At 43.4% G+C, this 144179-nt stretch overlaps 1 protein-coding gene across 4 annotated transcripts; it reads left to right on the forward strand.

The window, feature by feature from the left end:
* The first annotated feature begins 4698 nt into the window (after positions 1 to 4698).
* CERK (ceramide kinase) lies at positions 4699 to 83847 on the forward strand. Of its 4 annotated transcripts, none has more exons than XM_039515299.1 (13): positions 4699 to 4988; positions 25652 to 25765; positions 26972 to 27094; positions 31027 to 31152; positions 31918 to 31981; positions 46385 to 46530; positions 60541 to 60615; positions 61606 to 61758; positions 69441 to 69546; positions 71271 to 71341; positions 75905 to 76116; positions 78543 to 78751; positions 81065 to 83847. In XM_039515299.1, exons 1-13 carry the CDS (start codon positions 4847 to 4849, stop codon positions 81162 to 81164), a joined length of 1641 nt encoding a protein of 546 aa, XP_039371233.1. In that variant the 5' UTR covers positions 4699 to 4846; the 3' UTR covers positions 81165 to 83847. The 4 variants fall into 4 exon arrangements, with proteins under 4 accessions (XP_039371233.1, XP_039371243.1, XP_039371263.1 ...); XM_039515309.1 differs by having other exon boundaries at positions 78543 to 78746; XM_039515329.1 differs by lacking the exon at positions 4699 to 4988 and adding an exon at positions 5670 to 5834.
* The last annotated feature ends 60332 nt before the right edge of the window (positions 83848 to 144179 follow it).

The following is a 144179-nucleotide window of genomic DNA, read 5'->3' on the forward strand; positions in this document are numbered from 1 at the left end:
CTGAAGTAGGAGCCCTAAGAGCATACAAGACTGGGGAGAACGTAAAGGTTTATTTCTTTGTTTGTGAAGCCAGACGTAGGTAGGGATGGAATCGCTAACTCGGTACAGTAAGCGGACTGTGTTTTACTGCAATTGGGAAAGGCAACTGCTCACAGTGAAGCTCATTTACTGCATCCTTCTCCCAACAATGACTTCATGGGCTCTTCCTCTCACATGCAGGGTAGGACCCAGTTTAGCACTAGGTGATACTATGCATGGGCCTTTAAGGGTACAAGACAGGAGAGCCTGTTGGAGAGACCTAACAAGTAGTGGATTGCCCATGTGCTCTCTGCACCATTGCATCGTACACTGGGCAGGATCTGATGCTATGAGAGACCTCAGAGGTATTATGCTGCAATGGTGCAGAGGGTGTTTTTAAAGTATGTATTAATGTTTTGATTTCAATTCAAATTTCCAACCAATGACTAAATTGGCAACATTTCATGTAACTGGGTGACCACTGAGGGAGGAGGGGTGTTAAGGAAATTAACGGGGAACATAGGGAATCCCTGGGCCCATGGGCACGGCCTGACGGGCTGAGAGTCCCAGATGGTGTTGGGCAGCAGAGGGCACATGGGCAAGGCCTGAGCCGTGAGAGTCCCAGGCGGTGCTGGGCGGCTGGGGGCACATGGGCACGGCCTGAGCGGTGAGAGTTCCTGGCTTTGCTGGGGGCAGAGGGCACACGACGGGCACGGCCTGAGCAGCGAGGGTCCCAAGAGGTGCTGGGGGGCAGGGGGCACATGGGCACGGCGTGTGCGATGAGAGTCCCAGGCGGTCCTGAGTGGCAGAGGGCACAGGATAGGCACGGCCTGAGCAGTGACAGTCCCAGGCGGTGCTAAGCGGCAGGGGGCACACGATGGGCACGGCCTGAGCGGTGAGGGTCCAAGGCGGTGTTGGGTGGCAGGGGGAACTCGGGCACTGCCTGAGCGGTGAGGGTCCCAGGCGGTGCTGGGCGGCACGGGGCACACGGGCACGGCCTGAGCGGTGAGGGTCCCAGCGGTGCTGGGCGGCAGGGGGCACACGGGCACTGGCTGAGCGGTGAGGGTCCAGGCGGTGCTGGGTGGCAGGGGGCACTCGGGCACAGGGTGAGCGGTGAGGGTCCAGGCGGTGCTGGGCGGCAGGGGGCACACGGGAACGGCCTGAGCGGTGAGGGTCCCGGCGGTGCTGGGCGGCAGGGGGCACTCGGGCATAGGCTGAGCGGTGAGGGTCCCAGTCGATGCTGGGCGGCAGGGGGCACTCGGGCACAGGCTGAGCGGAGAGGGTCCCGGCGGTGCTGGGCAGCAGGGGGCACTCGGGCACAGGCTGAGCGGTGAGGGTCCCAGGCTGTGCTGGGCGGCAGGGGGCACTCGGGCACAGGCTGAGCGGTGAGGGTCCCAGGCGGTGCTGGGCGGCAGGGGGCACATGGGCACAGGCTGAGCGGAGAGGGTCCTGGCGGTGCTGGGCGGCAGGGGGCACATGGGCACAGGCTGAGCGGTGAGGGTCCCAGGCGGTGCTGGGCGGCAGGGGGCACATGGGCACAGGCTCAGCGGTGAGGGTCCCGGCGGTGCTGGGCGGCAGAGGGCACATGGGCACAGGCTGAGCGGAGAGGGTCCTGGTGGTGCTGGGCGGCAGGGGGCACATGGGCACAGGCTGAGCGGTGAGGGTCCCAGGCGGTGCTGGGCGGCAGGGGGCACTCGGGCACAGGCTGAGCGGTGAGGGTCCCAGGCGGTGCTGGGCGGCAGGGGGCACATGGGCACAGGCTGAGCGGTGAGGGTCCCGGCGGTGCTGGGCGGCAGGGAGCACTCGGGCACAGGCTGAGCGGTGGGGGTCCCGGCGGTGCTGGGCGGCAGGGGGCACATGGGCACAGACTGAGCGGTGAGGGTCCCGGCGGTGCTGGGGGGCAGGGGGCACTCGGGCACAGGCTGAGCGGTGAGGGTCCCGGCGGTGCTGGGCGGCAGGGGGCACTCGGGCACAGGCTGAGTGATGAGGGTCCCAGGCGGTGCTGGGCGGCAGGGCGCACTCGGGCACGGCCTGAGCGGTGAGGGTCCCAGGCGGTGCTGGGCGGCAGGGGGCACTCGGGCACGGCCTGAGCGGTGAGGGTCCCAGGCGGTGCTGGGGGGCAGGGGGCACATGGGCACAGGCTGAGCGGTGAGGGTCCCGGCGGTGCTGGGCGGCAGGGGGCACATGGGCACAGGCTGAGCGGTGAGTGTCCCAGGTGGTGCTGGGCGGCAGGGGACACTCGGGCACGGCCTGAGCGGTGAGGGTCCCAGGCGGTGCTGGGGGGCAGGGGGCACATGGGCACAGGCTGAGCGGTGAGGGTCCCGGCGGTGCTGGGCGGCAGGGGGCACTCGGGCACAGGCTGAGCAGTGAGCGTCCCGGCGGAGCTGGGCGGCAGGGGGCACTCGGGCACAGGCTGAGCGGTGAGGGTCCGGGCGGTGCTCGGCGGCAGGGGGCACTCGGGCACAGGCTGAGCGGTGAGGGTCCCAGGCGGTGCTGGGGGGCAGGGGGCACTCGGGCACTGGCTGAGCGGTGAGGGTCCCGGCGGTGCTGGGGGCTAGGGGGCACATGGGCACAGGCTGAGCGGTGAGGGTCCCGGCGGTGCTGGGCGGCAGGGGGCACTCGGGCACGGCCTGAGCGGTGAGGGTCCCAGGCGATGCTGGGGGGCAGGGGGCACATGGGCACAGGCTGAGCGGTGAGGGTCCCGGCGGTGCTGGGCGGCAGGGGGCACATGGGCACAGGCTGAGCGGTGAGGGTCCCGGCGGTGCTGGGCGGCAGGGGGCACTCGGGCACGGCCTGAGCGTTGAGGGTCCCAGGCGGTGCTGGGGGGCAGGGGGCACATGGGCACAGGCTGAGCGGTGAGGGTCCCGGCGGTGCTGGGCGGCAGGGGGCACTCGGGCACAGGCTGAGCGGTGAGGGTCCCAGGCGGTGCTGGGCGGCAGGGGGCACTCGGGCACAGGCTGAGCGGTGAGGGTCCGGGCGGTGCTGGGCGGCAGGGGGTACATGGGCACAGGCTGAGCGGTGAGGGTCCCGGCGGCGCTGGGCGGCAGGGGGCACATGGGCACAGGCTGAGCGGTGAGGGTCCAGGCGGTGCTGAGCGGCAGGGGGCACACGGGCACTGGCTGAGCGGTGAGGGTCCCAGGCGGTGCTGGGCGGCAGGGGGCACTCGGGCACTGGCTGAGCGGTGAGGGTCCCGGCGGTGCTGGGGGGCAGGGGGCACTCGGGCACAGGCTGAGCGGTGAGGGTCCCGGCGGTGCTGGGCGGCAGGGGGCACATGGGCACAGGCTGAGCGGTGAGGGTCCCGGCGGTGCTGGGCGGCAGGGGGCACTCGGGCACAGGCTGAGCGGTGAGGGTCCCGGCGGTGCTGGCGGGCAGGGGGCACTCGGGCACAGGCTGAGCGGTGAGGGTCCCAGGCGGTGCTGTGGGGCAGGGGGCACTCGGGCACAGGCTGAGCGGTGAGGGTCCCGGCGGTGCTGGGGGGCAGGGGGCACTCGGGCACAGGCTGAGCGGTGAAGGTCCCGGCGGTGCTGGGCGGTAGGGGGACTCGGGCACAGGCTGAGCGGTGAGGGTCCCAGGCGGTGCTGGGCGGCAGGGGGCACATGGGCACAGGCTGAGCGGTGAGGGTCCCGGCGGTGCTGGCGGGCAGGGGGCACTCGGGCACAGGCTGAGGGGTGAGGGTCCCGGCGGTGCTGGGGGGCAGGGGGCACATGGGCACAGGCTGAGCGGTGAGGGTCCCAGGCGGTGCTGGGCGGCAGGGGGCACTCGGGCACAGGCTGAGCGGTGAGGGTCCCGGCGGTGCTGGGCGGTAGGGGGACTCGGGCACAGGCTGAGCGGTGAGGGTCCCAGGCGGTGCTGGGCGGCAGGGGGCACTCGGGCACAGGCTGAGCGGTGAGGGTCCCGGCGGTGCTGGCGGGCAGGGGGCACTCGGGCACAGGCTGAGCGGTGAGGGTCCCGGCGGTGCTGGGCGGCACGGGGCACTCGGGCACAGGCTGAGCGGTGAGGGTCCCGGCGGTGCTGGGGGGCAGGGGGCACTCGGGCACAGGCTGAGCGGTGAGGGTCCCGGCGGTGCTGGGCGGCAGGGGGCACTCGGGCACAGGCTGAGCGGTGAGGGTCCCGGCGGTGCTGGGGGGCAGGGGGCACTCGGGCACAGGCTGAGCGGTGAGGGTCCCAGGCGGTGCTGGGCGGCAGGGGGCACTCGGGCACAGGCTGAGGGGTGAGGGTCCCAGCGGTGCTGGGCGGCAGGGGGCACTCGGGCACAGGCTGAGCGGGGAGGGTCCCAGGCGGTGCTGGGCGGCAGGGGGCACTCGGCACAGGCTGAGGGGTGAGGGTCCCGGCGGTGCTGGGCGGCAGGGGGCACTCGGGCACAGGCTGAGCGGTGAGGGTCCCGGCGGTGCTGGGGGGCAGGGGGCACTCGGGCACAGGCTGAGGGGTGAGGGTCCCGGCGGTGCTGGGCGGCAGGGGGCACTCGGCACAGGCTGAGCGGTGAGGGTCCCGGCGGTGCTGGGCGGCAGGGGGCACTCGGGCACGGCCTGACGTTTCGCCACAGCTGGGATCGGGAAGCTCCGCCCTGCCCCAGCGCCGCTTAGGACCCTGCCCGGAACGGCAGTAGGCGAGGCTCCGCCCCCCGTTATGATTTGCATGCGCGCCCCTCCCGGCGGTGATTTGCATACGTGCTGACGATTCCGCCCCGCCCCCTGGGCAATAGCTGGATAGCGGAGAGGCCGGGCCCCGTTATCCGCTGGCTGCCGCCATCCCGGTGCCCAGCAGCGGGGCAGCCCTTCGGGCCCGGGACATGCGTCGCGCGGCAGCCGGGCCCCGGCACTGAGCGCCCATGGAGCAGCCCGTGGGCGGCCGGCGGCCCCGGCTCGTCTCCTCGCTGGCGCTCGGGCAGCGCGCCTGGGAGGTCACCTTAGAGTGGGAGCGGGGACTGCTGTCCTGGCGGGATCCGCAGCCTGCCCGGGGCCGGGGCGGCGGTGAGTGATGGGGCCTGGCCGGAGGAGGGGGTGGGGCAGACTGCAGGGGATCTGGCAGGTGGGGAGCTGGAGGGGCTCTGGCAGGTGGGGGTTGGATAGTGTGGGGTTTGAGGGACTCGGGGTGGGGTATATGGGGGGACACTGGAGGGGCTCTGGCAGGTGGGGGTTGGATAGTGTGGGGTTTGAGGGACTCGGGGGTGGGGTATAATGGGGGACACTGGAGGGGCTCTGGCAGGTGGGGGTTGGATAATGTGGGGTTTGAGGGACTCGGGGTTGGGGTATAATGGGGGACAATGGAGGGGCTCTGGCAGGTGGGGGTTGTATAGTGTGGGGTTTGAGGGACTCAGGGGGTGGGGTATAGTGGGGGACACTGGAGGGGCTCTGGCAGGTGGGGGTTGGATAGTTTGGGGTTTGAGGGACTCGGGGGTGGGGTACAATGGGGGACACTGGAGGGGCTCTGGCAGTAGTGGGAGTTGGATAATGTGGGGTTTGGGGGTGGGGTATAGTGGGGGACACTGGAGGGGCTTGGGGGATGGGGGTTGGATAATGTGTTTGGGGGGCTCTTTGGTGGGGATATAGTGGGGGACACTGAAGGGGCTCTGATAGTAGTGACAGTTTGGAGGGGCTCTGAAATGTGAGGTGTTGTATAGTGTGGGGGAGAGGTTGGAGTGGCTCTGGAGGCTCTCATAGAGTGCACCTGTTCCTGTTCTTGTCTGCTTGTGCCCTTGGTGATGCTGCGTGTATCACTGAGATGCATGGGGGAAGTAACTCACATACTATGAAGATACGGCACCTTCTTCCTATGTTCAACCAGCTCTTATGAAAAGGGACAGCCCAGTTAATCGTGTAAGCTGTTGCGAACATGTCTGCCTTCTGTTAAAGCGTGTAAAGTTCCAAAGCTTCCTGCTCTTTCCTCTCTTGTTTTTGGGTCCAGAATTGAATGTCATTCTCATCCCAGGGAGTTCTGATTCTTTTGTAAACATAGTGGTGGTGTTTAGCCTACTCTATATTTGTAGTGTATTTGGTGCAGTATTTACTAGAGGCTTCTCAGGTGTTGCTGAAAAATAGATTTTGAATACAGATTAGGTTGCATGGCATCAGCAACTTTTTCTTAACTAACAGTTTAAGAAGTAGATGACATGCTGAGAACAATGTAGGAAAGCCATATATTTAGGGCAGGGCTGTGAGGTCCAGTGTTGAAAATAGATTAAACAGCTGGTGAGAATTAATAGTAAAACGGCTTTGCAAACTTCTGCTCCTGGGTTCATTCACCAAGTTTCTTCATAATTATGGGAGAGGCTGCATGCATAGATTTTGGACCACATTAACAAGCTCATAATGATTTGACAAGGCACTAATAAGGGATTTTTTTCACCCTCAACCACAAGAGCTTGTCAGCAGATATAAAGCCAAGTGTGCATAGTCCTGTTTCTGCCCACTATACATAGATTAGTAATAGCTGAAAAAAGTGCTTATTTTGAGGATCTTGCAGGTGGCTTTTAGTCACTTTGAGAGCCATTGGAGTTAGGGGTTTTAGCTGGAATATATTACAGCAACTAGCAGATCTAAAATCAGAATACTTATTAAAATATTCAAGCCACAATGTAATTTACTACTTTTATCACTTAATGGATGTGCCCTTTGAGACTTCAGAAAAACTGCATCTGTGAAATAGTGTTTGCAATTGAAATGGAGACTTGCAGTGTGTTTGCAGAACTGACTGCTTAATAATTCAAGAATTTCTCAGGCATGCATTCCTCTTAAGAACAAAGGTGGTGGTTGCCTGGTGTTATGAGGCCTCTAAATTACTACCACAGCATAACTGAGGGTCAGGGCCCCGTTATGCTGGGTGCTACACTCATGTAATAAGACAGTCTCTGCCACGAATGCCTTATGAGTCTTGGGGCTAAATCTTGCTAGTATATCATTGCAGATACCACTGTGCCCATACAAATCTTCCTTGGCTTCATGGTAATGGGTAAGTGGGAGAAGGAGAAAATGAGGAAGGACAAGATAACAAGTGGAGCTATCATGTTCAGTATAATCAGAAGTCACAACACACCAACTGCTTAGCCAATGTATACTCTGGAGTACAAAAACGTGGGCTAATATGTTTACACTATTTTCTGAAAACCTCAAAATGTTAAATAGTGTTCTGGTGCATAGTTGTTTTTCTGTTTCATATTCAAATTAATTGCAGCTGGATATAGTAGAATAACTGTTGCTTTAAAACAGTGATGAAAACTTTCCTTTTTATTTAAGTTAGCTGACTTAGTTATGGCCAAGGAAGCACTTTAATGCCAAGCCATTATAGCTTCGGGCACTTACTACTTTTCAGGTAAGTTTATCCTTTGAGCTGTTGCATGATCCCTCAGCTGAAAAGTGAAACTTCTTTTGCCAAGTCTTGTGAAGCCTCCTAGGTCATATGAGATATCACAGTGACATAAGCGAAGTTCTTCACATAGTAAGAAAGTTGATATTGTGTATCCATTTGCATGTAAAAAAGCTTAACTTCAAACTTGAGAGATGCATTCAACTCGCTGGAAGAGAAGTGTCTGACAAGTTTGAAGAAATTTGATATTAGAAATAATGGAGTTATCTTTTGGAAACTTCCTGTATATGAATATCAAATTTCCTATTAAATTTTAAATAGTGTGCATAGGTAAGGCTATAATTTAGTCCTGGGTATTTTTAGTAAAAGTCATGGAGAGGTCATGGGCAATAAACAGAAATTCATGGTCCGTGACCTTTACTGGGGCCCCCTGGGGGTGTTGCTGTGTGTGGGGGGGGGCGCTCTGGGGGTGCCGCTGCTCAGGTGGTTCCCGGGGACAGCTGCACTGGCTGCTGCTTGGGAGGTCCCCGGGGACAGCCATGTGGCTGTCACCAGGGCCGCTGGAGTGGCTGGCTGCTGCAGAAGTCATGGAAGTCGTGGAAAGTCACGGGATCCATGACTTCCTCCGTGGGTTGTGCTTTGTCCCTATTGTAGTGTCATGATTATTTCAACAATTTTATTTATCTCAAGGTGTTTATGTGGCCATTGTTATGACCATAAGTGCCTCTCAATCTTATTTATCCTCACAATATCCCTAAGAAGTATGTATGTATCTATCCTCATAATATCCCTATGAAGTAGGAAAGTACTGTTATCCCTATTTCATAGGTTGAGTGCGGGGACTGAGATACTCAGAATAATGAAGTGATTTGACAAGGTCGCACAAGAAGTCTGTGGCAGAGCTGAGTTGAACTTGGCTATCTCAAATCCCACATTAGTGCCCTGACCATTGGATAATCCTTACACTCTGATCAATTGTGTTTTTACTGCTCTTTAAAATAGCTGAATATATTTTTGTCCACACTGTAATGTCTTCCTCACCCCCCCCCCCCCCACCAAGGGAAAAACCTGCCTCAGAAACCAACTATAGTGCACACATGTCTGGAAATTAAATTATGTGGCCAAGTGCAGTTTTTTTGCAAAAGTGTTAATCCAGAGTGACTCCTATATTGTGCTCTGCCATTAAGGCTCCAACCTCCCTGACACTATGGGTCTAAAAAGGCCGTCTTCATATATACATCAAGCAGGTAGCCATTGGTTCAAATGGAGGTCTTATGAGGTGGTTGAGAATCAGGTTAAGGTCCCAAGGCAGGATGAGGTATTTAATTTGGGAGAAAAAAAGATTACCCAGACCCTTAACATAAGAACATAAAGGCCGTACCAGGTCAGACCAAAGGTCCATCTAGCCCAGTACCTGTCTACCGACAGTGGCCAATGCCAGGTGCCCCTGAGGGAGTGAATCTAACAGGCAATGATCAAGTGATCTCTCTCCTGCCATCCATCTCCGTCCTCTGACGAACAGAGGCTAGGGACACCATTCTTACCCATCCTGGCTAATATCCATTTATGGACTTAGCCACCATGAATTTATCCAGTCCCCTTTTAAACATTGTTATAGTCCTAGCCTTCACAACCTCCTCAGGTAAGGAGTTCCACAAGTTGACTGTGCGCTGCGTGAAGAAGAACTTCCTTTTATTTGTTTTAAACCTGCTGCCTATTAATTTCATTTGGTGACCCCTAGTTCTTGTATTATGGGAATAAGTAAATAACTTTTCCTTATCCACTTTCTCAACATCACTCATGATTTTATATACCTCTATCATGTCCCCCCTTAGTCTTCTCTTTTCCAAACTGAAGAGTCCTAGCCTCTTTAATCTTTCCTCATATGGGACCCTCTCTAAACCCCTAATCATTTTAGTTGCTCTTTTCTGAACCTTTTCTAGTGCTAGAATATCTTTTTTGAGGTGAGGAGACCACATCTGTACACAGTATTCGAGATGTGGGCGTACTATGGATTTATATAAGGGCAATAATATATTCTCAGTCTTATTCTCTATCCCCTTTTTAATGATTCCTAACATCCTGTTTGCTTTTTTGACCGCCTCTGCACACTGCGTGGACATCTTCAGAGAACTATCCACGATAACTCCAAGATCTTTTTCCTGACTCGTTGTAGCTAAATTAGCCCCCATCATGTTGTATGTATAGTTGGGGTTATTTTTTCCAATGTGCATTACTTTACATTTATCCACATTAAATTTCATTTGCCATTTTGTTGCCCAATCACTTAGTTTTGTGAGATCTTTTTGAAGTTCTTCACAATCTGCTTTGGTCTTAACTATCTTGAGTAGTTTAGTATCATCTGCAAACTTTGCCACCTCACTGTTTACCCCTTTCTCCAGATCATTTATGAATAAATTGAATAGGATTGGTCCTAGGACTGACCCTTGGGGTACAACTTTAGTTACACCTCTCCATTCTGAGAATTTACCATTAATTCCTACCCTTTGTTCCCTGTCCTTTAACCAGTTCTCAATCCATGAAAGGACCTTCCCTTTTATCCCATGACAACTTAATTTACGTAAGAGCCTTTGGTGAGGGACCTTGTCAAAGGCTTTCTGGAAATCTAAGTACACTATATCCACCGGATCCCCCTTGTCCACATGTTTGTTGACCCCTTCAAAGAACTCTAATAGATTAGTAAGACACGATTTCCCTTTACAGAAACCATGTTGACTATTGCTCAAGAGTTTGTTTTTCTATGTGTCTGACAATTTTATTCTTTACTATTGTTTCAACTAATTTGCCCGGTACCGACGTTAGACTTACCGGTCTGTAATTGCCGGGATCACCTCTAGAGCCCTTTTTAAATATTGGCGTTACATTAGCTAACTTCCAGTCATTGGGTACGAAGCGATTTAAAGGACAGGTTACAAACCTTAGTTAATAGTTCCGCAACTTCACATTTGAGTTCTTTCAGAACTCTTGGGTGAATGCCATCTGGTCCCGGTGACTTGTTAATGTTGAGTTTATCAATTAATTCCAAAACCTCCTCTAGTGACACTTCAATCTGTGACAGTTCCTCAGATTTGTCACCTACAAAAGCCAGCTCAGGTTTGGGAATCTCCCTAACATCCTCAGCCATGAAGACTGAAGCAAAGAATCCATTTAGTTTCTCCGCAATGACTTTATCGTCTTTAAGCGCTCCTTTTGAATTTTGATCATCAAGGGGCCCCACTGGTTGTTTAGCAGGCTTCCTGCTTCTGATGTACTTAAAAAACATTTTATTACTACCTTTGGAGTTTTTGGCTAGCCGTTCTTCAAACTCCTCTTTGGCTTTTCTTATTACACTCTTGCATTTAAGTTGGCAGTGTTTGTGCTCCTTTCTATTTGGCTCACTAGGATTTGACTTCCACTTTTTAAAGGAAGTCTTTTTATCTCTCACTGCTTCTTTTACATGGTTGTTAAGCCACGGTGGCTCTTTTTTAGTTCTTTTACTGTTTTTCTTAATTTGGGGTATACATTGAAGTTGGGCCTCTATTATGGTGTCTTTAAAAAGGGCCCACGCAACCTGCAGGGATTTCACTTTAGTCACTTTTAACTTTTGTCTAACTAACCCCCTCATTTTTGTATAGTTCCCCCTTTTGAAATTAAAGGCCACAGTGTTGGGCAGTTGAGATGTTCTTCCCACCACAGGGATGTTGAATGCTGTTGTATTATGGTCACTATTTCCAAGCGGTCCTGCTGTAGTTACCTCTTGGACCAGCTCCTGCGCTCCACTCAGGTTTAAATCTAGAGTCGCCTCTCCCCTTGTGGGTTCCCGTACCAGCTGCTCCATGAAGCAGTCATTTAAAGTATCGAGAAATTTTATCTCCGCATTTCGTCCTGAAGTGAAATGTTCCCAGTCAATATGGGGATAATTGAAATCCCCCACTATTATTGGGTTCTTAATTTTGATAGCCTCTCTAATTTCCCTTAGCATTTCATCATCACTATTACTGTCCTGGTCAGGTGGTCGATAATAGATCCCTACTGTTATATATATACTCCTGGTGGAGTGTGCGTAGTGGGGGCCTGGGACCAAGGGACAGAGAGTGGAGCAGGGACTAGATGGCTGCCGTGCAGGGTGAGGGAGTGGCAGAGCTCCAGACTCAGCTCTGTTGGGGGAGGGATGCCCCCCCCCCAACATTCCGGCAGCTGCCTCCTTCCTGTCAACTTTGTTCCCTGCTCCAGGCCAGCTCCATGCAGCAGTGAGGAGGTGCAGGAGTAGGAAGGGGGTGCGCACTCAGCCAAGCAATAATGGTATTTCTGGCCGCTGCGCTTGCTGCCAGTAGCGCTGCTCCTCTTCCACCAAGAACTCGGGGATGCATGTGGAAGACTGCCAGTGCTGCATGCACACAGGAAAGCAATAGGGCTTGGACCCTAGGTCCTAGCTTAACACAGGCTTGGGCCCTCCAGTCCTGCAGGATCTTGGGACCTAGGTTAGCACAATTGATGTGTGGATAAAAGGGGGGTTAGGCTTGAGCCCGGGCTCACATTGCTGTGTAGATATACCCTTAGTAGTTAGTTGATACATAAGCTAGAGTGGGGCTGCTTTTGAACTGGGGCCTCTTGTGCAGATGATATACTTCCTCCAGACCATCACTTTTCAACCAGGGGTCTGAGTCCCCCTGGGGGGCAAGGGGGCGCAAGCAAGTTTTAGGGGGTCCATCAAGCATGGCCAGCATGAGCATTCACTGAGGCCCAGGGCAGAAAGCTGAAGCTTCACAGTGCCCTCTGTGGTGTGGGGCCTCAAATAATTGCCCTGCTTGCTACCCCCTAACACCACCCTGGTTTTTATATGCAGAAAAACAGTTGTGGCACAGCTTGGGCCATGGAGTTTTTATTGAATGTTGAGGGGGACTCAGAAAGAAAAAGGTTGAGAACCCCTGCTCCAGACCATGAAAGAGCCACAGAACTTACTGGATGTGCTCCCAGCACTCTAGCGTCGGGACCAATGGCTGCTTATATGCAGCTACTTGCTCTTGACTATTTTCTGCTGGGATGGGACATGGACTGGGCAAGATAGCTGCTGTAAAGCAGATGGTATACCCCATAATCCTTTGCAAATAGAATGTCTGGTCATTCTACATGCAAAAAATTGACATTGGCTGAGAGCTGTGAAAAAAGCACAATGAACTTGACTCTTCTTGGTATGTCTTCCTAAGCACTAGGTAGGTTGGAGAATCAGGGCAGGCCCTATTATCAAATTTGGCTGAAGTCTGTTTAAGACAAACTGGTAAATAAAGAGTAAAAACAAGGAAAATTGCAAGTGTGCACTTCTGGAGGCACAGGTACACTTTATGAAGAAAATAATTCAGTATCTGAAGAGCATGCTCCTTTTAACTGATTGATGTGTGATTTGTGGAGTGTGCAGTTAGCTACTGCAGCAATATTTACTAGAGTTCCCCAGGTGTCTCTTGTTGCCTTTTAGGTCCTCTGTGCTCTGGAGGCCTCAGTACAGTCTATACAAGGACTTGGGAATGTGAAAGAAATGTGTGCTGGTAACATATAAATGAACATTTATGGGGAGGATTGGCAGCCGCCCAAAAGTACCTGGGTGAAGAGGCAGTAATTTGGTAAAGATTGACTGCCTTTTAAAAGTTGATCCTTCATGATCAGGGCATTGCTGTGCAGTATATCTAAATATAAATTTACCTATGCACAGCTGTATAAAATTATGCATGTTTCTGAGTGGCTTGTAGTTATCACATGATCATTAAATTAAAACAATCATTGTCTCAAACTTAGCAAAGAGAGCACTTTCTTAATGGCTGTTTAGCTTCCAGTTATTATCTGACCTTTTGGACTTGGCCATATCTGTTGTGAAAGTTATTTGGTACTTCTATAAAACAGGAAAACATTGGTGGGCAGGAAGGGATTGCTCATAAAGAGTATTCAAATGCCCACTCTTCTCCTTCCTGCCCAAATACAGAAACTGCTAAAGAGAACTTGTTCAAACTTCCCAAAAGGGAACAGTTTGCAAGGGAGGAGAGGGGAATTCTTCCTGCATGGAGAGATTAAAAATAAAGCTTAATCTGAAAAATTAACAATTTAAAAGTTTTCAAATTAGGAGGATTTGTAGAAAGTCTTGAGGCTTGTATGCTCACTCTGTGAAAAATTTCTTTTGTCAGGAAAAGTGTTTTCACCTTCAGTTATATGTGGTACTTATAAAGCCCTCTAATGAACTGTTAGATATAAAGTTTATCTATATTCATAATGTTGTATGTAGGATTTAAATCATAGGCATTACAAATGAAAAAGCCTGTTAGTTTCTCCTTCCCCTGCTAATGCAGGGTTATTAACTACAATATGTTTTCATCAGTCTAGTTTAAATAAGCAACACAACAAGGCTTCCACTTTCTTTGGGAGACTATGAACTAGTAGATTTCAGTGTTTAGGAAAAAAAATTCCCTCAAGTTTACCTTAAATTATCCCTTTGCTCCTCTGTTACTTTCAGTTATATTACTTCTTCCTTGGTATATTAATGCTTTTCAAATACTTATAAGATTTCTTTCCTCACAGCTGCACCTCAAAAAGCATACATAGTCCTTAGTCATTAATTACATTTAGTTATTGAGTAGCCAAGCTTCACATTTAATATTTTCTGTTATTAGTTCCTCCAGGTCTTCAGTCATTTCTGTTTTGAAAAAAAATCATAACTTGTTGATCTCTTCCTGGCTTAAGCGCCTGAAGCCAATTCAGCATTTAGGTGTGGCTTTGGCAGTCATTTGGAGAGGAGCTATAATTTCCCTGATATCTAACGTGAAACTTTTATGTTGGCAAACCAAACTCCAATGTGTAGGGGCTTTCTGACTGTGCTTTCATAATAGAGAGCATTGTGTAGCAAACAAGGTATCAGAACAAGAGTCAGAAGATCTGGATTCTATTTCTAGCCGTGCCAATGACTTCTGTGTAACCTTGAGCACATTTCTTCACCTCTTTCCCTTCTTTCCTTCCTGCCCTTTGTTTCTAACTGTATTTTAGATTGTAAACTCTGATATCTCACTTTGTATAGTACCTAGTACAAAGTGGCAACATATTTAGTGAGAGCCTCTAAGGTATAAATTAATACAAATATTCAGTTTGCTGTCTGGTCTGATTTCACATCCATTGTGAAACTTTCAATGTGTATGGGACAGTAGGTCTTTAGCCAAAGATTAGGTCAGCCAATAAAACTCAAATTAATTGCTAATATGCCTATGGGTAAGTGAAAATTATGGGGAAATGTGGCAGCAGCCCCTGTATTGAAGGTTGCCCATCACTTTTTTTTTATATAACTGAATAATCTAAAGTAAAACTGGTAGGAAGTGTGTAATGACAAGTTCTACAAGCTGATGTTTATCAGTGGGAGAAATTGTCATAGTAAGTGCTCAGTGCAATATGCATATATATTCATAGAAGATTCAGGTTGGAAGAGACCTCGGGCTGTAAATGTGTGACAGTAAGAGTGGAACAGTTTTCAAGTATCTGCACTGTAAAAAAAACAAAAGAAATCGTATTTTTCAGTTTGCACTACAGTACTTGTATTAGGTAATCTCTTTATCATGAAAGTTGAACTTAACAATGGTAGAATTATGTACAAAAAAACCTGTACTCAAAAACAAAACAATGTAAAACTTCAGAGCCTACAAGTCTTAGTCCTCTTCTTGTTCAGCCAATCGCTCAGATAAACAAGTTTGTTTACATTTGCAGGAGATAATGTTGCTTGCTTGTTGTTTACAGTATCACCTGAAAGTGAGATCAGGCGTTCTCATGGCACTGCTGTAGCTGGCATCGCAAGATATTTGCGTGCCAGAGGCGCTGAAGATACATATGTCCCTTCCTGCTTCAACTGCCATATAACGCAGTCCTCGGGAGACAAAAAAAATCTCACCTTTTATAGGTGAGACTGCGTTATATCAAACTTGCATTGCCCCATCCCGTTCCTTGTTCCCTGACCGCCTCCTCCAGAGACCTCCATCCCTAATCACCCCCAGGATCCCACCCCTACCCAACCCCCCCGTCCCGTGACTGCCCCGACCCCTAAGCACCCCACCACCCGCCCCCTGACAGGCACTCACCGGCAGTAGCGGGAAGCGGAGCAGCCCGGCCCCAGTCCGCTCCACTCCACCAGTTCCCAGCCGCGGCACTCCGCTTCCTGCCGTTGGTGAGTGCAGGGAGGTTGGGGAAAGGACACCCCCCCCCTCCGTACTCACCTGGCACTGGGAGCTGGCAGAGTGGAGCGGGCTGGGGACAGGCTGCTCCACTTCCGCCACTGCTGATGAGTGCGGGGCGATTCTTTTCCCCAAGCTCCCTCCTCCGAGCGACATAGCTGGGGCCGGGGTGAGGGAAGCAGAGCAGGCTGCTCCCGGCCCCCTGCTAATCCCCCGGGCCACCCTGGGACTGCGGGGCCCCCAAAAGTGTTCTCCCACAGCTCCTGCCCCCCAGACCCTGGGGGGAAGTCCCTGACTGCCCCCGAGACCCTCTGCCCCTTATCAAACCCTTCAGCCCCGGCCTGGCCCGGCACCCTTAACATGCTGCTCAGAGCAGCATGTCAGAGCTTTACCACGTTGTATGCGAACCCACGTTATATTGGGTCATGTTATATCAGAGTAGAGGTGTATTTCTTTATCATTTTTACAGTGCAAATATTTGTAATAAAAATAATATATACTGATTCCAGTTACACCACAGAATATAATATATATGACAATGTAGAAAAACATCCAGAATACTTACTAAATTTCGTGTGGTATTCGGTTTTTTAACAGTGTGATTAAAACTGCGAATAATTGCAATTAATTTTTTTGGGTTAATCGTGTGAGTTAACTGCAATGAATCGACAGCCCTGTAGGAAAGGTTTAAAAAAAACTGGGCATGTTTAGTCTTTAGAAAAGAAAACTGAAGGGAGACCTGATAAGTCTTCAAATATGTTAAGAGATCTTATAAAGAGGATGGTGATCAGTTGTTTGTTATGTCCCTTTAAGCCCATTACTACTAATCCTAAAAGACGAAGGGAGTTTTAGGTTAGATATTAGAAAAAATTTTCTAATTCCTAATTTTTCTAATTTCCGAATTCTAAGGGTAGTGTATAGGCTTTCAATCACCATCATTTGAGGTTTATTATGAACAGTTTGGATGAACACCTGCCAGGGATGGTCTAGATTTACTTGGTCCTATTTTAGCACAGGGCTTGATGACTTCTTGAGGACCCTTCCAGCCCTACATGTTTGTGACTCTATAATCTTGCACTTTTTGTGATTAGAATTCCACACTGACCTTCACTGTTCTTGCTTTTCTTGTGTGTCACAATGAAACAGTGATCAATTTTCCTTTACATATAAAGGAAAGAGAGAATCTTAAGTATTGTCACTCGCCAATATGGCATAAAATGTATATTAGCAAAGCAATAAGTAGCATACTGTATGCTGAGATCTTGTTCTTGAAATGGATCTATCTAAAAGAAATAAGATGAACTTCAGTTACATCAGGTAATTATCCTAATGTCATTCTGAAGAGTTGATGAGGAACTAAGGGGTTGGAAACACAATAGTAGCCAGAGTTTCTGGCATTTTTCTGGTCCTTGTGTATTTAAATGTATATGTTACAGTTTTAAGCTAGCTACGCTCATACTCTCCTCTGTGGTCCAGGAAGGGCTCCCGCTTCAGGTTTCCAGCTCCCAGACATTACCTCTCTTGGTGTCTCTCACCCTCCTGACCAGGGATTTTAAGGCATTGTGGCTCCCTGCCTGACATTGTGATATCCCCAGCAAGCCAACCTGCCTAAAAGGCCAGTGCCTGCACTTAGCCCTTGGAGGGAAAGCAATGAGCAATTTATTGCCCCAAGTTATAAGTTACCACTGAGTTCATTCTGAGCAAGCACATTTATTCTTAAGAATTAAAGATAAAACATATTTAAAGGAACCTACACACATGCTTCAAAGCTTACCAGAGGTTCCCCCTCCCCCACTCCAATCTACAGCTCTTCTAGGTTTAATTCCTTAAAAACCCACAACTGGGTTTTCCCCATGGCTTTTAGATCCAGAACATAGACTGCAGGTCAGCTATTTCTTTATACAGTTTAGGCCTTTGAGCTTGGCCTGCTAACATGTTCTTGGTAGTCCATCGATCCGATGATGACAAATCTGTGCAGATCATCTGTTGTTGGTCTCATGGTGTGCCCTCTGATGACTGTACAAGTCAATTCTAGAGGTGCACATTTGGCTGCAGATGGTACATGGGAAGTTCGCGGTCAGTGGATTGTGCGCTGCTGATGCTCTGTGATATCGTTCGCGTGCCTCTCGTAGACGCCGGCAGCGGTCTTCCTCAAAGGCGATGCAGGTATTTCTAACTGTTGCATGCCACTGTGTTCTGTCGCTGGTGGCATCCTCAAGGTCCCTAGGTTTGATACTGCTGTACTGCAGGTTGGCTTTGATGGTGTCCTTGTAATGTTTCCGTGGACGACCTATATGCCAGATGCCCTGTGAGAGCTCACCATACAGAAGCTGGCGGGGGATTCTGTTGGCAGCCAGGCGGCTGACATGACCGGTCCAACGTAGCTGTGACTTCATGATCATCATTTCGATGCTTGTCATCTGGGCTCTGAGGACCTCGAGATTGGGCACTTTGTCTTGCCAGCGGATCTTCATGATGTTGCGGAGGCAGCGCATGTGGAATGCTTCGAGCTGCTTGATGTGACGCCTATACAGTGTCTATGTTTCACACCCGTACAAAAGAGATGAGAGAACAACAGCTCTGTACACAAGCAGTTTTGTTGACATCCGGATGTTGTGGTGGTTTAAAACTTTGACATGCGGACAGCCAAGTGCCTGGCTTGCTTTGGATATTTGTGCGTTGATCTCATTATCCAGTGATCCATCACTAGATATGACACTACCCAGGTATTTGACGTTCTCCACTACTTTAAGCTGAGTGCCATCAATGGAGATACTCGGGACAGAAGCATTTGATCCAGGTGCAGGTTGATGGAGAACTTCCGTCTTTCCAAGGCTGATAGTTAGTCCGAAGAGTTGTGAGGCCTCAGCAAACTTGACAATGTGCTGAAGATCATTTTCAGTGTGAGCCATGAGGGCACAGTCGTTGGCAAAGAGTGCCTCAAGAAGGAGTTTCTGCACTCTCTTAAGTATCAGATCTTTGCATTCAAGCACTCTCGGAGGTCAAAAAGTGAACCATCGTGCCAGTATTTCAAGTATATACCTCGGTCCACATCTTTCATTGCATGGTTAAGGACACATGCAAAGAACAGGTTAAATAGGACAGGAGCGAGAGCACATCCTTGTTTCACGCCATTGGTGATGTTGAAGGGGGCTGATGTGGCTCCAGCAGACAATACTTTGCCTGTCATGAAAAAGGCGTATAATCTGGACAAATTTTCTTGGGCAGCCAAGTCGTGTTAGAATGGTCCAAAGGGCTTCCCTGTTGATGGTATCAAATGCCTTTGTCAGGTCTATGAAGACAGCATACAGGTGCATATTCTGTTCAATGCACTTCTCTTGTATTTGTCAGACAGCAAACACCATGTCGACTGTGCTCCGGCCAGGTCGGAAACCACATTGACTTTCAGGTAGATTTGCCTCGGAAATACTGGCTATTAGGTGGTTCAAGATGATGGGGGCGATGATCTTCCCACCAGCGGAGAGGAGGGATATGCCTCTCTAGTTTCCACATTCTGCTTTGCTGCCTTTGTTCTTGAAAAGAGAGACAATACTAGCATCACGGAGGTCCTGTGGTATGTTTTCATCCTCCCAGATGCTGATTATCACGCTGTGGAATGCTGCTAGTGCTGCTGGACCTGCTGCTTTGTATATCTCTGCTGGTATCCCATCTTTTCCAGGAGCTTTTCCTGAACTCATCTGGCTAACAGCTTTCTTAATCTCATCTATTAACAGCGAAGGGCTTGACTAGGCACGAAAGACATGAAAGCCATCCACTGCAACTAAAGAAGTTACCAGTCGTGACGATTTTTCATACCGTTGGTGTCTGGCTTCTAAGGTCGAGAGAGTGGGATTGCTCCTGTGCAACGGCTCTACCACTTAAAAAGCTTTCACGCACAGGTCCTGTGCAAATCATCAAACATCATCATCATCATACCACCCAAGTCCTGCGGCGATGGGGGAGGGGCAAAGCGACAGGTGGAGGTTACCACTGGGAGTTGTAGTCCCAATCCTGCACGCAGTCGGCCTGTGGATAGGTGGTCGTCCAGCTCTGTACCTGGGGCAGCAGAGTTGCCCGGCAGCATCCCAGGCGTCTGAGCGGCCCTCTTCAGGACAGCACTGCTCACCCTAGTAAGGGAGGGGCCTAGAAAAGGTTGCCTACAAATTGCCTGCCCTACAACAACTGGCCAGCAAGCCGTGGCTGGCAGTTTAACCCAACCTGCGGCCGAAACCAAAAGAAAAATTTGAGGAAACTTACCATTGGTGTATGGAATGTTCGTACCCTCATGGATCGAGAAGCTGTTGCAAGACCTGAGAGAAGGACAGCTCTCATTGCTCGAGAACTAGCCCGCTACAACATCGATATAGTGGCATTAAGTGAAACAAGATTGCCTGGGGAAGGTTCCTTGAGCAAACCAGGAAGTGGTTACACTTTCTTCTGGAAGGGTAAGACTGAGACAGAGGACGGAATACATGGAGTTGGTCTGGCAATAAAAACCTCATTGATGCATCAACTCCCAGACCTTCCAGTGGGTATCAATGAAAGATTGCTGGAACTGCGCTTCCCACTAAATGCCAAACGTCATGCTACCATCATCAGTGCATATGCACCCACTCTAACATGCTCTGACAACTCAAAGGAACAATACTATGAAGATCTTGACAGACTGATCAAGGCCACACCTGTAACAGACTACTCCTATTTGGAGATTTCAATGCCCGAGTCAGGGCTGACAGCGAGAACTGGAAAGGAGTAACTGGGCCACATGGTGTAGGCAAAATGAACAGCAGTGGACTACTCCTTTTGAGCCTTTGTTCTGAAAATGACCTGACCATTACCAACACTCTGTTCCGACAAGCGGACAAATACAAAACGACGTGGATGCACCCTAGGTCCAAACAGTGGCATCTGGTAGATTATGCCATTGTCAGAAGGCGAGACATCCGAGACGTACTGATCACCAGAGTAATGCGAGGCGCAGAGTGCTGGACAGATCACAGATTAGTCAGGATGTCTCTTCAACTTCACATCGCTCCCTCTCGGCACAAACGCCCTAAGCATGTGCGACCTGCTTTCAACATAGCCAAACTGAAGGATGCTCAGTGTTTCAACAAACTGACATCCCACGGACAATTGATTGGTACTGTAACCGAAAAGTGGGACCAGTTCAAGCAGATAGTGACTGACACAGCAATAACATCTCTTGGACCAAAGAAAAGAACACACCAGGATTGGTTTGATGAGAACCAAGAAGAAATACGCTCAGCCCTGGAAGTAAAGAGAAAAGCCTTTATCGAATGGCAGAATGACCCCTCCTCAGTCTCTAAATGGGACCATTTCAAGTACCTTCAGAGCAAAACACAGAAAGACCTCCGTCAGATACAAGACAATTGGTGGGAGAGCAAAGCCAAAGAAATTGAGCACTATGCTGAGACTCACAACTCAAAGATGTTCTTCAGTGCTATTAAGACTGTCTATGGACCTTCTAAACCAAGGGACCACCCCATTGATCTCATCAGACAACACAATGCTGATTAAAGATAAAGAAGGCATCAACGAAAGATGGCGAGAACACTTTAGCAACCTTCTCAATAGACCATCATCCGTGAATAATAATGTCCTCAATGAAATTCCACAACAACCTGCTAACATGTAATCAGCAGGCAAAGACTCACTCTGCAGGGCATAGGTTTGAAAGGCTGGGATTTCACATAACCAGAGTTGGGAAATTGCATTAATCTCTGCCTAGGAATTCCCTAGGAAATCCACTTAATACTGATTGTCCCAAAAGTGCATATTTCTTTGATACATTTTCAGTATAGACTTTGAACTCCCAGGTCTCACATCTGTCACATCTTCCCCTGAGAGAGATTACATAAAATCTTGACACCACCCCGCCCCCAATACCTTCATGTATTAAGTTTATGTATTCAAGGATATGGCAGGAAATTGCCATACCTGGCACAGTATAATCTAAAGTAACATGCTAATTTTGAATTCAGGATTTAATATTCACAGTTCACTAAAAATATTTTATCATTTGACTATTTACTGTTACTTTAGGAATATTAACAAAGCCAAGTGTCAGAAAATGCTCTTGGCTGTGCCTCAGAGTTTAACATTCTGCTCCGTGAGTTTTTACATGGCAAATCAGCTTTTCTGAAGCAGTGCTGATTCTGTCTTGAGACTTGTATTGTAGAGTACATAAAATTAAAAGTAGGGTAGAAGTCTTTATGGTATGAATCCACTCAGTCAAGCAGTTGTGGCTTACAAAGACTTGAACAGGTCAGTCATGAAACTTTGTACATATAATATGTATAGTTCTGTGTTTCCACAAGGGGATGATTGGGAGTTTTGCTGGATTGTACTTTAGCCTTGCTTATTTTATGTATTAAGTTTCAACAATAGATTCTGTGTCTACTGAATCTTGATACACACTGGAGTGTGCGTGTGTGTGTGGACTCAACTAGATGTTCATTTTGTTGGGAGTTTACAGCATTGTCAGCCAGGGCTAGTCTCGTAGGGCTAACTCTTACTCTTAGGGTTAGTCTACACTACTGCGCTACATTGATGCAGTTGCACCACATCTGGTGAAGACGTGCTCTGCCGATGAGAGAGCATCTCTCGCTGATAAAGCAGTGTCCACACCATGCTATAAGTAGATGTAACTTGGTTTGGTCAGGGAGGTGTTTTTTTCATACCCCTGAGCGACATAATTTGCATCAACTTAAGCAGTTATGTAGACAGGCCCATAATACCCTACACTATACATATAGGGTCTGATATTGATCTCACACTGGTGTAAATGGCAATGAACTCCACTAAGACGTTTCAATCTAGTGTAACACCATTCTGGAGATATATGGGATTAGTAGATTGGGTATGTGGATTATTTTCAAGGGGAATAATTGCTCCACAAATTCTCTGAGAGAGTTGCCCTATTTACTTCTGTGGGTGGGTTTTTGTGGTTATGATATTTCAGGCTGTTGGCAGATAAAGCAATTCTGTTTGGGGGCAGAGCGAGATGATTTTTAGTAGGATCCCTTTTGTAGCTTGCTCTATGAATTTGTATTTGAGCACCTACTTGTGGAAACTACCCACTCTATCAGGGGAGGGAATAGGGTGCAAGCTACTGTTCGTTGAGCTTACATTTTCACCACAGCGTTCTATTGGCAGAGTGAGACCCTATATTCATCTCAATGACATTTGTCCATCTGGAGGTAACATGACAACTTTTCAAATCTATGTGGGAATGTTCTCAGTATTGGTCTCACTCTTGAGCTAGTATTTTGACTGGGATTGGAGGAGGGAGAGCTGGAAATTTTACCCCCTATCATGGAGTACATTTTTCTTAACTTGCTGGAGGTTGGGGCAGTCTTGTCCTGTCAAAGCAGTGGACCTGTCTGGTGTCTGTACAGTGCCTAGCATTAGTACAGTAGGGCCTTATAAATTAGTGTAGTCATCCTAGATGGAACTGAGATTTCTCAAACCATGGTTTGAACTAGTATTCACCAGTAACGAGTAAGCAGTTTTTCTGTAGAATTTGCAAGATACTTTTTATCACCGTCACTGGTACTGCCCAGTTGAAGTCAGAAATGAAACCGATGACTTTATTGTGAATTAATGTTACTGCTGTCTGGGGAAAGCTGTAAGCAGAGAGATCTAACCCTCAGCTGCTGAAAACGCTCTATAGAAGTGGTGGAATCAAGACACTTCCCTTATCCTCTTTTAAATAGAAGTTAACTATATAGAAAGACTGGGCCGATTAGTGCCCATCATGCACTCTAGTAGCCCCAATAAATATTATTTAACAATATATAGCCTTGTGTTGTAGGCTGCTTGGAAGCTTTCCCTAATTCAGAATGTCTCTCTTGCCTTCAGGGCAGGGTTAACTAGAGAGAACTATGTGACAGTTTCAGCAATTTTTGTCTCAGTTTATGAACTCTATTTTTCTTTTGAGAATGCCAGTTGAATTAGAACTTCTGTTTTGAATGTAATCTTAAGTGTAGCTTTAAGCATTTCTTTGTGTAGCAGGCATCTGATTTGTAGCACAGAGACTGTCTGGAAAGTTGTGACAGTAATTAAGGGGTTAACTAGGAAATCAGAGCTCCCACAGCCAGATAGACTGTAGGGAGAGAGAGTCCAAGCATCTGGGGACTCAGGAGGACTGAGGCACTGCTTCCAGGATCTAGGTAGCATCTCATTGCCCAAAAAGGGTGCCTGACACACAGGGTGTACACCTGGAGAGCTTTCCTGAGACCCAGATTTAGGAACAGTGATCAGTTGCTACCCAGAGTCAAAGAGCTTAATTACATGTGGGATTCAGCAGTTGGAGCCCATCACAACAGAATGTTTGTCCAGAGAGTGGTACTGGTCTAGGCTGTGATGAACATACTGTGTGTTTGTACCACACTTGGTACTGGCTGCCAGTCAACTTCTGGTTGAATCGGTGTTTCCAGTAAAATCTATATACAGGTCCTACGGCTTGGATACCTCTCTGACCTGCCATGCTGCCTGCCTGCCTTTCTCTAGAATGCTTAAACTGAACTCCCAAGATTAAGAACTAAGGGGATTGCTGGACTGAGTATTTTTAGTAGCAGGTATATCTCTGGAATTTTCTCCTGCCAGGAATATATCTGAGCTTAAGTCTGGCCATATTCAGAAGGAGTCGTGAAACTTGTCAGGCTAGCTCTCTGCCTGCTGCTGGCTTAGTTTCCTCTCTCATTTTCGATTAGTGACATTTTCTTGATGTGTCTTTAAAATGGTGATGGTTGTGATGTAGGGTTACCTTTAATCTAATGTAAAATGAGCCCAGATACTAGGCTTGTGTTATATAAATGCTTGCAATAATATGTATTTAAAAGTTTGTATGAATTTATTGTTGCCTACGGGGTTAGACAGTTTTTTCTTTTTAGTGTATAGAAAATGTGTAATAAAGCAATATGACTTCTGTTACTTCTCCTAGCAAACATGCCAATGAGTATCCTATCCAGAATCTTTGTTTACATTGTATCTAATTGGAATCTCTCATTTTAATTTTAACATGTTCAGGATATAGCAAAATGAGCCATCATTAAAAGTTTGGTTATTGTAAATACAACACAGAATTGCCCTTAATATTGAAGAATATCTGAGTAACTTATACAGTTCAGCAATAGAATTAAAAACAAAAGCAGAGTAGACGTAACTATATCTTTCTCCCTTTTGTTTCTTGCCTTCCTCCCCTTGACTGCTTCATGTTTAGCCAGGTCAAGGCAACTATATTTTTTAAATCCCCTTACATAAATGGTTATATTATTTGATTATCAAGAGAGCTGACCATTATTATACTCTTAATCATGGTTAAATTGCAGCTGGCAATATTTATTCAATAAATTAAGTTATATTTATGCTCTAGAGTCTGTTTAGAAACCGAAATAGCTATGGTTGGCCTGCCACACCCTCCTACTCTTTTTAGACTAGATAAATTTAACAATTATTTGTACAGTGAAATCTCTTCCTCCCCTCCCCCCCCATATACTTCCCACTTTAATATAGCCAGGCTTCTGAAATACACCTCTACCTCGTTATAACGCTGTCCTCGGGAACCAAAAATCTTACCACATTATAGGTGAAACCGTGTTATATTGAACTTGCTTTGATCCACCGGAGTGCGCAGCCCCCCCCCCCCCCCCCCAGAGCGCTGCTTTACTGCATTATATCCGAATTTGTGTTTTATATCGGGTTGTGTTATATCAGGGTAGAGGTATAACTAGATCATCATGGTGCAAGGGTGATGTAGAAATTCGACACCAGTAAGTTTTTCTTCAGTACCAGGAATAGGATTGAAACAGCAATGGTTAGAATTACAAAACACTTTATTTGAAGATTTATTTGCCTTTCTGTCATGACTGGGGGAGGGACCGGGAGTGTGATGGGCACATGGCTGGGCCAATTTTGAGTGAGTGGTGTTGACCCTGTATTTCTGATTTATGTCATTGGTTGTGCATGGCTTTGTTCAGAGCTGCTTCTCTGATATTCACCTACATAATCTTTACATTTTATGACACATACATTTTACACTTATGTTTTGAGACTATTTTAATGTTCTTTGTATTAACATTCAGTTTTCATGTATTGATGTTGTGTTTGTACAGGAAATTGTTTTGTGCCCGCCTCTGAGATTATTGCTGTAGAAGAAACTGAAATTGACGAGAAGCAGTGTAGTAGTGGAAAATGGCAAAAAATGGCAAAGCCGCATGCTTTCACAGGTAGGGAAATCACTCCTATTTTCAGAATGCTGCAGTAATTGCTTAACTGTAGTAATCTGTAGATTATTTTAAGGGGGACTTGAATTTAGAAGCTGTACAAAGAGTTTTTTATAAACAAAACTATTGGTCAAGAGCCTGGCTTTTTTATTATTAAAGATGTTTTAATAAAATCTTTCCTTCATGGGTCATCTCCTTCTCTTTGATCCCACAATGAAGTCATAACCCTTGCTTACTACATCTCTCTGTTGCGAAGTCAATATTGTGGCATCATAAATTCTGTATGACTCCACTAGAGAATCAAAGAAGAGATGCTGTGAAAATGACTCCTCACGAAAACTCCAATCATTATTAATGAACAGACTGTGTGAAAAAAGATCTTTCACAAACTTTTCAAAGTGTGAAGGCTTTCTTTTTTGTAAGCACTTCAACTGTACAATCAAGTGAGATATGGTGGTACTCTAACCTGCTTAGTGATATAATGGCAACCCTCTGTACAGCTAACCCTGGAAAGAGGACTTCAATGTACTTGTCCAAGGCTTTATAGAAGGACTAAATGTGAGAAAATAGTCTGTAATGATGTGTGTGTCATTGTTCAAACTGGAAAAATAGAAATGTTTTGGTGGTTCTTTTCCACCCACACAAATGCTTCTCAAGAGACTGAAAATGGCTTTCAGATTCACCCTCTTCCTTTCAGCTTCCTGCAAACAAATGTGATTTTAAAAGGTGGTACTGAGGACTGGGAGTTTTTTCTGAGATCAACTTTGCAAACTTTATGTGGTATATAATTTTTCAAAACAAAAGAAATTCAGGCATATATGAATGCTGTGACTTTTGTGTTTTGTGTGAGGAACCATGTAATAACCCACTGTCCCTTCCTCTGGGTATGCTAAGAAGTATCTTTTTAAAAAAAATCATTTTCAAATTTGAGCAGTTACTGTAAGCGAAAATGTGGTGAGGGGGAGGAATTACTGTTTTTAAGTCATGAAAAATACTTTGTTTTCCTCTTACAAACACACAAAGTTTTCCTATTAGAATTATGAGAAATGGAAACATTCTAGAAGAGGGTAGTAGTGTCTTTTGGTCCATTAATATGTTGCACAGATCTTTAAAACTAGGGCTTCAACCCACAATTAAGTACATTTCAGACTTCTTTCAATAAATATAGAATGTATAAATGTTTTTTTCTTTTGTTTTATATATATATAGTATATTACGTGAAAAGAGCACAGAAACACCGCTGGCGGTGCAGCGAAGTAACATTTTGGTGCGTTGATGAGCAACTGTGTAACCAGTGGATACAGGCACTTAAAGACTTACTTGAGTTACAGAGTAAGTTTGACTAAATTACTGAAATATACAACATTATTTTCATGGCGCCTACAGCAGTTTAGGTAAGTTTCTATTAAAGTGGCTAACTCAAGCCCTTAAGCCTAGCTTATGCCCTCCTAAGGGAGAGCAGCCGAGGGGTAGATGTGCTGCATTTGAACTAGCAAGTATCTGATTCTCCACTGTTGCAAGGTGCAAGGCAGCGTAGCCATTAATACCTATGGAAAGTAAATGTCAAACCCTAACAGATCAGAATAGTAGGGTTCTTATTTATTTGTCCAAGTGTAAATGACTGTGTAAAGCACTGGAGAATGTGGGGCTTGCAGACTTTCCATAGTATTGTACTTGAATGGATGAGAGGGGTTTTCTGCTGAGTGAACAGAGGGTGTTGCTTTCATATTTCTCACATGTCCTGAGATCTAAAGGGACATCTGTATCGAGTGTTGAAACAGCTGTAAGATGGGGCTGTCCCTTCAGCACAAGGGTCACATGAAATGAGAACTGCCCATTAGTCATTTCTGGGACTCTCTCACCTGTGCCCTAGCCTACTTCTTCAAGAGGGGCAGAAGGTTTGGAGTGGTGTGTTTTTTTGCATACGTTCATGCTGACAAGGAATCCTTGACCACTGCATAAACATTTGTATGTTAGCCAGGGGTGATGCTACTACAGAATAGCCATTCCATCCATAGTATCTCCTGCACCTCCTGAAACTTCATTAGATTCAAAAATACATTGCTCTTCTTCCCCCACCTCCACCTTCACATATCACTTGTATTTGATTGAAAACCCTTTGGACCATGGACTATGGGCTTGTCGCCGCTTAAAATGCTGCAGTGGCGCAGCCTCAGTCAAGCCACTTCCTATGCTGACGGGAGGGGTTTTTCCATTGGTGTAGCTAATCCACTTGCCCAAGAGACGGTAGCTTGGTTTATGGGAAAATTCTCCTGTTGACCTAGTGCTGTATGCAGAGAGGGAGGGGTTAGGTCAGTTTATTCCATCGTTCATGAGTGTGGATTTTTCACAACCCTGACCAGCATAGCTATACCAATCTAATTTCCTAGTGTAGACCAGATCTATGTGTTTGTAAAGCACCTAGAATGATGAGCCTCTAACTACAAGCCCAGTATAACTATTTAGTAATAGTAAACTTCCCAGAGTCTTAAGCACTGAGAACAAACATCTGATAATAACTTTGTTAATGTTTCTTCCAATAAAACAAGTTACAGTTCACACCAGTGTCAGCTACTTCAGAGTGCTTGGTAGTTGCTGGCTGTATAGTTCCTGTAATACCAGTACTGCGTTGTTTTTAAAGTACTTTGTATGCATTACTCATGAAAGGAGGAGACCAAAGAGACAAAATTCTCACTCGCTTTTCCCATTCTGCACCTATTGTGACTAGGTGTTTGCCATAACTGGGAATTTGCTTGCCTTGGGTATTTGTTCAGAATCTTAATGTTGCTTAAAACTACTTTAAAAATAAGATATAGGGAATTATTGTTTGAATGGCTTTAATGTTATTCCGGTACTAACAGTGAACTGTCCAGAAGTTTGAATATGTGAACCCTTTGGTTTCATTCTTTTTGAGGTCAGAAGGGACCATTGGCTCATCTAGTCTGACCTCATGTATAACACAGGACAGAGAATTTCACCTACATACCCCAGTGTTGAGCCCAATAGTTTTACTTAAGGCTTATGGGCGCACATATGAATATGTGTGACTGATATTGCCTGGAAAATTTCCTTACTGAGTTAAGAGGTGTAATTTTCCTCTCAGGTATAACACATACTGATAAGCTCTTCAGGAAAGAGACTATCTTCCTCTACCTTGTCACATCTACACAGTGGTGAAATTTTGCTTCTAAGTCATGAAATCAGGACCCCAATCTTGATCAGGGCCTATGGACACTGCTCTAATAAAATACTAATTTATCAGATGACATTCAGTACTATGCTAGAGACGTTGAGAAAGGTGAACTTGCTGAATGCCTTTTTTGAGGTAGGACCAAGAGAGTGAATTATAGAGTTTTAAATCTGCACTTCGGGAATAGGTGTCTGAGAGAGAAGCTAGTGTGCCTTTTCTGGGATTGAGGACAAGCACATTTGAAATCATAATTTTATCTGAATGTCTTTGTAAAAATGACACTATAGGTTTCCTCATTTGTCTAAATAATTTCTGTATTAAAAGTACTCAGTTTAAAAATACAAATAAATGTAATGGTCAGCCTGCACACTGAGCCTGTGCTCTGAATGTCAAGTGGGTGCTTCCCCCCCCCCATGCAATATCACCATTAATAAAGGCTCTGCAGGGAAGATTGGGCTCAAAATTATTTATGCAGCTTTGTGTTTAGATTGTGCCCTCAGCAATGAATGTGCAACTCCACCAGTTACAATGGGTTTGTTAATGTGTAGATGTCTGAAATTTAGTAGACCACGATGATGCAGAGAAAGGAGTGTAATCCAGTTTCGTAATCTTCCTTTTTAAGTTTTGTCTCTGAATAATCATACAGGACATATCTTTTGTGTAAAAAGGTGTTTGCATAAATATCTCTTTGGTACAGCCTGTAAGACTATTCCGTGATGCCAAAGAATGAATTAAACGTTAGGTTTGCAGGACTGATTCCAAGGACTAGTGAATGAGTTGCAATATGCAGTCAGTGCTGGAAAAAAGTCTTGTTTATGCAATGTCCGATTTGGCTATATATGAAACCATGTACTGTAATGTGGATAGCCTTGGTTCTTTGCAAAGACCTAGGTCATACACTCAGTATTCATCTTACATTCCTGTCAAAAGTTGTCTTAATTCAGCCAACCTGGTGCTTTTCACCATGTTCCAGTGCAGATGATGTTTGTGATGAAGCTGGACAAAATATATGAATTTTCTGTGAAAAAACTTTTTTTGGCAAAGATTCAGATTTTGGTGTGTTCAGTCAGTCTTGTTTTGTTGAAACATACAAATCTGTGAAAAGCATCCCAACTTGAGTCTCAAAATTTGGGCTAACTGGCCTTAGGTTGCCAACTGTTTTAGAAAGGGTCAATGTGGCTGAAGGTCTGTCACGAGATCTAGATTCTATTTCCAGTTCAATCACAGATTTCCACTTAGTGCTTGGCCAGTTTAATAATGTCTATTTTAGTTAATCTTACCTTTTTAAAATAGGGATAATAATCAATACCTCCATAGGGATACTTTGAATCTTAATTGATTAATGTTAGTAAAGCACAGATAAGGCCTAAGGCCCTCTAGCAGTGGAAAGCATTCTCATTTTAAGGTGTCTAGTTGAATAGCCCTGTTGTGATAGGTGTGTTTGGTTTCTTGACTTCACTGACTCTGTGAGGTCAAATTGAAGTCCATTCAACCAGACTTCAGACAGTTATGATAGATATTCTGAGATTATATTGAGTTCAAATCTTCAGAGCCGTTTCCTGCAGTTCAGAATACGCTTTTACAAAATATACTTACCACTTCTCTATCATGTGGAGGATCATTCAGTTGTCGGTTACAAAAGCTATTTTCTAGAATTCTGTTGATGAAATACCTTCTATAGAGGGATATTTCTACGTTCATCTCACGCACAGGATGCATACAGCTGCTGTGCTTATCGTTTGCCAAGGAGAAGATAATATGCCTCTTTCCAGTTGCCACCTTAGCTTGTATCTTATTGGTAGCTCTGATGCCATTGTCATTTCATTTAGTGGAAAGGCAAGGTGACTGCAGAACTGCCTGAAAGTAATATGAACTTTCTGCTGCTCTTTCCATATAATAAGGAACTCACTTAATCCTCACACTAAGGAATTTTAATATCTTTTATTCAAATTGCCTCTATTCGCTAACGAAATATTTTTATAAGAGTATGTATTTAAATGTAATAACTGGCTTGTTTTTATACTCAAGTGCCTAACAATGTGGGGTGTTTGTTTTCTCCTCTCCCCTCCCCCAGAATCTAGACCAAAGCAACTGCTTGTATATATTAATCCATATGGAGGAAAACGGCAAGGGAAGAGGATCTATGAACAAAAAGTGGCTCCATTGTTTAGTCTAGCTTCCATCTCCACTGATGTTATTAGTGAGTAATAATCTACTTCCATCTCTCATTAAATATAAAATGAAATTCTTTAAAGCAACTCTTCCTTACAGCTTAAGAAAATGTCTTTTTAGAACTCTTTCTGCATTAATAAGTATATGAAATGTAGCTATAGCCCTGCTATTCACAAATGAGGGTGATGTAGCAATGCACCATTTATTTCAGTACACTGGTGACCATTTTGTAGGTAGTGATCCATCCAAGCTATTTAAGCTCTTAATTTATGAAACAGATATCCTGCTTTTTCCACTTAAATAAATAAAACTTGCCCTTTAAAACTGCATAGGTTGTTACCCTGATGAACTAATTACTAAATGATAGTGACTCGCAGTGAAAGATACATGTATGTGACACTTAAATTTACATTTAATGTTTTGTACACAAAGAATTTTCCTCCTATGTAGTACATGTATTTCTCAGTTTCCTTGTTGTAAAACCCATTGAAATGAAAAATTTTGGTAAGCTGAGACATTATAATGGTTTTGTTTTCTGTTCGTATGCAATGTAGTTGGTCTCGGGATGTTAGAGAGACAGGGTGGGTGAGGGAATATCTTTTATTGGACCTCTCACCAACAGAAGTTGGTCCAATAAAAGATATTCCCTCACCCACCTTGTCTCTTGTTTTCTGCTTGACAGCCACATTCATTTGTTTTTATTTATGGAACTTATGAAACATTACTTGATAAGTTTATGAAACTTACTCACTCAAGCCTTCCTATTAAGCTATGTGTTTGTCTTTCTCCATAGTAACTGAACATGCTAACCATGCTAAGGATAACTTATTTGAAGTTAATATATACAAGTATGATGGGTAAGTGATTTCATTCATATTAGCTTACATGTTTATTTTTCCTGGAATGTGTAGCTTTAATTTCTGGAGAAGAGATTATTGTAACAAGATAGTTTATGGTAATGTGATAACTTTTGATGATATGATATTGTAATCCACAGCATTTCAAAACAGGCATGCTCTTTGGGTCTGCTGCATCTGAATTTGGATTTATTCCCAAACGCAAAAATGGACTGTTTCAGGGAGTCCAGTTAACCCCCTGAATCAATATTCTTCAGTGAGTGGTAGTTCCAGTTGTATTCCACGGTGGGATTATGCATGTGCACCATGCACCCAGAGCCACATAATTTGAAATTAGTGTCCGTTGGTCCACGCATGTGCTCTGTCTCACTTTATGCTGCCAACCGAGGCGATAAAGGGTGGGGGTGGGCTGACCTACTCTCCACTTCCTTCTCACAGTCGTATGGTCCAGGTCAGAATCCTTCGTGTCCACAATTTCTCATCTTAGACTATATCCTGTCTTTTTGAAGACATCGGGTCTATCCATCAGTTCCTTATGAGTTCACTTAGCAGTGGTCAGTCCATACCATCTGCCTCCTCTGGACTACTTGATTATCGCACATCCTCTAATCAATAGATTCTGAAAAGACTTAATAAGGACCTTGCTGCCTACTCAGAAGATTCTGCCCCAATGGGACCTGAATCTCATTCCTTTAGTACTGACAAGGCCCCCCTTTGAGCCTTTAGCTACTTGTTCCATGTCACTCCTTTCCATGAAGGTTGCCTTTCTCATAGCTGTCACATCACCTGAGAAGGGTTGGTGAATTGAGAGCAATGATGGCAGACCCTCCATGCACTGTGTTCGATAAACATCAGGTTCCTTTATATCTACACCCCAAATTCATCCCTGAAGTAGTTTGGGAATGTCACTTTAACCAGTCCATTCACTTACCTGTTTATCCTAAAACTGCAAGCTTCTGTAGAAGAATGAAGACTCTACTTCCTCACTTTATGACAAGCCTTGGCCTTTTATCTTCAGAGAACAAAACCAATCAGGAAATCCCCAATACTGTTTGTCGCCATAGCAGAGAGAGTTAGAGAGCATGCCATGCCATCTCCACCAAGAGAATCTCCAAATGGATAGCTGGCTACATTCTATTCTGCCATCAACTCTTGAATCCCACCTCCCAAGGGGTTCATTCTGCTAGAGCGCAAGCAACAACTAAAGTGTCTCTTCTGGACATACCCTTCTTGGACATCTGAAAAGCGGCCACGTGGAGTTCCATTTACACATTTGCAAGGCATTATGCCCTGATGGAAGACTCTGCTGCTGATGCTTCCTTTGTGATAGCAGATCTCTGCTCAACCCTACTGTCCACACCCTCCTCTTCCTTAGGTAATGCTTGTCAGCCAACTACTGTGGAATACAATAGGGGCCATCACTCGAAGAAGTGGGTAGTTACATGTAACTGAAGATTCTTCAAGATGTATGGTCCCTAGCTGTATTCTACTACCAGTCCTCCTTTCCCTTTGCTTCGGGTCTTCTATTATTTGCGGTGGAAAAGGAACTGGAGAGATGGTCAGTCCACCTTGCTCTTTATCAGCTGAGTTGGAGGCATGAGGTGTGAGCCAGGGTGCATGTGCAGACCAATGGATGCTACTTTCAAATTCTCTGGTTCCGGACACGTGGTGCACATGCGTAAATCCGCAGTGGAATACAGATAGAAACCACACATCTCGAAGAACCTCCAGCTACAGGTAAGTAACTCCCTCTTACACTTGCATGAACTTTATATGCTAAGTTAGTCTATAGTTTTATGTACCAAATAAACATACTAAAACACTTAAATTAAGGCCCCAACTCAGTTAGCACATGCCTAAGTTTTTTGTGAATCGGGGCCTAAAACCAGATACATTCATCAGCACATTTCAGCAGAGTTGAACCACCACTCAATATTATACTTCACTCAAATTTCTGTACTTTGTGTTAAAAGCTAAAACTTTAAAAAAGTCTGGCAGTGAATAATTACAGGATCCAGTCACTTTTTCCCCATTACAATGTAATCCTTTACCAGTAGGCACACCTCACTTGATTTAGCCACAGCTCCATTTCAGTTTTGCCCCCTGACTTGTTCTGTAGTTGGGAATTATTCTTTTGGATGTATACTAGTGGCCTAAATTTCCTCTATGCTGCGCGGCCACGCGGCTGCCTGTTAAACACTCTGCAGGCACTCAGGGTTGCGGCGGGGAGAGATGCCTCTCCCCAAGCCCCAGGCCTGCTGCGGCACCCCTCCTCTGGCCCCAGCCCAGCCCCGGACCTGCTGGGACCAGTGGACAGGTGCCCCTCCCCAGACCCTGCTCGGCCCGGACCATCCACGGCCGGGGAAGAGGCACTTCTCCCCATCAGCCCGGGTGTTGCTCTAGGACGGCAGACAGAGCTGGGGGGAGTCCTCTCTCTTCCCACCGTAGCCTGATGGAGCCCCACTGCACCTGAAACCCCTCATTTTCCCCACCCCCTGCATCCCAACCCTCTGCCCCAGCCCAGAGCCCCTCATCCCTGGCCCCACTCCAGAGCCCTCGCTCCCAGTCGGAGCCCTCAACCCCCCCGTCCTCTGCCCCACACCAGAGCCTGCACTCCTAGCCGGAGCCCTCAGTCCCACCCCACCACATAAATTTTATGTGCGCCAATATGAAGTGATGTGTCACATATCACCTCCATATTGGTGCACATAACAAAATTTATTCTGCACATGGGTGAGAAAAATTAGAGGGAACACTGTTTTCTTATAGTGTGATGTGTTGGGGAAATTAAACTATATTTTTAAATATAATTGGAATGATTGATCTGTTTGGTATAGTTTAATGGAAATGTATTCAGACCATGCAAGAACATTGTAAAGAACATTAATGTTGAATATTAGCAGTACTCCACTGAAACATGTCCTTATGTTGCTCTTTTAAAAAATGATTGAATTGCCCAGTTTGGCTTTTTAAATGGGCACTAAAAGTTCCTCTTCAAGTAGATGCAGATGTGTATTCCACTTAGATGTGTGCGCTGGAGCCAGACACTTTTGCTTAGCAGTACCTGTAGAGAGGAGGCATTAATGCCTTGTGGTTGTGGCCACTTCCCTGGCTATATGACCCCCCTCAGTTCCTTCTCACTGCCTGTGGCTGTAGTCGGAGCTCTGTGTGGTTATAGTCTCACATTTTAGTCTTAGCCTAGTTTACTGTATGTATTTAGTTAGTAGTAGTCAGTCAGTAGATAGTGTTCCCAGCGGTTCCCTCACTGAGGTTTAAACATTTGTCCTCTGTGTGGAGGGGTGATCCCCCAATAGTTACTTCCACACATAGGCCCAACTTGAAGAGTGTTGTTCAGTCTGTAGATCATTCAAGAAGTGGACTCAGGTGGCACGGGATCTTCACCACGTGCAGCACCTACTAGTACAGGCCAGGCAGCCTGATCCGGTCCTGAGGCCCTCCTCAGGCCGAAGATCGCTCTTGGGCTTGGAGAGCATTGCCGCTTCTCATTCTGAAACAAGCACCTCTCCAAAGAGTCAGAGGAGCTGTTCTTTCGTCACCACTGAGGACGAGGTCTCATAAGACCAGTCATAACTGTCCCAGGTCATGGGGCAGCTCCTCTGCCTCCCCCAGGAAAAGCATAGACCAGACTGGCACTGGTTCTAGCGCACAGAATGGCATGGGTACTTCGGACCCTTCCCTGGTGTTAAGTGGGAAGGGCAGAAACCTGTACCATCGACTCTGGTTCATACTCCAGGTATCTGTTGAGTCCCGTACTGACGAGGGAGATGCTGGTACCAACTATGTCCATGTCATCAGCATATAAGGCAGCCACAGACTCCTCTTCCTTTTGGTCCAGGCCTCCCTGTTGGTCCAGGACTTTCCCAGGGCTGCACCAAGTATAGCCCCTCCGATGGAGCGAACTGATGAACACTCGGGTCTGTTGGCAGGCATCCAGATGCTCCCCTCCCCATGGTGAGGATGGAGCGGGTAATGGAATCGGTACAGGGGACCTCTGCAACAGGACTGTCTTCAGCCCCGCTGCATTCAACACCATAGATTCTCATTGGTGGCTTTCACCACCCTTGATGTCGATTCACTCTGGTACCGCTGTTTGCACTTGGACCTACAGGCACTGACTTTTGTTTTTTTGCTGGTGGATGCTTTTGAAGAGGTGTGTGTGTTTGGGGAATGGAAGGGGGTACTCTGCCAGTTTTGGGGAGAGGTTATTTTCAGCATATTTATACACTTTTCATATTCTAGTTATTGAATGTGTCTATCATTGATATCTTTACTATTTTAATAATTAAATTCTTATGAACTACATAAATACATTATCATGAATTACACTGTTTAAAATCATTGCAGTCACCTACAAGCTGTCTTACTAATGTCCCAGTTTAAAGACGGTATGTCTCACTGTAGCTTTCTGTATGAAACTGTCAGCAGTCTTATTTACATCTAGTTCCCTGGTCTTGTCTTGATGCGCATTAAGGACAGCTACGTTATTCAGTTGCAGCTGTCCCATTGATGACTGGAGATAATTTTTAAATCTTCTGAAGCTGGAGAATGAGTTCAGGATGATACAGGCATGGTGACAAGGATTCTTATAAATTTGCGGTACTCTGGAAACATAATGCTTCCGGAGTTACTGCAAATGACTCCAAGATCTCTCTTGATGGGTAACAGCTAATTTAGGCACCATCATTTTGTATGTATAGTTGGGATTAAGTTTTGCCATGTGCATTACTTTTCATTTAAAATGGAATTTCATCTGCCATTTTGTTACCAAGTCACCCAGTTTTATGTGACCCCTTTGTAACTCTTTGCAGTCTGCTTTGGACTTAATGATCTTAAGTAAATCATCTGCAAACTTTACCACCTTACTGTTTACCCCTTTTTGGAGATTATTTATGAATATGTTGAACAGCACTGGGCCCAGTATAAGCCCCTGTAGGACACCACTATTTACTTTTTTCCTTCTGAAAATGGACCATTTATTCCTGCCCTTTGTTTCCTATCTTTTAACTGGAGTGCCTGATGATGCTTTCAGGGTCATCTAAAGATCCATAATTTAATATAATGCCAAGTCTTTTGTTATCTTAATCACCCTGCCTCTGTTTATAAACTCCCTTCCCCAAGAGCAGAAGTTGAAGCAGCACAGAACTCATCACATTCCACATTCAAACTCTGGCTCCTGGGTGCAGAGCAACCCCTATTTTTTTTTTCTGTGGGTGCTTGAGCCCCAGAGCACCCATGGAATCGGTACCTACATTTGGACCAACACTGCCTGTGCCATCAGCATGCTCGGTACTGCCATGTCAGGAGTACCAATTTCTGCCACGTTCTAGGCGATGGATGAATTAGATCGCCAATTGGCTCCCTTTGATGTCGTTCCGCCAATGTTGCCGAGTTCCTGGAGCTCTGATTAGAACATAACATATGAACAGCCGTACTAGGTCAGACGAAAGGTCCATCTAGTCCAGTATCCTGTCTACCGACAGAGGCCAATGCCAGGTGCCCCAGAGGGAGTGAACCTAACAGGCAATGATCAAGTGATCTCTCTCCTGCCATCCACCTCCATGCTCCTGACAAAAAAGGCTAGGGACACCATTTCTTACCCATCGTGGCTAATAGCCATTAATGGACTTAACCTCCATGAATTTATCTAGTTCCCTTTTAAACGCTGTTATAGTCCTAGCCTTCACAAGCTCCTCAGGTAAGGAGTTCCACAAGTTGACTGTGCACTGTGTGAAGAAGAACTTCCTTGTATTTGTTTTAAACCTGCTGCCTATTTATTTCATTTGGTGACCCCTAGTTCTTGTATTATGGGAATAAGTAAATAACTTTTCCTTATCTACTTTCTCCACATCACTCATAATTTTATATACTTCTATCATATCCCCCCTTAGTCTCCTCTTTTCCAAGCTGAAGAGTCCTAGCCTCTTTAATCTCTCCTCATATGGGACCCTCTCCAAACCCCTAATCATTTTAATTGCCCTTCTCTGAACCTTTTCTAGTGCTAGAATATCTTTTTTGAGATGAGGTGACCACATCTGAACGCCATATTCAAGATGTGGGCATACCATGGATTTATATAAGGGCAATAATATATTCTCAGTCTTATTCTCGATTCCCTTTTAAATGATTCCTAACATCCTGTTTGCTTTTTTGACTGCCTCTGCACACTGTGTGAACTTCTTCAGAGAACTATCCACGATGACTCCAAGATCTTTTTTCTGATTTGTTGTAGCTAAATTAGCCCCCATCACATTGTATGTATGGTTGGGGTTATTTTTTCCAATGTGCATTACTTTACATTTATCCACATTATATTTCATTTGCCATTTTGTTGCCTAATCACTTAGTTTTGTGAGATCTTTTTGAAGTTCTTCACAGTCTGCTTTGGTCTTAACTATCTTGAGCAGTTTAGTATCCTCTGCAAACTTTGCCACCTCACTGTTTACCCCTTTCTCCAGATCATTTATGAATAAATTGAATAGGATTGGCCCTAGGACTGACCCTTGGGGAACACCACTAGTTACCCCTCTCCATTCTGAGAATTTACCATTAATTCCTACCCTTTGTTCCCTGTCTTTTAACCAGTTCTCAGTCCATGAAAGGACCTTCCCTTTTATCCCATGACAATTTAATTTACGTAAGAGCCTTTGGTGAGAGACCTTGTCAAAGGCTTTCTGGAAATCTAAGTGCACTATGTCCACTGGATCTCCCTTGTCCACATGTTTGTTGACCCCTTCAAAGAACTCTGATAGATTAGTAAGACATGATTTCCCTTTAGAGAAACCATGTTGACTTTTGCCCAACAATTTATGTTCTTCTATTTTTATGTTCTGACAATTTTATTCTTTAATATTTTTTCAACTAATTTGCCTGGTACCGACCTTAAACTTACCGGTCTGTAATTGCCGGGATCACCTCTAGAGTCCTTTTAAAATATTGGCATTGCATTAGCTATCTTCCAGTTGTTGGGTACAGAAGCCGATTTAAAGGACAGGTTACAAACCCTAGTTAATAGTTCCACAATTTCACATTTGAGTTCTTTCAGAGTCGTCATCCTCCCCCTCCCTTTCACCTGATTAATTCGGGGGGCTGCCAGTGGACCAGTATGGCTCCCAGGGTTGGCGTGTGCCCTGTGGCCAGGATGGAGGTCCTTGTCTTAGCCCCCTATTGTCCACCAATGCCCTATCCGTTTCAGTTGCCTTAGACTCAGTGGGATGCTCCTTGTTCATGGAGATCCTGTTCTTCATCCCATTCAAAGCCAAAATCACCTACCAGGTTGACAGTGGTGGCTTTAGATCAACCACAAGCCTGGGCATTAGCGGTCTTACTCCATATGGTGATTGAGTCCTCCCTCCCTTAGTCCTCATTGCCGGAAGATGCTGAGCTGCCTGGTTCATCTTCTCCTTCTCCAGAGGATCTTAAGGTGTACAAGGACCCTTTTAGACTATGTAGCCGCATCCTTGGGCATCCATGTATAGTTCTTCCAAGAAAACAGGCACAAGTCGGTGGACATTTTGCAGCCCACCATCCCCAGGAGAATGACCCTCCCAATCAATCATGCACTCCTTGAGTCAGCAAGAACCCTGTAGAATACACTGGTCTAGGTACTGCTGGTGATCAAACACGTGGAAAAATGCTACTTGGTTCCCATGCAGAGATTTGAGGGGCTCTATTCCCACCTGGCCCCAAATTCCTTGATCATAATGGCCATAAACGGGGCCCAGCAGGGTAGGTTCAAGTCTACCCCCAAGCACGGAGATGACAAGCTGTTGGACCTTCTGGGCAGGATGATCTATACCTCATTAACCTTACAGGCCAGGATAGAAAATAAACAAGCTTTGCTGGCCAAGTATGTTTTCCTCAATTGGTCAGCCATGGCTAAATTCGAGGATCAGTTGCCCAAGGCCTCATGTGAGGAGTACAAGCCATTTGTTGTGGAAAGTTGCTTGGTGGCTAAAACATTCCCACCATCCGCTCTATTGCCAATACCTCAGCCAGGGCAATGGCCTCGGTAGTAACTATTATGCAGGCTTCCTGGTTGCAAAACTCTGGGATCACTCTGGATGTCCAGCAAGCCATGAAGGACTTGCCCTTTGATGGCTGAGTCTTGTTCTCAGACAAGATTGATGTGTGCATCTGAGCCTGTAGGGCCACAAGTCCGCTTGCACTCAGGTAGTCCAATGCATCAGGTTCCACCTTCACCCTCTTCAGATGTGGCTTAGGATGGTTTATTGCCTTGCTCCCTATTCTCTGGACAGGCTGGTTCACCTTCCTCCACTAGTCGTATATTCTTTGCTCTGGTGGGAATCCCCATACAATGTGTGCCAAGGAGTCGCCTTAGCTTGGCCCTCTCCGACCAAGTCAGTGGTTACTGACGGTTCCCTTCTGGTTTGGGGTGGGGGGCACATCTGGACTTGTTGAGGGTACAGGGCCTGTGGTCGGAACAAGAAGCCTCACTCCATATCAACATGTTGGAACTTCAGGCCCTCCACAATTCATGTCCTGCCTTCTGAGACCACATCAGACACTCAGTAGTTCATGTACTCACTGACAATACCACCGCAATGTACTATGTGAACAAGCAGAGAGAGTGAGGGGGCACATTCCAGGTTATTCTGCCTGGAGGTGATCAACCTGTGGCAATTTTGCATCGAAGAAGACATCATTTGGGTAGCAGTCCATTTGTTGGAGATGCAAACTTATCTTGCGAACCATCTCAGCAAAGTTTTTTCCCTGAGCCACAAGTGGTCCCTGAGGGAGAGTGTTCTACAGGTCATCTTTGCAACATAAGGCATCCCTGCAATCAAGCTGTTTGCGATGAGAGAAAACAGAAGTGTTGACTATTCTGCTCTTGAGTGGGCCTTAGTTAGGGCTCCCTTTTTGACACCGCCTGCTGCAGCTGGCAGTCAACTCTTCTGTACACCTTTCCACCTGTTCTGGTCATTTTGAAGCTCATAGGGGATCAGACCAAACTCATCCTCATGCCAACATGGGCAAGAGAGTGCTGGTTCTCAGATGTTGTTTTTGCTCTGTCAGTTCAACCTCCCATATTGTTTCTTCTCTGTCCTGACTTGCTCACTTAGAACCAGAGCCAAACCCTCCATCCTGCAGTCAGCTGCTGTACCTCATGGTGCGGTTTTCACATGGAGTAAATGAAAAAGGAAGAACAGTGCTTGGAAACTGTCCAACAAATCCTACTCAACAGTGGGAAGTCATCCACTAGAATGGCCTACTTAGTGAAATGGAACAGGTTCTCAGTGTGGCCGTTGGTCCGTGGGACCCACCTGACAGAGGCCTCCATCCAGTACAATTTGGAATACCTGTTACATCTTCAGAAATTGGGTCTTGTGCTCAGTTCACCAAGAGAGCATTTGGCAGCAATATCAGTATTCTATCCCCCAATTCCAGGGAAGTCAGTTTTTTTTCTAATACTGTGGTGATGAGATTTCTAAAGGGGCTTGTCCACTTATCCTCTGGTCTGTCCATTGTGGGACCTAAACACAATTCTGGTGGCTCTGATGGGCCCTCTTTTCAAGCCCCTTGCATCCTATCCTCTCCTGTCTCAGAAAACCACATTTCTGATAGCCGTCTCTTTGGCAAGACGTGTGTGCGAGTTGCAGGCCCTCATAGCCAAGTTGCTTTTCACACAATTCTCCAAGGAGAAGGTAACGCTGCAACCACACCCAAAGTTTTTATCCAAGGTAGTTTCTGTTTCATCTGATTTTACCTGTGTTTTTCCCTAAGCTGCAGTCTTCCCCAGAAGATCAGCACCTCCATATTCGATATCAGGCAATGTCTAGCCTTTTATCTAGACAGGACTAACTGTTGCATGTTTTACCTCGCCTGTTCGTGTCATATGCATACTACATGAAGGGACAAGCGATCTCTGCACAGGACATCTCTAGATGGATAACATCCTGTATCAAGGCTGCATGAGAGATACCTTTCACTGCACGTCTTCGCAGATACGGGCTCACTCCACGAGTGCACAAGTGATGTAGATAGTGACATTTCCTTACTGGATGTTTGCATGGAAGCCACATGGTTGTCCATACGTATATTTATGGCTCATTATGCTATTACTGCATCTTCCAGACTGGATGCAGGTCTTGGAAGGGCAGTCCTGTGATCCTTATTGCAGTAGACTTTGAGCTCCACCTCCGGTTTGGTGTACTGTTCGAGTCACCTAAGTGGAATACTCATTTGCATCTACTTGAAGAAGAAACGGTTACTTACCGTAACTGTGGTTCTTTGAGATGTGATGCAGACATGCATTTCCTGACTCACCCTCCATCCCCTCTTGCTTGGAGTCTCATCTCATGGGTTTTCAGTGTGAAGGAATTTGGGGGAGGGAATTGGGGTGGCTCCGCCTCATATACCTGGGGGAGGGAGGCACACGCACTGCCCCTTTACGGGTACTGCTAGGCAAAAGTCTTTGTCTCTGACAGACTGGGTGTGCAGACACCTAAGTGTAATACATGTCTGCATCACATCTCGAAGAACCACAGTTACAGTAAGTAACCATTTCTAGTTTCTCCCCCCGCATTTTTATTGAATATAAAAGCGTTATGATTTAAAATGACCCAAACACTACAGTGAAAGTTACCATACAGAGGATCAGACTACCAATCATTAACTTTTATACACAAAATTAAATACAAATGATAGAAAAGGTAATAAAAATAGAGAAGACTGAGGGAAAGAATATAGAGAAGAAAGGAAAGAGGGAAGGAGGAGTCATAGCATGACTCACCAAGATATTCCTCTATATCTATAAAGTCTACCCATATATCAATGAACTTATCATCATTTTTATTATGGTTGGAGATCCTTTCCATCACTGCCATACCGGTATGCCAGTCATTGGACTGGATTTTGATTTCCAGTACTAAAAAACATAGTCTTTTAGCCAAAAGTTGTTGTATCACAAACTTTTAGCCTTTTAAGTTCTATATTTAGAAAAGGAAAGCATTAAGGAGGATAGTTTAAAATACAATCCCTTAGGCACTTTTGAAAATTTCCTCTGTAAAGTTTAACATGGATAAAAGACTCTGCTTTTCCTGTCCCTCTGTTCCACTTCCACATGTTAGTGTGAGCTATATGCATCCTATCACAAGCATGATATATTTTTAAACTCTACTACTAATACCAGTCATCACTGCATCAGAATACTAATATATTTCTTTTGAGGAAGCCCAGAAAAATAAAACCGGGACTTTGTAGGCAAAGCCATTTTGGAGAGAGGAACCAAAATATTGAATAATTTTTATGATGGCAACAGAAAAAAGATTTCAACACCACATATTTTTAAACTCCTTTTTGACTTCCCAGAAAAATTCTACTCTAGGATAAAATGAGGCCTGTTAAGTTTAGGGGAATTGTGTTTTTGGAGAAGTTATGGAGTGGATGTTTGAAAATAGGTTTCAGATAGCTCCAAAATAAAGAGGTGAATTTACAGGTGGGCTGAAGTGCTGTTTTCATGTTTATAAGCCAGTTGGGCGGATACATCTATACACCTGTATAAAGGGAAACTGACCCTCTGAAAATGTAGTCTAGTATATGTTGTAAATAACACCCAGCAATCCTCATAGTGAGTTCACACCCTCCCTGAAAACATGAGGGAGTAGCAGTGACCAAATATAGTAGCTCCTAATGCGCGTAAGACCTATCCCAATATTTTGTTCAAAGTCTTCCTTAAGAAAGAGCCAGATATCCCTGTGTGTAGTCTTTATTATTCCTGAATATCTCATTTGATCTCTCTAACTTGATAGAACATTAGATTTTTAATTGGAACTTCCTTGATTTGGCTGAGAGAGAAATCTGAACTGTCTGACTAAAAGAAATAAGATTTAAAAAAACGGCAAAAATAGTTGTCTTACAGTAATTCAGTAGATAATTGAGATACAGTGAAGGTCTGATCTTTAGAAGAAAGTGTGATAGTTATCAAGCTGACTGCACTTCTGACCCTTTTCGGTTCCCACTTCATACATGACTGCCACAAATATTTGTTTAGCTATTTAGTTAGGTTTGAAAGGATTTTTTTTCTATCTATGTCTAAGATATCTACTCATTAGATACTTCAGCATAAAAATTGTCACTGCTACCACTTCTCTCCATAACAGCCAGGCCCCAAGATGCCAATTATTAAGAAATTATTTAAAACGAGCAATAGCTCTAGATGGAAACTCTTCACTAAAGCACAATTTTTTGTACGTTGATATTCTGGTATTCACTTCCAGTTTGAGTCAAAGTCAGGAATTTCTTGGTCTCTATTATATTGGCCATGGGGATTATCCTCAGAAAGGATAGATATCTGTTTCATCCAGGCAATATTGAATTTGTACTTGCTGTTAGTTGAGAGCAGGATAATATTATCTTTATATCAGTCCTACATTAATTCTAAACCAATTCTACAGCGCTATAGATCCAATCTAGAGTTGGGGCAGGAATTTGTCAAGGGTCTGATTGGGTATAGAATATACCTAAGGAGGTGAGAAACTGGCAACTGCCTTCTCTGTTGAGGTATAATGCAGCTCAATAATATACAACTGAGAAACTGTATCTTTCTTTTACTTTTAAAACAAGATGTTTTGGCATAGAGAGCAAGTATTGAACAGAAGCTAACATATATTTATAGGACTGTGACTCCAGTACTGGAGCAAAAATAGGGTTCTCTCAAAGACTAAATGTCACTTGTGGATTTTCTACATAGAAGTTTCTCTTAACTGCTTATTCTTCTACTCTGTGCCAAGAGTTTGATCAATTTGATAGTGCAGCAGTTCAGTGATAACAGAATTGAAATATTTAAGTAATCAACAAATAACATGAAAAAGTATATTAGTATAATAGCCTGTATGCTTTGAATGATGATGAGGACAAATTCTATTCTGATTTGTACTGTGAGTGCCTATTCCCAATACTGGTCTGTTTCATACAGATGGTGCAGAATGTGCAATAGGAGTATTCTGCATGAGAAATGGATGCAAAATAGAAATAGGTGCTGCACGTCAGAGTATACGCTGAACAAACTAGAGAGTAATTGTACTAATCCACTTGTTTTCATATATTACTTTCTAATGCTTGTATGTGTATGTTGGGGACTTAATACACAATTTTCTGAAGGTTTGACTAGGCTCATTCTCATAGTGCATCCCATTAGAAGTTTTTTTTAATTAACTTTCTGTGCCCTTTTAAGACTTTTAAGGGAGTGCGTTTTGTTAATATTTATGCACAGACCAGATATTATTTACCATCATGTAATGCTTTGTTTCTGGTGTTACTCTTGGTTACAGACTTTGAGTCTATCTGTCCTGAGCTTTAACTATACTTGCTACTCCAGCTAAACTGGATTAATTTTGCAAAACAAACTCTTCTGAAGACATGTAAAACTACTTGTTGTCAGATTGTAGGATTGTAATCTTGATATATCCAACTTTTTTTTTTTTTAATGCTTTTGTGTAACAAGACAATTTAAGATTTCAGGATTCGGCCACTTTAGGAAGGATAAGTCACTTCAGTTAGTATGTAAGCCTTTGTACTTTTGAGACTTGAACCTCCAATTGTCTACCATTTTATAAACATACTGTAAGGTTTTAAAATGTATAAATGTTCAGTTCAGGATTCAAAGTATATCTTTTGATAGTAATTGTGTGTGATGTAGCATATTAAGTAAAGTTGATAAAATTAATAGAAAAAAACATTAAGTGGAATTATATTGCATATTAAAGGAATACAAATATCATACTTATATCAGAAACTGCATATGTTAACTTACAAATTGTTTATAAACACAGCAACTAAAAAAGAGGGGAGGAATTTTTAATTTGTTTAATTTTGTATTTGAGGGCTCTGTGTACAGTCTGTTTCAGTGTTTTACTTGTATAGTTAGTTTCCATGACTGTTTGTGTCTGTGTTCACAAAGCAACAAGGGAAAGAAAAAGCACATTTGAAAAACAGGAGAAAATTGTTGTAAAGTTACAGAATGAGGCAGGGGGTCTCCTGTAGTTCCTGCAGCTACACCTCTACTCTGATATAACGCGACCCGATATAACACAAATTTGGATATAATGAGGTAAAGCAGTGCTCCGAGGGGGCAGGGCTGCGCACTCTGGTGGATCAAAGCAAGTTCGATATAATGCGGTTTCACCTATAACGTGGTAAGATTTTTTTTTTTTGGTTCCTGAGGACAGTGTTATATCGAGGTAGAGGTGTATCTTGTTTTTTGTTTTAAATATAATGTTTTAAGTTGACTGTGTCCCTTTTTTATAAATCATAAAGGTGAATAGGGAGAACAAAGTGGTGATCGTAAGTGGTGGCTGTGCTAATTGGAACATTTAATGTGTTTATTGACTGTTAGCATGCATTCTAACTTGTGTTTTCTGGCAGTATTGTTTGTGTTGGTGGGGACGGAATGTTCAGTGAAGTGATGCATGGTCTAATTGGAAGAATACAGAAGGATTCTGGCATAGATCAAAATAATCCCAAAGCACCATTAGTCCAGTGCAATATAAGGATTGGCATAATCCCTGCTGGTAAGAACAAAAAAGGGTTAACTTTAAGTTTACTTTATTTATTAATGTAGTAACTTTTTGTAGTTAGGCCTGCCTGTAGAATAAAATATAAACTGTAATGCTCCCTAAAACTATTGGTGGACCAGCATAAATAGTGATGGCTGCAATGTCCTTGTTTGTGGGAGAGGGAATTTACATGAAGGGGAGGAAGCAAAAATTAAAGTATATGATAAAATTATTTAACTGCTTTCTTGTTTTGTGTTCTGGGGCTTACATATGCTAATACAAATGTTATAAAAAAAGGAATGGTGAGGGGAAATTATAAATTTGCACTAACACACACTAACTGAAATCATTATCAGTTGAAACCCATTGAGTAGAGGCTATACTCTTTTTATTCTATACAGTGAAAGGATCCCAATATTTTATATCTGTTTTCATTATTGGCCAACTGTGCAAGTGTTGAAATCCCTTTTGTAGGATTGAAACACAGCCTCTCCTTCTCCCTCAATGCTTCTGTCACAAGAAGCACAGAACCACTGGGGAGCTGGTCCACAGATTCCAAAGACAGGTCCATATTATGTTCTTCTTGATGCTCTGTAATCACAAGGCCTGCAGAAGCCCTGCTGCTAGCTTCTTTCTATATCTCAGTGAGGTGCTGGTCCATTCCAATTCACTATGATAGCCACCCTTTTTGGGCTAGTTCTGACCACTGCTAGTGAGAAGCATTGTTCAAAACTTTTCCCCAAGTGAAGTCCTTTGACAAAGTAGATTTAACTGCAAAAACTAATCTAAAGAGTGTCTTTGGCTCTTGAAAATTAATGACCCATGTAGCCAAAAAAGAAGATCCCTAAGGCTCCATTCAAAATGTGGTCTGGGCTAGAGGGAGGGCTCCCCCTTCCAATAGTGGAGTTAATAGTAGTAATACTCAGGTATCTCCAGAACCACAGATGAGTGTGGGCATACAGTTGTTCAGGTAAGGCACAGAATTATTCTGTGTGTTGACAGTCACATGACTGCCTTTGAGTAAATGACTAAAATTTGAAATTAGTAGTGATAAGAGACACAACACTGAGTGTACTGATGATAAAAAATGAAAAATTCTGAAATTTAGTATTTTTAGTGCACATATATTTTCCCCATTTACTATTTTAATTGTTAAATGTACCCAACTCTCACTCCTGTTCATTTAGTCTTATAGTCTAGTCAGTAAAACAAAGGTACTGTATATCAGATGTGTTTTATATAAATCACTCTTCTGAGAGATTTGCATGTGCTTCTCATTAATATTAATGAAGAAACACACTTGAATCCGTTTGCAACTCAATTAAACCTATAGGAACAAAATCAGAATTGCTTTCTCACTTCTTCACTCTTTCTGCTTGGGCAAAATTTCCATTGACTTCAGTAAAGGTTTTTTTGTCTGAGTAAAGTGTTCTGTGTTTTGAGATGAGCATATGTCATTCTTCTATTTATGGTGTTAGTGACCTAAAGAAGGTGCAGGAAAAAAGCATAACTCTAATGTTTAGGTTATGGCACAGTTAGACTTTGGGAAGAGGAATAGGTTAAAAGGGAGTTGAAATGCTTTTGCTTTTGTAGTGTATCAGTTTGTCACCATCTGACATTTGTTAAATGTACATATTTGGGGTTAGTTTTTTCTGTCTGTTTTAAAAACAATATCTTCACTGATGTTAAAACAGTATTAAACTTTTTAATTTCTTGTACAATCCTTTATAGTCTGTTTGTTATAAATGGGTTGTTTGCTTTTTGCATTCATTTTGTCCACTGTACAGCCGTTTGCTGTATGTGAATTTACATTGTATTCTTGTCTTGTATTTTGCGAGGTTTTATATTAAACACGTTCTGTTAATAGAGTCATAATTTTACTTTTTGGCTCTGAATAGTGATTTTAAAAAATATATTTAATGAACATGATTAAGAAAGTTAACCTCTAAATTATGTTACACGCTCTTCTGGAGAACAAACTTAAAATATAAATCCATATATGTATATATAAAAAATAGTTGGTTAAGTATGCGTGCTTTTTTTTTGTTTTGGTTTTTTAATGTTAGAAATAAGAGGGGGAAAGGCAAGGAGTCTTTTTTTCTTAATGTTTTATTACTAAATAAAGATGGGAAATTGGTAAAGGGGTACATATGTATAGTGTGTACATTCATATTTTCAGTAATTTATATCAATCTGTGCACTGTACAAGTCTTAAGGCTCAATTTCAGGTCCTCTTAAATCATAGGGACTGGATGGCCACGTGTGAAACAGTCACTGACATACTTGAGGAAAAGTTGCAAGAATTCTCCCCTAACCCCTAGCGAACCCACTCACAGCGGTAGTCCTGGTGCTCACCTGAGTGCAATGTCTGTTAGGTTAGAGTTTCTGTAGTGCTGTCTTCCACTGGTGGGACAAAAATATTATACATTATCATATTGGGAATGGAAATCTGTTTCTGCAATTTACAGAGTGCATGTAGCTATTCATTTTTACTTTTACATATTAGTAGACAAAAGTATTGAATACTCAACAGTTCTCAATTTAATTAACTCAAAAGCATTATCTGTCCAAGGGTGTTTTGGGGGCAAGTGAGGGGAGAATTAAAATGTTAAAAGTGGCAGGCAAAGGCAAACTGTCTAGCATCTGCTACTTTTTGAGGGGCCATGAGACTATGGAGAGGTGGGAGAAATGCAACAAAGTTCTAAGCAAACAGCTTTTGGGGCAGCTAAGCAGTACCATCTACCTCTGGAGGAATAGAGCTTTGTCTCTGTAGCCTGCAACATGTCACAAGTGCCACATGGACGATGCAGGAGCAATGTGTCGAGATCAGGGGAAAGAGAAATTTCCACTCCCCACCCCCTTCGAGTACATGGGGCAGCAGGTCAAATGAAATGTTCTGGTGGGGTGGATATGGCCCTCAGACCACAGTTGGCCATTCTTTATTTTGGATCCGGGGTTGATGGCGGGAGGTGGGATGGGCCCTGAGATGGAGACACTGCAAGTGCTCTGAGAGCACATTGATTAATCTGGGCCTGTTCACCCACCCATAGTTTTCAAAGTAGACTGCTAAGTTGATTCATTTGTGAAAAGCCAATCTGAATACTAAGTACCAGGCAGGTTGTATTTAGAGGTGAGCCCAAAAGGGACTGCAGCATGAAAACGTTTGGAAACTGCTGTGTTTAGTGTATTAACTTGTGTATAGTGTATTCTGTGTTTCCCTTGTACTGTGGGACAAAAGGGAAATTTTATAATATAGTCTGTCATACTATGGTAACTTTGCAATTAATAGTACGTAGGGCTGTCGATTAATCGCAGTTAACTCACGTGATTAACTCAAATTAATTGCGATTAAAAATTAGTAGCGATTAATTGCAGTTTTAATTACACTGTTAAACAATAGAATAGCAATTGAAATTTGTTACATTTTTGGATGTTTTTCTACATTTTCAAATATATTGATTTCACTTACAACACAGAATACAAAGTGTACAGTGCTCACTTTATATTATTTTGATTACAAATATTTGTAATGTAAAAATGAAAAAATGATATTTTTCAATTCACCTCATAAGTACTGTAGTGCAATCTCTTTATTGTGAAAGTGCAATTTACAAATGTAGACTTTTTTGTTAGACAACTGCACTCAAAAACAAAACAATGTAAAACTTTAGAGCTTACAAGTCCACTCAATCCTACTTCTATATAATACAAAGTGAGCACTGTACACTTTGTATTGTGTTCTGTAACTGAAATCAATATATTTGAAAATGTAGACAACAGCCAAAAATATTTAAATTGTATACTATTGTTTTTTAATCACTTGACACCCAATAGTAAGAGAGTGTGTGCAATTAAAGTTTTGTTAGAAATTCAGAATATACCCCAGAGTTGAAACAAACCGTTTAAGAGCAGATAAAAGTAAGATGATGCATTTGTAGCAGGAACCTTTATTCTTTTGTTCTTAGTTTCAACAGAATTTCAACAGAGTTAAAATAAGTGTTCTCACTACTAACAAACCTTTTATTTTCCCTTCCTTCCTTCTTAAAGCTTTCATTTAAAATGTCCCATTCCAACTTAAACGCGTGTTGCTTTTAAAAAAGTTTTTTCTTTCACATCAAATTCAAGCTTCTTGCCATCAAAACTCCTCAGAACTTTTTACCTATAACTTTGCCCATCACTCTTCTACCTTGTGACCACATTTTTTTTTCTTCTTCTTCACCTATACAGGATATGCCCCTGTGTATGCGCATAGAAAACAGCAGAAAGTGCTGTGATGATAGCAGGATACCCTTAAGGAGGAAGTCAGTAAGGAAAATGTAGTAGGAAGGAGGGTAAAATGTTCAAGAATCTGGGGATAGTGTAATAGAGAGAACCAATGAAGCAAGGAAGGAAAAAGCTATTCGAGAAGCCTGTCTGGGGGGGGGGGGGGAAACGCGATGACTCTGCTAGTATGAAGGTCAACTAAGGTAGAATTACGCTTCTTATGTGGGCCATATTTCACGTTTTAAACCAATATTTAAAACCGAATAATAGTTCTGTGTAAAGATAGTTTGAGACCAGTTCAGATTCATTAGAAGTAAAATAGGGAGAGCCCTATTTGGCAATGGTAGCTGTACCTTTGACCTTTAGTACGTACTATCAAGGTGACCACTTTTTTTTCAGATAGGCGTCTCGGACTGCTCTTCTCTCTTGCTTTGTTGGTTTCCTCTCTTACGCTGTCCCCAGCTTTCTTATACACTTCACCCTGCTTCCTATTACCTTTTTCCTTACTGACTTTCTTCTTTTGGGGTATCCTGTGTCTCTCAATGCACTTTCTTCCATTTTCTTCTCCATTCAACTGCCGCTTACAAATCCAGGGAATTCTTATGGTTTAGAATACCTTCCCTCCTTCTGTTACAGGCATACCCTCAAATATTATTTAGATAGAATACGGTCAATTTCTACTGCTATGTATGCCCTGTTAAATTAGGAAATATCTCTATGTTGTGTATGCAAAGACTGATCACATAATCCAGATAAAGTGATAGCTCAGCATTCAGAATGGCATGCGCTTCACCAGGCTTAATTCATGCCTGCAAATTCCAAAGTCATTTGTATATTCATTAACTGTCAACTTACTGCATGGATGTAGACAAGATAATAGCATCACATAAACTCAGCCACTTGGGCCTCTCGAAGAATTTTTAGTGTGTCCACTAACAGAAACCAAACCTACTTTCAAAATGTTATGCAATACTGTATTGTGAACGGCGATGTTTATTATATGGTGAACAGTGAATCTATTGGCAGTTTACCCATACAACAACTGATCAAGTGGTCATTAGTATATTTCTTTAGCATGTCCCCTGTTGGCTAAGACATCACCAGTCCTTTGTATTATTTAACTTCAGTATACAATTAATGAACTTAAAGACTTGTGCAGTTACTGCCATCAGTGAAACTATCCAGATTGCTACTAGGCTGCTAAATTTACATATTGTCCTACAGCTCGGCTCACATGAATCAGTTGATTTTTGTCTCATAATGCCCTATTTCACTGTCTTAGGAGTGTTCCAGCACTAGTAACAACTTGTCAAAATACTTTTATATTGCCATGCAGTAACAATGGATCAACCGGTCTGTAAAACTTCTCTTGAAACACGGGTTTGCCTTCTGCGAGTGTCATCAAATGGACTGGAAGAAAGCAAACATAGCACTACTTTGGTGTGTCACTGTGTTCCAAGAGAAGTAGAATGAGTTCTTCTATGCCATCAGAAAATGGTTTCCAAAGAATACATCCAATCTCACTTATCAACTCTTTAGATTGAAGAGTAATTTAAAAAGGTGGGTGGTGACCACTATCTGTCTTAAAACACTTGTGTAGGTGCATGAAAGGTAAAATGCTTAGCTTCTTTCTTTAGTTGTATCGAATTCTGTTTAATGCAGTGTTATCTTGTGGTGTCTCTTTACCTCAGACTGGTAAATCTTTTTCTCATCCATTTTCCCCTTGGATGTGCAGTATGAACTCCATTCACATTCTAAATCTATGAATTGTATGTCATGACTAGTTCTTCCATATAGATACTTTACAGTCAAGATAATTTTCCCTTTGAATTATTGTACAAATAATTGGAAAAATTCAGGAAAACAATAATTGTATAGAATCAAGGACTTGGGCAGCTGTTTTGGGTATATGAGTTGGCAACTTCTGTTCAAGAATGAATGTAATTAATATTAACGCAAACCGGTCGTGCCAAATCATTCCCTCATTCTGCGATCTTTCCATAGCCAAAACTCCCAGTGACTGTTTAGAGTCAGAGCACCCAATGACTTCAGACTTGGTCTTTAACCATATACAGTATACTCTGTTATCTGAGCCTTCCACATTATTGCAGTCTCTTCCTTGTCCTGTGTGCATTTCATGATGTGGGACAAGGAAGGGACTCAGATAATGAGGCAGTTTAGCTAATAGACTAGAGCTTCCCTCGCCAGGACTGCACCATGGAGGATGGGGCCTTTTCTCCCTGCTGTTGTGGGGCTTGTACACCAGCACAGGGATCCCTCTGCAACCCCCTGTCACGGGAGTGATTTGAATAGTGTCATGACAGTAGAGCTATAGAAGAGTCACTGTGCTGCTGCCCCCCAATCCCTGCAGATGGAAGGTGCAGGAGCAAGGCTGTGGTGTTGAGGGGGCAGAGCAGGGTCCTGTGGGGAGGGTGCCTCTTTTCTGCCCCATACCTTGCCCCTACAGGGAGCCGTGCAGCAAGCTGCCTGTACCCCTGCTGTCATAGGAGTGAGTGAATGGGGAAGAGTAGAGACCTGCATCTGAGGCTGCCAGGAGAAGAGTGAGAGAGAGAACAAGCCCCTGGTCCCATGGGAGGCTACCCTCCTGCTGAATGGATCCTGCCCTCTCAATTATCTGAACTCCTAATTACCCAAATAAAATCTGTGTTGTACGTGCTATTTGGATAAGCAGTGGTATATTGTGCCATGTGAGCCTTGGATCATCGAAGTCCTACACCTATAAAATTGCTGTGGAGCACCTTTTTCATACAGGTGGCCAATTGTAGCACCCTGATCCAACCATAACCACCAGTAACTGGTTGGGGCTAGGCACATGTGGTGAGCAGTTATTCCCTCTCAAGACAGTTTACATATATTATTAGCACTGCTAGATCCACCCTATGCAGCTATTTGCCTCAGGACAGATTGTCAGAACATAGGGCAAATACCCCCAAATTCACCAAGCCAGTAATAAGCCTGAACCACTACACTAGTATCACCATGAAATACAGGCCCCTGTTTATCACCCAGGCAAACTGGACTTTATGCCATAAGATTATTAAAATAAAAAACACCTCATATTATGTTCTTCCCGTTCCAAAGGACCAGTCAGTTACTCAAGGTCATCGGATACTTTTATTTTACCCAAAAAATGGTGTTAGCCGATCCTTAGTAAACTAACTAAAGATTTATTAATTTAAAAAAGAAGAGCGTTAAGAAATTAAAGAAAATAATATACATTACAGGTGAATTAGAGCTTGTAGTCCAAATGAGAGCATAGATGTACAGTCTTTACATAAGTCCTCAGGGCTTCCCGAAAATGAGTTGTGGGGATCTCTGTCTGTATGCTCAGGCCTCCCCCCACTGCTTGGCCAGAGTTCAGGCAGTCCAGAAATGAATCAGAGAGCAGGGTCATTCCTATGGTCCAGTATTTGTAGTTGGAAGCAGCTCATTGAGGGTTACTGGCACAGCATAGGTAATGCAGACAGTTTGAGTCTCCAAAGCCAAGGACCCTTGGTTTGAAGTTAACTACCTACTTTCCATGCATACACAAATAATTCAGTTATACTGGCCATTCATTAAAACATGGACAGATAAATGAAGACAATACAGGAAATATTCTTTAGTTCCATGCAGTGTATACACATCTTTGATCTTAAGGCTAAATAAGTACAGGATATAGACAGATGTAAGCATACAAACACTGTTTTCCTTGATTTTTTTTTTGTCAACACAAATGAAGGAGCTGGTGTCTGCTATCCCATTTAACATCCCTTTGATACTCACACAATTGAATTAGCCCAGTTGCATTGCAGTGCTGCTTGACATGCCTTTAAAGGTTACACACAGGTGAACTGGCCTGTTAATTCTAATCTGAGCTGGTTTATCAGCATCACAATACCCTCTTCAGATGCAAGGTATTCACCCACGAACAGCTCATGCTGCAGTTTACAGATCCAGACTAACACGGCTACCCCTCTGATACTTAATACCCTCTTGGAATGATGTGAAGAATTATTAAAGGAGTGGGATATCCGTTTGCTGTATCATGTTTTGTTTCTCTGTGATGGTTATACTCTAGTACCTGAGCATTAAATTAGTAATGCTTCACACTGCTGTTTACTGTTCAGACCTTGTGTGATTGACTGACTGTTGGGAGTTGCATCTGCTTAGACCAGGGCTGAATATGGAACTAAGTGTATGGCTACACTTGAGATTTGCAGCGCTGGTGGAGGCTTTCCAGCGCTGCAATTAGTAAGTGTCCACACCTGCAGGACACATCCAGCGCTGCAACTCCCTGGCTGCAGCGCTGGCCGTACACCTGGGTCTGCATGGGGAATAAGCATTGCAGCGCTGGTGATCCAGCGCTGCTCATCAAGTGTGGACACACAACAGCGCTGTGCTTTTAACTAAATTACTCTCTTTGTTTTGTTATGCAGTCTCTCTTTGTTTTGTTGTGAACTCGGAGCTCCGGCTCGCTACCGGAGCTGCTTATCTAAAAAACCAACACAGCTCCTGTTTGCTGTGATCAATTAAATGAGATAACCCCTGTGAATGAGGCAGGTAGGGAGTGAGTGTTTGCTTGACAGAGAAGATGCAGGCTGTTTGCAATTAAGAGTTAAGACTAAGGGGTCGGAAACATTTTCTGATTTTTTCAAGGCAGGAAGCTAACACACAGTGTTGGCTCCAAAAATCCCCCCCCCCCCTCTCTCTCTCCCCATGCTCCCTGTCACACTACACCCCACCCCACCCCCCTCTTTTGAAAAGCACGTTGCTGCCACTTGAACGCTGGGATAGCTGCCCATAATGCATCACTCCCAACAGCGCTGCAAATGCTGCAAATGTGGACACACACCAGCGCTGTTCCTACACAGCTGGATGACCAGCGCTGCAACTCGTAAGTGTAGCCATACCCTAAGTTTCTATTCAGCTACTGCAAAATCCCTGACCTAGATGAAGGCACAAAGGCTAAGTGACAAACAAGGCATTCACACCTGAATGCACAGATCCTATTCAGATCTTCAAGTGGTTATGATATTAACTAAGAGGATAACTAGAGGGTCATCTGCTTTCTTCCCTAACTAAGCCAAGATATGACAGAGTTCATACATGCATCAGGGCATTCCACAGACTGCAGGCAAAATGAAATGGAAAGATTTGGTGTAACATTTCAACATGCCCGTCTATGAACAGCTATTGCTACCCCAAATTTGGCTCCTTACCATGTCATCCATCATATTTGTCACCACCCCAAAAGAGAAATTGGAGTCCTGTGTGCTGTGCAGAACCACTTGCTCATGACAGTGTGTCCTGAACTTTGTGCTGGTCTCACAGAAAAGTCCCTCCATCACACTTACTGTTTCCTTTGGAGTGTGATTCCATTATGTATGTTTGCCTCCTGCTGCTGTCAGGGCCTTACTCATTAAAACCTCTTGATCACTGTGGTTGGCATCTGCAAAATGTTCATATGAGCTGGAGCAGCCTCCTCTCTCGTGTCTTTAAGTGGAAGCCGCCTGGACAGTGAGACAGAGGGAAGGATTTTCCATGCCCCCGTCTACCAGCATATATGCCCTGATTTCCTCTGAAGTGAGAAAAAGAATGGAGAGTAAATTTGAAATCAGTGAATCATTCATCCTTTGGCATGTTTCTTAGAGTCTGAATTGGCCTTGTAAAAATGAAGTAGTCTGACTTGGTCTCTGTCCATATGTCTTTGGTGTATCTGAAAACAGGCAGGTGGACAAAGGAGTTTTTCAAGGCTTATGCTGTCAATTTTGGAGGAAGGGCGAGGAGCAGGGCCCACAGACCCTTAGCAAATCTCACCTAGATGGCTCCTGGCATGATCATTTCTTTGACTTGACTAATTTAACCTTCCTTGACCTTCCTCCACACATATTCCTAATCCTTTTTTGGGCTCCCATAGGCAAGTTTCCTCCTGCTCAGTCTGCATTAAAAGCTGGTTCTTCACCTGAAGGCAGATAATCACAGTATTTTATAATCTAAAATCGGATGTATGTTATACGTCCTTTATATTATGGTTTTAAATTAATCCTGTGAAATACTTCAAACAGCATAAAATAGATTTCCCTGATTGAATAGATCTTTTTATGCTTTTATCTTCTAATGTTAAATGTGTTTGGTATGTTAAATATCTATACATGTACATAAGAAAGGCCAAAAATTAAAGGGATGCTGTCACATAAAAAAATCATTTTGAATAAAACTTCCATATCTGTGCTGCAGCGAACACCTCTAGTTATTAAAGATGAAAAAATCAAACATACTCCTCACTGTGTGTGCTGGGTTTCTTTGCATTAATGAGAAGACTGAAAATAAACTTAAGTCAATTTCATTTCTTTACACTTTTCTTTTCTAGTCAACTTCACTTGCAGGCTTACATGTGTTTGTACAATACTGAAGTGTTTGAATTTTAAACACGACCAGGACTTACTTTTTTAAAAAAACTGGTCCTATTGGAATCTTAAAAATGCATGAAAACAAATCTCTTGGGCTTAGATTTTGTAAGCATTTGTTTTTACAAAAGCTAAATATTTAGCAAAATTTCACTATATCGCTTCAAAATAGCAAAACCCATTTACACAAATTATTCTCTTCCTCCCCTTTTTGTTCCTCCCCACCCCCTCCCGCCAGCCTCTGTAGAGACAAAAGTTGATTAAAATTATTTGCTCTGCTATAAAGAGCAAAATTTAGTTTTAACAACTGTAATGGTTCTCAGGGTATCCAGAACTGAGAGTCACTGTGTTACCCACTGCCTTGAGTATGAGAGTGTCTTGCCTCTCCTTGGCTGGGTGTCAGTTCCCTAATCCCACCATCTTTTCAGCCACTCAAGCACTTTCCTTCAGGCTATGCCAGCCCTGACTTCACTTTACAGACTAACAATAGGTGCACCCCTTGTCCTTTTGAATTGTTTCCCTGTGATATCCAGCCCCTGACACTGGCTACTAACAGAAATTCCAGATCCTCTGCCCTGCAGAGGAGCAGTTTACCAGTTTTATCTTAATCCACTGCCCCTGGTTAACACACAGCATTTGTAAGGTTTATTTAAGAATAAAGATTCTGCTAGAAGCAAGAGAGAGTGATGCAAACAAATTACAATACAAAATAATAAAACGTGAACCTGAGCCTACACTTAATAGTTACCTTCATTATCTAAAAAGTAGATGTCTGTCCCGTTTCCCCCGTCTCCCCCAAGTTCAGTCTGTGGCTGGCTTCACATGAACCAAGATCCAGTTTTTCATGAGAATACCTTCTCTAGGTGTCTCCACAGCAAAAGGATTCAGGGAACCTTCCTTTCCTCTGTGTTCATTTTATTTGTATTTATAGACAGGGTGAACCCCTGTCTTGCTATTAATGTTCCTTTTTTACCTTCAAGAGGTTTTGATTGTTTGCCGTTGCCTCTGATTGTTTTCCATTGTAAGTCTTGGGGTTTAACAAGGCCAAACAATTGAGCCTTGTATTGTATCACCAGCAAAATAGGCAAGGTGGCAACTCCCTCCTGCTTGAATGGGCAATCAACAACACACATTATCCCCTGGTGCCTAATTTTTACTCCAAGTCCATAAAGCATGTTTTTAACATAAGTACATTATTCCTTAAATATTACTTGTACATAAACCTCACGATTATGAATCTTAACAAGTTGTGAGTTTTCTATGAATACCTTACATAGGTAAGTATCCTGTAAGATGTGTTTGGTATAGTGAGTTTGTCAGGTCTGAGGTGAGAGTTGTTTGCAAAGAACAGGGAGGAGCTTTTACCCATGAACCTCTGTCTCGTAACTTTTTTCCAATGTGTTGGGTTTATCACAAGCTGTTCCTCTTCCAAACAAAAGTATGTATTAATAATAAATATGCTACTTTAATACAAAGGCACAGGTATATCTAGTAGTTTTTAGAGTTTTTGTTGTATCTTTACTCCAGACAAACATTTGTGCAATCCAGATGCTTAGATAAAGTTACTGACAGAGTCTAGAAACTGGTAATTTTGTACTGTGGTAACAATTTTTTTTTTTAAGTGGGAAAGAAGGGATTTTTGTACAGAAAAAAATAAGATTGCAAGTATTTTCTGTAAGGACCTGATCAAATTCATGGGTGCAAATATAAGTAACCTAAATGTATTTAGTACATATTCAAGGTCTTTACACGGTCTTTTTGCCCCACATCCAACCTGCCCTTTCAAACAAAATTGAGGGTTGGGGGAGTAGGAGGATGATGCATGCAATAGTAGTTCATGTGTTAGGGTATGTCTACACTAAAAACTTAAGTTGACCTATATTAGATTGACTTACAGCCACCACAGCAATTACTGCAGTAGTGCATGTCCACACTATGCTCCTTGGATCGGTGGTGTGCGTCATCAGCAGGAGTGCTTCCACTGACCTAAGAGAGGCAGTGTGAGGAGCTGAGAGCCAGCTCCCTCCTGGTAGCCTGGCTGCCCCACAGGCTCCTGGGCTTTTGGCGAGCTGCCGTCTCGTCTCCCCTTTCCCCCCGGGAGTGGGGAGAAGCTGCCCAGGACTTCTCGCTTCCCTGCCGCGAGTGGGGAAAGCTGCCCGGGGCTTTTCATCTTCCCGTTCTCCACTGGGAGTGAGGGAAGCCACCTGGGGCTTCTGCCTCCCTGTTCTCTGCTGGGAGCAGGGGAAGCTGCCCAGGGCTTCTCACCCCCCAGAGAGCAGGCTCTGGGCCCCTGGGCTTCTCTCCCCGGCTCCCAGCCAGGAGCAGGGTCCATTCTCACCCAGTTCCCAGCTGGGAGTAGGGTCCAGCCAATCTGGCTCCTCGCCTCGGTTCCCAGCCAGGAGCATGGTCCAGCTGCCTGGGCTTCTTTCCCCATCTCCCAGCCAGGAGTGGGGTCTAGCTGCCCACAGCTCCCAGCCAGGAGCAGGATCCATTTTTGCCCCAGCTCCCGGCTGGAAGCAGGGTCCAGTCACCCAGCTCTCCAGTGATGCGGGGGGCAGCTGGGCTATAGCTGCCCAGCTTTCTTGTCAATTTCACAGCTCTGCTGGACAAGAGCGCTAACAGCCATGTAAGTAACACAGTGTTCACACAGACACGGCGTCACCCTAACTACACTGACATAAACCCAACGCCTCTCGTGGAAGTGGAATTATTATGTCGGTGTAGTAGGGCACTTACATCAACAGGACAAGGCTGTAGTGTAGACACTGACATAATTAGGTCAAGGTAAGCTGCCTTACGTCAACCTAACTCTGTAGTATAGATCAGGCCTTAGTGATGAAAAAGCAATACCTAAAGGTGCATCCCTATGTCCTAAGGAATTGTGCCCTAAGGCTGAGAATTGACTGGTATGGAGTGGGTTGCTTTATCTTTTTTTTTTTAATGAGGTTCCATTGAGCAGGAATTTCTGAACTTGGGGTGCAAAGTGGCAGTAGCTGCCACTCCTGTCCATAGGCTGAGATAAAGGCTGTGCCATTGTCCTTTCACTGAGGTAGAAGCTGATTCTGTCTCCCCAAATCCAGCATTCTTCAGTGCATAAAATGGAAGTATGTGGACTATGTTCAGAGAGGAGTAAATTTCACTTAGAGAGGAAATCAATGTTTTAATTTAGATCACATTATTTATTATTTTCATATCCATATTATTGCTTGGTTTTATTCTGTTTCTGCATTTAAGAAAAGGGGATAAAAAGCAATGAGAGGATATAATGTTTTTATCTGAATGACCACATGTATAGAGCAGTATTCTCTCTATTATTAAAATATGAAAAATTAAAAGCATTCCCTTTTTACAGGTTCAACCGACTGCATATGCTATGCAACAGTTGGTGTCACTGATCCAGTAACATCAGCACTACATATTATTGTAGGTAGGTATTCAGCTTACAGGTCATTAACTTTTTTTCAAGACCTTAATATATCCAGAACAATCATCATTTCTGTTAAGTAAAAATATAGCTTGATTGTAATAAATAAATAGATAAATAAAGTACAAGATGTTTGCTAGTGATATATATGATGCTAAAGAGAACTGAATTAAGACTGGATGAGCATTTCTGTTTTAACCCACTGTTTTCAGGTGATCATAACTTTCTGAAACTTTAACTTTTGGTATATATGTTTTGGCGGATTTTGTCTGGCATGCACAGAGCAATACGCAGTAGTAGACTGTGATTTAAAGTTGTAGAAAATGTTATGGTATATTGTAAACAAGAAATAAATTATTATGTACTTTAAAACTATTGTAATGCAGAAGTATAAAGAGCAGCATTAAGATTTTGCATGCAACCTTAATTTCAGCATTTCCTGGCTTTCAAAAGTTTAACTGTTGTAATCCAAATACCTGATCTTGCAAAGATTTATTGCAAATACTTAACTTCATGCACTGAGTAGTCCCACTGAAGTGAGCATAAAGCTAAGCACCTGTGGACATCTTTGCAGGATTGGGGCCCTCATATGCTCTGGACATAGTGTTTGGCCCAGAATATTAAATGTAGGTGTACATTTGTATTTTTTAAGTATTGCTTTTTTTTTGTTTATGCTGAAATATAGAATTAGCCCAAATACATTACATTAAGCAACTTCAAAAATGGTAGGATTCAGCAAGATACTGCTGTTGTCTCTTCCACCCCACTCCAGTGTCTCCCATTGGTACACTGGCCTCCTTGTGTCTTCATTATTTTTCCTCATTTAACAATATATGGCATTGTTAGTCTTGCAGAATGTTTCTCTTTTTCTCTGTTGCATGTTTTATAAGGTTGCTCTCAATTGAAAAAAAAAAGTTTAATGTTAAAAATTAGTATCAGATTTGAAACAAAGAAACTTTTAACTGAGATAAAGCCTGGAATTTCTGTTAACAGGTGATTCTCAGCCTCTGGACGTCTCCTCCATACATCACAACAACACATTTCTTAAGTACTCTGTGTCACTATTGGGTTATGGTTTTTATGGCGATATACTAAAAGACAGTGAAAAGAAGCGGTGGATGGGTACGATCAGATATGACTTTTCAGGTAACTTTTGTGTAATTACTACATCCTTACGTAGAAAATCTAAAAATAATGGAGTGCTGGATAACTTCTCTGTAAGTAAACTTCTGTGAAGCTTTTCAAAAATAAGAGCCAGACTGAATCAGACGGAAATTCACTAGGGCAGCACCAAGCCCATTGGATCTCATTAATAGTCTAGCCTATTGCATGCTTAGCACATCATAACATGGAGGCATCCTAAATAGCTCCAAAATGAAGGTTACGCTGAGTTTTTGGTTTAACTCTGGGCTTCAGTCTCTTTATTTCTTTATTTTTTATCATAGGTAAAATATTAATGTTTCAAATAACCAAAACTGTGGACAACTTACTCTGATTATACCAATTTAATTTCCTGGAAAGTTATAAATTAATATTTTCAATATTTTGGGAGCTGGAAAGGGTTTAAAAAGACTTGGTTTTTGAAATGTTACAACTGGTGTCTAATCTGTTTTTCAGACTATTGTGATTAACAAGTGGCTTTGTTTTAACACTTGAAGTTGCATATAGATACAGTTCTTCTTCAAGTGGTGGTCCCTATTGAATTCCACTGTGGGTTTCACATGTGTGCCATATGCCTGGAGTCAGAGAAATTGAAAGTAGTGTCCATTGGTCTGTGCAGGGGGGCATGTACAAGGAGGGACAAGCAGGGGCACAGCCCCCCCGAGTAATCATCTCCACCACAGCTTCCAGCTTCTTCTCCAGCCTCCTCCCCTCCACACACATCCCCCTCATCTCAGGATTCCCTAAACTCTATCCTGGCACAGGCATATCTGCCCATGGACAAATTTCAGGCAGTGAATAACATCATAGTTTGCATCATGAACAACCCTTGTGAACCAGCCAAGACTTGTCTGTCTCTACTTGGCCACATGGCCTTGTGCACTTATGTGACCCCCCTTTGGAAGACTTCACCTTTGTTGCCTTCAGACAGGCTACAGTTCATTTACTCAGTGAGTCGCCACTCCATGAACTTCATGCTGACAGTCCTGTCCAAGGTACTGTCCTCCCTCCTGTGGTGGACAGACCCATATCACATACACATGGGAGTCCCCTTTCTTCCCTCTTCCCCAGACAAAACTATCATCATTGATGCACATCTGCTAGGCTGGGAAGTCCATATGGACAATAGCACAACACAAGGGACATGGACATCTTGAGAATCCAGGATGCCCATCAATATCCTGGAACTTCAGACCGTAAGGAAGGCGTGCGAATTCTTTCTTCCACTCATTCGCTCTCATCCTGATCATTTCAGACAGCATCACCACTGTTTTCTATATCAACATACCAGGGGGAGCAAAATCCACTGCTCTATGCACAGATGCAGTCAATCTCTGGAACTGGCGCATCAGCAATCAGATCACTCTATTCACAGCCTAGCTTCTGGGGATGGAGAAATGTGCTCACAGGTTCACCTAGCAGATATTTTTCAATCGATCATGAGTGGGAACTTCACGAAGAAGTGCTATATGACATCTTCACACAGTGGCGGACCCCAATCAGAGACCTATTCACTTCTCAGACAAACAGCAATATATTGCTCAAGGGTGCCCTCGGTTACTGCTCCCAGGGCAATGCTCTCCTTCTCTCCTGGTCAGACCAACTAAACTACGCCTTCCATCCACTACTGCTCCTATTCTGGGAGGACGCTACACAAAATCCAGTGAGATAAGGAGGTGGTCACTCTGATTGCCCCCTTCTGGCCCAGATAATTCTGGTTCCCCAGTCTCCTGCACATGTCATCCTGTCCACCAATTACCATCCTCAACTTCCCCAATCTTCTCACCCAGTACACCAGCAGGATCAAGCATCCCAATCCACGACCACTCCACCTCAGAGCATGGTATTGGATGGGCATTGACCTTAGAACACATATGTTCCTCAGCAGTAGAGGACATTGTCTTTAACGGTGGAAAAGACTCCACTAGACAATGTTACTGGACTTAAATGGAAATGCTTTTTGTCTTGGGCACAACATAAATGTGTTATATCAGAAGCTGCAAAGTTTCCCTAATCCTGGACTACATTCTATCTTTAAAGACATTGGGTCTCTCCCTCAGCTCCTCGTGAGTCCACCTGGTGGCGGTTAGCACGTTCCATCCTTCTACGGAGGTTTACTCGTTTTTATGCTAACGCTTGATTTTGAAAAGGCCTCCTAAGAACTTTTCCCCCTCTCCAAATGATCGCGCCTCAATGGGACCTGAATCTGGTACTCTCAGTACTATGAACCCACCCACCCCCTTTTGAACCAATGGTGTTTTGCTCCATATCTCTCCTCTCCATGAAAGTCTCCATTCTATACTATCACTTCAGGAAGATGCATCGGTGAATTTGGAGCAATGATGGCAGATGTGCCTGTGACAGGTTCCCCTCGGGGTGCCGCCTGGAACTGGGGTACCAATTAGCCCCCTGGCCCATCAGCCTGGGTTCCCACCCAGTAATGCTATGATAAACTGAAGACACACTCCCACTTTCACCAGCACACAGGGACACACCCAGCTGTCCCTTTCTGACCAGCCCCTGCATGGGAAGGCTATACAGCTTGGGCACTTACCAGCTTCTCAGGCGCACCCCCCCTCTGGAGGATAAACCCAAAATTGTACCTTCTTGCACTGCACAGACAAATGTACAGCGTAAGCTCATGAAATTCGCTCTCTCCCTCAATGTGGAGAGAGAGATGCAGCAGCTTTCTTCCCCAAGTTATAATTTCCACACACTGATTTTAGACCAAACAAAAGCAAGTTTTTAACTACAAAAGATAGATTTTAAGTGATTATAAGAGATAGCAAACAGATCAAAGCAGATTACCTTGCAAATATACAAAAACACAATCTAAGGGTTAATATACTAAAGGGATTGGATATGAGTAGCAAATTCTCACCCTAAATGTTGATTTAGGCAATTTGCAGAGATTCTTGAGGGCAAGCTGCACTTGCTTGCAGGTTAAAACCCCAGGTATTCTTTTCACAGGCAAGAAATCCCTCTAGCCTGGGTTCAGCCCTTCTTCCCAATTCAGTCCTTGTTTCTCAGGTGTTTTCAGGAGTCTTCTTGGGTGGGAAGTCAGTGAAGAACCATGATGATGTCACACCCCTGCCATAAATAGCTTTTGCATATGGCAGGGACCTTTTGTCTCCAGGCTTAGTTCCCATTCCTTTCATTGGAAAAACACTGGTATTTCAAGATGGAGTCCAGTACCGGGTGATTTGGTCACATGTCCCTGTAGGGTCACAGCAGCCATAATTTGGAAGCTGTTTGTAACATCCTCAGGAAGGCTCCCCGGTGGGAGATTAGCATTTTCTAAGACCTATTGTTCTCCCTAATGGCCTTCCCAGTCTGCCATCTAGACTGACTGCATTCTGCCTAGTGGGCATTCCCCTGGTGTAAACTCATTTGTAATAGATGCATAGACAATATTCCTAATTTCAGACACCAAAATGATACATGCATACAAATAGGATAATCATATTCAGTGAATCTTAACCTTTTCAACAATATCTTACATGATCCATCTTGCATAAAATACATCATAGTTATGCCATAATCATATCGTAGCATAATATCTCTATAAAGAATATGGGGCATAGTGTCACAACACCACTCACAGTATTCCACCAGGATACAGTCTCCTTACACCTACACCTGAATTTTTTTCCAAAAGTGGTCTCCCAGTTTCATATTAACCAGTCCATTCACTTAGCTGTTTTTCTTTCTGTAACCACACATCTGCAGAAGAATGTAGATTCCATTCCCTCGATGTCCAACAAGCTTTGGCCTTTTACCTGCAGTGAACAAAAACAGTCAGGCTGTCCCCTAGACTGTTTATTGTGGTAGCAGAGAGAATCAGGGGACAGGGCCTTTCCACCCAGAGACTCTCCAGTGGATTTCCAGCTGCATTAAACTCTGCTCCCTGCTGTTGAATCTACCTTCCCCCACTAGGGTATGGGCTCACTCCCCTACTGCTCAAGCAATGCCATGGCATCCCTTTAAAACATGCCTTTGATAGACATAAGTAAAGCAGCCATGTGGAATTCCGTCCACATGTTCGCAACACACTATGCCTTGCTGCAAGTCATGGTGACAGATGCCTCCTTTGGAATGGTGGTCCCCCACACAATCCTTCTGTCCTCATCCCCGCACCCTCCTCCCACTTGTCAATCATCCACAGTGGAATACAATAGTAACCATCACTCAAAGAAGATGAGAAGAAGAGGTTATTTACCTGTAACTGGAGGTTCTTTGAAATGTGTAGTACCTATCTGTATTCCACTTCCTGCCCTCCTTCCCCTCCACTTCAGATCTGTCAGATTCGTGGTGGAGAAGGAACTGGAGATGCAGTCAGTCCACCACCCTTTATCACTCTTTATCACCTCGGTCAGAGACATGACGTGAACCGGGGCACATGTGCGGAACAGCTGACCCTACTTTCAAATTTTCTGATTGTGGGCCCATGGTGCACATGTGTAACCCACAGTGGAATACAGCTAGGGACTACACATCTTGAAAAACCTCCAGTTACAGGTATGTAACCTTCGCATCTACAACTAAAATTTCATTGATAGGCTAACTTGGTGAGTAAAGGGAAGAAAGTTCCTAGTATTGTTCATCACAACCGTTTTCATTCACATTATGGAAGCTGACAGGTTAAGCAAAATTCGTTAAATGTCAACATCTGATAGTTTCCATACTAGTTATTGTCCAGGTTTTACTAATAGCACTGTTCTTGTTAATGAGCTCTTTGTAAGAGTGATATCAAATATCAATCTTCACATTCTGTAACCAGTTTTAGTAGGGGAGCTTGGGAATGTTTTTTGTCTGAGAACAAGTATGTTAGTGATGCAAGGAGTAAGGGCAATAAGCAACATGTGAGGATAGAAAATGAACCAATGAACACAAATGTTCCTCTTCTCATAGAAAATATGATATTAGAGTTTCAAGGAGAAAAAAATGAAGTAATGTATTGGATTAGCTGTAGAGAATGAGGCTGTTGGGCTTGAAAGAGCAGTGGAGCTACAGTAATGTGGAGGAAGCATCTATACCTACAGAACATTATTTTCCTAAATTCTGTAAATCATGTTGTCCAGAAAAAATAAGTTTGGGTTGGATTTTTTTTTTTAGGGGACGGAAACTAGTGATCTTCAAATATTTCTACCCCTGTATTTCTTCTTTATCCCCCTTTCTTAAGACTGTTTGCCAAAGTGTGTGTAAATCCAGGAATATACTCATTCAATTTTATATTTGACCTTCATATTGTAGTGTTTCTCACTTTCACAGAGACTTTTGGAAATTAGTATCCGAATTTTAATTTTGGGTGTACTCTCCATTCTTTAACCCTATAAATCCAGTGGTTATGCTCCTGGGAAGTATTGTTTATGTCCCCTCTCCTTTAAAAACAAAAACTAATGTTTTTGCCCTATCTAGAACATTGAAATTCATGGAAGTTGTATAGCTAAGTGCCATAGCTGTCTTTAAAAGTATGGGCCACAATTTTTGTTATTCAAGTAATAATTAAGGAAAATGATGGAGAGATGTAATAAGAAAAGCCAAAGAGGAGTTTGAACAACGGCTAGCCAAAAACTCCAAAGGTAATAACAAAATGTTTTTTAAGTACATCAGAAGCAGGAAGCCTGCTAAACAACCAGTGGGGGCCCCTTGACGATCAAAATACAAAAGGAGCGCTTAAAGACGATAAACTCATTGCCGAGAAACTAAATGGATTCTTTGCCTCAGTCTTCACGGCTGAGGATGTTAGGGAGATTCCCAAACCTGAGCTGGCTTTTGTAGGTGACAAATCTGAGGAACTGTCACAGACTGAAGTGTCACTAGAGGAGGTTTTGGAATTAATTGATAAACTCAACATTAACAAGTCACCGGGACCAGATGGCATTCACTCAAGAGTTATGAAAGAACTCAAATGTGAAGTTGCGGAACTATTAACTAAGGTTTGTAACCTGTCCTTTAAATCGGCTTCTGTACCCGATGACTGGAAGTTAGCTAATGTAACGCCAATATTTAAAAAGGGCTCTAGAGGTGATCCTGGCAATTACAGACCGGTAAGTCTAACATTGGTACCGGGCAAATTAGTCAAAACAATAGTTAAAAATAAAATTGTGAGACACATAGAAAAACATAAACTGTTGAGCAACAGTCAACATGGTTTCTGTAAAGGGAAATCGTGTCTTACTAATCTATTAGAGTTCTTTGAAGGGGTCAACAAACAGGTGGACAAGGGGGATCCAGTAGACATAGTGTACTTAGATTTCCAGAAAGCCTTTGACAAGGTCCCTCACCAAAGGCTCTTACGTAAATTAAGTTGTCATGGGATAAAAGGGAAGGTCCTTTCATGGATTGAGAACTGGTTAAAAGACAGGGAACAAAGGGTAGGAATTAATGGTAAATTCTCAGAATGGAGAGGGGTAACTAGTGGTGTTCCCCAAGGGTCAGTCCTAGGACCAATCCTATTCAATTTATTCATAAATGATCTGGAGAAAGGGGTAAACAGTGAGGTGGCAAAGTTTGCAGATGATACTAAACTGCTCAAGATAGTTAAGACCAAAGCAGATTGTGAAGAACTTCAAAAAGATCTCACAAAACTAAGTGATTGGGCAACAAAATGGCAAATGAAATTTAATGTGGATAAATGTAAAGTAATGCACATTGGAAAAAATAACCCCAACTATACATACAATATGATGGGGGCTAATTCAGCTACAACAAATCAGGAAAGAGATCTTGGAGTCATCATGGATAGTTCTCTGAAGATGTCCACGCAGTGTGCAGAGGCAGTCAAAAAAGCAAACAGGATGTTAGGAATCATTAAAAAGGGGATAGAGAATAAGACTGAGAATATATTATTGCCCTTATATAAATCCATGGTATGCCCACACCTCGAATACTGTGTACAGATGTGGTCTCCTCACCTCAAAAAAGATATACTGGCACTAGAAAAGGTTCAGAAAAGGGCAACTAAAATGATTAGGGGTTTGGAGAGGGTCCCATACGAGGAAAGATTAAAGAGGCTAGGACTCTTCAGCTTGGAAAAGAGGAGACTAAGGGGGGATATGATAGAGGTATATAAAATCATGAGTGATGTTGAGAAAGTGAATAAGGAAATGTTATTTACTTATTCCCATAATACAAGAACTAGGGGTCACCAAATGAAATTAATAGGCAGCAGGTTTAAAACAAATAAAAGGAGGTTCTTCTTCACACAGCGCACAGTCAACTTGTGGAACTCCTTGCCCGAGGAGGTTGTGAAGGCTAGGACTATAACAATGTTTAAAAGAGAACTGGATAAATTCATGGTGGCTAAGTCCATAAATGGATATTAGCCAGGGTGGGTAAGAATGGTGTCCCTAGCCTCTGTTCGTCAGAGGATGGAGATGGATGGCAGGAGAGAGATCACTTGATCATTGCCTGTTAGGTTCACTCTCTCTGGGGCACCTAGCATTGGCCACCGTCGGTAGACAGATACTGGGCTAGATGGACCTTTGGTCTGACCCGGTACAGCCATTCTTATGTTCTTAGAGGTATTGTTCACCTTCACCTAGTCTAAAAGTTCCAGAAGAGCAAAGAGATGTGGAATTGAGGAGAGCAACTCTTCTCTTGCGATTCCTGGTGGAGGAAATGGAACTACAACTAAAAGCTATGTAATGCTGTTTTTTTAAAAGGTTTCAAAACGTTTCTCTCTCATCATTACTATGAGGGAACAGTTTCCTTTCTACCAGCAAAACACACACTGGGATCTCCAAGAGATAAGAAAAGATGCAGAACAGGGTAGGTTAATATTTCTCTGTTGTTACTACACACAAACTGTTTAAAAAAGGATCAGAACCGAGAGTTTAAATTTTGATAAACTATTCACTTTCATTTTGTGCATGATCTAGCAAAAAAAAATAATATAGAACATTTATTTATTTATTTTGGGTACAGATAAGGGCAGTTTTGTTTTCTCCATATCCAGAAACATGCTATGGAAGAGCTGAGTTTTATAAAAAGAAGTGCAGTTCCTTGATTATCAAATAGACCACTTAATTTTTCTAGGTCAGCAGACAAAGTAAACTCTTCAAAACAAAAAGAAACCCTAGAACTAGCTTGCATTACAAAAATGTGTCTATTGACCAGCTGACGTATTTTATTCTGCATTACTAAAGGAAGCAAAATAGAAACACTCAAGGGCACGTGTCATGTAAACACTAGCAAAAGACAAATCCAAAAGCCTTTTAGCTTCCTACAAACAAGGAAGTAATTACACTATGAGGCCTCAGATCCTGGAAAGACTTAAGCATGTGAGTAGTCCCACTGAGGTAAAATCTTTTCAATTATCACAATATGACTCTTGAGGTTAATGTGACTACATACATGGTTCAGTCATTTCAGGGTTGGGACCTTGTTCTGTTCCCATTGAAGTAAATTGCAAAACTCAAACCCACATTAACTGGAGGCAGGATCCCCTAATACAGCCAAATATATTTTAATTAATCACTAGATTCCTTTTTTCCAATTCTATTAATAATTTTGCTCTAAGTTAGAACTGTCTTCCTCAATACTCATTGAGGTTAAAGAATCTGTTCCTGGCTTTGAGATAACAGACGTGGGTCTTTGATTTCAGTCAGTAGAGGCTCATGGCTTTAGATCCAGGCATCCTGGGTACAGTCCCTGCTGCTGAACACCTACACAGGGAGAATCCTGTCCCACTCTACTAATGTCATATTGGGACCTTATGAAATTCCATAATTTTGTACAGACATTTTTCTTTCTACCTCCGTTTTTAAGGTGTTTCACTTTTTTTCCATTTAAAAATGTTGAACCTAAAAATAATTATGAAATTAAAAAACCTTGTAAAAGCTAAGCAAGAGTTTCCAAGCAAATATACATTAAAAAAAAGTCATCTGAAATGGGGATCAGGCTTTCCTCAGCCCTTTGTTACTGCTGTTAATGTTCTGCTCCCAACAGACTTAATGTGAGCCCTAGTCCTGCAGTCCAATCCAAGAGGACAGATCATTGAAATCAGTGAGGCTCTGCATGGGCATAAGAATCCATCTGTGTGGATCCATTTGGAGGAATGGGACCATGGTGTGGATGTGGGGAGGAGAGTCATACTGCACTTATGCTCACAATCCTATTCTGTTATCTGTACTCTGCTGTAGACTCTTGGGTGTGCATTACAGATCTCTTGGAATGGCAGCTCAGTTTGATTCTGATCCCTAGCAGAAAATAAAAGTTTTAGTGTGACTTTTGCATAGTTTAAGTACTCAAATAATCCATTATTGTATATGTATCCCTTTTAGGGACTGGGTATTTCTTACAAAGATTTCTTTAGTGTAAATCCAAGCACTGAACTCTGTTTGAAGCACTTGGAATCTTTATATGCTAAAGAACAATGAATGTAGGCTGTGGTAAAAGTAACATTTTCCAAATGTGAAATAATTTAAGTAACTTATTTCAATAGTTGAGAAAAACATACTAAAATTAAACTGAACAATATTCTTGTTTTTCAGGTGCTTAATTTGCAGGCAAAGTAAGCAACAACCAGAGGAGCCACAGAAAAAATATGGATTAGAACATAATGGTAACATATTGAAGTGATAAATGTAAAGACTGTGTAGTGTTTCATTACAAAAAAATTCTTAAACACCTAGATCAGTTTCACTGTGTTTTAATTATTATAAACTAGCCGAGAATTCAGGATTCAACCTGAAAAGAAGAATTTATAGAAAAACCATAAGAAATTATCACCGTCCAACAATCCTTCTAATAAATATACTAATTCCTTGCACAGTTCAGTGGATCAGGCTTCTACTGCCTGAGAAGAAGAGTTTATTTTGTGGTCTCAACTAAATCCTAAATCATCTGAACTCTTATCACAAAATAACGCTTAATTGGCAAGCCCTGAGCTAGTGTGGAAGCTAAATTGCCTCCTAAATAGATGTCTGGTCAGATAGCAGTTAAGGTTTTGTACTTTATCAGCAGTAAAGTTCATTGTAAATAAACAGTTATACATTTTAAAAATTGTAAGTATCATGCTGTGAACATGGACTATTAACAACCTACTTAACATCTTTCCCAGTGACACCCTACCAGTTCTCTGTACAGACTACATGTGTTGTTCCTGCCGGAGAAAAACTCAGTTCTCACTTTTTGGTTGGGTGCAGCAAAATCAGATACTTTATTTTCTCAAGTAATTGCATAGAGGGAGGGAGTGCGCTAGGACACAGGGTCTCCCCTCCTAGGCAGGTCTCTCTCCAGGTAAACAATTACAGCAAGCATTTATACCTTTTGTTACATACAATAATAAGCAACAGCTGCATTTTGTTTCTACATAGGCCATCTTGATATCTTATTTTTCTCACTTCTATTTAGAGGCTAGTCTGAATTCCACCTTATCGACACAAGGTCGCAACAACTTCTCACACAGTTCTTTCCCATTCGCCTCACACAATCCTCACTTCTACAAATCTCGCGTTATTAGGGTTACAGCTAGCCTGACTCTTGCTAACAGAGACTGTCATGCATTAAGATCCCCTACAAATCCCTGCCAGTTCTTTCTCTACTTCCACATTCCTCATCTGGTGCTCCAATCATGTCAACCCCCTCTACACACATACACAGTTCCTTGAATTCCTGCATTGATTTTCAGTTTCCTTCCTTAGTACCTTCAGACTACTGCTCCTCCCCTTCAAGGCTCTGTGCAGCTCTGCTTCTGGCTGCATCACTTCGCCTGTAGCCCATTACTCCCTCACTTGTGCTCTAACGTCTTGGCAAATGTTGAACCTCTAGTAGACCCAAATTCAGACTAATGTAAATGGGTGCATTCCATTTGACTGGAAACTAGCCCCTGGCCTCAGTCTCCTCATGTAAATCCTTCTTCAGCATTCTTGTCTTTTGGATAGACTTCCAGTGCTGACCTCTACTTCTGTTCTTCTTTGTTTTCTTAGGGCCTGATCCAAAGCCTGACTTCAATGGATCAAGGCCTTAAATATTAAACATAATGGACCAGATTCTCCAGTATATTGCAGTCATTTTGTGCAACATCACTGGTAGAGTCTGGTCATAAAACTAGCATATCTAGCACCAAGGGTGTCGATTTATATGACAGGCCCACCTCCTGCTGCCAGTGTAAGAGTTGGCATGTTTTCAGGCTGCACTGATCCTCAGCTGCTATTTCAACCCCTTAAGATAGTTAGCAGCTGGAGTACATTAGAAGAACTCTCAGGTTGCTTTGATTTATGCCTAGGAACCAACCCTGCTCACAGAGTACCTGAGCCAGTGCTTGTTGAAGGCAATAGGAGTCTTGTCTGGGCACTGGATGAGGCCCAGAATCCCCAAGATCAGGAGCGAAGGAGTATTTTTAGCAGTGTTTTTCATTCAGTATCTCATACCACTGTTCTTCCTATGGGCATGCACCTCACATACAGCTGAAACCAAGATGAAACAGGTTTTCTTGTTGCTCTTTATGGTTATGTTACTTATTTTAACATTGCATAGTCCCTGGTAAGATGGAATTGCAAAAAATGTGACATTATATTGAGGAAATGTTTTATTTTAATCAGTTTTAGGAGCTTATCATATTTTATTAGAGTTCCAGGGTTGTTTCAAATTCCTGTTTTTCCTTCTAAATCTACATTAACTCAGCATCTTTATGTGCAGAAAGAAGTGGCAGGATGATGGTAATGTGTCATGTCACAGTAGAAGAAAATTATCTGATGTGTTGCTCAAAGACTCGACCCTACAGGGTTTAGAAGACTGTTGTGAAAGAGTAGTTCATGTAGGCTACTCAAGTAGGGCCATCATGAAGGCTGCTAAGCATGGTGTTACACTAGTTATGATCCGATAACCATTGGCTCAGGAGAGTGGGACCTGCAAGCTAGTGAGCCAGGAATACTGTGGCCAGCATGTGTCATGAGGCATTAAGCCTCTCCTTGTGCAGAATACTATTTTTTTAGAGCACAGATACTGTCAGCAGCTGGTTCTCGTGGCTGTCCCAGCTCTTCTGTAAGCGAAGCAGATAAGCAAAGTGGAATAATCTGCTACTCTTGGTGTGGAGTAAAAATAACTAAAAAGATTTAAAAGGCCCCTGCACACATGCTTTGTATTCACTGGATTGCTCTCACTACCCTCTATCATGCCTGCTTCCCCCCTGCTCAGTTCAGCACAGGTTTAGAAATTTGCTCACATTGCTGAGTACTGAATGCATTTCTCAGTACTATGTAGAAGTCTCTCTGCAGGTGCTTGGCAAATGTTGAGTACTAGCACTTCTTTGTGTCTGCACAAGTAATTTCGGCAGCTTCCAGCAGCCTGCGGAGTCAAGGCCCAGATGAATATTGCAATCAAATACTCTGAAACATCTCCATGTTTAATACTCCTATTGTATCATTCTGTAGCTATGTTTTCTTCAATTCAGTTGCCAAAGAATCTGGTGAGTGGAAGATTCAAAAAGTGGAAAATTCAAGTGAAGTTAGAAAAATTCATTTGCTTTCAAGAAATAACTCCCTCGGGCTCTTGCTTTCTCTCGGTTGCTGTTTAGATTGGAGAAAGATCAATTCAACGTTAATCCAACACTGGCAACAGATACTGCTTTTGAATACAAGCTATGCAAGCTGCACGGTCAGGCTAATTCTTCTCTAAAACAGGCATGGCATCATTTGATCAAGTTGTTCAAAGAATATCAGAATTACAGTACAGATGAGGTCCTAAAATTCTACATTTAAGGAACAGAAAACCAACTCAGAGAGAAAACCATTAGTTATTGATTTACCAAAATGGCTAGAGGGGAAGAATGTTGTATTGCAGAATCCCTACAAATAGATATGTCACGTGGCTTCCATCTCCCCCCTTTTCATTGATACAGTATATTATTGAGCTTGATCATCCAAGTTTATCTTCTTTGTTGGTTCCTTAATATTTCCTTTAACATACTCTACCCTAATCATCTATAGTGCTGCTTTTCTGTCTAGGTAGGTTCTTAAAACAGTGCTCATTACCATAGTCTCCAAGCATCTTTTGACTGGGTAGATGGTCATACAGAGGAGTCTGTCTTAAATATTTGAATCCACTTATATTTGGAAGGGATGTTTAAAAATGCCTTTATGGCCTTTTTAATTCATTGAGGGGATAAGGCAGAAAAGATGTAATCTTAAAACCAAAACATGCAATTTAACTTATTTTTCTGATATCTGACTCTTTTTCCTTACATTTTTTTTTTAAAATGCCATTTTTATGCAGTGTTTCCAGTGTAACAGTCCACTGTGTCCGGAGGAAAAATACTGCTACCTGGTAGTAAAATTGCTGCATCCAGACTTTTAAACTGAGTCTGGTTATAATCTGTTAATACCCATAGCTTGGTCTTGAAGCTTCTCTACTATTTTTGTCTTTCAGTTACCTGGGCAGGCTTATAATACCTCACAGGTACCAATTCTGCCCTCAGTTAATCCCATGCAACTGCCAATGCCAGAAAAATGTTCAGATTTCCATCGTTGCCTCCTGAAACTTCAGCCATCACTGACCCCTGAATCATTTATCCTCCCTCTCATATTTTTAAAATCTATTTGAATACATTTTGTGGCATGCAAAAAATCAAAACAGAATGGAACAAGCAAACCACACACACACACACACACACTCTCTCTCTCTCTCTCTCTCTCTCTCTCAATTTTCCTGGATCAGCATCTTAATAAATGAATACGTTAATAAATTAAAAGTAAAACTCCAAAAAATTGCTCTCTCTCCCCTTGCTCCCTTTTTTTCAGTCAGCACCACTTTTTTTTTCTTTACTTTGATGTGGGTTAATCCCATGGCCATGAATGTTGAGTATATGGAAGCTGAATTTGATATTCATGTGGCAGAAGTGTCAAGCATTTATGATATAAAGGAGAAGATGGTGTACCATTCTGGTGCTACAGACTCAGAAAAGAATGCTTAGTAGGAAGAAGTATGAAACATTACAATATCAACTTTGTGTGTGAATTCATGATAAAATATACAAAATACATTGTATTACTTAAGTTAGATACATATCCATAATGCATTAAAATTTGTATTAAATAGCTGAAACTTGCTAAGCATGGTTGTATCTCACTTCTCCTGTAAGTATATTGGTAATAGTCTTAACGACATGTTTGACTGTGTGTTTCAGAGGATGAAGGAGGAGAAGATTGGAAGGTTATTAAAGGAAAGTTTCTGGCCATCAATGCAGTCAATATGAGCTGTGCCTGTCCACGGAGTCCTAAAGGCCTTTCACCAGCAGCTCACTTGGCAGATGGCTCTATTGACCTCATTCTAGTTCGCAAATGCTCCAGATTCAATTTTCTAAGGTATCTCGTCAGGCATACAAACCAAGATGATCAGGTATGTATTCTCTCTTTCTAAGACTATGTACTGTTCAGGATCTGAAGGGGGTCTAAATGCTGGAAGAACTATCTGGCACAAAAATCATTAATGGTGGAACTGATAAACAAGAGCATGTATGCATTTTGGATGAGATATTCTGTCCACATGTGACCATCGAAGATCTCATGACGTTTTACGTAAGAGCAAGGACTTCTCCCATAGTGTCCTTAGCCAAATTCCAATTTTGGTAATTACATTAGGCCTTTGTAAAGTTTCCCTTGTAATTTCTGTTGGATACAGTTAGTATTTAAAATCCTTTCATCTCAAAATGCTTGCATGCACATACATGTTTGTTTGTTTCACCAAACACTGAAATGCACGAACTTCTGCCCTGCAGCAATATGACACAACTGTTCAGAACAGGAAATGAAGAAGAATTATTTACTCATTGGAAACTGCATAATGTATGTAGTTTATCAGAATGTAGTTAGCAAAACTGTAATTTGGGCATGACACAGGCTTCCAAAAGATCTTCAGTGACCATAAATGATTAGAATATGACCTTTACCTGTCCTACATCAAAATTTCTCCTGGCATTGTGCTGTTACATTTTTACAGGATTAATTCCAAGAGAAGTGTGCCTGTCTTGTTTAGAATGTAGTATGAGGTGAAATCTTAGCTTAGGGTGCTGAGATCATAGCTATGGCTGCCAGCATGCTGACTTACCTGGAATGATTGCCAGACAAATGACTTCAATGCCATGTGTGGATGATTGACTAAACAATTGATTAATGGTGCACCTCATTGTAAAATGCTTATTTAGGCCCACCTTTTTATTTCTATTCCCACTCCTCTCCCCAACGTAAGTGGCTATAACTTCTTACCCTGTATTCCCTCATACCGTTCTCCCTCTCTTCCTTTCCCACCTCCATTTGTCCACACCCCCATCTTGCTTTTTCTTTATTTTTCCTTTCTATTCTCAATCATTTTTGCTTGTTCCTTGCGCCCTGTCCCCGGTTGCTCCCCCTACCTATTCCATCATTTATCACAAGGCTACGTGCTGCTCCGGGTGGGTGGGCATCCATTGGTGGCTCTCTGTGGCCATGAATACAAGTTACTAGAAAGCTGCTCACTGAGCCTATAGCCCTGTCCTCATGGGCTGCTGCTGTGGCTTGCCATATTAAGGAGCACAGCATCAGCAGGGAGGGAAAATAGGCTTTGAGAAGCTGCCCACAGCTTTCCCCACCGGAACATATTTTCAGTGGGAAGTCAGAATGGATCAGGGGTCATGCAGCTATTCCCTCCCACCCCTGCCACCTGCTCTGTTCTTTCCTCTGCCTACCTAGAGTGATATGCCCCATACCACTGTCTGCTCATCATCTCTGTCCTGAGTTGTCCCTGGATTAGTCTAGCATTCCCCTGTTGAGAAACTCTCATTTAGGTGCTTAGATGGTACCAAAACCTAGATATATTGACTTGTCTGTGCGTTAATATAGACTAGTTAATGGGTATGAGTTGATATTTGCTACCGTGCATTTTATTGGGTGTCCCTTTGCTCACTTTTGTTGTTTCCCACCTCTATTGCAGTTGCTAACCTGAGTACCTTACATTATCCTGACTTTTAAACATTTCAGACCAGATCCTGAAAGTTGCCTCCTGGAAGTGGAGGACACGCAGCAACTTGATTTGTCCCTTAATGTTTTATACAAAGCTTATTTTAAACAACTTTGGGAAATAAGTGGTTGTATTTTATCACAATGTAATCCTGTAAGCCTCTGATAATTAAAACAATCTCTTAATTACCACATTTGTTTTCAATGAGGTTAGCTAGTTAAGAAGATTTTACTTCATTGCAGAATAAATATTACTGTCCTCTCCCCTCCACCCTTGACATTCCCAACTCCCTCACAGTGCCTATACTGCCATGGACTTCTCTAGATGTGGCAATCACTGGACCCCACCCTCAGGGGAAGGTTACACAGCGCAGAGAGAGGGGGTTGCAGAAAAGTCAGCGCAGTTGTATAGGGCCTGGAAGTTGAGAATCATAGACTGGTATGGCAGTGGGCCTCAGTCTTTTTCATATTGTGACCCTATGACACAACATAAATTAATTTTGGGACCCCCTCCTACGCATAGTTTCAGGATCCTACCCCATTTAGCCATAAAGAAGGGCAGGGTTTGGGGCAAAAAGTCCTTTGAGAGCTCATGTCCTGGTGATGAAAGCAAAGGCCTGAAAGCCAGTAGGACCATGTGTTTTATGTGAAAAGAACCATTGACTTGTAGTGTAACATTAGGAAAATATCACTTGTACTTCATGCCACAATTAGCCCCTCTGGAAAATTGGAGATCCCAGTGAAAATGAAATGCTGCTTTCTATATTGAGCTTTTCTGATTGATTTAAATAAAATTCTTTGTAGAATGCCTGTTTTAATTTCTCTTTGTAGTTTGACTTCACATTTGTAGAGGTTTATCGGGTAAAGAAGTTTCAATTTACATCAAAGCATTTAGAAGACAATGACAATGATGTCAAGGATGTAGGAAAGAAACGTTTTGGCCAGTTCTGCAGAGACCATCCAACTTGTTGCTGCAATCTTAGTAACAGCATCTGGAACTGTGATGGAGAAACTTTGGATAGCTCCACAATTGAAGTTAAGTGAGTAACTGTCAAAGTGTATATTATTTGTAGCAAGGTGATCCTTTTAAGATATCTGCTTTTAAGGTAGTCAGTTTTAAGACGTAAATAGGTAATAGATAACATTATATTCCTAAAGAATTCCGTGATGCTTTTTAGAATCTTTGTGAAGAATTCCTTTGAACACTAGCCTTTGCTTTTTACCAAATACTTTCCAGGAAAATATTAAATGCATCCTTTCTCTTTCATTAGAATACACTAAAATGTATCTGACAGCAGATTCAAATCACATCCTGACAAAAATTTCAATGATTGGTTGGGTTTGTCAGGGATCATTTGCTTTTTATTTGGGGCTATTTAGTTGGGGTTATTTGGAAAAAATAACCCCAACTATACATACAATATGGTGGGGGCTAATTTAGCTACAACAAATCAGGAAAAAGATCTTGGAGTCATTGTGGATAGTTCTCTGAAGACGTCCACACAGTGTGCAGCGGCAGTCAAAAAAGCAAACAGGACGTTAGGAATCATTCAAAAAGGGATAGAGAATAAGATGGAGACTATCTTATTGTCCTTATATAAATCCATGGTACGCCCACATCTTGAATACTGCGTACAGTTGTGGTCTCCTCATCTCAAAAAAGATACACTGGCATTAGAAAAGGTTCAGAGAAGGGCAACTAAAATGATTAGGGGTTTGGAACGGGTCCCATATGAGGAGAGATTAAAGAGGCTAGAACTTTTCAGCTTGAAAAAGAGAAGACTAAGGGGGGATATGATAGAGGTGTATAAAATCATGAGTGGTGTGGAGAAAGTGAATAAGGAAAAGTTACTGACTTGTTCCCATAATATAAGAACTAGGGGCCACCAAATGAAATTAATGGGCAGCAGGTTTAAAACAAATAAAAGGAAGTTCTTCTTCACACAGCGCACAGTCAACCTGTGGAACTCCTTGCCTGAGGAACTTGTGAAGGCTAGGACTATTACAGCGTTTAAAAGAGAACTGGATAAATTCATGGAGGTTAAGTCCATTAATGGCTGTTAGCCAGGATGGGTAAGAAATGGTGTCCCTAGCCTTTTTTTGTCAGAGGATGGAGGTGGATGGCAGGAGAGAGATCACTTGATCATTACCTGTTAGTTTCACTCCCTCTGGGGCACCTGGCATTGGCCACTGTCAGCAGACAAGATGCTGGGTTGGATGGACCCTTGGTCTGACCCAGTGTGGCCATCCTTATGTTCTTATGTTTATGTTCTTATGTTTTCATCATGTGCCTTCTTGTTTGCTAAGTAAAACTAACCGTAAATATCCTGTATAGCAATGGTTGGAAAGGAAGATGGTTCAATCCCTTTCTTCCTGCTTCATCTAACAGCTTATATAGCTATTAGTTGCTTCCACAATTCCCAGGATTCCACAATGAAGATACAGAGAGCACTTCCAGTGCTCATTTGGGCTAGTGAGGAACTAATTCCATGCAACATCACAAGTGTGCCAAACTTCTGGTTAGGTTATATAAGGGTTGAGAATATCCACATTGGTGTTTTATAGTTTTCATTATTTTATGCCACATTTTCAGGCATAGAAATTATCTTAAAATACACTTTTGGTTTTGTATCTGTACCTTCAATTATCCTTCATTTTGAGGGCTGTCATTCATCTCAAAGTTACCAACATTCCACACAAATGCACTATCCCTTTACTTTTATTGTTAAAAATGACTTGCATCAGGAATAAAGGATCATAAAACTAAGATGATAGAAACTGCATTCTCTAAAGGAGTGAATCCCATATCATTGTACTTAACTTGCATGAAGATACTTTTAGTTGATTTTGGTTCTTTGTCAGATGTTGCATATGACTTTCAGGCCTTGGCAAGTAGAGATGTTTACAACTAGGTAAATGTTCAAGGGAGAGGGAGTGTGGAAGGCTGAAGTTTGTTTTCTTAATTGGTAAAAGGAACCAGAAATACAGTACAAAAGTCTGTCCATAGAACAGAGTTCCATTAAACAGTAATCAAATGATTAGATAATCACAATGGTCTATTTTGGCCTTGGAATCTACGAATCATGCAAAACTCCCATTGTACACCCTCTGTGGGGAGTGGTGGTTGCAGGGCTGGTGAACTTGTGAATATGCACCCCATCGTCCAACGTCCTCTGTAGAAGGGGAGTGTCCCAGCAGTAGGGGGCAATAGTTTTGTGCTGCAGAATAGAAAGTTTAGCCCAGCCATGTGGAATGCACAGTGATTCCAAATTACGCCCATAGCAAATGTGATTACTTCTTAGTAAAAAACCAAAAAAAACCCAACTTCAATACATAATTTCTTTATTTTGCAGGGTTCACTGTCAATTAATGAAACTCTTTGCAAGAGGAATAGAGGAGAACTCTAATGATGAAGCTGTTTACAACCAGAGTACAGTTGAGCAATTACTATAGATATCCTTCCACACAGTTTAAAAAAAAAGTTAAAGAAAATTACTTGAGTAAATATGAATTTCATTCAAGTTAATAAATATTTTAAAATTGGAAAGCATTTTGATGGTAAAATATTTATAAAATTATATTTTAATTTCATCTGTGTACATTTTTAAGGATTTTAAACCTTCTCTGAGTCATCAGGAGATATTTCAGAGAAACAACCTAAATTATGTGTGCGGCAGGAAGAGGATTAATTGGCTTACATTTTCATAATGACTGCTGTTCATTCCATTTTTAAAGAACTAATTGACTGGCTGTGTTGCAATAATAATTATAGATGTGTTAAAGTAGTGTGAGTACTTTCCACTGAAATCACACCTTTACAGGAGATCAAAATGAGATATTTGCAATGTCAGTTTGAAAAGATCTGCTTTGCTAGAATTATTCTATAGCTGCATGTGATTAAATACTGGAAAGTAGTCATATATCTTCATTTACTTCATCTCTATTTTTGGTTAATCTTTCATTACTTGTTTCTGACTGTATCTTGCAACTTATCAATGCAATTCAAATATACATTCCTGGCTTAAGTAATAATTTTAAGAGTTTAGAAGTATTTTAGTAAATAAAAGGCATATCTGTATATAAAGCATACTTGATTTTACATACTGTATTTATAAACTCCACTGCATGGAACTTCGTGGGATTATAAAAGGCTTTCGTGAACTGTTTGGATGATACTTCAACTGCCGTTTGGTATCTCACAAGCAGCTCATAGGGGCATTTATAATACCAGAAAAGCACAGGCAAGAGAAAAATTATAAATATATTATAAAGCACCAGCAAATTCTACATTTTTAAAGTATTTTAAATTAATACACAAAAAGGTTCCCTCCTAGCAATGACAATGGCACAGTCCTTTGGAGAGTCCATTATACAAGGTGAACAGGTGGCCAAATGTTCATCTTAAATGTGATTTAATTGACTGAAAGGTTTAGGTACTTTTAATTAGTGAAATGTGGAAAATTTGCTGTGTGAAGTCATGGGGAAAAACTGACCTTTGATAGATTACAAATTCACCGTGTCAATTGCTTGCTATTTTAGCAGGGAAAATTGATTATCCTGTACATATATGGAGTGATTATTTACATGTGTCTATTAATTTGAGTATTAACACATTTTTGCTGAAGTCAATATAGATTTTGGGCTGAATTCTCTTTTATCATTCCAGTCTCACACCTACATAATGAAGATCAGAATTTAGCACCCTCTCTCTATGTTGCCTTTTGATGAGCGTATGCTTTGCTATAAAATGTTCTGTTTGTGTTTGTTTTGTGTCTGAACGACTAACAGTACCGTATTTACATAACTTATTGAAACTTCTGTTGTGTAGCTGCATTAGTTTTATTTTTCACACCTGTTTGTATTGTTTAAACTTTGATAATTTTTCATTGTACTGCTGAAGCACTTGAAGTACAGTTATCATAGATGGCTGTTTTTTTTTCCAATGAAGGCAATTACGTTTAAGTGTAATTACTAAATGGGGTGCTTTATCATTACTGTAATGATATTCGTACTGCAGTGTTCTGATAAAACATATGCAAATGATTTTCCTTTAAAATACAGCAATAGAACGCTTAGACTCTATTTTTCATTATGTACTATTTCAGTGAAATATTTGAATACTTTTCCAAAAGCAGTACTATTTTACACTGTTCTGTAATGGGATCGGTTGGAAAATTGACTGAACCAATGTTGTTCAAACTTACTTAACATAAAAACGCGATTTACACTATATTTTTAAAGCCACATTTACTAACTGTATTTTGAAGTAAAACCTCCTCTGGAAATACAGTAATCCAGTTTTACAAATCCATGTTTTGTAAAAGTATCAAGTTAATGTAAAAGTTAGCTGTCCACTTAAGTGGCCTAGTGATAGGCATCTAGACGGAAACCCACATTTCAATTCTTTTGATCTTTGGGTAGGCAGTGGCTCACAGCACTGTGGATGTGGCACTTTTTGCTCACGGGCAGATGGGGACACTCATCATGCTCTAAAGTATCAGTTCCAGCTGGGCAGAAGTATAATTTATGCATTCAGAAGTGATCATTATCCAACTGCCCCAGATCAGAGGTGTAAGGCTGAGAAAAAAGGGTTATGTGGGTAAAAACCCTTCGTCCTCTCATGAATGTCCTTTGAGAACTCCTACTGCCAGAGGCTATGTGTATAATGTTCCCGAAAGAATCCTATTCTGAAGGGCCTATTGTGAAGAACAAGCCACAAGGGGAAAGCTGAGAGGGAGTTGTGTAGTGTGTTGGAGAGATGAAAGGTAAATTAAAAAGTAACTGGGCTGTTGCAACATAGCAAAAATGTAGCTAATTGTCAAACTACATTGTTTCATCTGAATAACTTTCTTTGTAGTTTTTTGTACTACCAAAGCACCAAAGCATATGTGATTGTGTGATGTGTTCCAGTTTATTTTTAAGCAAAGAGAACTGTGTAAGTAGTGTCTGCTTATGTCTTAGTTAATACTAGAACAGGATTGTTCTTTTCTAAAAACCATCTCAATACTGAAATTACAGCTGGAAAAACTAAAAGTTTAACTTTTTAAATCTTGCTGGCTTCAAGATTATAAAAGTACATTTTGTTCTGACACATTGAAGTGAACTCTTCTGAAAAATAAAATTATGTTGTACACAATATGGCTGATTTTCTTTTGTCATAAGTTTCTGCTCCAGCAATTCTGTTCTTTTCGCACAGATTTGAGTCTGACCTATTTTGCAATGCTAATTCCCCTACTCTTTAGCTGCTCTGATCTGCACAGCAGAGCTTCAAAATTCAGAACAAGTTGTAATACCTTAGTGCTAACCTGTTCACCCACCCGCATTCTCTCATCCACCAAAATATACTCATCACCAGATCTCTGTCCTGTTGGTTTGTGATAGCAAGCACTAGTTGACACCAACATAAGCAGATTTAGCCAAACACAGAATTAATTAACAGGCTTCCATCTGGGAGATCTAGATTCAAAATAGTGAATAGAACTATGTTACTATACAGCCAGTTTGATGCAGAGCAACAAATACAGAAGAGTATGCATCATCCTTTATGCATATGAGCCTGCCAATAGAGATACAATTGTTTGCAGAAGTAAAGAAACAAGGAACTGGCAAATTAGTCAGTGGATTTTGTTTTTATGGGTGGTGACTCTGAAGGTCACAGCATATTTTGCAATCTTTGTGACACTGCTGAAAAAGTAATTTGATCACGGCTCATTTTGTAAAATCCTGACATCTGTCCTTTGCCATAGCCATCAAGATCTCCAAGTCTGGAGCTGAAGTATGTTTGTGTAGGAAATAAAAAAGATGTCCTACATTTAAACTAAGTCATTATACTGATGATTCACCCTGGATTAAAAACCGAAAGAAACATAGTTGAATTTTAGATAATACAGTTCTCAGAACATTTGTTGGTCAGTGTTGCATCTAATGAAAAACTTACTACAGGACTTATTTAGTGACTAGTAGCGATATTGATTCACATTGGAGAAAGAAATGAGTAAAAGTTTGAGTTTACAGTATGCATAGATTACAAATGATAATATGAATGTGATCCAATAAAAGATGTTACCGCACTCATCTAGTCTCTCTAATATGAAGACTATACATGTGAATAACAATAACTCTTTCCAAAACCCAAATATAAGAAAAACGTGCACAATCTGGTATAAATTCCATTACTAAGACAATGTTCAGATATCTACCAAATCTTTGAGTTTGCACACAGTTGCCACAACACCAATAGCAACTTCTAGCAATTATCTTTCCAGAACTTAGTCTGTGACTGAAAATAATTAGATGTCTGTTTAAATAACTGATTTATAAGATGCATACTGTAAAATAGCAAACAAAGCTTTAGATGCAGTGCAATTAAGTATTTGGGTGCACTAACTATATTGTACTCTAGAAAACCAAAGTGAACCACAAAACTAGTGAACAGATAGTATCTTCTAGACATCTGCCTTAAACAAAAACATGGATTTTTAAAATGTCAATATAGTAAGTAACTCCATCACTGTTTAATACTAGGAAATGAAACATGTTTTCTGTATATCCCATCTGGAAACACATTAAGCCCAGAATGAGAATACATGTCTCAGAATTCTTTTTGAGAGAGACACCATCTGTTCTCTTGGTATGTCCTTATTTCTATCTACTATCTGTTGTATTTCCAAGGTGCCCATCGCTGCAATATCTATATGGTATTTATCTGTGTAGTTATATAAACAAAGGTCAGCCTCCTCAGATCAAAAAAAAAAGTGCTAGAGCATAATCAGTATTAAGTGAAAACTGCTTGAAGCTAAGCAGTATTATGCCACCAAAGAAGTGACCTGTAAGACGATTCACTGGTATTTACCTGGCTGTTGCAGAAATGGCAGTGCATATTTGCATAGGGTCTTCAAATAGATCATACACTGTGCCATATTTTCAAAACTTGGGATCAGAACCTCAGGTGTGAGATGTAATCACTTTCCCTGCCCTATGCCCTATGTATGAAATTGTTCAGTACTAAAGAGTTTTTAAACAAGGTTTGGGGTTTGGTGTACAGAGACCTCAACATACATGGTACTGTGCCAAATACACCCTAAAAATCTTTTAATGCTTTATCAAAGATAGAGAAAATAAGGAAAAGCAGTTAAATGTAAAGTATTAAGACTTTCATTTTAACAACGTCCCTTGTTCCCTTTCCCGGTAGCCAGAGAGCATTTTTAGAAATAAACCTCCCTGGTTGGGCATCACTTAGTTGGAATTAAAGATGGTACCAACTGGACTTTCGTTATTTGGGATGGGATGGAGCTGTTGTTGGTGCTGTTGCTAAAGTCCAGTCCCGTTTCCTAGAAGACAAAACAAGACAAACATACACAAAAGGGGAAAGGAAAAGAACAGTAAAAACAGAAAGAGCCCCAGCTTCTGTCTCTAGTGCTGACTCTCTTGCAGCCTCCCTGCTGGAAAAACCACAGGTGCGGTACACAGACTTATCAGCCACTTCAAGACCTGGCCAATTTGTACCAGTGTTGGGGCTGTTTAGGGCATTGCATTTAGCTTTCTGGTCACGGGCTGACCGCAGTGTTGCAAAATGTACAGTCTTGGCCGGCTAAGACAGACTCTTATTAGAGAGAATGGAAAAGAAGAAAGAAGGTATGTGGGTTAGAAAATGTTATATCCCAGGTGGTCGGGATTTAGCTGTAGCTGGTGGAGTGGTGGTGTCATCTGGCTCCCTCAGTCTGGTTGTGACATCTCCAGGATTAGGATGAAGAAGGTCCAAGGTCGCAGGAGATGGTGCGAGTGGCAGCCATGATGGGAAAGCTTGCTCCTTCCCCTTCACTCTCTTTCAGACAGCCCCACCTGTTCGTATTCCCCTCCCCCCCCCCCCCGCAAGTTTTTTTTTGAGGACCCCAGAAGGGAGAGATGGATGGAATAGCCCGTTCCTTCATTATTGTGTTCACTAATTTGACAATAGGGAAACCCTGTAATTTGACACAAAGCTTATTTGAGATAAGTCTTTAAAGTCTCTTTATGCAGCTGCATAGGAGAAGAGGCCAAACAGATAAATCTCCAAGCAGGTAACTAGGCTGAATATGCACTTGAATGTGTTCTGATATCTGTGGGAAACTGGGTATTTTGCTTTAGCCTCCTCTTCCTCTGAACAAGCACGTGCCACCGACTTAGCTTTTTTTAATATTTCCTAAAGCACTTTGGCAGAGAAGGCTGCCTAACGATAGGGCTGGCTGCAAAATGGTGAAATGTTGGCAGGTTAACTATGCTAGCTGGCTAGTTGGCATATTGCTAGCAGTGGTGGAGCTGTGCTAGTAGCAACAGCGGGAGGATATGACCAAAAGAATCAGAAATGTAGACTACATTTGAAACGTAGACATCTATAGGAAATTGCACCTACAAAATCTGTGCCCTGGAACACCAGCAGATTTTGAGGTCCTATAGATCCCTCTACTGAAAATAAATTATCTTAAAATACTGTATATTTCAATGAGAGGTTTTGTTTCTGAAGGTGGGCTGGCAAAGCCAAGCCAATTGTTTAGAAATGGCCAAGAAAAGAGATGTCAATTCATATGCTTCAAGAAAAAAATGCACTTCTATTACAAACTGATACTTTCTGGTTTTTAATTTTTTTTTCAGTGATGATTGAGTGCAAATAATTCTGGATAATTCATATAAAACTATGTTGATCTGTAGTTGTTCCTTTCCAGTTACTTACTTTTTTTAGATGAACGAGTTGGATAAGGTCTCTGATTTCTGGCTTCATTAGAGATGTTTAAAAATGTCATGCAGACACCAGAAAAAAATAGATTTTTGCCACTAGATGAAAACAATTTTGTAGCTCTTTTGTGTCTGGGATCCTTGGGCTCTTTATATGGCTCCTGTAGATTTAGTCTGGCTTGGTGATTGGTAATGGGATGTAATGTTTTGTCTCTCACCAGGTCATATGTAGTGCTGGCCATTTGTTAATGAAGGTGATTTTCGTCAGACTGCTATATGATGACCTATGTGAAATGAGCCTGTGAGCTCCGTCTAATTCATATTTGCCAAGTGTCCACCTACTAGCGCCCCCATCACTCATACTAATTAGCACTTTTGTTGGCAGTCTCAATAGAGGGGGCAAGAAATAAACAGACTCTGAAGCTGGGCTACCGTTTCATCCCTGATGGTGGTTCCTCCTGAGGCACATTGGCAGAATGTGGGTAAATACTGGTGATAAGTTTCTCGTTCCCTCACTCCAGCACCTTTCAGGAAACCCACCGTAAAAATCACTCCCTCGCTTTTGTATCATTTGAAGTCACTTTGGCAAACTTGTGTGAAATCTGCCACTTTAAGTGCAGGAATTCCAGAAAATCCAACTCTTGCTTTCTTCTCTATGTAAATTCCTGGCTATGCCCTGCCCTCATGTGCTCGTTCATGCTGCAAATCATTGCTGAGCTCTACTGTTCTGCCCAGCCTTTCCTAGAGCTTATCCAGCCTACATCTGGCCCCTTCTTTTCTGTCTGGCTCTTCCGTGCAGGTTTCTCTTCTTGCTTTACGTCACGCTAGCCTTACCTTTTATTTCTTCACTGGCCCTCTTCCAGTGGTCCCTGGGCCTTACAGTACTGTCCTCACCACACTTACTCTGTCTTCCTTTATGCTCTTTTGGCCCTTCTTTGATATTCCTGTGGCACAGTTCTCTGCCACTGTAGCAGACAGTCTTTCTAAGCCTTCTCTATGCTCCCTCTGTTCTCTATAGTTTCCTCTCAACTTTCTGATGATAAAGATATTCCAAGTGCTGATGGACCTGAATTTGGTACAACAGATATACTCTTATAATCCAGTGAAGGGGTATTATAATTGTGTGGCCTCTGGAAGTGGCCATGTGACAACGGTATCTTTTTTGTAATGGTACGTTGTCTGATCCAACCAATAATTAAAATTGACACCATAACAGAAAAGTCACAGAGACCAAGCTTTTATCTGTAACCAAGACATGTATAGCTAGGTATATAGATCAGTACAGTTTACTTACTTGAAAACCCTTTATCAGATAGAAATATTGAGGGCACAGCATCTGAGTTAACATGGCAATATGAAAATAATATTGGGTGTTAGGACTTCAGTAGACAAGGTGGTTGATGCTACCTTTGAGAATGTTTAAATACCTGAATATTGAACTGCCCCTAGCAGTGTCCTAAGATTACAAAACATTACCGTAGCCGTAGCGGAATGTTATACTATATTATGCTGTTCAGCCACAAGGTGGCACAGTGTGTAAAATACCTTACTTAAGGTAATCGGAGCCAGACCTGGCAGAGCATTAAAGGACTTTATGATGAGCACATCTTGTCTCTTTAGACTGTAAGTTCTTTAGAACAGGAGCTCTTACTGTGTGTCTTTACAGAACCCAGCTCTGTGGCCAGTCCATAGCTGGTACAGAAGCACAGGGCAATAGCCATTTTAGTAAAGCATTGTCATATTCACCCTTTCATTGCATCTACCTAATGTGCACGAAGAGAGGGTTAAAAGAAACTTCTGGTTCTTATACCGTGAACAGTAATATTTTCTTACTTGTTTCCAGATCTGAAAGAGTCTCCAAGGAAACAGAAGTACCATAGGGTACTGCTAAGATGCTTGTTCCTGCTCTACTTAACCTTTCCTCAGCCAGTCTTTATTGAAAGCCTTTAAAAATCAGTTTCTTTATGATGGCTAAGTGTATGGGTAATATGAATGTCAATATTCATGCTCTATGTCTTGTTTCCTGTATAGCAAAGCAATGATCTATACGTAAAAGCAATTTTGCAGAAAATAGGATAGAGTGATTACAATGCAAATGTTCCTAACATTTATGGCCATGACGTGGCTTGCTTACAAGGGGATCCCTAATCTACACAATACTTGACCGAAGAGAAGCCTAATGTTTATAACTGGATTTTGTCAGAGACCATAAGCTGTAAATAGGAAAATGGCTATTTATACTGCCAGAAGGACTTTGTGAGCATAGACATTTTGCTGAGCATGGACATTATTATATTGGATCTGTAGTGGAAATGATGAGAGTGGCTGTCAAAAAGGTAGGGACGAGTACTTTTCCGTCTGCCCTGGAGGGAGCAGTAGAATAAAGATATGCAACAGAAAAAAGCTGCCAGTCAAAGGCAAGGCTTCTCTGAGTTTACCCAGATTTGCATTGAAGGCTTGGCCAGTAGCATGCTGATTATAAAATCCAAACTGACTGTGCTTTGAAGCCTTCGGCACATGACCACTCTACTTTAACCATCTTACATAAAAGTTTGAAATCCAAGCAAATCTTAACACAGCCTCTTCAGTCCACTTAAATGTTTGTGGAACTGAACACATCCTGATTTTCTCTTCCTTTACAGATACCCTGGACAAAAACAATTGAGTGTTAAGGGCCACATACTCAGCAGATGTAAATCAGCATAGCTCCACTGATTTTAATCCGAAGAAGTGGGTATTCACCCACGAAAGCTCATGCTGCAAAACGTCTGTTAGTCTATAAGGTGCCACAGGATTCTTTGTTGATTTTAATGGAGCTACGTTAGTTTACACCAGCTAAGAATGTGGCCCAATCTGTTTTGGCCAATATACATCCTACCCAAGTGGTTTTACAAACTGCTTTTCACCAGATTTGTTTTGTGTAACAGTCATTTGTATCTATTATATTACACACAGAAGAGTTTTCTGTTAATTTTACCTGAGAACTAACTTTGCACTTCTCTCTTGATGTTCTGTGAACCCCTCTTGTTAGTGTGATGGAAGTGTTACTTTAATCTCCAGGCACTGTCTTGGGCTAGGCAAATCTCCATTTACTAGGTAATACACAAACTCATCTCAACAGAGGAAAGGAGAAGAGAATGTATTGACATTATGTTAAAACAGCATGTCAGTTTCAAGGGTCCCGGTTGCTCAGAAGAGAGTGTGAAAGATAAACTCCCTGTCATTATTCTATGTATTTTCTTGTAACTCAGTTAAGTGTGTGTACTTACCAGTATCACCAATGGGAAGAAATAAATGATGAAGTCTTTAAATGCTGAGGGAAAAAAGATGCATGAAAGATTCAGATGTTAAAGAGCTAGGAAGCATGGAATTATTGGTAATTAACCAAGATCAAAAGCTGGGGGCCATGTATTTCTGAACTCCCAATGCTAGGGTTCAGTTGAGGAGCGTAATGAGGCAGAGTGGCCTCTGAACTTGATGGGGAGAGACCACTACACTCCCCCTGGTGGATGGAGCCAAGCCACCACCCACCCACACACACACAATGAGGGTGAGGTGAAGAAGTATGGGTAGGACCACTGGACCCATGACTGTACAGATCCACCAGCCATTTCCCACCTTGGTTGGATGGAGCAAGCAGTGTGGAAGTCAATGAAGCCCTAATAGTTCAGTAGTAGACAGTTCTCTTCCTGCTCTGTGGAGCCTGAGGGAGACGATTCCTTCTCTCCCGCTCCAGGATTGTTCCCTTGCCTCAAGCCTCTATACCTGGCCTTGGCACAGGGCAGGATTTGCTGATAAAGGAGTACATCTGCAATGAAGTAATAGCCTGTTTATTGGTCTTAGGTTGGGAGGTGAGACTATGGGCCCACTATGTCAGGGGAGATCTGAGGATATTGAATCGTAGAACCGGAAGGGACCTCAAGAGGTCATCTAGTCCCCTGCACTCATGGCAGGACTAAGTATTATCTAGACCGTCCCTGACAAGTGTTTGTCTAACCTGTTCTTAAAAATCTCCAATGATGGAGATTTTGCAACCTCCCTGGGCAATTTATACTAGTGCTAACCCACCCTGACAGTTAGGAAGTTTTTTCTAATGTCCAACTGTCAAGGTTCCTTTCCCACTCTGAACTTTAGGGTACAGATGTGGGGACCCACATGAAAGACCCCCAAGCTTATTTACTAGCTTAGGTTAACAGTAAGCTGCCACCACCAGGCATGTATCAAATCTTAGGGGAGAGCCACTTGGAACTCTGTCTTCCCCCAAATATTTCCCAAATCCCTACCCCCCCTTTCCTGGGCAGATTTGAGACTAATCCCGCCCCCCAAGTCCTTACCCCCTTTTCCTGGGTAGGCTTGAGGGTATACCCTCACCAGTTAGTCCTGGTGAACACAGATCCAAAACCCTTGGATCTTAAAACAATGAAAAATTAATCAGGTTCTTAAAAGAAGAATTTTATTAAAAGAAAAGGTAAAGTTCATCTTTGTAAAATCAGGATGGAAAATAACTTTACAGGGTAATCAGATTTAAAGAGCCCAGAGGAACCCCCTCTAGCCTTAGGTTTAAAGTTACAGCAAACAGAGGAACATTTACAAGTTGAGAAAACAAAGATAAAACTAACACGCCTTGCCTGGCTGTTACTCACAAGTTTGAAATATGAGAGACTTGTGCAGAAAGATTTGGAGAACATGGATTGATGTCCGATCCCTCTTAGTTCCAAGATCGAACACCACCAAAACAAAGAGCACAAACAAAAACCTTTCCCCCCCCACCCCCCAGATTTGAAAGTATCTTGTCCCCTTATTGGTCCTTTGGGTCAGGTGTCAGCCAGGTTACCTGAGCTTCTTAACCCTTTACAGGTAAAAGGATTTTGGTGCCTCTGGCCAGGAGGGAGTTTATAAAATTGTACATAGGAGGGTTGTTACCCTTCACTTTATAGTTATGACACCAACCTAAACTGCCTTAGCTGCAAATTAAACCCATAGTTTCTTGTCCTATCCTCAGAGGTTAAGCAGAACAATTTTTCTCCCTCCTCCTTGTAGCAAACTTTTATGTACTTGAAAACTGTTATCATATCCCCTCTCAGTCTTCTCTTCTCCGGACTACACAAACCCAAGTTTTTCAATCTTCCCTCATAGGTCATGTTTTCTAGACCTTTAATCATTTTTGTAGTTGTTCTGTAGACTTTCTCCAATTTGTCCACATCTTTCCTGCAATGTAGTGCCCAGAACTGAACACAGTGCTCCAGTTGAGGCCTAATCAGCATGAAGTAGATGTGGACACCAAGGTGAAAAGAAAAACATGAGAGGGAAAGGGTTTGTGACAATTCATAAACTTTGAAAATACAACATGTGTGGATGATTCAAGGAGTCCTCCAAATGACTGTAACAAACACCAAAGTATTAAATTCCACCCCACCAGCAGCATGCTTTCAGCGTGTCGAAAATTCTTTCTGCATTTGCCTTTAGTTTTCTGGACTCCAAAAGTTGCATTACATAGGTTATTGCTAATCTAGTATAAGCCAGTCTGTTTGCTTACTTAGGAAAAGAAACTTCAAGTCCGACCTGCTATTGATACATATTCTTATTTACTTATGAAGAAATATTATATTGGAATTGCAATCAGTTTCTCTGTGACCTCTTGAACTACTCTGCAGTGTGAAACTTGCCCTTCAGGAGACAGCTGTTCCTGTCAGTGATTGACAAGAAACTCTGCTACTGCTGGTCCTAGTCCAGCAGAATCAGGACAATGGAGTGAGAGCAGGAGTAATAAGAAAATGCGGACAAGGTGCAATAGCGCATTGCCACCAGCTTGTGACACTGAAGAAGGCTGTTCAATACCAGATGATGTTGCATAATTACACAGAGGTCTGTTATTTTTAGTACCTGACTCATAAGAGCAAAATGTTAGAAGACTTCTCATTGTTTCTGTCTGGTTTTCTCCTTTCTGCAGTAGTGAGCAGCCTTTATTATCATCAGCACAAGAACGATGGAGAAAGGTAGCTGCAAGCAGCCAAGGGACATAATTTATATATTATAGCACTGGGGAGTATGCCTGCAGGAGAAGGTACCTTTCTCTCTGTTCCCTTATCATTACAATACCTCTCCATCTACTCTTCCTGCAGACACACTTGACAATATTCACGTGTTTATCAAAGCCCCAGGGGGCCTCCGTGGCAGCCGTTTATAAGTGCAAACGTTTGATGAAATTTAATTGTGTTCTTTATATTTTTATAACATTACCTCACCATTTTAAGAGGAGCCTGCTTCTTTTTATTTTGTCTGCATCTTTGACAGCTGATTGTTAGTTTGTAACAGCATCCAACACAGCTGACACCACTGTTGTTCCTATCATAAATTTCTGCCACTTTTGTTTAAAACTGTGATTAAAGCTGCTCTGCATTCTGCCAGCCAGCCAGCTGGACCTGCAGGAATTATGATAAGAACAATGCCAACTTCTTCCTGAGGAGAATGCCACATCTACAGCTGTGTCAGACAAGTACCACCTTTTAAGACTGATTGCTGAGCTCTAAATGACATTTTTGTTTTTTTAGAGAAAGAAGCCATTTATTTTCCCAGGGTTCAGAGTAAAGATCACTTGCATTCCTAGAGAACAATCTTGGTTTGCAGCAGCACAGCAATTACTTACAGGTGTAACAAGCACCTGGTGTTCAAAATTCTGCATGGCTTCATGAGTCCAAGAATGGTCTTTCTACTAGGGACTCCTTCTCTAGCTCTTCTGCACCTCCCCCGCCCACTGGCACAATTTCAGAGTTAAAGAATTTCATGATCCAAAACGCGTCCAGTGTTCCACTACCCATTCACCGTTTATGAGAAATAAATTAACTGTACAGACCCCTAACAAGTTTATGTGCGTACTAACAACCTGAGCTCAGAATTAGTATGGGAGATGAATTTAGCCCTGTTTTTGCCTCGTTGAATGTGCTCATGCATAAGGATGGCCCTTCACCAGCATAGCAATTTTTATAGCTATTGTGAGCTATATTTTCAAAATCCTGGTCTCCCTCCTTGTGGGCTTGGTCTGTTACAACACTTATTGCGTTTGCAATTTTCTGTTGCAGGGTGCAACTGACGTGGTGCTAGTGTTCTTATGTAATACTGACACTACGGTAATACCAGAGGCACAACCCTAATCAGAATCAGGGATCCATTGTACTAGGATTTGTATAAACACTTAACAAGACACAGTCCATGCTTTGAAGACATTTGCCTCTAAGAAGACAAGTGACATACAAAGGGGTAGGATGGGATGGTAGGGAAAGCCATACACTCAAATGTAGATCCTGTGCAGGTATATATATAAATTCATTTTCCTGATACTTATAAATAGAGAGAGAAAGCACCCCCATATCATTATTAATTGTGGAGGAAGGGGAGATAAAAAGCAGGAGACCAGCAACTGCACTGAGAGGGGAAATCAATGTTTTCAAACTTGGGCGCCTAAAGTTATGCACTTAAGTCCCTAGTCAGCACCCAAATTAAGTGGCCTGATATTTTTGGAAGTACAGCCCCATTGAGAGAGAAGTCAATGAAGTAGTAAAAAAGTTGGAGATGGGGAATATGTCCCCTAACTCCCCACCACCACACACATACACCACTGGTTCTGTATATGTAGATTAGCCAGCAGCATTTGTACCACTGTGTCATCCTGATAAGGTGACCAGATGTCCTGATTTTATAGGGACAGTCCCAATATTCGGGGCTTTTTCTTATATAGGCGCCAATTACCCGACACATGCACCCCATGTCCCTGGGTTAGTGTTTATGTTGTATGGTGTGCTGTTGCTGATGACCTATCCTTGTAACAAAGCCCGATGCCAACTCTGTCCACATATCTATTCAAGTGACACCATCATAGGACCTAATCACGCCATCAGGGGCTCGTTCACCTGCACATCTACCAATGTGATATATGCCATCATGTGCCAGTAATGCCCCTCTGCCATATACATTGGCCAAACCAGACAGTCTCTACGCAAAAGAATAAATGGACACAAATCTGACATCAGGAATCATAACATTCAAAAACCAGTGGGAGAACACTTCAACCTCTCTAATCACTCAGTGACAGACTTGAAGGTGGCAATTTTGCAACAAAAAAACTTCAAAAACAGATTCCAAAGAGAGAGACTACTGAACTTGAATTAATATGCAAATTAGAGACAATTAACTTAGGTTTGAACAGAGACTGGGAATGATTGGGTCATTATACTAATTGAATCTATTTCCCCATGTTAAAATATCCTCACACTTTCTATGGATCATCTCGATGATCACTTCAAAGGTTTTTTTCTCTCTCCTGCTGATGATAGCTCATCTCAATTGATTGGCCTCTTACGGTTGGTATGGCTACTCCCACCTTTTCTTGTTCTCTGTATGTATAAATATCTTCTTTCTGTGTTCCATTCTATGCATCAAATGAAATAGGTTTTAGCCCACAAAAGCTTATGCTCAAATAAATTTGTTAGTTTCTAAGGTGCCACAAGTACTCCTGTTCTTTTTGCGGCTACAGACTAACACTGCTGCTACTCTGAAATATATCTATATAGTTCATACTTAGTGGAAGCTTTTTGACACCCAAATGATTGCTTTACTGAATAATTTGTGATAGATAAGGGGTAAATAATGTAAATGATGTATATTACAAGAGAAAAATGGAATTAAATGCATCATACCACACTATTCACAACGCCCCAAACCCTCATTTAAATAAATGTAGACCTGGGGGAAAATTACAAAGGAACAAATTTCAGGGTCATTCTTAAGCCTGTGTAGCTGCATAGTCACGTGCGTGCACACACATAACTCCAACAGTCAGAGCACTGTCTTAATTGCCGGTCTGACTTCAGAGGCAGTAGACCATGGTAGAGACTGCCCTTTGCCTTCCTAGCCTTGAGCACCACTCCTGGGTAACATGGATACATCATTAGAAGCCATGAAGTCTCAATCAGGTGAAGAGCTGGGAGGGGGAATTTGCTGCAATACTGTTGCCAACTCTCACCATATGTGCTATTTTATTTATGTGATTAGGTGAGAATCTCAGCTTTCACTTTAGACAAGTGTAAGTTATTTTTAACCCTCATGGTTGTGGAGCAAAGCTTGAAAATGTGACCTGAGTGACCCTCAAAGGTCCCAAAACCAGACATCAACTAGAAAGCAGCCCAAATTTATTATTGTTATTTTAAAATCTCATAAATTTTAATCTCATGATTTTTGGGTCCTAAATTGTGATTTTTGAACATATTATTATTGTATTATAGTATTCTAGTAGTGCCTAGAGGCCCCAAGAGAGATCAGGGTCTCACTGTACACACATATAGTGTTAATACACACTGGGATTTCTTGGAAATCATCTAGCAAGATTGCTAGGAAACTTTCCTGGAAGTACTCGCCAAATCCTCTGCCTAAGGTTCCACGGCAGAGCTGCTTTGTTCCTTCCCCTGTTGCAGGAAACTTTCCTGCGCCAATCAGCACACACTTGTGCCGGGACCAAAGCAGCACACGAGGGAGCAGCGTAGGTACCCAGTCTGAAGTGACACACATGCAGGAGATGCACCCTTGTGTCCTTGCTTACCCTCAGCAGTGAGATATTGGCTTCAATGACCCCCCTGCCTGTGGAAAATGGTGGCAGAACTTACAATATTTTCCCTAGTTGCTTGCAGTGATCCCCTTAAAAAACATCAAGACCCTTTGTCCCCTGTTGAATGCCCCTCCTCCCCCAGGCTCAATTCACCATGTTTAAGGTGCTTGCCAAGCTATGTGCTTGCCAAGGAACAATGAGAAAGAGGTGTACTTTACTAGTATGATTCGATGCTGTGAGTGCACTAACAATCATGCTGCTGTTTATTCTTTATTGTGCTTCTGCAGATGTGGCCTTCAGGGAAACCCCCTACACACGGGCAGAGTGCCTCTACCAGATAAGGAAGCGACTAAGAAGGAGCAAGGAGGACCTGTTTCAGAAGGTGCTCCAATACTCTGTCACTGCAGAACAAGCACACAGGGCATGGAGAGAGACAGTTAATGAAAAATTTAAAATAGACAGGCAAGATAGGAAGGAGAGCCAGGAGCAAATTTTAGTGGCCCAGGAGCGGATGATTAAAGTGATGGAGGAACAAATGGAGATGCTGAAGTCCCTAATCACTCTGAAGGCAGAACTCATGCCTGCTCGCCCCCCCCCCCAACACCTCCTCCCCTCACGGCAGCCAATACAGAACAGCTTGCCATGCCTTCCCCAAACTCCTCCCATACATTCCTTGCACCTTCCTGGCCCGTCTTGGTACCCCATTCACTCCATCCCATTGGAAAGCTTCCAAAACGATAGCTGGACTTACACACAGCTCTGAGAGTCTCTAGTGGGAGCATACCCTTCAGTGTTATCTCCCTTTCAACCAAGTGTTTTCTGTGAATTGTTTATTGTTGTTTAATAAATAAGTACTCGTTGAAAGAAAATCAGTCTTGCTGCTGGACTTAACAGTGGCAATTGGCATATTTGCAGACTACAAATTACAGTCAGGAAGCAATCACCAAAATTTTCATGCAAGGCGGCAAGTTAACAAAGCATGGCAGAATGCTTTATAGAAAGACACGTTACTGGTGCTCATTGTCAAAATGGTGACTCAAAGCCTCCCTGATTCGAATAGCTCCCCATTGTGCCCATCTAATTGCCCCAGTATCTGGTTGCTCAAAATCAGCCACTAGGTGATCCACCTCCACGCTCCACCCCTGGGGAAACTTTTCACCCTTAGCCTTACAAATATTTGCTATGACCATGGGAATGTTTCCTCATTTAGGTCTAACCTGCCATAAAGGCAGTGCCAGCGAGCTTTTAATCTGCCACATGCACTTTCAATGGTCATTCTGCACCTGCTCAGCCTATTGTTGAAGCACTCCTTGCTGCTGTCCAGGTTTCTCGTGTGAAGCTTCATGAGCCACAGCTGTAAGGGAGATGCTGGGGCTCTCAAGATCACTATGGGCATTTCAATACCCCCCTTTGGAATCTTCTGGTCTGGAAAGAAAGTCTCCGCTTGCAGCTTTCTGTACAGGCCAGTGTTGCTGAAGAGGCATGCGCAAGTTGATATCAGTGAGACCACCCTGGTGATCCACAAGCACCTGCAATAATATAGAGAAGTACCACTTTCTATTGATATAATCCATCGCAAGATGGTCCGGGGCCAAAATTGGGATATGTGTGCTATTTATCCCCCGCCACAGTTAGGGAATCCCAGGGCTGCAAAGCCATAAACTGTTTCTCACACATTTCCCAGAATCACAGTCCTTCGTAGCAGGATGCAATTAATGGCCTTGCACATTTGCATGAGTGCAACCCCAACAGTGGAGTTTCTGACTCCAAACCGATTTGAGACTGACCGGTAGTACTCTGGAGTTGCCACACAGTGATCGCCATGTGCTTCTCCACCGGTGTCCTTGTGTTGGGGCAACCTCTGCACACAGTTCCAGGAAGGTGGTTTTGCACATCTGGAAGTTCTGTAGCCACTGCTCATCATCCCATACCTGCATAACAATGCAATCCCACCACTCAGTGCTTCTTTCCTGAGCCCAAGAGTGACAGTCCACCATGTTCAGCTGTCAAAAGTAATCTGGTGTTTCTTTCCATGACACACAGCAGGGCAGAAACCATGGATTCCCATTCAGATTTGGAGCTCATGATATACTGCATGATCAGCTGCACTGTGGTCATAACACTGACCCCAACAGTAGAGGCCAGTGCGGGATCCATCCTTTCAGGCAGAGATGGTGGACACACAGTAAACAGGAGCCATTGAAAAATGGCACAAAACATAGTTGGAAGCCCATGGAATGGTGGGACAGAAAAAAACTGCATCATAGGACATTGAGCCTGCATCCATCGAGCACTGTGATCGACTCTGCCTTCCCACAACTCCTAGCTGCAGAAGGTGCTGAGTTGCACAGTGGGATAGTTACCCACAGTGCACTGCCCTCACTGTCAGTGCTAGAGCACCAACTGTGGATGCACTCCGCTAAGACAAGGAGCGTTGTGTGAACACGCACAAGCGATGTAATTATAGCGGTTTATGATCGTTGGCGTAACTTGCGTTGACTTAACTCTAATGTAGACAGAGCCTAATGTTGCAAAACTATATACAATTCATGGTGGGTGGAAACATTGGAGGACAGCGTTTGAGAATTTAGGCCTAAATTACTATGCTTTGTTGTGGTTGTTTAAATCCCATCACTTCATGACCAGGCTTCTGCAACAGTAGTTAATTAGTACGACCTGTGTGAGGATATGACTATGCCTTCTTGAAATCTACAGACGGAAGCCAGGCAGGAGGAAGGCTTTGAAAAGTTCTAAGCAAGAGCCTGACTATGAGGTGGAGGGTGAGACATAAGCATTTTAGGGATAATGGTCACTAGCAGAGTTTCTTGTTTATTGTTACAATAAAGTGAATTTTCTGTTTGTCCCCTGGCATTCCTTTTACCTGCAGATTTGCGTTGACACCCACAGACAGGTTATGGTTTTTTGCCCCACCTTCCATCAGGGAATCTTTTACAAATGTTAGTAAAGCACAATTATCTACATTTACGGATGAAAAGAAAATGGAGATCAGAATTCAAAGCCCCATGTTTGGGGCTTATGCTGTGCTTAGAGTGCATGGGAAATTTCCTTGTGAAATTAAGGCCAACTCTTTCAAACTTGATTTCAGTGGCAGCTGTGAAATCCATAGCTGGAAAACTAGGCCACTCAATGTAATTGTCTAATGTGGATTTAGATGCCCTAACATTAGCTACTCAAGTCTGAAAAAAAAATTGGCCTATGTCACTTGGTCAAGGACGCAAAGGAATTCTTTGCCAAGGCCAGGAATGAGGCCCAGGTTTCCTGTCTTCTAGCCCTGTTCTTGCCTCATTTCTCCCAGAAATTATCTCCCCTGGCTACACAATGTAAGTGAAAGCCCGGCTGTTGTGAAACAAAAATAACCCATGTCCTCCACAGTACCTTTCAATAATCGGTCTTACCTTTATTTTCTATATCCAAGTCAGTGCAGACCAGCGTTTTAATTAAAAGGCCAACAGGGGGAAATACCTGCTGGGAAATTTCAGTTCTTAAACTTTCATTCAACACAGCAACATAAATTTAACTGCCAATTAGCCTTGGTGCTCTAGTCTCTCTGAATAAGCTTTCACACAGCAGCTCCACTTTTTAGACAGTTTAATCAGTTCATTCCATTTTGCCACTGAATGCCAAGAGCTTTAGTGCGCTCAGTCAAAATCCTACATTAGCTTGTTACCATGTACGCTTGCAGGAGAAAAAAATCCAGAGGGATTGAGTGGCTACTCTCCCCAAGCTGCCTTTCTTCATCTTCACAACTGCACAAGTGCTTGCTGTCTTCTTTTTTTTTAAGCGCTTCAATTACTTTTCAGCAACACTTTTTTAGAAAAAAGATCAGTTTTCTTTGCAAGAAATGTTAAGTCCAAGCTTATTCATTTGGGAGATTTTTACACACATTGTGCATTTGTTCTGGAAATGGATATTTTGCCAGATTTATTGGTTCATCCTCATAAAAAAGAAAACTAGACCAAACAGATCACTTGGGGTGGTGAACCAGTGTAAGTTATTAAACTTCATGTAGCATTTGTTAAAGATTAATGTACATAATATCCTAAAGTTAAAGCACAAAGGCAGTTAAATGTCTAACTAAATCTATGTTTGTGCACCCAAAATGTGTGGGTGCAACATTTAAAAAATACCCTTTACAAATAAGAATAATATCCCATTCCAAATGTTTAACCCCCAACAGCTTCAACTCAAATAGTATGACCACAGAAGTGCTTTAAGAGGGGCATGTCTTCTTACAAACATCAGGAACCTTGCATGTCTCTGGCAGGGTTTTAAACAATTCATATGGAAACATATTGAAATTTTTCTCTCTCTACTACAGTCTATGATCTCTTGGGTGGAATCCTGTGAAATGATAATAAAGCCTTTAAGTATTGAACAAACCCCACAGCCACTTACAACTCAGATCTCCCAAACCTGTATTCTACTCACTGACCCCCTGTCCCCTCTTCAGCCTGCAACAATATCATTCAGCTCTCATTAACTTTCAGCTCTTGCCCTACTGCCTTTAAGCATGTGCTAAAATAACTATTTTAAACTGTTCCCGGGGCTCCCATCTGAGTGACCTGCAAATCCCACTCCTACTGACCACAGCAAGGGATAACTGCTGATGGAACCACCATTTTCCCAGAGGAGTGGCTAGACACTGCTACATTTTTGCCAGTTGCATTATAAAACCAAAGTCTGTCATGCCAGCTCTTTAGCTACGCTAAAAATTTCCCCCATATAATTATTTTTTAAATCATGTCCTTAAATAATATCTACCATGTTAAGCTGTGATGGCTTCACTTTACTCTGTAATTGGGAAGGCAAGAAATGTCCACCACCTAGCACTGGTATCCAGTAGCTGGCAGTTGCTGAAAAGTGCTAATTACTGTGTCTTTCCTCTTGCTCTCTCTCTAAAGACTTTCCAAGCCCTTGCAAGAAAAAGCTGAAGTTGTTTCAGAGCCCAAAACTCCTGTGTGCAGGCACTGGGCCAGCTAGAGTGTATTTAAAGAAGCTACTGTTTCTCGTTCCTCTCTTTTTGCTAGTTGCATTGTATTTGCTACTTTACCCTTCTTTATTCATTTTTGTGCTTTTTTAATATTTTTTTCTGGGTTCTTTTCCGTTATGGTCCTTCCTTGATCTTTGTGCCAATCATGTTCCTCAAACATTATACCATGAATCTCCTTGCTTATCCCCACAAGCCTCTTTTATCCATACTTCATTTATTACCATCTCATACAACCTTTGAGCATGCATCAGTTTTGCCACAAACCCTTTCCTCTGCCTCTCCAGCAACACTAAACATCAGGTTAGGATAGAAAGTGAATGCTAATAGCCAACTGAATGCACAGGGAAAATGTAGGCAGGTTAGAACATTGTTATCTGACCTGAAATCTTGCCAGTTCACCAGATCCAACATCCTTATTCTTAAAAATGGATTCCCCGCAACCTCAAAAGTATATGCGTGTGTGCTGGTGAAGGAGGGGTTGCTCTTTTTCCAATCAGTAGGAAGAGGTGGGTAGTGGCTCCTTTAAGGGTTCCCCACTGCCTTTGGGTGGACAGAGGGAGGGTGGTTGGGTGAAGTGGGGAGGCATCATCTGAGCTAGTGGGCTGGCTGAAGGTGCTCAGGTAAGCTAATGGCCCCGTGCCTCTGAGGAAGGGTATATAAACCCTGTCCCTCCAGATGGAGCCCTCCCAGCTGAATTCAGTTAAAGATGAGGTCTACTTAAACCCCGTTCCTCATATCTTGTCTTTCTTCCTGCATGTCCACAACAAAAGTGACATGGAACCTTTAATGACCACTAGAGGTTCAGCACCTCACTTTGGGGTCTCATCCAATAGGATTTTTTCATGTCATCTGAAAACCGTCATATTATTCCTGTGTCATGCAGAAATGGGCCGTTGTAAATGATTGCTGTCTTGCCTTATTGCACGTTTGACATCCAACTTGCTCGCAGTGTGAGCTGTTTCTTGAGAGTGAACCTCTTGGGGCCCATCCCCTTCCCAGCTTTTAATCCTGATTCCACATCTTCCCTTTGACAATGATGGTGCTTGGTAATTATTAATTGTTCATTAATATATTGCAGTAGCCTCAAAGGCACCAACCAGAAGCAGACTCCCACTGTGCAAAACCTTAGGGAGACTTGGTCCCTACTCTGAAGAACTCACAGTCTAAGAAGAGAAGGAATGGATGAAGGGTGGAGTATCCAAATAGGAATTCTCTCCCTCTCTCTCTCTCTAATCCTTTTTAAGAAATACACATTTTATTGCCTCTCAGCCAATCCACTATCATTTGGTCAATTTCTTGTTATTAAATAATAAGTGGCTGCAAGAGATATTTTATATCATCCTGTCAATGCAGGATTATACTAAACTGTACTGTAATGTAATATCAAAACAGAGCTTTAGTTCAGCATTTATATAAATTATAAATCCTCTGTTCACCTCGTTAAATATTTTTAAAGCCACTTAAAGTCACCTCATCTGTGGGGTAGATCACATTATATGGGTACTGTACATCAGGACAAAAGGGTAATGACAGTTATCAGCTTGATGTTTATTCTGTAATATTTCAGATAAACTTCAAGACTAGCCAGAGCAACCTTTCAATATGTGCTGCCACCTGATGAGCAGCCATTACTGACAGCTCATTAACAGCCAATTAGGAATGATGGAAAAACTACTGACAAGAACAAGCCCAGTGCAACAGGATGGATGGAGACCTAATTCAACCCTAGCAGAATCAGGTGCAATGCCCATTGACCTCAAGAGGAGCTGTGCCTGCTTGCACCTGGCTCAACTTTTTTGTGAAATCTCTGCTCATGAATTATTCTAAAAACTCATCCATGTTTCGAAAGGGCAGGTCATAAGATAAAGTGATGATTGTGTTAAAGGTGAAAAACAAAACAAAAACCAAATTCCTTTTTATTGCAACAATATGTGCTGAATGCCCTTGTGCTCAGAACAGGGGCTTAGCATACACACCACTAACTATTCTTTTTTTCTTTCTTTCTTTCTTTCTCACTATTTATTTGTTTAGAAAGTTTTATCAAGTTTACAGATCATTGCCATGTAAGTATCAGAAAAAAACCAATACTCATTACAACAGTTTGTAATCTTTTTATTGAGAGAAACATTGTGTGGGAACAATCATTCTATTAGCTCTGTGTCACCATATTACAGAGTGAGCCTCTTTTGCACCATCTAGGACAGATGTGGGCAAACTACAGCCCGCGGGTCACATCCGGCCCACAGGAGCCTCTTGCCCAGCTGCTCTCCCGCTGTTCCCCCTTCCCTGCAGCCTCAGCTCACTGTGCTGCCAGCACAATGCTCTGGGTGGCGAGGCTGTGAGCTCCTGGGGCAGCGCAGCTGCAGAGCCCGGCCTGATCTGGTGCTCTGTGCTGCGCGGTGGCTTGGCTGGCTCCAGCTGGGTGGCGCAGCTGTAGTGCCGCTAGCCACCGGTGCTCCAGGCAGCGCGGTAGGGGGGCAGGAAGCAGGGGGGTTAAATAGAGGGCAGGGAAGTTTGGGGTGGTGGTTAGGGAGCGGGGGTGTGGATAGGGGTCAGGGAGGTCAGAGGGCAGGGAACAGGGGTTGAATGGGGGCATGGGTCCCAGGGAGCAGTCAGGAATGTGAGGAGGGGTTGGATGGGGCGGGAGGGCAGTCAGGGGTGGGGTTCTGGGGGCTGTCAGGGGACAGGGATCAGGGGGATGGATGGGGCAGAGGTCCCAGGGGGGCCGTCAGGGAACAGGGGGGTTGAATGGGGCAGGAGCACAGGGGGGTCATCAGGGGCCAAGAAGCAGGGGGGATTGGATGGGGGCAGGGCCGGGTCACGCCTGGCTGTTTGGGGAGGCCCAGCCTCCCCTAATCGGACCTCCATACAATTTCCAAAACCTGATGTGGCCCTCAAGCCAAAAAGTTTGCTGGCCCTGATCTAGGGTGTGTTGCTTCCAGTGATTCCATTACACTGAGTGAAATTACTGACTCTAACCAGCTTTGTCAAGTAAGGTGTGTCTAGCAAACATCACTGTTCCAAGAAATATTCCTTTTGGGTGACAGGAAATCATTCCAGCCAGCTCCCCACCATGAGAGTGCCCCAGCATGCTGCATTCCGTCACACCTCAGGTGTCAGAAAACTTGGCGTGAATGTCAAGCTGATCAGCAGTAACAGTATTGACTCTTATATTCAGTGTCCCATGAAGATGCGCAGGCAGCTCTCCCCTGTCAGAGCTATTGTGCAAGACTGCCTGCAGAGTCTGAAAGACTGCATTGCATAGAACTGCATTGGCTTTGTGCTTAGTTCACATATGGAGGGCTTTCTTCATAACCAACTATAATATGCTTTGAAATGAAAGCTTTAGTGCCTGAAGCACAGTTCTGTGGTAAAGGGGGATCTGCAATAAATTCTGGGGCTGTGGGATACACATGTTCCTCTATATCACATGCATTACATTCTAAGAGAAATGAAATGAAATGAAATATATTACATGCTATTGTATACTTCTTATTTGGGCCAGAGAACACATCCTCTTACCACTATCATATCTACGGCTGACAGTAACATGTCTTTAAAAGCACACTTGTTAAAACTGTTTTGCAACTCACTAAACTTCTTAGCTATTCACCCATTAGCTTGTGAGGCAGTAAATAATTAGACTAACTATTAACATTTTTGTGATTATCTTACCTTTTCAGTTTATAGACTGGGTTTGACTTTTGTCAGCTAGAGAACATCCGAGTAACTTATTTAGCTAAGTGCTGGCAGCAATGACAACTGGCAACTCTAATTACACTTGACAGAATATGGAATACAGGACAGTTTTTCTTTCTACCAGATGCTTCCACTGCTTTGGGCTCTCTTGTCTGTTAATTCCTGCCCCTGGTAGAACTTATTAAGACATGCACCTGTCAGTTGGGACATCACAAATATGCAGCAAGACATGTAAAGTATAACAATGTGCAGCAGAAGTGCCACAATAAACAGCCTCTGCCTGTCACTGCACCCTATCTTCAAAAGTGAAAAATTACATTAGGTAGATACTTGTCACTAAGGCAACATGACGGGTTCTGCAGCTGTGGTCGTTGAGGGTCACATTTGAAAAAGTATCAGGATGCATCACTGTCCAACTGTTTTAGTGTTGATGTGCTCCTTTAATCTTCACATAGTCACTTACGGTTCTTAACCACCCAAGTGGTTTCATGGACTCATGCTTGATTAAGTAGCTGAAGCAGACAAGATGATCTGATGACTGCTGTGATATGATCCTTCAAGGTACACTGGTTCAACTTCTTCTGTTTTCAATAAATCACAGCATAACAATCTGTCAAAATGCAAGTATACATTTTTATGTTTGTTTGATTTAAGGTTTTTTTTAAGTTTGCATTAATTTACCTTCAATGTATAGAAGGAACTGAGCTAATATTTTCCTCTCAGTCATGTCCAAGGAAGGTAAAGGTATTTATTGGCTACTTCACATTCAGTACCATGGAAAGAAAGTTTTGTGCTGTTACTGGAAGTGTCTTCCTGGTGCAGAAAATAGTATCTTGAGGATAAGAAATAGAAACTCCATATCAATATTTACCTACTGAAAAGAACTAGAAAGTTATGAAGACACAATATTCTGAAGCTTGAAACAATATCTCCCCAATATCTCCTTCTTATACCTAGCACCAGCTCTGCTTTGAAGAATTAGAATGGTCACTTTTTGAACTAATCAAAAAACCAAGGACTCTTCCCTGAGGGAAAAGAGTAAAGAGTCCTGGAGGAAAGTCAAGGAGAGGCAGCCCTGCGTTAGGTAGTCATAGACAGGAGACCTGGAGGGAAATTGAGGTCTCACCATGAGTCCTTACAAAAACACTCTACAAGCTCCTTTCTGGGTGAGTCTGTCTGCGGTGACCTCAGGAAAATGCCAGGACAGACTATTACCTGAACCTGATTGCCTCAGAAGCACCTGGGTCCCTGCCAGAGACAAGACCCTGAAGCAAGAAAGGACTGACCTTTAGCAGGGCAGAAGGGCTGCTAGGTCCTCAGTCTACATACTTATGTGTCACACATCATCACAGTATCAGGGCTGCTCTTGCTTTTGGCTCCTCAGGTGGAGCATTCTGAGACCGATGAGCGAGTTCTCTTAGACAAGGGCTTGGTAAACCACCTTTGCCTTTTAAATATACTCCCCTTGCAGTACAGTCCCCAGTGGGGTGTCAGCATGGCCCTGCCTACCACAGAAGTAGGGGGATACAGAAGGCCTGAGATGGAGAGATTTTCTTAATACCAGGGTGTTTATTACACCATAAGACACATTGAAGGCTAAGGCTTGGTCTAGACATACACGGCAAGCTGGAGGGTAAATCTACCATGCACTAGCCTGCTGAGCACTCAATGTCCACATGGACACTGTACCACACACTACAAGTTCTGTAATGCTCTCTAACTTTATCCCCCTTTGAAACAGGAACGGTAGAGTTCCACCCCACATTGCTGCAAACTAAGCTGTTCATCTAGGCAAGCCCTAATACACAGAGCAGTTCCTCAACGCAATATCAGCACAGTGCAGTGTAGTAGGGTGATAGCAGCAAGGGGAATCCCAGAGATCTAGTCACAGGTTCCTGGGTCTTTTCCCCACCATGGCCCTGGCCCAGTTTAAAACAGCTTGGGTGCTACTCTAGCTTGTGCCAGCTGTCTACAGTCCCCAACCAGTGTGTTCCTTCTCTCTGCCCCAGCAATCGCCCTGCATCTCAGGGCTGCAAAGTGAGTTTAAAAGAACAGAAAACCGGCCTCTGTGTTTCCTAGAGCTTGAACCAGGCTGGTCTGTGAGGGTATTTGATTTAGAAGGTCTCTTATTAACCTTTTGAATACATGTAGCGTGTGTTCTCCCCAGCACAGCCTCCAAGGTACTGGCTAGTGCCTAGTGGCAGTGGCAGACTATGCTTACATGCTAACTCAACCAGAAACACACCTTGTGGTTCACTAAGCAATGCAGTCCGCCTGTTGGAAATACTGGAGAAGAAAGAGGCTCTCTAAGACACTTGGACTTCAGCAGCCATCATCTGCCACTACATGCTGATGGTGGTGATGATGGAATGAAGGTAGCAAAATAACATTAATCCATCATCAGAACCTTTCTTGGGCATCTCGTCTCGTCTGACTTTCTTCCCACATATAATTCCCAGTCAGCCTTTCCTGCCATTACTTTTAAAAAAATTAACTCACATAATTGCAAGAACCTCCCTAATTTTCTCTACATTTCTCATTGCTAATTTTTCGAGTGGCTACCAGCACATTACAGCTTAGATATGTATTTCCAATGTTATAGAATATTTATTAAACAGAGTCCAAGTATTGATCACTTGTAGAGATTGCCTGAGCAGTCATTCTCATTTTTGGCTTGCAGAAGGTTTATTGGCTTATTGAAGCCTGATGCTTTGTTCTGTTTTTCAATACAGTTCATCATTCTCTGGGGTTGCAGTTTTGTAACGATACTGCCGACTTTTCAGAATGGCTGCCCTTGGTTTCCTTGACTGATTTCTTTTTTTAAATTGGGACAGCCTGCTTTTCCTGTATTGAGATCCAAGTAGTTAGTGTCAGGGGAGAGAACTGTTATTCCTTTGCAAAGATTGTTTTAAGGCCGTAAGGCTAATCATGTTTTCGTTTTTTTCTTTTTTCTTTCAGATGTACACCAGCTAACTCTCAGCCAGCTCTTGTTGCTATGGTCCTGGACATCACTTGCCTAGAGCATCCTGCTGCTGCCAAGGACCGAGATTTGCTTCCCAACATGATTTGTCAGGTCTAACATTGCACTCCTAATAACAAGCAAGGTGATTCATGGCTTGATAGACACCAAAAGGAATCTCTCCACATAGCAGCTGGCCTAATAGGCAGTAAAAGAGACATTAAATAATCCTTTCCACTTCCATAGCATTTCTCACCTGAGGCTCTTAAAGACCTTTGCAATGTAATAACAGTTATCCAATCTAACACTAACTACTTGGATCTAAATTCAGGAAAAGCACTAATGAACTGAGCCTCTGTGGAAGATAAACATTATTATCCCCATTTTACAGATGAAAGCACTCAGGCTCAGCGAGAGATTTATCAACTTCTTTAAGGCCACAATGGAAAGTCTGTGGCCGAGCCAGGAATGGAGGCTAGTCTCTTGACTCCTGGTTTTGTATCTTAGCCACAAAATTATCATTTCCCATTGATTTCAATACATACTACTGCTAATGACTACTACTGCCTTAGTAACAAAGAATCCTGTGGCACCTTATAGACTAACAGACGTTCTGCAGCATGAGCTTTCGTGGGTGAATACCCACTTCTTCAGATGCAAAACTACTGCCTTAACCCTTGGAGCACCTTCCTTCCGGAAGTCCTTACTGCTGCAAGACATCATACTGATATCAGTGGAAAGTGCCTGGTTATATTAAGCCTGCCAGATCAGGCTTAATATAACCAGGACTTGGGGGCAATGAAAGCTACAAAATTTGTTTTCTGCAATATGTACTTAAAATGTGCTGCTTTGGCAAGCACGCATGCCAGTGAATCCATGTATCAGAATGTGTGCAGAAGCAGAACACAAAAGGGGAGCAAACACAGCGCATTCATTAGCCATTTCAAATGAACATTGATGGGTTGGAAGTTTTATTTTTTCTTCTTCAGAATTTTTTTCCTCTGAATTTTTGCAGTCATTTTACAGTTGCAAGATTCATAAGGTGAAACTAAATATAAGCTTCAATAGTAGTTCTGAACTGTGGTAGCTGGTTTGTCACATACTCCTGGCTCCTCTTCCTTGTTTCCACATGCTAACAATGCATTAAATACTTTCCTTATTCTAACTGTCCATGTTAGTTGCACAGGGATGTTATTCAATTGCCAATGGGAGATTACATGGTCCATATAATCACAGATGGAAGGGGAGGTGGGTCACACCATCAAAAAAATTGGATGATCATATAAACTGGAGATAGAAAAGTCATACTGGGTCATTTTTTCTATTCCCTTGCTCAATTTCATCCTATTATTCTTAATTATACCCCTCAGAACCACTCTAAACAACCCCTTTGCCTCCTTGCTGTTTACATCTTTCAAATACTTGTGAACAGTTATAATTCCTTAGCACTGTTTGGGGCAGTTTAAATATTTAGCTTTTTTAATCTTGCCCCACAAATCAATCTGTCCAATCCCTCAATTATTTTTCATTGTTCTCTGAATTCCCTGTAATTTGTCTTCATTGTTCTAAAAGGTAGATGTCCAGAACTATATGTAGTCTGTAATTTGTACAACAAAGATTTCATATTTGTAATGCTCCTAGGTTGCACACATTTTCAATTATGTTCAGTGCCATTTCCCCCCTCCCAGTAATTATATCTTTTTCCTGCTTGTATAATATGTGTGTGTGCGGAGAGAGAGAGCGAGAGAGAGAGAGAGAAGTAAGCAGCTTTCCAGTTTAATGAGTTTAGTTTCTGATACTTTAATGTACAGCACTGTAAGATTTGCAAGGTTAAAAGATTTTCCTGGTGTCTACAGCATATCACGGGCAATATTTTTCTTTTGCTTAAAACAACTAAAGAAATTTTAGATGGGATATTTAAAACAAAAAAATAAAGAGCACAGTGCTGTTCATTTTACAGTACCAGACAGAAATATAAAATTGTCTTCCCACTTCCTAAAATAAACCTCATCCACAAATTCATATTGCCAACCAGAGATTCCTTGTGACAACATGTCAGTCAGATGTCATAAACAGAATGCTAACTGGTAATATCCATGACATTAGGTGTCACTGCATGATAGGAGGCATTTCCTTGTAACAGACTGCATGAGGGGTTTATAGATGTCGTTGGTTATGACATTTTGGTAGCGGTGTCTGTTTGATGCAGAAACTGTAAATGGTGCTGTTTCTCTGAAAATATACATATCTGCATGGATACCAGTTATTAATATAGATTTGAGATGGGCCATAATACTTAATGCAAACACCCTTGAAATATGGCGGATGTGTTCCAAAGCTGCATGTAGATCCAGATTCAAATTTTACAAATGGATTCTCTCTCTAGGACAAAACATTCCTGAACTCAAATGTTCCAAATCAGGCTCCGGTTGCAGAGTTTGCAGACTGAGCCCCTCTTTCATCCTTATTAATAATAGTTACTTTCTAATATAATTATAATGCTAATATAAATAATTTATACTAATATCTCACTCTATGCTGGGTCTGGGTCCCCATGGGCAGTACAAACACATATTATTGTCACACACATCTCACAGGATCATTGTTACTGATGTGATTCTCATATTAAATTTCTATCAGGAAGTAGCATAGCTATATTTTTTTCTTTGGACAAGCAGTATTTTTGAACTGCTTTAAGCACAGCAGGCATCACATCCATCTGCTCCCCCCATTCAGTACTTTGAGTTAAAAAAAGATGAACAAGCATGTGAGGAAAAAAATATGAAAACCCCAGATGAGATCTTTTATGAATAATGTGCTAGAATCAAACTTTTGAAAAGCCATCTCTTTATTGCCTCTTTCTACTGTACTTTAGCCTGAGAATGTTTGAACTGCTGACCTTTCCAACATAATTTCAGTTTCCTCAGTATTCATTTTCTGCTGTCAGGATTCTGTCTTGTTGAGGTACTGCTAATGATTGACGTCCAGAATCTAAAATCCTCTCTGAAAATTCCAGCCCACTCAGAGTTACTGATCTGTCTTAATTTAGTGCACCTTCCCCCTCTCACCCAAGCCCTTTTTCTTCCAAATAAGGTAGGTCACAGAGGAACACCAGCCAGACTCAAGAGCGAAGATTTCTTCAGCAGCTTCTTGAATTAACCATGTGTCACACAATGGGAGCTGACTACAGTCCACATTGTGATTTATCACCAGTCTAGTCAAGGGTAGAAGGTAAAAGCTGCTCCTATAAGAAGATGAATAAAGACTGTGATTTCAGGAGACAATCCGATTAAAGCACAGACAAGCCTTTCGTCTTCATTCTGCTGACTTCTCTTAGAACATGGTGCACTGGGCTGCCAAGGAAGGCATCTAGGCACCAGGGCACCTGAGGACGGGAGGTGAGAATTACTTTTAAAGTAAAAGCTTGTTTTTGAAATGGGAGCTTTTCCCTTCCTATTCTTTTGGCAGGTATGACATTCTGGGGTGCAAGCCAGACCAATGAGGGGCAGTGTCACCCCTGCTCTGCAACCTGGAGTACCTCACAATGCTCTGCTACTGTAGTTCCCAACAAGGTACACCCTCAGTGTCTGTGTATAGCTACTGCCCTTGTCCAGCAACTCTGACCCCGGCAGCCTGTTAGCAAACATCAGCCACACTCTGGCTTCCAGCAGCCTTGGTTACTACCTGCAGGATGACCCCCAACGCACTCCTACTCCCTGATTTCCCCCACAAAACATGTGTTCTGCACTGTCCAACCCTCTTCTGGACCGTCCAGATAGAGTAGGTCCATTGCCCCACTAAGAGGATCAACATACAACAGTCTGCTGCCTTAAATGAAGTTATCCACACGATTCACAACATTGGATTAGTTTTAATTAAATAAAACAAGTTTATTTAACAACAAGGGATTTTAAGTGAGTACAAGTATAAGGCATTAACATCAGAAATAGTTAGAAGAGTAATAAAGATAAAATGCTTTTCTGAACTTAACAAACTAGACTTGGTTCAAGATGAAGTCCTTTACCATATGTTACCAGTAGCATTGCTGACCAAACACTCAGGCCAGGATCAGTTCCCAAAGTCCAACGAAAGTTTCTTTTATCTCTTAGGTGAACAGAGAGAGATGGATAGGGAGAGAACACTTGGGGTGTTTTTGCTTCTCACTTTTATTGTTAGATAAAGTTCCTTCCAGCTGTGAGGATGGAGGCAGGGGGTCTGGTAGTAGAAGAAGTTGCACACTGTTTCTTCTCACCTCTGTTTGATGAAATGCAGATTTCCCCTGTCTCCTGTCTTCTCTTTCCTGACGTCTGAGGATCCTGTTCACAACATATATGTAAACTGAGATAAACACATTCCTTTGTTTAAGGCCTGCTTGATCAGTCCTGCCTAATGGGGGCTATGTGGATTTGAACATGGGCTACCAACATCATTTAGAGGAAATTCATAACTTGCTACACACATTTCATCATGATATTATTGACCAGTGAATTTTTACTTTTCAAATGATACCTCACGAATGATATTTTGTACAAAGATTATTACAATAAGAACATAAGAACGGCCATATGGATCAGACCAAAAGTCCATCTAGCGCAGTATCCTGTCTTCCGACAGTGGCCAATGCCAGGTAGCCCAGAGGAAATGAACAGAACAGGTAATCATCAAGTGATCCATCCCCTGTCGCCCATTCCCAGCTTCTGGCAAACAGAGATCTAGGGACACCATCTCTGTTCATCCTGGCTAAGAGCCATTGAGGGACTTATCCTCCATGAATTTATCTAGTTCTTTTTGGAACCTTGTTATAGTCTTGGAGTTCACAACAGCCTCAGGCAAGAAGTTCAACAGGTTGACTGCGTTGTGTGAAAAAAATGCTTCCTTTTGTTTGTTTTAAACCTGCTGCCTATTAAAGTATGTATCAGAGGGGTAGCCGTGTTAGTCTGGTTCTGTAGAAGCAGCAAAGAATCCTGTGGCACCTTATAGACTAACAGAAGTTTTGCAGCATGAGCTTTCATGGGTGAATACCCACTTCTTCGGATGCAAGCAGAAGAAGTGGGTATTCACCCACGAAAGCTCATGCTGCAAAACTTCTGTTAGTCTATAAGGTGCCACAGGATTCTTTGCTGCTTTTAAAGTATGTAGGGTGTGAATACAGGGGTGTGTTCAGTCACAGCAGGATATTGACATCCCTCATCAGCTATCTTGTAAACACAGGAATGAGATTCATAGAGTCCAAGGCTTCAAGTTCTGTGTTAACAGGGAGGCCAGATTAGCCACCTCATCTCTGACAGGCTAGCGCCACTGCATACAAATGGTTAATAGGTGACCAGACATCCCTGTTTAGTTGAGACATTCCCCTTTTTAAGCTCTGTCATCCCTGTCCCGACTTTTTTGACAAAAACTGCCATTTGTCCCATTTGCTCTTCCCAACTAAAGAGTTGGGAAGAGCAAATGAACAAATGCCCAGTTTACCAAAAGAGTTGGAATGTCGGGGGTGGTGGGGAAGTGTGACGCAAGGTGCCAGGCAGCAGGGATCGGGGGAGTTGGGATGTCGGGGGGGCAGCAAGGCTCGGGGGAGTTGGAACGTGGGGTGGGGAGCAGGGCTCGGGGAGTTGGAATGTGGGGAGGGAGGAGGGCTCGGGAGTTGGAACATGGGGAGCAGGGCTCGGGAGTTGGAACGTGGGGGAATCAGGGCTCCGGGAGTTGGAACGTGGGGATCAGGGCTCGTGGGAATTGGAACGTCGGGGGAGCAGGGCTCGGGGAGTTGGAATGTGGGGGAGCAGGGCTCGGGGAGTTGGAATGTCGGGAGGGAGCAGGGCTCGGGAGTTGGAATGTGGGGGGAGCAGGGCTCGGGGAGTTGGAATGTCGGGGAGCAGGGCTCGGGAGTTGGAATGTGGGGAGGAGCAGGGCTCGGGAGTTGGAACGTGGGGATCAGGGCTCCGGGAGTTGGAATGTGGGGATCAGGGCTCTGGGGAGCTGGAACGTGGGGATCAGGGCTCGGAGGAGTTGGAACGTCAGGGGAGCAGGGCTCGGGGCAGTTGGAACATGGGGGGAGCAGGTCTCAGGGGACTTAGAACGTCGGGGAGCAGGTCTCGGGAGTTGGAACATGGGGAGCAGGTCTCGGGGAGTTGGAACGTCCGGGGAGCAGGGCTCGGGAGTTGGAACGTGGTGGGGAGCAGGGCTCGGGAGTTGGAACGTCGGGGGAGCAGGGCTCGGGGAGTTGGAACATCGGGGAGCAGGGATCGGGGAGTTGGAACGTCAGGGGAGCAGGGCTCGGGAGTTGGAACGTCAGGGGGAGCAGGGCTCGGGGAGCTGAAACGTCGGGGGGGAGCAGGGCTTGGGGGAGTTGGAACGTGGGGGGGGGGAGCAGGGCTCGGGGGAGTTGGAACGGTGGGGGGAGCAGGTCTCAGGGGAGTTGGAATGTCGGGGGGGCAGCAAGGCTCGGGGGAGTTGGAACGTGGGGGGGAGCAGGGCTCAGGGAGTTGAACGTGGGGGAGCAGGGCTCAGGGAGTTGGGATGTCGGGGGAGCAGGGCTCGGGAGTTGGAACGTGGGGGTGGGGAGCAGGGCTCAGGAGTTGGAATGTCGGGGGAGCAGGGCTCGGGGTGTTGGAACGTGGGGAGCAGGGCTCGGGGGCGTTGGAACGTGGGGGGGGAGCAGGGCTCGGGGGAGTTGGAATGTGGGGGGGGAGCAGGGCTCGGGGGAGTCAGCCCCAGCTCCAGGGAGAGTGGAGCCCAGGGTTCAGCCCCAGCCACAGGAGACATGGAGGTTGGAAACTCAACACCAGTCCCAACTCCAGGCAGAGTGGGGCTTGGAGGGAGGGGGTCAGCCCCATCCCTGGACAGCGTGGGGCTGGTTGGCGGGTGAGCCCCAGCCCAGGGTGGTGCAGGGTTCAGTGGGGGAAATAAGCCCCACCCCTGGGCAGCACTGGGCACAGGGGCTCAGCCCCAGCCACAGGCAGCATGGGGCACAGAGCTCAGGGTGGGAGGGTCAGTCCCAGCCCCAGGTGGCTGTGGAGCTCAAGGGGAGTGTGAGTCGGGGAGTGGAGCTTGGGGGAGGTGGTTAGCCCCAGCCCCAGGTGGCTGTGGAGCTCAATACGGGGGGTCAGGCTGTGGAGTTCGGGGCGGGAGGGTCAGCCCCAGGCTGTCCTGTTTTTACTTTAGGAAATATGGTCACCGTAATGGTTAAGAACTGAAAAGAATAACCCCCTGCATTATTCTATAGCATTTGTCTCTTTTGAATGGAATTTTCTTGGGTGCGTGTCTTTTTTATCCTTTCTTTTGATTTTTGGGTAACCAAAAGAAGTTCACTGGACAGCAGTGTTCTTGACTGAAATTTTCTTATCTGGAAAGATTACAGGTGTCCCCTGCTGTAATGATGGAAGCAACAGAAAATTAGATGACTATCATGTGAAGCAATAGGCCTCTCCCTCCTAAAGTTCCACCTAGCTAGGATTAATGCAGGAGCCTTGAGATCCTTACAGTTTGAGACCAATGACTTGTATCTAGAAGATCCAGTAGTGACTACAGATGGTATACACAGCAAAACATTTCCCACAAATACTTTTTGTGATTTTTTTAATGAATTTCCTTTTGCAAAACTCCAGCTCCTCTTTGCTTGCTTTCCACAAACCTTTCAGATCTCTCTTTTCCCCCCGATGCCTCCCAGGGTACAAACTCAGGAGGTGCAGGGTATGCTTTACCTCCTGCGGTCCTGGTCATTCTGCACAGGTGGGTCTCCCTGATGAACTCATGACTCTGCTGACTAGATTATTTGAACTGCTACACTGATGGAAGTGCCTCCAGGGAAATAATGGGTAATCCACCTTAACAGTGGATACTGTACAGTAACTCCTCACTTAATATTGAAGTTATGTTCCTGAAAAATGTGACTTTAAGTGAAATGATGTTAAGCGAATCCAATTTCCCCATAAGAATTAATGTAAATATGGGGGGTTAGGTTCCAGGGGAAAATTTTTTTGCCAGACAAAAGCCATTATATACATTTTAAACAAGCAATTTAATACTACGCTGGGGGGGGGAGTAGTGTGCACGTGCTGTGTGTTTACAAACATACTGTACATACAGTACAGTACTATAGTTTGGAGGTGCCCCTGCCTTACCCCACACAGGCACAGCCCACTGGCGCTGGAGATGAGGCAGGCAAGGCGGCTGAAGGTGCTGTAGGCTAGGAGAAGCACATTGCGCAGCAGCAGCAGCTTCTCCTACTCTGCAAGCACTGGGGCGGGGAGTGGGGGGGGGGGCTCAACTCTCAGCCCACCCACTCTCCCCCTCTCCCCAAACCCCCATCCTTGACCTGCCTCTACTCCCTCCACCTCCTCCCCCTTTACTTCCCATGCTGCATCTTCACTCTTCCCCCCTCCCTCACCTCCCTTCTAAACGCTGCAAGCCAGCTGATTGCCGCCGGCAGGAGGCAGGGGAGGGAGGGGGAGCCTGCACGCCGAGTCCTCACTCCTCCCCACTCCCTCCTGCCTGGGGCAATCCACTGGCTTGTGGTGTTTAGGGGGCAGGAGGAAGGGGAAGGAGCAAGGACTCGGCGCACAGGTTTCCCGTCCCTCACCCCCCCCCCCCGCCGCCTCCTGCCCAGGGCAATCAGCTGGCTTGTGGCATTGGGGAGACAGGGGAGGGAGGGGGATCCTGCGTGCCGAGACCTCGCTCCTCCGCCCCTCCTTCCCCTCAATCCTGCCCCCGAAATGCTGCAAGCCAGCTGATTGCCACGGAGTGGGGAGGAGGGAGAAGGCACTGATCCGCGGGCTCTGCAGCCGGGCGGGAGGTGCTGGGGGAGTGGGAGTAGGGAGGCTGCCAGCTGTGGAGAAAGCAGGCAGCCAAACAACATAAGACTGGAGCACTGCACAACTTTAAATGAGCATGTTCCCTAATTGATCAGCAACGTAACAACGAAACAACGTTAAGCGGGACAACTTAGTGAGGAGTTACTGTAGTCCCTTCGTAAATAAGGACACAATTCTCAAATTACTGAACGACCCTAATAAACTTCATATAAACAATAGAAATTATAAACACAAAAAAATTGCAAAGAACAAGTTATACTAAATAAAAATATGTCACTATTTCTAGATTTTTAAAATATATATACTCAGCCATCTATAGCAGATACCATATATTTCTTCCTTTCTTTTTTCTTTTTGGTCACAACACACCCACTCAAAGTCTCCCTGACTCTAGTTTCTAAGTCAACCCTCTAACATGTTAGTCCCAAGTCCAGCCCCTGTTGGTGGTGCACTTAGATGTTGCAGGCATTGTGTTACAGTGTCAGTCTTGTCTGAGGGATTGACTGCTTCACAGAGCAGTCTGGGTTTTAGGCAGATTTCCAGCTCCAAAGGATGATCTGAATGCTCCCCACACTAGGGTAACAAGCTTAGGGTACGTCTACACTACGGGACTATTCCGAATTTGCATAAACCGGTTTTGTAAAACAGATTTTATAAAAAATCAAATGTGCACACACACAACAAATCATCGGTGGTGTGGTGGGCCACGTCCTAGCTAAGCGTCGATTTCTGGAGCATTGTGGTGGTGTGCTATACCATCCGCTATCCCATTCCCCCAGTTCCCCTCCCCCCCCTTCTGCATTTTTTCCGGTTGAGACTGATCCCTGGGGGCAAAAAAAAAAAAATGTCTGTGGTTCACCTCCTCCCTCCCCTCCTCTCTCCAGACAACAGCAGACACAGCTGTTTTTGCGCTTTTTTTTGGTGATTGCCGGCAGACGCCATAGCACAGCAAAGCATGGACCTCTGCGTGCTCCATACACACATCGTGGATGTTTTAAACACCTCGCGCACTCGTGCAGTATGGAACCAACCAGGAGAACCAGGGCGAGTAAGAGGCGGATCGGCGATGGTGCGGACAGACAGTGATGACGACGATGACAGAATGGACACAGAATTAATGGGGCCCGGGGGCTCTCTGATGGTAATGATCCTGATGGGGATGGATTCGGCGATTTCTGGTGATTGCACTGACTGGGGACACGGACTTGTGCATGTGGTGTTGCAGGGACGGGGCGTGGTGGCTGCGGGGAACCCATGGGTGGGCAAACTTTCACTTTAAGGGCACTGCCCTTGCCCTGGCCCTTGCTTGCTTGCCTGAACAGCCTAGAGCCAGCAGCCCAGCCTGAGAGAGCGAGAAGCGCTGTGCGACTGGAAGCACAGAACACCAGACAGCTAGACAGACAAAGGGAATCAGGGATCAATTGGAAAGTTGGAAAATCAGGCTGGGGTGATGCAATGCCTAGGCAAGCCATTGCAATTGCAAGGTGCCAAAGTGCTGGGATTGGTTGCTGGGGGAATCTTGTGGGCCATGGTGGATGGCGAACCCTAATGGTGGAGCCGCATACTCCTCACCATATCCCCATCTTGCACCCCGGAACACCAGGGCACGAACCGCAAGCCCCAGCACTAAACACTTCACGTCACATTTCAATGGTGTGGGAAGCACTGGTGGATCACAAACACATCACAAAATGCACCACGGTTCATGATGCTCGCATCATGAAGCTTCTCTGTTCAGAAGGCTGCAGCAAGGTTAACAGGCCCCAGACCAGAAAATAACAGTTGGGGATGTTGAAATGTTAGTTGTTATGCCTGGCTACCCAGGGGGGTTGGGATGCCAGGCCAGCCTAGGCCATACACAGGCAGCCTGGACAGTGGTCAGGATCTGTGGGATTACAGGCTGAGCAAATTCAGCTGGCTGGTTGGTGTGGAATGGGAGGGGGAGCAAGCAGACCTCAGCCAAGCTCTGGCGCCAGCTCAGCTAAAGCAGCTGTAGTCTCCCCAATCAACCTTGTGTCGTTGCTGCTGTTGTACGGGGTGGGAGGCTGAAATCTCTGTGGGGGGCTTTGAGGTGGGAGGGGCGGGGAGGCTGATTAAAGAGCACACCAGGGCAGCGGTAGTGGCCAGAAGCAAGAAAACGACGCTTCAGAAGAGAGGGAGTACAGGAGCAAGCTTGTGTTTGTTGCTACAAAATGCTCAAGTTGATTGACTCAGTCCCTGTTGTGCCTTGATTGTTTCAGTGATGAACACCTTACCCCTCCCTCCTTCTCCAGTCCCCTTCATTAATTTCCCCTTATGCAAATAAAAAAAAGATTATTTAAAAAATTTTAAAAATTTTTTTTAGGAGAAAAAAAGAGAGAGAAGTAGGGAAAAAAAAAGAGGAGGAGAGAGGAGAAAAGTTAGGGTGCCAAAAAAAAATTCAAAAAAACGGCATCCTGGCCTGTGGGCTGGATGGTGGGGTGCTGGCGTGAGGTGGGGCCCCACGGGAGAGAGGCACGGGGGTGGGGGGCCTCTGGGTGGGTGGGGTGGCATGGCAGAGGGCGCCAGGTGAGGGCTGCAGCGGCTGCCGTTCCTGCCAGCTGCCTGCCTGCTGCACAAGGCCAGCAGCTGCCGCCCCTCGCCAGAGCGCTTCGCATCCCCCACGCCTGCCGCTCGCCACCCCCGCCTGCCCTCCTGCCTCCACTCCTGCCTTTCCTCTGGGGTCTTCTCTCGTCCTCACCCTCTCGTCCCTCCCTCCTCCTGTCCCTCTTTCTCTCCTCCGTCCTCCCTGTTTTCACCACTTTCCACTTCTTTGAAACTAATTTTCGACCACGCCTTCCACTCATTCATACATCTTTCTTTCTCTCTTCTTTCCTTCCATCTCTATCTATCTGTGCTAGCCTTTAAGGGCTTTTTGGATGGGGCTTATCTGTGCTGATTTTTGGGATTACAAGGGGAATAAGAATACATTTTAGAGTGATTTACTGATACACACAATATACTAAGCATTTGAACACAGGTTTATTATACTTACAGTATACTTGCCTTTTTGTGCATCTCTGCATTTTCATGCATTGCTTTGATCTATTGCCAGATCTCAGTTATCACATTGACTGCTTGCATCATGATCTCACAGATCTGGTGCACAGGTTCAGGCATTTACACCGCCCCGCATCTCATATTTGGTCTCTCTCCCCAGCCTGGCTCCTACCCAACGCACCCTTGCCCCACCCACGCTCCCCCCGCCCCCTTGGCCCTCAAACCCCCCCACCCACTGTCCTCGCCACGCTTCACCTCAAAAAAGATCCTTGCCATTTTTGCCTTCCCTCCACATAAAGATTTCACCTAAAAAGCTGCACTCCCTTGCTGGAGTGTTTTTTTTGTTTTTTTCCTGACGAACCCTAATAAAGAAATTTTAACCAGCACTTATCTGAATGATTTTTAACCACATTTGAATGATGAACGGCTAAAAATATCATGGTATGCTTCCCACCAATGATAAGCGCATAACACTTTGATTGCAGACTTAATGAAACACATGCTGCTGCTTACGCCATGCATGGCATGGTAAAGATGACTTGCAGAATGCATGGCATGGGTAAGGCCAGAAACCTTCTGCTCCCTCAAGGATGCCTTGCCCAGAAACGCTTCATTTCAAAATTTGAGGAGTTCCTCCTCTCCAAACCCATACAGATGTCCAAACTTTTTAAAAGTATCTATAAAAATCATCCCAAAAAAACAAAAATAACTATACTGTAAGCAGGTGCATCCCAAGGTCCTCAGGGCAAAATCATCTATTAAAAGGCTTGCTGCAAACACTGTGTTTGCTTGCAAAGGCTTGCTGATGAAAAGCTCCTGGCTGCTGGGGTCTCAGCTCTGCAGGCCTCTTGGCTGGGGGCTCCACTTCTGGTGGGGCAGTCTCTCTCTGCTCTCTGCTCCTCTTCCTCTTCATCTTCCCCAGTCTGTCTTGTCTCTCCTCTTTCTTCTTCCTCTTCACTGCCCTGGAATCCCCATGCCTTGCAGTCAGTCAGAGACCACCCAGATTACAACCCCAGCCCCTTTTGCCTTGCAGACAGCCCGTTGTTGTTTGCATCTTTCTGTCGCTAGTTTCTTTGCATGTTTTCTGTGCTCCCCCTGCTTGCTTGCCTTTGATTCTTTTTTGCTGGTTTTTTTTTCTCATCTCATTTTTCATAGCCTTACTTCATCCCTGAACTCTTTTGCCATGCTGGGGTTCATTCATTTTCTCCTTCGTCTTTCAAATCTTCATTCTTCTTTTCATTGGGCAGCTAGATGTGAGCACCTCTGCATGGCCATGTGTCATGTGAGCTCTCCCCGCTGCCATTCTCTCCCTGCTCTCGATTCTTTTCAGAGCAGGAGATGAATCATGTCTGCTCAGCGGATGTGCTGTCAGTCCTGGTGCTCTGTGATGATGAGCTGGAAATGCTGTGGACAGTATGTGAGCTAATCCTGTCAGGACGGCCAGTGGGCCACTGTTGCGATAATCCCGGAGACGACCGGTTAATACCGGGAACAACATAGATCCTGCCAATAGCCGGAGGCCAGGATTGCGCTAAACTCCATTTAAACCCATTCCGATCAGTGATATGCTTACTAGCCTTAGATATAAGCTTTCTGCTTTTCCTCCTGGCTGAGGTCACTGAATGATCAGGCTGCAGGCTGAGGCAGCTGAGGGAGTCAGCTGAACTGTCCATCGGACAGTCACCCCCTTCACAGTGGTGTGGTAGGCTCTGTGGGAACCTAACATGACAGCACTTGAGAAAATTGTAAAAACAGTCACTCTGTGAAGGAAGCTGGAGCTCCCCGCTCTCTGGCTCTGTTTGCTGCCCTCCCACTCTTTTCCCTTTCAACTATCACCCCAGAGGGAGGAGCTATCTCCTCCTGCCCGGGCATCTGGTCTCTGGAATACCGAACCAACCAGAGAGTCCCTCTTTTGAGGCATCTGGGGCTGCTGCTCTAGTTCCATCCCTCCAGCCTCCTCTCTGCTTAAGGGACAGTAGCCTGGCAACAAAGCAACAACAAATATTTAGCCCTGGCTAGGCCATGGAAAATTTTACAACCCCCTCTCCGCCCCCGCCTTATGGCAATGGGAGCAAGGGGTTTCATAGCAAACCTGACCGACGTGAATGTTTACAAATAGCACATTTCAACATCTATCCTATTCTATACAGGTTCTTGTACTGTGCTCATCACCGTAATATCTGCATGTCTTCCAGTAGTGCATTAAGCTATGGGACTAACATCTGTTTGTTCTCTTTTCCTCTCTATAGAGGGAGAAGTGTGTGCAGTGAGAGTGTTTTGTTTGGGGTTTTTAAAAATATCTCTATTTATACATGTGTTGCTCTCACTTTATTTTAGACATGATACTTTACTTTACCCTTGATGTAGAAAGTTCTGTTGTGCCTTGTTGACACAGCAAACTATGCTAGTAACAACCATGCTTACACATATGTAAATAGAAACACTATCATTATTAATTTGATATTATATGTTGCTCTGTCAGTGTTCATAAGCATTCACAGTGCAAGGAAATGGTCTGATGCTACTTCCATTGTAGTTATTGGGAGTTTAACAATATTAATGGGTGAAGGACCTAGCCCTAAATCAGACAGACAATACACAGCACACTAAATTTCTAGGCAAAAGGTAACATCTATGGGCAGATGCCATTTATTCAAACTTCAATTACTCACTTATTTCTTCAACAGATTCAAGGGAAATGAGTAGACAGAGTAGCTAGCCTGCTACTGGGCTGAGCCTCAAAGCAGCCATTGCATGCTTTAAATAGCTATCGCAAATTTAAACAATTGGTCCTTTTGGAAGTAGATTTGCCTATATAGGGAAAATGACCATCAGCCTTAGAAACCATTTATCGAAGAACACAAGCTTCTCAGTACAGCAATTAGGGGCACAAAAGTACTTGACAGATAATGTGGTCATCTCTAATAAGGAAGGATGCACTGAACTGAAATAGCAAGACATTGAAGCCAGTAACCTCCTGGAAATCAAGTAGCCTGAAATAAAGCCTGGATATTGCAGGCTATGCTTTATGAATAACTTCCCATCTTCTGAATGTAACCTCTCTACTCCAGGAAAGAAGCTGCTGTAGATGAAAGCTCTATCATAAAACTATAGAAAAGGCTGCACAAACAACTCATAATGTCACCCTTAGAACAGGTTACAGATTAATTGCCCACAGTGTTGAACAAGGCTGACCCTCTGTGACACCCATTAAAGTCAGTAGAGTTGTAAAGCTAAGAGCTAACAAAAACCCTACAACTCTATGGGCAAACTCCTGCTCCATATGGCCCTGGCCCAGCAAAGCACTTAAGAACAAACTTGACTTCAAGCACACAGATATCGTGTTAACTACAATTGAATTACTCATATGCTTAAACTTTGCTGAGCCAAGGCCTATGAAGTCATTGGGAGTTTTTCCATTAATTTCAAAGGCAACAGGACCACCCCCCATAAAATTCAGGAGCTTATGTAAAGATCTAATTATGCTGTACCTGTTAACAGTGCATTGCATAAGAGTAACTCTGCTTACGTTCCTAAAATATAATCACCCTAATCACATATGGGCTTATTTCCCCTTATTACACAGCTTTTGCACCCAGGCTGTCTCGCTTAAATGTTAATCCTTTGTGTATTTAACAGGACTTCTGCCACACGTTGCCCTGGAGCATAGTTAGTATGCCTTACAAAACAGTGATTCCTACACTGGCTTTCATTATTGACATAAATGATGCTGTCTCAAAGGTCCATGCTATTACCTATCATATGTCTTTACGTGTGCAAGGACACACGCACTTGTAAAATAGCTTTAAATTCAACCTGAAACTTCTCAGTAGAAACGTTGTAAATCTGATTAGTTGATCCTGTACATAGATTACACTTGCTTGTCAAAGAAGCTCTGCCATTTAAAAGATGAACACATCCAGTCCACACCTTGAGGGGGAGTTTAACTTGCTGATTCTTTAAACTAAGGCTGCTCTGCCTCAAAACTATGCTGAAGTGTCAGCAGGCACATTCCAAAATGACTGCGCTATAGATCACTTGTTCACTGTGTGCCCCTAGGCACCCTGTATTCACACCCAACACACCATTGTAATAATCTTTGTACGGAATATGCCTTGTGAGGTATCTTTTGAAAACTAACAACTCATTGCTCATTAATACTCTCGCAGGCTGTCTGTACATGGTGTGTATTAAGATTCTGGATATATGATGGAATTATGTCTAAAGTATGTTTAAACCAAGCTTGTCAGGAGGTTGTTAAGCAGGTCTAACCTAAGCAAAGGAATGTGGGTTTACCTCAACTTACATATAAGCAGTAAACAAACAATAGGGGAGATTGCAGGAACCAGAACAATTTTCATTTCAGCAAACACCAGAGCTGGGAGAAAGAGCATGGAGCTTCCTTCCCCGCAAGATTCCATGTCACCTTCCTCCCAGCGTGCATTAACTTTACTTTGAGGGGTAACATTCAGAAGAATCCACTGCAAAGGACTATAAAAGAAAGAGAAATAAAACTTCAAATTCTCTCTTTCATCTAAAAAAACAAAGAAATCATCACTTTGGGCTGAGATCCTGACAAGGGGGAGAGGTCAGCCACTATCTTGCTGGAATATTGTGAGTGAGAAAATCCATCTTGAGCAAAGTCTGTACCTGGCAAGATTAAGTTTTAGATTTTTAGAGCTGTGTTTTCATGTTTATTTGCTTGTAACCATTTCTATCTTTATCTCTTATATTTGAACTTAAAAACCTATCTTCTTGTATTAATAAACTTGTTTTACCACTCATCTAAACCCAGAGTGCTGTGTTTGAATTAAAATGAATGTTAACGCCAGTTAATGTGGCAAGCTGTTGGGTTTTGTCACTTTGAAGGAGCAAATGGACCATATTATTTCTCTGAATGCTGCAGGAGAGGGCTGGACATTGCAGAGCACATGGGATTGGGGAGGTTCAGGACTGGGGACAAGGGTGTTGGGATCACCTGCGAACATTAACCTAGTCTGGTAAGACAAGAGTGTGTCTGTGATAATTGCTGTTGGATTGAAAGTGGTTGGATCAGAGCTGTACAGCATACACAACACAAAGCGCATGCTGACTGCTGGCTGTGTGTGTGTGTCCCTCAGGCAGGGAGTCACAAGTAGCAGAAGCATTTGTGGGGCACTTAGTTATAATCCAAGTGGTGACACAAGCTCTCACTGCTCTGGACTGCACCCCAGATTGTGAGACACTGGTTCTCTCTTCTTCTCTCCCCAGTGTAGAATCCTGCTCAGAACAACAAAAATATCTGCTCAAATTGGTGAAAATTAGTAGCATAATGGATTGAAATTGAAATTCCTTGTCCTGATTGTCTGGCTTGGTGAGCAAATCTAGGAGCTCTGCATTGTTGAGTGTAACTGCTCAGCTGACCATGCCAGCTACACGCTGCAGCTGTGCTCTTACCTGGAATACACAGGAGGTATTGGATCTCCTGGACCTGTTTGGAGGGTGAAGCCCATTTCCACTTCGCACACATGTTACGGAAGCTTTAATAAGAGGATAGTTGTAATGAACAATCAGCTATCGGAGGCATTGACAATCAAATTGCAGCAACTAAGATTGTAGTGTCTTTTCTCCCACTGACATATGGATGATGTACATACATAATTTCCATGAGCACTTAAGGAAATTTTGTGTGTCGATTTCACCTTCATAGGTAGGACAGATGTATAAAATCTACATAGCTTGGATTGCAATGGGATTTTGTTTATAAAGGCTGGAAATGAACAAAGCCCAGCAGGTTTCCTAGATGACTTAAATCTGACAAACCTGCAAGGGCAGCCTTCCATAGTCAAATTTGATGTGTGCAGTTTGTAACTGTTATGATTTTAACTTTCTGAGGGCATGTCTACACTTACCTCCCGAGCGATCGAACCCGCGGGGATCGTTTAATCGCATCTAGTGAAGATGCGATAAATCAACCGCTGAGCACTCCCTCATCAACTCTGGTACTTCATCGGCATGAGAGGCACAGGCAGAGTCGACGGGGGAGCATCAGCAGATGACTTACTGCAGTGAAGACATCACCGTAAGTAGATCTAAGTATGTCGACTTCAGCTACGTTATTCACGTAGCTGAAATTGCATAACTTAGATTGATTCCCCCGCCCCAATGTAGACCAGGCCTTAGGTGAAACATGTCTTTTGGCTAGAGCATCTGGTTTTTGCTACATAATGCTTTTTATACACATCTATTAAATTCAGTTACTATGGCAAACATGAGACTCTACACTGCAAATGTCACATTACTCACCAGTTTTAAAATACACAGCCTTTTGTCAGAGTGGTTTTCAGTATATTTGCATGAAAATATTTATCAATGTTAGGAATGCACATTTAAAATTCATCTTTTTTATTAAGCAGAATTGAGGGCTGGTTAAAAAACAAAACAAAACTATTTTCCACCAAAATTTTCAAAGACACAAAGGATGAGAGTCTGTATTGCAAAGCACAGCCCAGAATGCATAACCCAGCAAACTATAGACTAGGGTGCCTAGAAGCTATCTTTGCATTCTTCCACTCTTAGGCTGCCCTGGGACTAGAGCCGATCTCAGTGAAGTGTAGATAATTGAGGGAAAGGGGCTGTCTAAGGGCATGTGTACACTAGAAACTTAAGTCTACCTGTGTTAGACTTCATGTCCACACTACCCACCAGGAGTGCTTCCACCAATTTAAGAGGGGCAATGTGGAGGGCTGAGAGACTGGGCTCTCAGCTCGGCACACGACTCCTCACTGGGAGCCTGGCTGCTGCCCCCTTGAGTTCTCGGCTCCCCGCCACTGGAAGCCCAGCTTCCCCCCGCCCCGGGATCTTGGCTCCCCAGTGCTAGGAGTTTGGCTGGCCTCCCCTTCCCATCCCCCCCCCACCCCCGAGCTCTCAGCTCTTTGCTGCTGAGAGCCCCGCCAGCCCTGGGCTCTTGACTCCATGTTCCCAGGAGCCCAGCTGTCCACACCCAGAGTCCAGGCAGGAGCCCAGACATCAGCGCAGCTGGGAGTGGGGAGTCGGGCAAGCTCAGCCCAGTGGGGCGCTCAGGCAGTAACTGGGCTGGGAGTGTGGAGCCGGGACCTGGGGGCTGGGAGTGGGGCAGGCGCAGCCCAGCTGGGAGTGGGAAGCTGGGCTCTAGATGGAGCCCCCTACCACTCATCTTTCTGGTCAATTTTAGGCTCCAGCATGGGCAGGCCTGCTGACAGCAATCTGGGCCCCAGGGCAGACCAGTCAAAGGGACCCCAGGAAGGGATGGCTGAGGTTTTTGGGCGGTGCTGGGTCTGCACTGGCTGGTGCCCAGCAAGCTGCTTCCGGCTGTGCTGCTGGTGCCCAGTGAGCTGCCGGCTGCACTGGTGGGTGCAGTCTTCCGTCACAACCAGGGTTTCCTCATGCCCACCCATTTGTCTTCATCGCCACCGGTACCACTCCATGCATGCCTAGGAGCCCTGCAGCCTGCCCGGACGATTTCAAAGGGCCTGGGCCATGGGTATCAAAGGCAAGGGGAGGCTGTGCCTCCCCAAACAGCCTTGCGTGGCCTCGCCCACTCTCCACACCCAGGCCCCTTCCTGCTTCCCAGGCTGTGCTGCTGGGGTCTTTCCCCCGATGGCTGGGGCTGGGGAGCTAATGGGCTCTGGCCTGCACTCCAGGGCTGGGGGAAGGAGGCTGTGCCACACTGCCCAGCCCACTCACCCACCCAGTGCTCTGGGGCTGGCGCTGGGGCGGGGGGGCTGGCTGTCACGCTGGAAGGGGGAACTCCGGTGTGAGAGGTGGGTCCTTGGGCAGAAGGGATCGTCTGGCCCAGCCTCCCCAAACCTGGGGTTCACCTGCCGCCCATCCCCGGGCCCTGTGCAATTGCCCCCTCCCCACCCATCATCAGGCCTGAGGATGGAGCCATGAAATTGACAAGAATGACAGCCCACAGCTGAGGTAAGTAACCCACAGTGTCCACACAGACACTGCGTTGCCCTAACTACACTGACATAAGCCCTGTGCTTCTCGGCGACTGGCTTTATGATGTCAGTGTAGTAGGGCACTTACATCGGTGGATGCAAGGCTGTAGTGTGCACAGTGACATAATTAGAGTGAGGTAAACTGCCTTATGTTACAACACCTTCTCTTGGGCAGTCCTCTGGATGCAAAGCTGCCCTACAGAACCAGGGGCGGCTCTAGGAATTTCGCCGCCCCAAGCACGGCGGCACGCCGCGGGGGGCGCTCTGGCGGTCGCCAGTCCCGCAGCTCCGGTGGACCTCCTGCAGACGTGCCCGCAGAGGGTCCGCTGGTCCCGCGGCTCCGCTGGATCTCCCGCAGGCATGCCTGCAGATGCTCCACCGGAGCCGCGGAACCAGCGGACCCTCCGCAGGCACGCCTGCGGGAGGTCCACTGGAGCCGCCTGCTGCCTTTCCGCGGCACACCGCTCCAAGCACGCGCTTGGGGCGCTGGGGTCTGGAGCCGGCCCTGTGCAGAACAGCCCCACCACTCCTACCCCAGCTCTGCCCCAGTATTTCTCTTACAACAAAGTTTTCCTTTCTTTAAAAATTTGTAATGAATTTTTTGGTTTCATTAAATGAAAAAAGAAAACATTTTGTTTCACGTCAAAATTAAACAAAGCCTTCTTTAATTTCGAAACTGAAAACATTAATGTTCCATTGAAAACTGAAAATTTTTGACCAAAATGAAATCTGGTCTGAACCTGGCCCGTGTCAGGAGACTCTGTTGTCAGGAAGGATGAAGTTTTGTTCCTTCACCTGCATGGATATTTTATTATATATTTACTTAATCACATTCTTGTTGGTTTCTGGTCAATATTTTTATTATCCTTTGTTAAGGAACTCAGGAACCTTTGGGAATAAGGTCTCTCTCTCTCTATGTGTGTGTGTGTATATATATATATATATATATATATAATTAATTAATAAATGAATGACACAAACCAGGTAGTGCAAAGGGACTGGTCATTTCACAATTATATTTTCTAAATTGGATCTACAACACTACTTCAGCTTCTGACACCTTAAAACAGTTTCTAAGAGAAAAATCCATTCTGATTTGGAAACACTAAAAGGTAAATCCATCTGTCCTTCAGTTTGCTTAATGCTGTAAAACTCAACAGCTCCACTCATTCCTGCCTGGTTTTCTTACTTAGGGAGTAAGTAAGAAAAAATGTAAGAAATTTTAAGTAAAAATTGGCATTAATGAGGTTCTTGTGTTCCCCGGGTGCTGCTCTGGCACAGAGCAAACAAATGCATAACAGAGCAGCAAAGAAAGACTGCAGAGAAGACAAGGAGGCTACATATATCAGGATGTGTGTATAGTGGCTTCTGCTCAGAAACTTTATGGGTACTATGCAAGTTCATAAGTAGAAGGAACAGTTGGGGCACAGGTAGGCCAAAAGCAGGCATAGAATCATAGGACTGGAAGGGACCTCAAGAGGTCATCTAGTCCAGTCCCCTACACTCATGGCAGGACTAAGAATTATCTAGACCAGTGGTTCTCAAAGCCAGTCCGTCGCTTGTTCAGGGAAAGCCCCTGGCGGCCAGGCCAGTTTGTTTACCTGCTCCGTCTGCAGCTTTGGCCGATCATGGCTCCCACTGGCCGCGGTTCGCCGCTCCAGGCCAATGGGGACTGCGGGAAGCAGCACGGACCGAGGGATGTGCTGGCTGCCTTTCCTGCAGCACCCCATTGGCCTGGAACGGCAAACCCCGGCCAGTGGGAGCCGCGATTGGCCGAACCTGCAGATGCGGCAGGTAAACAAACAGGCCTGGCCCGCCAGGGGCTTTCCCTGAACAAGCGGTGGACCGGTTTTAAGAACCACTGATCTAGACCATTCCTGACAGGTTTTTGTCCAACCTGCTCTTAAAAATCCCCAGTGATGAAGATTCCACAACCTCCCTAGGCAATTTATTCCAGTGCTTAACCACCCAGACAGTTAGGAAGTTTTTCCTAATGTCCAACCTAAACCTCCCTTGCTGCAATTTAAGCTCAGTGCTTCTCGTCCTATCCTCAGAGGTTAAGGAAACCAATTTTTCTCTCTGCTTCTTGTAACAACCTTTTACGTACTTGAAAACTGTTATCATATCCTCTCTCAGTCTTCTCTTCTCCAGACTAAACAAACCCAATTTTTTCAATCTTCCCCCACATGTCATGTTTTCTAGACCTTTAATCATTTTTGTTGCTCTTCTCTGGACTTTCTCCAATTTGTCCATATCCTTTCTGAAATGTGACGCCCGGAACTGGACACAATACTCCAGTTGAGGCCTAATCATCACAGATAGAGCGGAAGCATTACTTCTTGTGTCTTGCTTACAACACTCCTGATAATGCATCTTAGAATGATGTTCGCTTTTTGCAACAGCGTTAGACTATTGATCCCCCAATCCCTTTCCACAGTACTCTTTCCTAGGAAGTAATTTCCCATTTTGTATGCGTGCACCTGATTGTTCCTTCCTAAATGGAGTACTTTGCATTTATCTTATTGAATTTCATCCTATTTACTTCACACCATTTCTCCAGTTTGTCCAGATCATTTTGAATTTTAATTCTATCCTCCAGAGCACTTGCAACCCCTCCCAGCTGGGTATCATCTGTAAATGTTATATGTGTACTCTATGCCATCACCTAAATCATTGATGAAGATATTGAACAGAACCAGACTGGCATGGCCAAGTGGAAGAAAGCTAATGAAAAACAACATAAGAGAATGCATCCTCTACTGACATTAACAAGTCAAACATGGTAGCGAGAAGGTTTGCCAGCCACACTTAGGTCCCACTGTCCCAAACACAGTGAATTCACACTTGAGGCAGCGGGGCCATTGGAAATATTGTGAAAACCTATAAATCTGATCCATAGATTATGCAACAGAAGAGGAAGTTTACCCACTAATATGTTATGTTGGAGCATATAGCGAATGAAAATGAGTTTTTCCAAAAAGATGAATTTATTGCAATCTTCTTTTAATAAAAAAGCAGAGCCTGAATAAAATTGATCAGAATACTGAACTGCTTAGTGAAATTGAATATGTACAGGTTTAAACTAAATTCCTTTCAGACAATTACAGGGGTGATATTTATCTATGTACAAAAAACAACAAGCTGCCAGAAGACAATAATCTATGTAGACTGTGCTTTCCCACACATGTTGAATAAGATACTCAAGTAATCCTTGCAATGTTCTTAGTTGATTTGTTTGGGATGGATACAGTACTTTTTCTCTATTGGCTTGTGTTTATTATCTAGTAGATGAGAAAGATCATTCTATTTCTGATGCTTTGGGTGATTCAAAGATATAAATTCAAAATACAAGTAAAAAAATCTCTCTCTTTCCATGGCAAATTTTTAACACAACATAGATCAATAAGGGGACACCGTTAGTTACTTTTGCATGCATGGCTATGATTGGATACTAAAATTTTACCAGCAGAACAGTACTAAGTTATTTAATGGCCACCATGTTTTGATCTCCCAGATGAACGAATGCTATGTTCTAGATTTGCCAGCTGTATTTGTGTTTCTTTTGCCATGTATGTATTCTCAAATACCCTTGCTAGCTCCTCATCACTTTCCACATCAAATGTAGACTTCTCATCCACACTTTCAGGATGTTGCACAACTTTGCCCCAGCTGCATCCCAGTCCTTGTTTCTACTAACTCCCCTCCACATCCCCTATGCTGCCAGCTCTCCTGTTCTTGATGCTTTTTGTCTCCTTCACCCTTCAGGCTTCTTCTCATGCTGAACCCTGGCTGGAACCTCTATGCCTTTTACAGGGAGAAACTCACCTTGTGCAGAGACCCAGCACAGGGCCTATGCCACCACTTAAGTCCAATTTAAGCTCATAATTACATAAGGGCTCAAGTGAAAAGTAAATGGTGCCTAGGCCGTCTCCTGGTGCTCTGCACATGAGAAGATTTCACCCCCAAACACTCACCAAAAGATCCTCTTCCCCATCCTCTTCAGACTGCTCTTTAAAGCCTACAACTCCAGCTAGCTTTCCACGGTTGATATTGGCTCCGTTGCTATGTATTCACCTCGCATGTTTGTTATTTTGGGGGCCTTTACACTTCCTTGTCATCATTTCTTGTGTCTTTCTTATTTAGATTGCAAGCTAGCTCTTCTGGACAGCAAACATGCATTTTTGCTTTGCGTGAAGCACCACAATAATGCATGATGCAATATATACTAATATGATAAATAATAACAATAGCCATGCATATGTGATGTTAAGTTCCAAGGAATAGCTAATTATGAATGTAATTGTACTGAACCCAGAGCTGTGCTATGTAGACATGATTTATCTGCTTCTACAGCCCAAAATCACATTGATGACTTTTTGGGGTAGCTGCCACAATTTATGAATTCATATCTAATATACTGTGTTCCTTAGGTTTTTATCAGCGTTACTGATTGCCATGTACCTTGTTCCTAATGAATAGCTGCATTTTGGGTTGCTTTTTCCTAGTTTACATTTTTTCCAGGATGAACCTTGTTCTCTTACCTGCCCACCTCTCTAACCTTTTTAGGTCCCTTTATATTATTTTGCCATCCACACTAGGTTTTGCAACACCTGACAGTTTAGTATAATCTGTGAATTTAATTAATGTACTGTTTGCCAAAGAGCATAAGTAGTCAAGTTAATTACACAGCAAAAAGGGAAGAGATGACCTTTACTTAGCTATCAGTGTTCAGCTAAAAAATTTCTGTTTCACAAAGAAAAAAGTACAGAACTCCCAGCCTTTGTAGATATAATAGCATAGTACAGGGCTACCTTGCTAATTTAACTTGAGAGTCATTTTCAGAATTAAAGTATATTATTTGCCAAACTAAATAACTCACAAATGAAAATCAAGCAACTGATGTCTTATCCAAGTAAATGAGAAGCACTGGAAAAAGATTAGACAAGGACACACAATACTTTTTTGCTATGACATCTCTATTATATGTACCATGATGTTACTTAACTAGAATTGCCTCAGAGAATAAAGGCAATTGCAGGCAGCCAGTTAACAACAGACTTTATTTAGAACACATGCTTTTTGGATATTTTCATCATCTATTACATAAAAAGTGCAATTTTCTGAAGCCCAAGACCAGTCTAATAACATTTGAGCAAAAGCTAGAATTCTCTGACATTATCATCTCTGGGCTATTATTGTGGCAGTAGGAATTAGAACAGAAAAAATTCTACCATTCTAATACCATTCAGAATAATTGCAATTACTAGTTTGGTCTCCCACTAAGGTTAGGACCCAATGTATCAAGATAGACAATAAGACAATATTCTTATTCAAAATCATCTTTGCTTGAAACTCCATTGGTACACAGAAGGATTGCTTTTGGGGGCTATCCAGGGTAGCTGCTAATGGCTTAAACTGCAGAGAAATTATAAAGTTTACTCTCACTTTAATTAGGCCATTTATTTTTAAGGAGGCCTATGCAGGTAGAGCAAAGTTCACCAGTGATACTGTAATAGAGCTACACTTTTCCAAAGTGATTTGCAATTTTGAGAGAGGGTCAGTTTTTCCCTGTTCAATCTGAGACACTTTAAAAGAGCCTGATATTCAGGAAGAGCTGATCTCCCATGCAAAAAGAAAAATTATTCATCCTATATTGTTTGTATTTTCATTTCAGAGACAATTAAAAAAAAACCCAATTCTTACCAAAAAAAAGCAGAACTCCATAAAGTTATCATCTTTATAAAAAAAGACCATAAGATCTGATTTTTGTTTGTTTGTTTATAAAAGTACATAGAGGGATATGGATATTACAGCCCTGATTCAACAAAGCACTTAAGCATGTGCCTAAGTCATATTGAAGTCATTGGTGCTTAAACATACCCTTGAAGTGTGTTTTGTTGAATAAAAATGGATTTCAACACCTGCTTACAGTTAAGCACATCCGTAAGTGTTTTGTTGAATATGGGGCCTAACAGTTTTGCTTGGATCCCATTTAGGATAGCTTGAATGAGCTTGCTTACTTTGAGGAAGTCCCACCTGTCTACATATTATTTACTATGTGTAAACTATAATTATGAGCTGGGTTAAACTTTCTTATGAGATGAGTTAAATCGCAATGAAATTGGTATGTGAATGCATCATTCACTTCAGATCGCTGCAAGAGAAGTTAAGGGGCCACACCTAAAACAAGGTATAAAGGGTATGTCTACACTGCAAGGAAAAACCCCTGGCACTGAGTCTCAGAGCCTGGGTCAGCTGACAGACTCATGAGGCTTGAGTGATGGGGCTAAACATACCAGTGTAGATGTTCCCACTCAGACTGCAGCCCGAGTTTTGAGACCCTCTACCCTTGCTGGGTTTCAGAGCCCAGGCTCCAGCCCAAGCCCTGTGTGTCACAACTGAGTTGTGGGTGGTCAGACCTAGTGATCAGAGTGGGAGTTGGGCCAGCTCAGGTACTAGAGAGTCAAAGTACAGGCCAGGCCAGAAGGCAAACCAGGTTACTGGGAGGTCCGAGGCCAAGATAGGCCAGAGGATAAACGATAAGGCATCAGGAGTAAGGCAGGGTCAGAAGCCAGAGTCTGGGATCTCTCATGCTTGGGGTCTGAAGCAAGACAGGTGGGCAGTGTCTATTGTTGCTCCCGCTCATGGCTTCCTGGCTTAAATACTGGTGCCAGCCCATCAGTGGGCTGTGAGGAGTTGCCACTCAGGTCATGCTGGGTGATACTTCCCACAGGAGCCTAATTTAAGCTTCCTGTGGTGATATCAGCAGCCCATAACCCCCAGGGTTCCAGGTTCTAACCCTGCAGGTTCTTCCACCATGAGTCTGAGTCAGATGGCCCAGGCTCTGAGACTTGGCACAACAGAGGCTTTTTTTGCAGTCAAGAAGTACCCTTAGAGTATGCCCAGAAATGAACACCATGTGGGCAGGCTGTTCAATTGGGCATTTTAATGGCAAAGACATGAAAGAGGGAGACTGAGAGCAGAGAAAGAAAACCAAGCAGCAGCCTGTAAGCATGGTATGACCTGGGAGAAGCTTAGAGAAAGGTCAGGGGTACCGGCTGAAAGGGGCCTGCAAGCTAAGAAATTGCCCCTTTGCTTTTGTGTTCGCAGAAGCTGGACTTTGTTCATCCCTTGTAAATAAACAGGAATGCATCAGATCAAATACCATACTCCATCATGAATTTCTACCCCCAACTAGAGCATGCCCAGGACCCTGAACTTTGACTAGTCAGTCAGCTATGTCAAGCTGAGAAAAGTTTAATAAATTGTTCTTCCATTTTGTAGAGTATTTTTCCTAAACTTATTTTGATTGAAAATACATTCCAAATGTCATTACCTTACAAGTGGGGCATTGCGAATGTATGTGCTGTGGGTGAAATTCAGCTATGTGATGTGTCCAGGACAGAGTCACTGCACACTTCAGTTCTGGGGTGCATAGACTTTGTCCTTCTGCCCAGTGGTGTATTTCAGGCTACAGTGTACAAATGGATGGTTGGAAGTAAAGGGAGTGTCACATGTCACGTGAATAATTATGCCTCCTACATTTGTAGTAAGGTCTTAGATCTGCCCTGTGCCTCTGATGTCACTATCACTGTAATGATTCAAACCAGCCACGTACACTAAGAAGTGTTTTATTCTATTTTTAGAGATAAATGGCTGGACACAATCATAGAATTAGTAAATTATCCCAGTCAACTTCTATTTAGAATTTTCATAGCTCCTGCTGTTGCAGTTTTAAACACCATGCAGTTAGCAAATACCATATGGGTTTTCACTTATGTGGTTTCTCAAAAGAAACTTCTATGGTCTGTTCAGTTTCCAGCCCACCAAGTTTTCCTGTCCTCCTCACTGCATAATCTGCTAAAAGTGATTTGTGTAAGATACTTCTCAAGAAAAACAGGCTTTATTTGGCCCTGATCCAACCTGTAATGTAAAGAAATAAACTGGTATATACTGCCCTGTCAAGCTGGCTAATTTAGAATTACACTCCAAAACCGTTCAGGGGGAATTATGTCAGACTCTAACTTATGGCAAAATGTAGATATATCATCCTATCACAGAAAGTGATGCAGATCTTGGGTTCTGGAGGAAGCGTGGTAATTGTATAAATGAGAGGGAGATCATCTGGAAAACACTGAAATCACATGCAGCCCCAATAAACTACCTTGGAACAAGTGAAAAGTGTGTGTGTGTGTGAGAGAGAGAGAGAGAGAGAGCACCCGTGTGAGAAGGAAAAACTTATGTGGCTGACGCTAGTTTCATCGCTTACTGTGCTACCGGAAGGTGCTCAGATACCAGGGTGGTAGGCATGGCATGAAAACTTGCATAGACACAGGGTAGCCACTCATGCAGCCCCAGAATACTGGACTGTCTGCTACTCCTGGAAATGGTGTGGCCTCACCCCCAGCAGTGGGACCTTGCACACACAGTGCATGTGAAGTGATGCCACAGAGGGGGACCATTTTGAAGAATGCGCCACCCCGCCCCCACCAGTGTGACCTCTAATACACCATGTCACACCAGTGGCGGGGAAGCAGTGCACTCTTCAAAATGGTGTCTCCCATCCAATACCACGTCTAGTTTTGTCTCAGCACTGGCTGGGGGACAAACCTTAGAAAACAACACTGTCCAGCTGAAAACCAGATGACTGGCCTGCCTAGACAAGAGACAGATGTAAGTTGTAAAGCAGTTCTCCAGCAACTTTAATTTGCCTTACGAGGCCCTAGAGCCCAAGCAAACCTCTATACACTCTGATGCTGAAACAAGACTCAAGTGGATGGAGATGACCAGAGGCAAGGCTGGATGAGTGATCAAGAGATGTCACAGCATGAACACAGAGGAGCACAAATTAAGACACTGAGTCTTTCACTAGACAGACACAAAGAACACGGCTGCTACTCTGAAACCAGAAAAATGAATGTGTTAGTATAATCTTCGGATTAAGCATGGTAGTTATCTCTTGAATGACTGGTCTGTTAGGAAAATTAACTGTTGCTGACAATGGGTTGAACAATGATTAGGGCCCTACCAAATTCATGGTCCATTTTGGTCAATTTCATTGTCATGGGATTTTTAAAATAGTAAATGTCATGATTTCAGCAATTTAAATCTGAAATTTCACAGTGTTATAATTGTAGGTGTCCTGACCGTAAAGGAGTTGTGGGGAGGTTGCAAGGTTGTTGTAGGAGGGCTTGCAATGCTGCTACCCTTACTTCTGCGCTGCGGCTGGTGGCGGAAGTACCTTCAGTTCTGGGCAGCTGGAGAGTGGTGGCTGTTGGTCAGGAGCCCAGCTCTGAAGGCAGAGCTGCTGCCAGCAGCACAGAAGTAAGGATGGCATGGATTATATTGCCACACTTACTTCTGTGCTGCTGCTGGTGGGACACTCACTTCAGAGCTGGGCACCCAGCCAATAGCTGCTGCTCTCTGGCCACTCAACTCTGAAGGTAGCATAGATGTAACAGTGACAATACTGCAACACGCTCCCCCCTCCCCCGCAACTCCCTTTTGGGTCATAAGAACATAAGAGTGGCCATACTGGGTCATACCAAAGGTCCATCCAGCCCAGTATCCTGTCTGCTGACAGTGGCCAATGCCAGGTGCAACAGAGGGAGTGAACCTAACAGGTAACGATCAAGTGATCATCTCCACCCTCTGACAAATAGAGGTTAGGGACACCATTCCTTACCCATCCTGGCTAATAGCCATTAATGGACTTAACCTCCATGAATTTATCTAGTTCTCTTTTAAACCCTGTTATAGTCCTAGCCTTCACAACCTCCTCAGGCAAGGAGTTCCACAGGTTGACTGTGCACTGTGTGAAGAAGAACTTCCTTTTATTTGTTTTAAACCTGCTGCCCATTAATTTCATTTGGTGGCCCCTAGTTCTTATATAACTTTTCCTTATTCACTTTCTCCACATCACTCATGATTTTATATACTTCTATCACAGTGGTTCCCAAACTTGTTCTGCCGCTTGTGCAGGGAAAGCTCCTGGTGGGCCAGGCCCATTTGTTTACCCGCCGCGTCTGCAGGTTCGGCTGATCGTGGCTCCCAGTGGCCGCGGTTCACTGCTCCAGGAGCTGATGGAAGCTGCGCGGGACGTACCAGCTGATCTCTAAATAATTATTATTAAAATCTGTTACATTGTCCTTTTAAGATCAACTCATTTTTTAATTTTCTATCTTCATTCATGCTTTCTATGGAGTTTACTCAGAGAGAAAGCGAGGGATAGAAAGCAGGTACCTGTATAGTAGCTGCTTTTAATATTTCATATTCCTCTTCTTTCTTTGCATAATAACTTTCCAGACCTGTAGCGAACATAACATGAAAAGGAGACGCCAGTAACTGATAACAAAATCTGAGCTTCATTCAAATGTGCAAATGGTGTTTATTTATTTCTAAATGAAAAACTAAGCAAAAAGTCTGCTGCATACTCACATGTTAAAATTTCCCAGAAGCTCGTCTAACTGGCATCAGCAGCAGTAAGTTGTTCCTAGAAGGCTTTGTAGAAGGTTTCTGTACACAGAGAACAGACTACCAATGTGCTAGGAGCTATGCAAACACAGAAGAGGATACAGTCCCTGCCCTGAAGTGCTTAACGTGCTATTCTTATGTTAAAATGCTATTTGAATTTGGATGTAGCTCTTCTGGGTATTAACAAAGAGGGGAGGAAAATGGTAAGGCTTCTCTATTGTTATTTATTGGTTGGTGTCAGTTTGTTAAAGGGGATAGGACATGCACACACAAATAAATGTGGTTGTTTTAATATACTGTGGACAAATAGATAAAACAATATATGGCATATGGGTCTCAATTAATTGTATGCACTTAAATGTGCATCATTCACTAGGAAATACCAAAGTAAGGGGGTGAAGACAATGGGAACATATGTTGCTTGGGGAGTTTAAAGGCCAAGTTATGCCCCAACCCTGCATGGATGTGCTAGGAAGTCGAGGGGGTGCTGAGAGACCCTGCCTAGTCCTCTGCACATATGCATATAGGGCAGAAGCCATGTGGGGGAGACAATCCCCCACCCTTAATAGCACATCTGCAGACAGCTGCATGGTAGCATGAGATTGAGCATAGGCTACGCACCCTTTCTGACAGGTGTAGTGGAAAGCACTGTACTCTGCACACACCAGCCACCCTGGAGGCACTCTGAGCCAGATTTGAAAAGTTATTTAGGTGCCTAAAAATACAGATAAGCACCTGGATCAATTTTAAAAAGCACTTTGGTACCTAACTCCTATTGAAACTAGTGGGGGTTAGGAACTTGGGCACTTCTGAAAAATCCCATTAGGTGTTTATGTGCATCTTTAAGCACCGAAAAACCTTTACAAATCTGGCCCTATGATAGCAGAAACCTTAATGCTTCCTGCTGCTCTGCTCTGGAATGCAGGCACACCCCTCTTTCAGTGCTCTAAGCAGCCATCATTTAGCCCTAAATGTTTAAACGAAGAGTTCCCGATACTTGAGCACATAGCTTATGTGAGTGGCAACTGCAGCTGTTTGCATACAGGTGGGAGTCTTGCCTGAGTAACAATTTCATGACTGGGCCCTATATTAACACTATGTAACTTCACCTATCTGCATAACGTTCATCTGGTTCACTTACTTTTCCAGGAAACAGAAACTGAGATACTACCCTGATGGAGCCTTGTAAGAATGTTGCTAAGCCAACTAGATTTTTGTCTCCCGCAAAATGTTGTCTTGTGCATTGACACATCAAAAACAATGGTCTCATCTTTTTTATGGAAAGCAGCCGTCTACTTTTCGATGGTGCTGTTGCCTTTCTCTATCATTTGGGCCCACTTTTGCTGCTACTGAAATCAGTGGCATTACTTTTTATGGGGTACCAGCACAAGCAGTAATTAAATTACAGAAGCTGCTGCCATAATGATTTACATCAGGGATCAGCAACCTTTCAGAAGTGGTGTGCCGAGTCTTCATTAATTCACTCTAATTTAAGGTTTTGCGTGCCAGTAATACATTTTAACGTTTTTAGAAGGTCTCTTTCTATAAGTCTATAATATATAACTAAACTATTGTTGTATGTAAGGTAAATGAGGTTTCAGAATGTTTAAGAAGCTTCATTTAAAATTAAATTAAAATGCAAAGCCCCCAGGACCGGTGGCCAGGTCCCGAGCAGTGTGAGTGCCACTGAAAATCAGCTTGTGTCCCGCCTTTGGCAGGTGTGTCAGAGGCTGCCTACCCCTGGTTTACACCAATGTAACTCTTATTGATGTCATTGGACTTGCACTTGGTTTATACTAGCATAGGTGAGATCAGAATCAAGACCATGGTCTTCAAAATAAACTCGGATTTATAAGTAGCCTGAGTTTGCCAAGATCATACTGCAAGGCTGTTTTAGTTAGGCGGGTTTTGGGTTTATTATTATCTTGACTTTGGAGACAATTTTTTTGAGATGGTTGGTTGGTGTCTCTTCCCCCCCCCCTTTTTTTTGGGGCTGTTTCATTTGGCATTATAGGCAAGGAGAGACTCTATAAAGAGCAGAATATGTTCCACGCTGCTTTGCATTCTGCGTTTTTTAATAATGATTCTACACAGTACCTAGCCATTTATGATAAAAAGTAACCTTCACAACAGAGTTTAAAATATGAGCAGTTAACGACCCCAAATGAATAATTTTATTAGAAATTCTCAAGTGTTCACTCCTGGCACAACTCACTGAGGTAGCAGCCAAGAACTCACCACCTGAATGATAATTTCCTTAATTAGGAAAAAAAGCCTCTACCTTCAAATATTTTTCTCTTTCCTTATGGCATTTTCTTAGTTTTATTCCTTTAATTGCATCCGTATTAGCATTATAGTTCCTCATAAAACAAACATATCTTTTGGTTATTTTATTTTTCTTTAAATAATGTAATTTGTTCCTATCCACTGGAAGGTGTCCAAGGAGAGCAACTGTCAATGTCAAGAATAGAGGAGGGCTGGATGCAAGACACAGCTGGAGTGGACCTGGTTGTGGTCAGACAGTGCTTGTTTGTGCCTTCATTTTTTACCGCTTTGGGATCTGAGCAGAATCATGGCTGTTGTTGCTTTATGGAATGCAGATCTATAATTTCGGCTCTAAACACAGCACCAAATTAGGTCACCTTAACAGAAACTTGAGAAAGAGTCACCAATAGATTCAGTTCCAGAAGGTTCTAAGGCAGTGGTGGGCATCGTGTGCCGCTTCCCGCAGCTCCCATTGGCCAGGAACAGTGAACCGCAGCCACTGGGAGCTGCGGGAGGCTGTGCCTGCGGATGGTCAATGTAAACAAACTGTCTCACGGCCCACCAGTGGATTACCCTGATGGGCTGCACGCAGCCCGCAGGTTGCCCACCACTGTTCTAAGGCCTAGCAAAAGAGAGGCATCTTAGAGTGCATTCTAAGGTCATGACCCTAAAGTATGGATCATCTGAGCTGACCCAACAGCGCACAGAGAGCTATCCTGACATGTGTGACTGAAGGGGACCCCTGCACAGAGCAGCTTGCAGGATTGGGGACTAAGAGTGCTCAGGCTCTGATATATGTCTGACAGGAATTAATGAGAGGTCACAGCCTGTGACTGGGACTTAACTTTTACCTCAGGACAGACACCCAAAGCATTCCTGCCATAAACACATGACATGGCCGGGCATAGGCAAAGAGGCAGTCTTTGAGGTAACTAGGACCTTAACCAGCACCTTAAGAAGTGTATAGGCAGCCATTCAATGGCAAAGAGTACTGATGTATATGTTCTCAGCAGTTTGCCCTACTCAAAAGGTGGGTATACATTATTTTTTCTTACAAATATTTGCACTGTAAAAAGATAAACAAAAGAAATGGTACATTTCAATTCACCTCATACAAGTATGGTAGTGCAATCTCTTTATCATGAAAGTGCAACCTACAGATGTAGAATTTTTTTTTTTACATAACTGCACTCAAAAACTAAACTAGTAAAACTTTAGAGCCTACAAGTTGATGCATGAAGGGGCATATGAACGTTTAGCATATCTGGCACATAAATACCTTGCAACACTGGATACAACAGTGCCATGCGAACACCTGCTCTCACTTTCAGGTGACATTGTAAATAAGAAGCGGGCAGTATTATCTCCCATAAATGTAAACAAACTTGTTTGTCTTAGCGATTAGCTGAACAAGAAGTAGGACTGAATGGACTTTTATGAGGTGAATTGAAAAATACTATTTCTTTTGTTTTTCTTTTTTTACAGTGCAAATATTTTTAAACAAAAAGAATAATATAAAGTGTGCACTGTACACTTTGTATTCTGTGTTGTAATTGAAATCAGTATATTTGAAAATGTAGAAAAGCATGCAAAAATGTATAATAAATTTAAATTGGTATTCTATTGTTGCTTAGTAGTGCGATTAAAACTGCGATTAATTGTGACTTTTTGAATCTAGTTAATTTGTTTTGAGTTAATCGCTTGAGTTAACCGTGATTAATTCACAGTCCTACTTCTAACTATCTTGGATGTTTTATAACACTCATCATTATGGTATTTTTACCAGATGAAGATCTAAGGTTAGTTCTGGCCATTGGCACTAGCTGTGAGTTCAGGAGCAGAGAGAAGGATTGATACTTTTCGTGTTAAAAGAAGACACAAGTGATATGGTCTCCTGGATAGGTGACCAAACTGTGCATGTGTTGACACTGCAATTAAACATCTGTGACTGGCCCAAGTCAGCTGATTCAGGTTTGTGTGGCTTAGGCTACAGGGCTGTAAAATTGCAATGTGGAACCTAAGCGGTGGGATCCTGCATGGGGAGAGGGTCCAAGAACCCCAGCTCCACCCTGGGCCCAAATGTCTACACTGCAATTTTACAGCCCTGCAAACCAAGCCCGAGTCAGCTAACATGGGCCAGGCATGGATATTCAATTGCCGCATAGAGATAACCTGTGAGATAGGACAGCCGAGTTCTGCTCCTGCCTCTGCAAACCTCTTCTTCTGTGACTTTAGCCAAATCACTTAACACATCTGTGCCTCAATTTCTGTCTGCCTCTAAAATAGAATCGTAATGCTTACTTAAGATTACCATATTTTCAAAATCAAGAGTTGGGACACTTCTGAGGAGGCAATTCTTAGGATGATGAAAAAGCCACATAAAAAGCACAATGTTTCTTAAAAGGTGTGCAGGTGACATGAGTGCCAAGGTCTGACTCAGTAGTGACACATGGATATTTCTCATAATGGAGGATTTGTTTCCAGTAACTTTGTGTTCTGAATAACTTGTCATGAAACCCTGAACAAGCATTGTTAAAACTCATACTGAGCAAAAGAACACCTCGGCTATTGTTTACACTCATTCAACTTTTCACACCCACCTCATTCATCAGAGTGAACACTCATTTCACCTGATTGTTTTGTTCAAGCTATTTTATTATGCTGGGTAGAATTTGTTCTGTGCTCACCATGAACATTCTGTAATTATTAAAAAACCCTAAGGATTCTGATTAATTAATTAAATTAATAATACATAAAATAATAAACCATCTCAGGTGCCCTAAAAGAAGCTCCTGGGAAATCATAGAAGACAGATCTATGGTCACTTTCTGCTATACCCACCTTTGTAAAGCATGATGTGATAGATCGCCCAGCTGAGAATCTGCCCCATTTGACATTATGAATGAGGCTGGCTAAGTATTCATCTCCTTATTTTATTAGAGACTTGGGGGCTTGCATACAGT

The sequence above is a fragment of the Mauremys reevesii genome, linkage group 1 (assembly GCF_016161935.1).
Source record: "Mauremys reevesii isolate NIE-2019 linkage group 1, ASM1616193v1, whole genome shotgun sequence".
Lineage (NCBI taxonomy): Eukaryota > Metazoa > Chordata > Testudines > Geoemydidae > Mauremys > Mauremys reevesii.

What these genes read in the sequence shown, in the direction of transcription:
- CERK (XM_039515299.1), top strand. Translation starts at nt 4,847, where the DNA reads ATGGAGCAGCCCGTGGGCGGCCGGCGGCCCCGGCTCGTCTCCTCGCTG. An exon ending in GATTGGCATAATCCCTGCTG is followed by an intron (nt 46,531 to 60,540) that starts GTAAGAACAAAA and finishes CCCTTTTTACAG; the next exon opens with GTTCAACCGACTGCATATGC. An exon ending in AGCACTACATATTATTGTAG is followed by an intron (nt 60,616 to 61,605) that starts GTAGGTATTCAG and finishes TTCTGTTAACAG; the next exon opens with GTGATTCTCAGCCTCTGGAC.